This window comes from Balaenoptera borealis (genome assembly GCF_965194805.1).
Source record: "Balaenoptera borealis genome assembly, chromosome: 6".
NCBI lineage: Eukaryota > Metazoa > Chordata > Mammalia > Artiodactyla > Balaenopteridae > Balaenoptera > Balaenoptera borealis.
This window is the reverse complement of record NC_138863.1, coordinates 29810611-29954789: the sequence shown is the minus strand read 5'-3', so window position 1 is coordinate 29954789 and position 144179 is coordinate 29810611. Positions and strand designations below refer to the sequence as shown.

Below are 144179 nucleotides of genomic sequence, written 5' to 3'. Positions count from 1 at the left end.
CCAGACGCGGGAGCGTTCTCAGACCCTTGTTTCTCTCAAATCTTCAGTCCCACGTGGCCAGTTCCGATGATGTGAAAGATTTTCCAAAGGGGTCTTCGGTGGCCTGAACACGTTCACCGGGAATGAGGACGACAAAAAGCAAAATGACTGCAAGAGTTATCAAAACCCTTAAGAGGCAGAGACAGATGGACAGCCCTCGGGGAGAAACCCGGTGTTTCAGGAAGAGATAGGCAAAGGAGGTAAAGAGAGAAAAACAGAAACCTTGGAATTCAGCTGCCCTGAGCACACCATTAAAACTAGCCACTGCTGAATGACAGATCCAATGAACAAAATTATTTTCCCATGGAAATAAAAAAAAGAAGGGAGAGGAGAGGAAAGAAAAAAAGATACATATGTGCCCAGGAGAGATTTTTTAAATGGTAATAACAATATGCGAAAGAGAAAAATGAAGGGTCCTGTGTAGAAATGAGGAGGAGGCCACTTGATTCGGGATTCACTTGAGGTGGGAATGATGGAATTTCCCTCTGCACCCAGCTTAAGAGTAAATCAGTCTTGAAATGTACCAGAGAAACCAACAAACAAAATACTCCCTTCTCCCACATCTCTCATGCAAAGTGTCCCAAAGAGGCTCTGCAGAATGGAATTGAGCTGAGCTCTGCAATGAGAAAGCATATACGCTATAAAGGAACATTCTCTGTAGAAGCAATCAATCCAAGGTGATTCATGCAATCAGTCAGTCAGAGGTGTAAATCCCTCAGGACGCATGAGGTATGTGGCTGGTCTGGATGCCTATTTTCTGGGGGCAGTGAATGAATGGATTTCTCCCTCCTTTCCAGGCTCCAATGCTTTTAGCAATTGGCACTGTGGCAGGATTTATACCACGGTTCTTGTAAATCGTACCTTCTCTCTCTCCTTTCCAAAGGTTTCTTTCAATAAAATGCAGATGGAATTGTTGAGATTTGCTTCTCATGTGTTTATAGGTTACTTCTGCTGGGCTGCTTGTGCAGGTGCACGTCTCTAGGCCTCTTTGTTTTTTATTTTCTCTGCCTATTAGGGAAATGGAAACATATGGGTTCCTTGTCTGGGCCCAGCGGACCTTATAGAATCGTATCCCTGTTGCCTTCCTCACACATCTTCCTGTAATCACATGGCTCTGAATTAGCCTCTTAATCTCCAATGGAAAAGCCATAATATGGGGAAATTCAATAAAACGTATATGCAGTCTGAATGCCAAAGCACTTACAAAAATAGATGGGAACGTGGTCATTTATACAACTGAGAAAGGAGAGTCTTAGCTGGCATTGGTGATGAGTCGCCGTTGCAGAAAGAAACAGACATTCAACATGGCAGGCCTGAGCCTGGTGTTCAGGCAAACTAAGATTTTTAAAGTCTAGTTGGGAAAAAAGTAGTACTTGAGTGTAAAGAAATTGCAGGCTTGCATTTGGATCTGCACCACCGATGCAAACATTTCCAGGTTACATGAGCAGTTTGATGCAGAGATTCCTTGACCATTCTTTGCCTGGAAGATGAAGTCTAGAGACATATGCAGAGTGTTCCCAGAAACGAATGGCAAAACCCTGCTATAGGTAATATTCCCATGTTATAATTTTCATTGTGAATAAATAACTCATCTACTGAAGGCTGCATATGTTTTATTCAAATACCCCACTACATTCCTTTAGGAAGAGGAAATAAGTGAATGTTCACCCAGGAGTCTGTCCACCACGCCCAGCAGAGTGCTCAATAAGACTAATAGGAACACATAGTGTCTACGTTGCTCCAGTTTTCAGAAAAAGAACATTCCTCAGGTAAAGATGATCATTTTGCTGTCTTCTTCCATGCCAGTCCAGGGACAGCCTAGGAAGGAGGTGAAACATACAGACATCCGTCCCCAAGCACATCTGGACGAAAAGACGTATGCATCCTCTGAGGTATCAAGCTTGCAACGTTCTGCAGTTGGGGGCCTCAAAATGATTTGCAGAGGTTCAGACTAAAATGTGGCGGGATTTCATGTGCTTCCCTGAGCCTTTTGGGAACTTTGCCAAAGTTGCAGTCTAGAAGGAGTCACACTGTTGAGCCTTGACAACCAGGGCCCCTGAGCATCTCCGTGACACAATGAGTGGGAAACCTGCTCCTCTGTCTGGATAGATTCCACTTGGATGAGGTGGAGACTCAAACCTTCACAAGCTTTTCCCTGGCCCCACTAAGGTGCCCAAGGAAGGATAAGGCTCCAGGCGCCCCCTGGTGGAGAATCATTGTACGTATGAATGATATTAGTGATGGAGGCTTGCTTTGTGAACATAGTGAAAGCAGAAAGAGGAATCACTAATAAATTTATCAAAAAAAAAAAAAAGAAAAGAAAGAGGAATCACTGATAAGGGTCTGCTTGGAAAACTCTTACAATGACCCTCATTACTTGAACTTGGTTTTTCCCTTCCCAAATTCATGAGTCCAGTTCTATACTAGCTCCTTCTCCAAAGAAAGTAGAACAAGGGCTAGCAGTGGGATCCCTGACCTGGGGATTGACACACCCCTGTTGTGGTCCCAGTTTTGCCTTGAACGTATAACCTCAGGCAGATTGTGTGACATCTGGAGGCTCAGTTTCCAAATCTGCAAAAAAAGAAGTTTTGACGAGATAATTTCTAAAGTGGTTTCCAGCATTAACTTCTAGGACTCTACATTTTAAATGTTAAAAATAAACTATAGGGCTTCCCTGGTGGCGCAGTGGTTGAGAGTCTGCCTGCCAATGCAGGGGACACGGGTTCGAGCCCTGGTCTGGGAGGATCCCACATGCCACGGAGCAGCTGGGCCCGTGAGCCACAACTACTGAGCCTGCGCGTCTGGAGCCTGTGCCCCGCAACGAGAGAGGCCACGACAGTGAGGGGCCCGCACACCGCGATGAAGAGTGGCCCCCGCTTGCCACAACTAGAGAAAGCCCTCGCATAGAAACGAAGACCCAACACAGCCAAAAGAATAAATAAAATAAATAAGTCAGGAGCTCTTTAAAAAATTTTTAAAAAATAAAAAAAGTAAACAGGTAAAATAATTTATGCAGCTATTTTTTAAAAATAAATAAATAAAAATAAAAAATAAATAAACTATAAAGATGTGCTGCCCATACCATGCAAACACAATGCTCATGGCTCAGGTAAGCCCAGAAGAGGTTTCCCAACAGGGCAAGATTGGTCCCTCCCCCCTTGTATGGACTCCCCTTCTGACCATCAGCCGTCATCCAAGAGAAAGCTGGTCAGAAAAAAAAGGATTGCCCGTGTTTTGTCATGGAAGCATTTTCTCACTTGGTTTTTTATCGCCGGTAGGAAGACGTAATAAATACTAATTAAAATAACCTGATGCAGCATCTTTCATCTTGACAAATAGCTCGTCCCCCATCTTTACATAAACAAATTAGAAAAACCAAATGAGGATATATGGATCTAGGGAGAGCAAAAGAACAGGAGTTACACCCTGCACGGAGGAGACGCCACCTGTGATCGCAGCTATTTCAAATGTAATTACCTCAGTCACCTCCCACTGGGCAGGGACTCTTAAGGTCTGCTCCGCTTCTAGTGCATGACTTGTGCTCAATAAATGACAAATGCAATTATAATAATTAATAATTCATATATTAATAATGCAATCCCTTTCCCCACGCTCAGTAATTGCCCGCCAACATGCCACGCATACACAGGAACAGGGGCTGCCAGGCGCCCCGGAATTTCTCTACACTTCCATAAAGCTGTGTTCAAAGGTCACCCTGAAGAGGTGATCACAGCCTCCCGTTAGTCTAACAAAGATGGCTGGCTGACGTGCTTCATTTTCTCTCTCTCTCCTTCCCATGGCAAATATTGGAACCGTCTTTGAGAACCAGCCCCGAGAAATAAATGCCATGAAGACACAGTTGACATCTGTCTAGAACCCTCACTGTGCTTCTCAGAGGCCCGGCGGTCAGGATACCTCACTCGTCCCTGGCACCTCCTTCCTTATCCAAAACCTGCAAAGAGCTTAAACAACTGAAATGTCCATCCGGACCCTCCCCCGGCAGGGCCCACCCTGGCAGCAGAGAGCCTTTGAGGCTTGTGGAGCTGCTTATCTGGGGTGAATTGGTGAACTCGGTTTGGCAAATCCTCATCCCACAGTGAACAGATTGTTCATTTCAGAGGCAGTCATGAAAATCAAAAGCTCAAGCAGGTTATTAATATCCTAGCAAGCCTCCCCAGAAGAGAGCTAATGTTGATCTCTTTATCTCATCTGTGTTTTCTTTTTTCCTGGCATTCTTTGATTTTTCACAATGCAGGTAATTCTACTCTGTTTGATCAGAGCTCACTCAAGTTGTCTAATGAATTTCAATTGCCAGTTTATTTAGGTTTCCAACTGGCCTCCCCTCCCCCGGACATTCCAAGCGATTTCCAAACTGGGATTAAAACTCAGTGTTTCAACCTCCCACTCCTCCCCCCGCCTCCCACCCCCTCTGCCGGCTCTTCCCCACCTCAACCACCACCGTCCCATTTGCTGTAATATTAAGGCGGTGGTCAGCAGGAAGCACGGAGGCTGATGTCATCAGACAACTCTCTAATCCTTCTGGAGCCCAGAAATGACTGACCTTTTGTTATACATAAAATCCACTCCTACACCCTAACTCTGAGGGACCAGAAGGCAAAAGAGTCCTTTAAACTGATCATCTTGCTTCTTACAAATTGCTTTCTCACATTGTTTTTTTTAGCTTTACTTTTTTTCAGGCTCCAAGTAAAACCAACTAAAATAAAGCTTTTGGTTTCACCTTCAGAGGATAAAGTATACACGGAACTAACTTTCAGAATTAATTTTCTGTGTGTTGATTAGATCACTTTCATCAAGATAATGTTTGATTGGAGAGCTCTGCCAAGCATACCACTGGCACGGCACCACCCTAAATAACTACTTCAAATAAGACCACGATCCCAGTTTCCACATCACGGGAATGTCTCCCTTCTGTCTCCAGTCCTCCTGGCAGAAGTGCTCTGTGTGTGTGTTTGGTACACTTTATGCCTCATAGGGGGCTGAGAATGAAACCCTTGAAAGATCAGGTTTTCTCTCTCCCATGCTTCTGGTTCAGAACCAGTGTCAAAAGTATCTGTATTCATGTTAACACCCTCCCTCCAGGCTGTTAAAAAAAAATATCTGTGCCTTCAGTTCAGTTCTTTGTTTTTCTGAATTGCAGATTTCTCATTAAATAAAAACACTGCTCATCTGTAGATATACCCATAAAAGAAGCCCAATATCACAAACCCATCATCTTTCGCTATAAATCTGGTCTTCCTCTCGTAGTCTTTATACTAACTCAAAGACACCGCCATTGCCCAGTCCAAGGGTTAGGAAACTCTGTAAAGGGCCAGATAATAAATATTTTAGGCTCTGGAGCCATATGGTCTCTGTCACAACTACTCAGTTCCACTGTTGTAGTGTGAAAGCAGCCACAGATAATACATCAATGAATGGTGTGGCAGTGTTCCAATTAAACTTTATTTACAAAAACAGGTAGTTGTCCAGGTGGGGCCCTAGAGTCATAATTTGTCCACCCTTTTGACCAGAAATTTGGGAATCACCATCTTTCCTTCTCTCTTTAACCCCATACATCCAATCAATAGATGAGTCTGCCAATTTTACCTCTTAAATATTTCTGAAATCCGCTCTTCTTCACCATCTTTAAGTTCTTACTCCACTTTAAAGATATTGCAACTGAAAATCATAGAAGATGCAAGAAAGACAATGGGGTACAACTGATGTTCCAAGAAAATTGCCCACGTATCAAGATTGGAGGATAAATTTATGCTTACTGTGTTTCATCAAATCTAAGATCCCATTGACTGTAAGATGTACATTATTTTATGCATGCCGCTAAGAAAGAAAAAATACGGCCAAAACCATAATCAAAACTTTCTTATCGCTCAGAATTTTTGTATTACACTTCTTGAAAAAATCATTTTAGACATAGAAGACATTGTTCTTCATCAGTTTTGTGCGTGCATTAAATATACATATATATGCAAAATAAATTGGTTAATGCATGCCTAAAACCTGACATGAAGAGTCTGATTTATACATCATTTTCCTTCTAGAGTCATGAAAGTCTGTATCTTTTAGCTCAATAGACCATCAGGGTGATGGTAACGCAGCATTTCTTAAAAGAGTTCTCCGTAATTGTTTCCAAGAATTCTCCCCATCCCCTGACACACAATCAACAAGTTTTCATGCTGTCCCTTTTTTGATCTTACTAAAAGGTGTCATGGGAATGCTTGCCAACAACAGCCAGTTCTCATGTTTCTTCCTCAAGGAGTCCCTTAGATGCTTTGTGGCTTAAAACATGGAGGATCTGCAGTTGTCTAGTTGTGCCATCAGGAGTAGCAAACTAACATGCTCATGCTAGCAACGACAGCTACATCTTGAATTTTGCCTGGCACACAGTGATTAGAAAACAATCCCAATTTCAGAGATGTCAATGTAAAAAAAAAAAAATGTGCATCCATGAAATATGGTATACGCTTTAAGTTAGAACAAATGTTTATGGCATGCATGTAACATTTTTTATGATTCCCCCACTTGAACCAGTTTTTTTTTGATTAACTAGCCAACTGCCAGTCATTGTTACCTATAAAATAATAAGAGTGCTTCTGCTGTACATGCCAAACAGGAATTCGACAAGCTCAGTCTTTGTCGGAGGTGAGATTTGGAGCTTAAAACGCCTCTTTTTAGATGAGTATATGTCACAAGCAGCTAGACTGTTTCACTGGCACTACCTTTGACGATCAGAAAAAAAAAGAAACTAGTTTTTTCCCCAAAATTTCTCCCAAAGGACTTGAATGGTTCTTATTCCCCTACTGACTTGGCTTGAAAAGACTCAACCATAGTGGCAGGACGAGCACTGAGATTTTTAGAACCTTCTAGTCCAAGGATCATACCGTGACCTCAAATAAGTGAAGTCTTGTGGGACCCACAAGATACAAAAGGAAAGAGTTGAATTTCACAAGGAATGCCTTCTGAACCTGAGAGGTTAGAACATTCTTCCAAATTCACCCTAGGAGGGCACATGTGCCCACAGAGGAAAAGCCTCTGGGACCCTCAGGCTTCTATAGGCTAGCTCCCCATCAGACCCTGGGGCTGGCTCCACCTTCCTCCTAGAATGAGTTGCTAGTTCAGCTACTGATTACAGAAAAAGTGCCACTTATATAATGTTAGAGCAGGAGAGACCTCAGAAAGCCAACCTCATAAAGCTCCAGCTGGGAAGACTGGAGAAAGTGGGCTGCCCCATGGGACCACTCCAGGTCAAGGGCAGAGTGTCTAGATCCTTAAGCCAGTGTTTTGCCCCCCACCCCTGAGGCCCTTGGTAGCAAAATCCCTATATTCTTCAGAGAAGCTACCCTGTGAGACCATTTTTTTAGTCATTAAAATAAAATGCCACCCACTTCAAACTCTAGAATAGGAAATCATCTTTCCCCCACCCTCCTTGAAATGTGGCTGAGAACAGTGCTGGCTAAAATTCCATAAGACCTCTTCTTTTAAGCTTTAAATGGAATTCATTAAAGCACTTGGGGAAAAAGACTACTGTTTATTTTCTTGTGTTTCTAAAATACATTGCTGGGACGTCCCTGGTGGCGCAGTGGTTAAGAATCCGCCTGCTAATGCAGGCGACACGGGTTCGAGCCCTGGTCCGGGAAGATGCCACATGCCGCGGAGCAACTAAGCCCGTGCTCCACGACTACTGAGCCTGCGCTCTAGAGCCCGCGAGCCACAGCCACTGAGCCTGCGCGCCCCAACTACTGAGCCCGCATGCCTAGAGCCCGTGCTCCACAACAAGAGAAGCCACCGCGATGAGAAGCCTGCACACCGCAACAAAGACTGGCCCCTGTTTGCCGCAACTAGAGAAAGCCCGCGTGCAGCAACGAAGACCCAGCACAGCCAAAAAATAAATAAATAAATAAACTTAAAAAATAAAATAAAATAAAATAAAATAAAACAAAATACATTGCTGAGGTTTTCAAGGGCAAGACAGCATTGCTGGAAGAAGGAGGCCAGGAGATGGCTGGATAAAGCCACCGAGCTTCCAACTCCATCCCTCAGCATCAGATGACTCCTGAGAAAACAAAGTGAAGCATGAGCCCATATGACCCTTCTCCGATGTGCCTATGTAATCCTGAGCTGACCCACTGTTGTGTGCCCAGGAGAGCCCAGAGGTGGGAAGTGATGCGGAAGCCATAGGCAAGAGGTAGGTGGGTCACTTTGCTCTGTCTTACTTCAGCTGTAAATTTTCTGGGCCATACGAGCGTGACAATTGATTTATTTTTCATTTAATACAGATTTATCCTGTGACGCTTTGAACACTCACTGACTCAGAATGGAGAATTTTCAGTTTAGCAAAGCAAACGCTCAGTAAATATTATTGGATATGAAATTTGTTAATCCGCACTTCCCTTGTTTGGAGATAACCATATTTTCTGCTACCCCATTGGACAGATCTCCAACTTCCAGCATTTCAACGTTAATCTGAAACGATAAGTTATCAAGGCTCAGAACCTATTTTCTTTTCAGACAAGACTGACATTATTCTTTTAAAAAATCACATTCTTAAAATCGCCCCAAAGAACAAGTCAGGAATCCCCAGGGAATCTAATCAGATCTATTAGGCTAACTATAAAGACACTACTGACCCAAGCCCTCAAGAAAAGATCTTAAGGAAGAAGAAATTAAATTGCCAAGTCTAATGGATTCCCTGTGTGACTAAATCATTGTATTATTTCTCATGTTTGAGGAGATACACAAATTTCATGGACAGGCCCACTCCCAGCTTTAACAGCTGTTGCCTTGCCCCTGTGTCTAAGGTCAGGTTCATCGGTGATGGAGCCCAGCGGTTCTTACTCAAGTGGGCTGAATGCATGAAAGAGTTTTCTGTTGACATTATTCCAATCCTTTCAGGAGACCCCTCCCCATCGGGTCCCAGGGAAGATTCCGCCTGGCCTCTTCGTGATGGGAGGTGGAGACGATTAAAGCCATGGGATAGATGAAAGCTTTTTCATCCGAGAGTCTGAATAGCATAGGATGGTTCGGGTCACCCAGCTGAATTAAATAGGCTCTCCCCCCTCACAGCTTCCAACCTTCACCTTTATTTTCAACTATTTGCTTCTTCTGGTTCCCCATTTCTCATGCAAACTCCAGAGAGAAAACTAAATTAACCATCTGAAATCCTTTTGGGGAAAGGGTGGCATAAACACAGTCCATAAAGCATAATAACAAAATAGTGACCTTCCCCTTTTCTTTCCTTGAACTCTCACATTGATCATCCTTGTCTTCCAACTGCAACCTCAGTAGCATAATCTAAAATAGCCCCAAGGCTATGGGTATAATGTTTAGTTCTTTACTCTCAACTCCACTTACTACCTTTTAAGATGGTTTATGTGTATATACATATATTCTTGTTTAGAAATAATTATTTAAAATATATTGAATTATGAAACAAATATAATCATCATACAGTTGCATAACAGTACGTATTATGTTCATATGCATAATCTGAATAGTACAGTGCAGAATTTCATTTTTTTTCAAGTGGGTTATAAATAGGGTTAATATATTTTTTAGCTCTATAGTGGGCCTCTTTATCTGAACTCAGACAGGGGCCATTTCTTCTCCTTCTTTTTATGAATTCTTTGCCTAGTGAACACTGAAAATAATGCGATGCCTAAAGTTTAAAGTTAGCCCCTCAGGGAGTCCTTTGCTCTGATAATTTTTATCAGTTGCTAATGAATTATTTCCATCTCCAGCATCAGTTTTAGCAATGGGTTGTTTTTTTTTTTGACTTTTTAAGGATTCAGTTTTTTTAAACTTTTTATTGGCGTATAGTTGATTTACAATGCTGTGTTAGTTTCCAGTGTAAAGCAAAGTGAATCAGTTGCATATATACATTATCCACTCGTTTTTAGATTCTTTTCCCACATAGGTCTTTACAGAGTATTGAGTAGAGTTCCTGTGCTATACAGTAGGTCCTTATTAGTTACCTAGTTTATACATAGTAGTGTGTATGTGTCAATCCCAATCTCTCAATTTATCCCTCCCCCACCTTTCCCCTCTGGTAACCATAAGTTTGTTTTCTATATCTGTGACTCTATTTCTGTTTTGTAAATAAGTTCATTTGTACCATTTTTTTTTAGTTTCTACATATAAGCGATATCGTATGATATTTGTCTTTCTCTTTCTGACTTACCTCGCTCAGTATGACAACCTCTAGGTCCATCTAGGTATATTTAAATAGGAGCTTCCCCCCAAAACTGTATCTACCTGCTAGAGAAAGAAATCAGAAAACACTACGATTACATTTCAAACTCTTTTTCTATCAAGTTGTCATTTGAAATGGGCAAAGGAAAAAAAAAAAAAGGATGGTTCTGAGTTGAAAGTAAGGTGTGCAGTAGCTTGGGAGGGAGGGCTGGTTACACCTGGCAATGAGAGTGATGGTCAGAAGGCAGGAAGCCCCTCCTCGGCAGAGCATGGAGGTCTGGCCCGTGTACCGATGCCCGGCTGGTGTGCACGGGCCCTGACCTCAGCCCAGAGCCCACGAACAAGGAGCGGGCACTAAATGCAGAACTTGGAAGGAGAAGGGAAGAGAGAACTTCCAAACTCTCACACTTGCATGCGCTCATAAAAAGGAGTCTTAAATAGGATACAAGTGAACTTATTTACAAAACAGAAATAGACTCACAAACGTAGAAAACAAACTTACGGTTACCAAAGGGGAAAGGGGGTGGAGGAGGGAGAAATTAGGAGTTTGGGATTAGCAGACACAGACTACTATGTATAAAATAGATGAACAATAAGGTCTTACCGTATAGTACAGGGAACTATATTCAATATCCTGTAATAAACCATAATGGAAAGAATATGAAAAAGAATATATATATAAATATATATATAAAAAACTGAATCACTGCTGTACACCAGAAACTAACACAACATTGTAAATCAACTATATTTCAATTAAAAAAAAAAAAAAGGATTAGAGGGTAGGCAGAAAGAGCTACAGACTCACGTAAGTTACCGAGGACCCAGGCCTCCCTCTGCCGCTGCACGAGCGCTCCGTTCCTACCTGCCTCAGTCCGCTCCGGCTGCCGTAACAAAACACCCCAGGCTGGGTAGCTTAAACAACAGACATCTATTTCTTCCCAGTTCTGGGGGCTGGAAGTCCAGGATCAGAGTGCCAGCCTGGCCAGCTGCTGGTGAGAACAGTCTTCCTGGCTTGTAGACGGCCGCCTTCTCCCTGTGTCCTCGCATGGCCTTTCCTCGGTGTGTGAGGGGGAGGGAGAGAGGCTCTCTGGTATCTCTTCTATAAGGGCACAAATCCCACCAGACCAGGGCACCGCTCTGAAGGCCTCATCTAACCCTAAGCACCTCCCAAATGCCATTAATATGTGCTATATTTAGCTGTTTAATACACGTAATTAAATAAATACCATCACGTTGGGGGGTTATGGCTTCGACATGTGAATCATGGTGCAGGACACAAACATTCAGTCCATTATACAACGACACACCATAAAACAACAAGCCACAGAGCCTCAGTGCCATTCAATAACAGCTTATTTCTCAAAATCTATGAGGTTCATTGATTTCATCTGGACTCTTTATGCATTTGGGATCCGACTGGGGGTCAGCTGATCTGGACTGGATCCCCTGGGGCAGCTCTGTGGCCCACGCCTCTCTCCTCCAGCAGGCTGGCCCGGCCGCGTGCTCACGGGGTTGGCAGAGGGGTGAGTGAGAGAGCAAGCCTTTTCCATCGTCTGGTTGTGTCACATTTGTTACCATCCCATTGACCAAAGCCAGTTCACATGTCTGAGCCAAGGCAACTTGGAGGGCACCATAAAGTTACATCCTCAGTGGGGCGCAGAAGGGGAAGCCCTGGGGCCAGCCTTTAATCCCCACACAATAGTTGCACAGATATCTTACCTCTCTGCAGACATTTCCCTTTCTTCTTCTGAGGGGCATCAGAAAATGTATGTAAGACCCTTTCCAGCATTATGATTCTGTGACAATCGCCCTAATATAATATTGCATGTATAATTTCATCCTACTGATGAAATAATTAAGGAGTATATTAACCCTAGTTAAATGGTATTTTAAGCAGTATTTTGACATATTGAGGGGCAGGGGTGATTTTAAGTTTATAGTGTTCAATTAAACCAAGACCTCTCGAAAGATTTAGCCAGAAAGTGAGACTGCTCGGGTCTGGCCCTCTCCTCTGCCATCCCCTGCTAGTCTTTTTCTCTGAAGAGAACTGGGGCTGGGTTAGGTAAAGTGAAGTATCCAGTGGGGCCTATTTGTAGCAAATTCCGGTTTATGTGAGAAAGATAACATCACATCCTGAAAAGTTACAAGGTGCAGGGGAAAGAAAAAGACAAAAGAGCTATTATACAGACATCCTGACGAATTTTTAAAAAAAAGAAAGAAAAAGAAAACCTAGATGGAGATTTAAGCAGACAATCTAGGACTATGCAATTGTGAGCTGTCAGGATAATTGAGGACAGGCCATCTCCTAAGTGATAACGAACTAATGTAGAAGAAACGTGTTTTTTCAGCACTGGAAACAGGTTGTGGTGAAATATCAAGTTTAGGGAGCTCCAGAGGGACAGCGTGAGACGCGTGTTCTGGGAGTGATGACGGCACACCCACCCGACAAAGCCAAGCGCGCTCTTGCCTTCACGGGGCTGCGGTGCCCGCCTCCCCAGGGAGGTGGAAGCCTGCAGCAGATTCCAGCTGTGTCCCCAGCCCTCCCTTTCTGCAGGGGGGCAGAGTCAGCCCAGAAGGGGCCGCGGTGGCATAAAGCAAGCAAACTCTTGCCCAAAGAGCAGCCAAGGGTGTGGAGCTTTGTCTCTGGGGAAGATGTACTTCCCTGCTCCTTCCTGAGTCCCCTGAGGTGACTCCGCTAGACCCTAGGACCTCCACTTCTCCGTCTGCGGGGCAGAGCCATTCAATTCAGGCCGGCTGAGGGCAGGCTGTTTGGAGCAGAAATCACTGCCTGGACGTGTCCCCCAGCACCACCACCCCCCCCCCCGTGTCAGGCGCCGTGCTAGCCCCTCCACACCCGCCAGCTGTCAGGATCACACGTCACGTCCTGTGAGCACCAGCTCCCTAAGTGCAGACAAACCAGCCCTGGAGGACTCACAGGGCAGAAGCTGAGCCACAGCAAAGAAGATGAAGTGCGATCAGCAGGCAGTGTTGGGTGCTTTGTGGGAGGAGCTGGTGTCCTGCTGAGTCCTGGTTGCCCCGTGCCCTCCCAGCCCTCCTCTGTCAGGACAAGGCGCACGGCCCTGCCATTGACGTGTGTGGATGTGGAACTCCACGCTCAGCCCACAGAGTGACTCCGAGACGCCCATGAGCAGAAGCTGTCACACTCGTCACCAGCGCTCAGTGATCTGGTGAAACGCCTCCTGGCACTTGTGGTGACCATGGCTATGCCCACAGTGCAAAGTGCTTAAAAAGAGGGCAGTGAGAGACTCGGGAAAGTCTGGGGCGAGGAGGTAAAGCAACTGCTGGAAAATCTCTTTCCACTGAACTAGGACGTGAAAAACTTGATCAGCTGACGCGTATTCACAATTTGATTCCACAGCTGGATTTCTGAGTAAAACTATGAGGAAATGAATGTTTTATCCAAAAGGAACCAAACAAACCGCTTTGATGGTATGTCCTTTCTGTGCTTTTTTTTTTCTTTTTTGTCATTTATTTGATTAATAAACAGAGGTGATTCAAAACAATTTTTTAAGTGAAACTTAGAAGGCACCCTTAAGCCATGTCAGAAAATCACCCAACCCTATAGAAAAACACAAATACAGAAAGGAAACAGAATGGAAAAGGAGAGATGCAGGTGTGGCCCTGGCCCAGAAGGTAGCGATGTCTCTGTCTCCCCCAGGGCTGCATCCTCTCCCTTATCTGCCTTCCGCCTCTCAGCTCTCACTCAGTGCATTCTATCTGCAGACAGACACGGGACTGGATACTACAAAATAGGCTACTTTTATACTAAAAGGAATTCAGTAAAAGAGAAATACGTAAAAGCTGGGGCTTGTATATTTTTGTTATGATTCTTTTCAGCCAGGCTTTTAAAAATCCTGTATGTTGGGAGAAGTGTAACCAGTGTATCTTGCAGGAAGAGAAATAAGAAAACAAAGCTGGTGTGTGTACACAAAGACAATCCCCGCCCAAAATAAAAACCTCACCTTTCACAGGAACCCAAGTTCAAGCTCCACCCTCCTTGTCCCCATGTGCTTTGGGACAACTTGCTTTATGCCGGTCCTCTTGATGGTTTTAGGTGCCAAGGAGGTGGTCCCCACAAACTGCATCTTTCTATGAATCTTTCATAAAAGCACTTTTTTCCCCTTAAGCAGTGGTAATCTGATGTTCATAGAGATTGATGAGAGCCCTGGGTGTCAGCAGAGACTCAGACAAATGGCAATTGTGACAATAAATAATCGTAATGCTTTTCACTCTCTTGACCTCAACAATTCAAGGGTCTCAAAACACAGCAGAAACTTAGAATTATAGGGCAGGAAGAGACCTTGGGAAAGGGCATCTCATTCATCCTTCCAGCTTCTCACCCAGAGCTCAGACTAAACGAGACGCTCTCATTGGCACTTGGCCTCTGACTGCAGTGGGGCGGCTGTGTTCCTGGTGAGAACACCGGTGCAGCCCATGAGTTATGGGACATGCCTCCTCCTTGCCCCAGGGGGAATCGAAGCTTCCAGACTCAAGGGCAGAGAACACAATAGCTCCAGAGCCCTCCCAGTGAGATGGGGAAGCTGAAGAGAAGCTGGTGCCCAGGGCTGGCCAAGAGCACCATCCTGGCAAGAAACGGCCGCTCTGGCCACCAGGAAGGAGCAGATGCTGGCGAACTTGGCTATGCCACAAACGATGTTAACACAGACCTACCACACCGTGGATACACATTCTAAATGACTCGCCTCTCAGAGCCCAGGCCAGGACTTCTTATGTGTGGATTCCTCTTCATTTGCTGTTAATCAGAGGCTAAGAGGGACCTTGGCATGAGCTGATAAATAGCCACTCACCTCACCTCTCAACTCCCAGCCATCATGACAGGGCGCTTAGTGAATGGCAGTGTACTTGTATTTCCAGATGGGGGTGGAGACAGACAGAGGACTGTAGTTCCCAAATCTTGGTGCCAGGCAGAGAGGATGGAGGGCAAGTGAGGAGAGGAAATGAAACTTTGCTTCAGTTACCCTTGTCCTCCCATTTCCCATCTTCAAGAACCAGTCTGAGGTGAATGTCTGGCAAATTGGTTGTAAATAGCCTTATATTTAATTTTTCCTCATTTCATAGGATTCAAGGCCTCTTGAGAACTCCCTCCCCCTTCATGGGTTCCATAATCATAAGTATTCCAGCCAAACCACTCAGAGTTCTCTTGTTTTCTGTCCCGGGATCTCTTCCTTTCCTCAGTGGCCCCATCTCTCCTGAATCTTATGTGTTTCAATTCTCATCTCCCTTGAAAAAGATCATCTTTGACTAGAAAAGCAGAAACTCTCCTGTATCCATGAAGATCCATAATCACACCCTTGTTCTTGTGATGCAAATAAAAGAAGTAGTGGTGTTTTCAAGCCCTTCAGGCCTTCTTTGCCCTGCCTAAAAGGAGCAACGTGAATTGAAGGAGTTTTAAAACTTGACAAATTTCTTAATTTTTCCAGTTAAAAAAATATAGTTGTTACGTTACCAGAAAATTCATCTTGAAGCAACAAATGCCCACAATTAAATAGTGCAGGTGACAAATCATTAAGAAAAAATGAAGCCCTTTTTGTGAGTCCTATTTATAGCTCAGTTATCCTGCCCTAAGTACCCACATAGAAATAAATTCAAGCATCACTAAAACAACATAGAATCTAATGTTCAAAATGTTCTAGAAATAAACTCTTCCTCAAAGGCACACAGCTACTCTTCTCCCAGCCAGAAGCACAGACCTTCCCGAGAAAATCCAAGCATCATAGCACGACAGTGCTCTGCCATCTGGTGGCCAAAAGTGAAATGACCCTCAATACTCAACCAAAAGACTGCAGATAGTCATGTAAATTCATACAAATCATGAACAACACAGTTTTCTCAAGTCCTCTACCAATGAGCAGAGAAATGGGATTCTGAAAAAACAAACCCAATTTTGAAGAATCTTCTCTAAGCCGCACAGGCTCTTACGTTGCTTGCTTGGATGAGCCTGACTGGTTACCACACATGTACAGAAAAACTGCAGTTATTTAAGTCTGCAAACCTCTTTGGTCAGATGTCTACAATGACCAACCATTGTGCCATGCACATGTCTATTGGTAGCCAAGTGGAGGAAAGAAGTAGCTCATTCTGAAAATACAATTACAAGACGGGGACCTGGTACATTCTGAGAGCCACTCGTGAATGTATTTACAGAGTTCTGGTCCGCATGAGCATTTCCCAGAGTCTGGTCTATGAAACACCAGTTCCAGAGATAACTTACAAAAGTGGTCAGAGGGCTTCCCTGGTGGTGCAGTAGTTAAGAATCCGCCTGCCAATGCAGGGGACACAGGTTGGAGCCCTGGTCCGGGAAGATCCCACATGCTGCGGAGCAACTAAGCCCGTGCGCCACAACTACTGAACCCATGTGCCACAACTACTGAAGCCTGCACGCCTAGAGCCCATGCTCTGCAACAAGAGAAGCCACCACAATGAGAAGCTCACGCACTGCAACAAAGAGTAGCCCCTGCTCGCCGCAAACAGAGAAAGCCCGTGTGCAGAAACAAAGACCCAACACAGCAAAAAAAAAAAAAAAAGTAATAAATATCTGATGAATAAGCAAATGAATAAATTATTTAAAAAGGAAGGGGGATGAAATCAATGTAAGGAACAAAATAAAACTTCAAAGAGGTATTAATTAATATTCTCAGAGAGGAGTATAGTGTCCACCCAACAAGAGTTGGAAGCTATTGGGATAGTGGGGCTGACAAAAATAACCAGGGAGTAAGAAAGAGCTTTACAAAGTAACTATGTGGTAGCTGAAATTTAAAAAAATTCAATAGAAGGCTTATTAGATTAAGGTGACAAAACCTTCTAAAAAGCTAAACCAAAAGAAAATGAGATGGAAAATGGCAGGGGGGAGGGGGGGAAAGGAGGGGGCAGGGAGAAAATTAGGGGATAGATCAAGGCGATCTCACATCTAATACAAGTTCCAGAAAATAAGAACAGAGAAAATGGAACACAGCTGAGCAGTAAAGGGAAATCACAGGAAGTCATGTGTGCACCAAGCCAGAGAACCCCAACCAACTGGAGCAGACCACAGAGGGCGGGGACTCAAGGAAACACAGGACTGATGGATTGTGTGATTTGTCTGAGCATTTGGAGAAAGCATTATAAAGTACTTTGTTGGAAAGGTCTGTTGAAGTATTTAGGGAAAAAGTTTGTGTAGTGGTAGATCCACAGAAAACTACAAAACTGAAATATTAAGATAATGAATGACTCCAGGAAAAGCAAAACATTATACAATTGTGTCAACGAAAAATTAATCAGTCGATGCAAGAAAGAAATGGAAAAATTTTTTTTGAATTTTATTTTTTTTTTTATACAGCATGTTCTTATTAGTTATCCATTTTATACATATTAGTGTATATATGTCAATCTCAATCTCCCAATTCATCACACCACCACCACCCCCGCCCTGCCACTTTCCCCCCTTGGTGTCCATACATTTGTTCTCTACATCTGTGTCTCAGTTCTGCCCTGCAAACCAGTTCATCTGTATCATTTTTCTAGGTTCCACATATATGCATTAATATACGATATTTGTTTTTCTCTTTCTGACTTACTTCACTCTGTATGACAGTCTCTAGATCCATCCACGTCTCTGCAAATGACCCAATTTCGTTCCTTTTTATGGCTGAGTAATATTCCATTGTAAATATGGACCATGTCTTCTCTATCCATTCGTTTCTCTTTTTTTTTTTAACATCTTTATTGGAGTATAATTGCTTTACAGTGGTGTGTTAGTTTCTGCTTTATAACAAAGTGAATCAGTTATACATATACATATGTTCCCATATCTCCTCCCTCTTGCGTCTCCCTCCCTCCCACCCTCCCTATCCCACCCCTCTAGGTGATCACAAAGCACTGAGCTGATCTCCCTGTGCTATGCGGCTGCGTCCCACTAGCTATCTATTTTACGTTTGGTAGTGTATGTATGTCCATGCCACTCTCTCACTTTGTCCCAGCTTACCCTTCCCCCTCCCCATATCCTCAAGTCCATTCTCTACTAGGTCTGTGTCTTTATTCCTGTCTTGCCCCTAAGTTCTTCATGACCTTTTTTTTTCCTTAGATTCCATATATATGTGTTAACATATGGTATTTGTTTTTCTCTTTCTGACTTACTTCACTCTGTATGACAGACTCTAGGTCCATCCACCTTACTACAAATAACTCAATTTCATTTCTTTTTATGGCTGAGTAATATTCCATTGTATATATGTGCCACATCTTCTTTATTCATTCATCTGTTGATGGACACTTAGGTTGCTTCTATGTCTTGGCTATTGTAAATAGAGCTGCAATGAACATTTTGGTACATAACTCTTTTTGAATTATGGTTTTCTCAGGGTATATGCCCAATAGTGGGATTGCTGGGTCGTATGGTAGTTCTATTTTTAGTTTTTTAAGGAACCTCCATACTGTTCTCCATAGTGGCTGTATCAATTTACTTTCCTATCAACAGCGCAAGAGGGTTCCCTTTTCTCCACACCCTCCCCAGCATTTGTTGTTTGTACATTTCCTGGTGATGCCCATTCTAACTGGTGTGAGGTGATATACCTCATTGTAGTTTTGATTTGCATTTCTCTAATAATTAGTGATTTTGAGCAGCTTTTCACATGCTTCTTGGCCATCTATATGTCTTCTTTGGAGAAATGTCTATTTAGGTCTTTTGCCCATTTTTGGATTGGGTTGTTTGCTTTTTTAATATTGAGCTGCATGAGCTGTTTGTATATTTTGGAGATTAATCCTTTGTCCGTTGATTTGTTTGCAAATATTTTCTCCCATTCTGAGGGTTGTCTTTTCATCTTGTTTGTAGTTTCCTTTGCTTTGCAAAAGCTTTTAAGTTTCATTAGGTCCCATTTATTTATTTTTGTTTTTATTTCCATTACTCTAGGAGGTGGATCAAAAAAGATCTTGCTGTGATTTATGTCAAAGAGTGTTCTTCCTATGTTTTCCACTAAGAGTTTTATAGTGTCCGGTCTTACATTTAGGTCTCTAATCCATTTTGAGTTTATTTTTGTGTATGGTGTTAGGGAGTGTTTTAATTTCATTCTTTTACCTGTAGCTGTCCAGTTTTCCCAGCACCACTTACTGAAGAGACTGTCTTTTCTCCATTGTATATCCTTGCCTCCTTTGTCATAGATTAGTTGACCATAGGTGCGTGGGTTTGTCTCTGGGCTTTCTATCCTGTTCCATTGATCTATATTTCTGTTTTTGTGCCAGTACCATACTGTCTTGATTACTGTAGCTTTGTAGTACAGTCTGAAGTCAGGGAGTCTGATTCCTCCAGCTCCATTTTTGTCCCTCAAGACTGCTTTGGCTATTCAGGGTCTTTTGTGTCTCCATACAAATTTTAAGATTTTTTTTTCTAGTTCTGTAAAAAATGTCATTGGTAATTTGATAGGGATTGCATTGAATCTGTAGATTGCTTTGAGTAGTATAGTCATTTTCACAATATTGATTCTTCCAATCCAAGAATATGGTATATCTCTCCATCTGTTTGTATCATCTTTAATTTCTTTCATCAGTGTCTTATAGTTTTCTGCATGCAGGTCTTTTATCTCCCTAGGTAGGTTTATTCCTAGGTATTTTATTCATTTTGTTGCAGTGGTAAGTGGGAGTGTTTCCTTAATTTCTCTTTCAGATTTTTCATCATTAGTGTATAGGTATGCAAGAGATTTCTGTGCATTAATTTTGTATCCTGCAACTTTACCAAATTCATTGATTAGCTCTAGTAGTTTCCTGGTGGCATCTTTAGGATTCTCTATGTATAGTATCATGTCATCTGCAAACAGTGACAGTTTTACTTCTTCTTTTCCAATTTGTATTCCTTTTATTTCTTTTTCTTCTCTGATTGCCGTGGCTAGGACTTCCAAAACTATGTTGAATAATAGTGGTGAGAGTGGACATCCTTGTCTCGTTCCTGATGTTAGAGGAAATGCTTTCAGTTTTTCACCATTGAGAATGATGTTTGCTGTGGGTTTGTTGTATATGGCCTTTATTATGTTGAGGTAGTTTCCCTCTATGCCCACTTTCTGGAGAGTTTTTATCATAAATGGGTGTGGAATTTTGTCAAAAGCCTTTTCTGCATCTATTGAGATGATCATATGGTTTTTCTTCTTCAGTTTGTTAATATGGTGTATCACATTCATTGATTTGCGTCTATTGAAGAATCCTTGCATCCCTGGGATAAATCCCACTTGATCATGGTGTCTGATCCTTTTAATATGTTGTTGGATTCTGTTTGCTAGTATTTTGTTGAGGATTTTTGCATCTATATTCATCAGTGATATTGGTCTGTAATTTTCTTTTTTTGTAGTATCTTTGTCTGGTTTTGGTATCAGGGTGATGGTGGCCTCATAGAATGAGTTTGGGAGTGTTCCTTCCTCTGCAATTTTTTGGAAGAGTTTGAGAAGGATGGGTGTTAGCTCTTCTCTAAATGTTTGATAGAATTCACCTGTGAAGCCATCTGGTCCTGGACTTTTGTTTGTTGGAAGATTTTTAATCACAGTTTCAATTTCATTACTTGTCATTGGTCTGTTCATATTTTCTGTTTCTTCCTGGTTCAGTCTTGGAAGGTTATACCTTTCTAAGAATTTGTCCATTTCTTCCAGGTTGTCCATTTTATTGGCATAGAGTTGCTTGTAGTAGTCTCTTAGGATGCTTTGTATTTCTGCAGTGTCTGTTGTAACTTCTCCTTTTTCATTTCTAATTTTATTGATTTGAGTCCTCTCCCTTTTTTTCTTGATGAGTCTGGCTAATGGTTTATCAATTTTGTTTACCTTCTCAAAGAACCAGCTTTTAGTTTTATTGATGTTTGCTATTGTTTTCTTTGTTCTATTTCATTTATTTCTGCTCTGATCTTTATTATTTCTTTCCTTCTGCTCACTTTGGGTTTTGTTTGTTCTTCTTTCTCTAGTTCCTTTAGGTATAAGGTTGGATTGTTTACTTGAGATCTTTATTGTTTCTTGAGGTAAGCTTGTATTGCTATAAACTTCCCTCTTAGAACTGCTTTTGCTGCATCCCATAGGTTTTGGATCATCGTGTTTTCATTGTCATTTGTCTCTAGGTATTTTTTTATTTCCTCTTTGATTTCTCCAGTCATCTCTTGGTTATTTAGTAACGTATTGTTTAGCCTCCATCTGTTTGCATTTTTTATGTTTTTTTCCCTGTAATTGATTTCGAATCTCATGGTGTTGTGGTCAGAAAAGATGCTTGATATGATTTCAATTTTCTTAAATTTAATGAGGCTTGATTTGTGACCCGAGATGTGATCTATCCTGGAGAATGTTCTTTGTGCACTTGAGAAGAAAGTGTAATCTGCTGTTTTTGGATGGAATGTCCTATATATATCAATTAAATCTATCTGGTCTATTGTGTCATTTAAAGCTTGTGTTTCCTTATGAATTTTCTGTTTGGATGATCTGTCCGTTGGTGTAATTGAGGTGTTAAAGTCCCCCACTATTATTGTGTTACTGTCGGTTTCCTCTTTTAGAGCTGTTAGCAGTTGCTTTATGTATTGAGGTGCTCCTATGTTGGTGCATATATATTTACAATTGTTATATCTTCTTCCTGGATTGATCCCTTGATCATTACGTAGTGTCCTTCCTTGTCTCTTTTAACATTCTTTATTTTAAAGTCTATCTTATCTGATATGAGTATTGCTACTCCAGCTTTCTTTTGATTTCCATTTGCGTGGAATATCTTTTTCCATCCCCTCACTTTCAGTCTGTATGTGTCCCTAGGTCTGAAGTTGGTCTCTTGTAGACAGTATATATATGGGTCTTGTTTTTGTATCCATTCAGCGAGCCTGTGTCTTTTGGTTGGAGCATTTAATCCATTCACGTTTAAGGTAATTATCAATATGTATGTTCCTATTACCTATCTTCTTAATTGTTATGGGTTTGTTTTTGTAGGTCCTTTTCTTCTCTTGTGTTTCCCACTTAGAGAAGTTCCTTTAACGTTTGTTGTAGAGCTGGTTTGGTTGTTCTGAGTTCTCTTAGCGTTTGCTTGTCTGTAAAGCTTTTGATTTCTCTGTCAAATCTGAATGAGATCCTTGCCAGATAGAGTAATCTTGGTTGTAGGTTCTTCCCTTTCATCACTTTAAATATGTCTTGCCACTCCCTTCTGGCTTGTAGAGTTTCTGCTGAGAAATCAGTGTTAGCCTTATGGGAGTTCCCTTGTATGTTATTTGTCCTTTTTCCCTTGTTGCTTTCAATAATTTTTCTTTGTCTTTAATTTTTGTCAGTTTGATTACTATGTGTCTCAGCATGTTTCTCCTTGGGTTTATCCTGCCTGGGACTCTCTGCACTTCCTGGACTTGGGTGGCTATTTCCTTTCCCATGTTAGGGAAGTTTTCGACTATAATCTCTTCAAATATTTTCTTGGGTCCTTTCTCTCTCTCTTCTCCTTCTGGGACCCCTATAATGAGAATATTGTTGCGTTCAATGTTGTCCCAGAGGTCTCTTAGGCTGTCTTCATTTCTTTTCATTCTTTTTTCTTTATTCTGTTCTGCAGCAGTGAATTCCACCATTCTGTCTTCCAGGTCACTCATCCATTCTTCTGCCTCAGTTATTCTGCTATTGATTCCTTCTAGTGTATTTTTCATTTCAGTTATTGTACTGTTCATCTCTGTTTGTTCTTTAATTCTTCTAGGTGTTTGTTCTTTAATTCTTCTAGGTCTTTGTTAAACATTTCTTGCTTCTTCTCGATCTTTGACTCCATTCTTTTTCCGAGGTCCTGGATCATCTTCACTATCATTATTCTGAATTCTTTTTCTGTAAGGTTGCCTATCTCCACTTCATTTCGTTGTTTTTCTGGGGTTTTATCTTGTTCCTTCATCTGGTACATAGCTCTCTGCCTTTTCATCTTGTCTATATTTCTCTGAATGTGGTTTTTGTTCCACAGGCTGCAGTATTGTAGCTCTTCTTGCTTCTGCTGTCTGCCCTCTGGAGGATGAGGCTATCTAAGAGGTTTGTCAAGAAATGGAAAATTTTATCCGAGCCAAATTATAACCCAGGAAGAGCATCTCAGAAAACTCTGAGAATTGTTCCACCCATTAGAAGTCAAGGCACGGTTATATAAGTTTTTTGAGACAGAGAGCTGTGCATTAAATGATGTATTATTGACAGTTTACACAATCCAGATCTAAGCATCATTGTGGCCCCTTACAAGGTCAACAAGGAATGTTATCTTTTAAGGAGTTGTCTTGTTGATGCTGGAAGAATGTTGCTCTTTTTGGTTGAGGAGGTATTTCTGCCAATGTAGGAGGTTTGGTCGATGCATAATGCAGAAACACAATGCACAGTGGGGGGAGAGACGGGAGGTCAAAGGGCAGAGAAAATATTTTTTATGTTTAAATTTTTCCTGTTTTGCCATAAACTATTAATTTTATTTCACACATGTAACCTAGCAGTAAAGAGACAGGACTGTTAATTTATCCCGCAATGCTGATATCACCATTTTGGGAAAATGGGGGAGAGAAAGGCAGAGAGGAGGGAAGAGTGTGTAAGGAGCTCACTCCTCAACTACCAGGACGCCAAGAGATGTGTCCAAAATGGAAAAGTATTACACAGTAACATGAGCACATTGTTTATCAATATGGAGTAAATACAATGGGGGCCTATGGAGAGTAGAGAGAAATGGAGCAGTAAATGAATGTTTTTCTTTATAAGCCTTTTGATACCTATTGACTTTTCAGCTATGTGTACGTATGTCTTTGATTAAATAAAAGAAAAGGAAATAGAATAGAATGAAGGAGATGCATGGGAAGGTATGGCAGATAGTGAGATCTGGGGCCCAGTTTTGCCTTCCTTCTCCTTTCTCATATTTCCAAATTTTCTGTAATAAAAGTGTAATGTGTTTGTAATTGAAACATTCCAACAAACACTTTTTAAAAAACATACTTACAGATATTTATGCCAAAGTCATAGTCCCAAAATGTTGATATGCATAGACATTACCTGGGGAGTTACTTAAAATGCAGAAGCCCAGGCTTTACCCTCTGAGATTCTGGACCATTATGGATGCCCTAAATAGACCAGAAGTGCCACATATAGTTCAAAATATAAAGCAATACCAAGCCAGGAAACTTTTCTTTAATTTCCTAAATTACCCAATCCATAACACATATAGAATGGATAGGAAGTTTAAATAGTGTTTTTCTAGACTGGACGATTTTCTAATCTGTGTGTGTTCCTGCAAATGCCTCTGCTTTGCTAGTGCTCTCAGCAGCTGCCAGCTGGGGTACAGAAATTTGCATTTGCAACACTCTCCCCGGTTACGTAAGAAACACTGTTCCGGGACCCCATTCCACACGGGGGTGCTCTCCCCGTTTGGTCCCTGTACCTCAGAGTCCATACGAGATCCAGTTCTTCCTTCCACTCCCAACATCTGGGACCACTCCGTAACCACAGGGGCAAGAGACACACTTGGAGCTTTCCTGGAAAGTACAATTTGTTTGAGAGCAGCAGCAGCAGCTAGTAAATTCAACTGAAAACAAATTAGCATAGTGAAGCAAGTTCCCTCAGGCAATGGGAGTCCCAGCCTCCACTGGAAGTGTTCAAGCATTACTCATTCTGCTCTACCACCCCCAACCCCTCATCAGGGGATGACATAGAGAGCTTCCCACAGCCAGGAAATGGCTGGATTTCAAGGTCCCTCATAACCCAAAAGTGGTAGTTACCTACAGCAATTTTGCCTTCTCCCATACCACCCCCCAACCCCCCACACCCACCCACCCCCAGGGACATTTAACAATGTTTAGAGACATTTTTCTTTGTTAGAACTGGGGACTGGGGGTGGGGTGCCACTGGCTTGTACTGGGTAGAAGCCAGGACTGCTGCTAAAAATCCTACAATGCACAGGACAGCTCCCTCCACACACTCCAATAAAGTATTATCTGACCCAAAATGTAAACAGAGCCTAGAATGACAAACCATGTGCTAGAAACTGTGATATAATTATTCAAATGAGGTTAAAAGATTAGCTGTCCTCTTCTTTTACCACAATAAAGTTCTATTATCTATTAATACTTGGCTTGATAAAATGTGTTCTATGTGCAGAAATTAGAACCATTTACAGACAGGTGCATCAGTCAACCTTTCCCAAATAGGATCCAAACACACACTATTGCCACCTCTCCTTAGCAGGCACAGCTGTAATCTCATAAAAGATGCTTTGCATGATATGCTTTTTTTTAAGTCTTATTTCGCAACAGAAGCTGGAGACGGTAAAAAATAAAATCTGTATACAAAGCTAGTGAGAAAAACAATTTGACGAGTGATGTCCAATGCTAAAAATAAAGTAAGAGGTGTTAGTTTACTAGTATTGAGGAGAATATAAGATGCTATAAAGCAAGTTCAAGAACATAAGATGCTATAAAGCATGACATTTGTCGGAACGGATGGTACAATTGCAACATCATACCAGAAATAAAGGATCTGGCAATGCACTAGGGCAAGGTGTTCTGTTATGTTTTATTATCATGTAGATGTGGTGAGGCCAACAGATTAGGAGACGACTGATTGCCACTGAAAAGGATGTTTGTTACTCATAGTTCTCAAGAGGCGAGGGAATGGCGTGCCACGCAGGGCCACGCGAGGAAGCACCAGGGTCAGTTAGGAGGCAGAAGAGGGAAGCATCAGCAAGAGTATTGCAGTTTTCATGGGAAGGAATGGGTGAAACAGGGTAAGCAGGCTAGTTTGAATAATTTCATCAGGCTGGGCACAAAGGGTGTCTCTGGCTGCCTGATACCTGGCCCCAGGTGAATAGGGCAGGTGGATAGTGGTCCAGAGTGTGACAGCCCCAGTGAAGGAGGTGATTGGGGTGTGGGCTCTGGATCAGTTTCTTTCCTTTTGACAAGCATACTGGAGGGCAAGCTGTTTACTGTCTCTAAGAATTGGCTAACCCTGGGAGGGGGCAGTCCCTTCAGGGTCATCAAGACCCCAAATAACAAAGCATCAGAATACAGAAAATAAAAGACATGGTTAATACACAAAGGGAATGTCAGAATGAATAACGAAATATGCAAAACAGTAAGCTTATTCTTGTTGAGTGTGCATGGGTCCATGGGAAGGAGATATATGTCCAAGAAAGGTGAATGAAGCATGAGAGAGAGGTTTCTCTCTCCTCTGTACATCAGGTTTAATTCAAATGGCTGGGTCATATAATGGGTGAACAAAACCAGACATACACCCAAATGCACATCAACTGATGAATGTATAAATAAAATGTGGCATATTCATACAGTGGAATATTATTCACCAATAAAAAAGGAATGAAGTACTGATACATGCTACATCACAGATGAACCTTGAAAATGTCATGCTCCGTCAAAGAAACCAGACACAAAGGGTCACATATCGTATGACTCTATGTGTATGAAATGTCCAGAACAGCCGTTGTAGAGACAGACTATAGAGACAGAACGTAGATTAGTGGTTGCCAGTGCCTGAGGGGAAGGGGGAATGAGAAATGACTGCTAATAGGTACAAAGTTTCTTTTGGGGGTGATGAAAATGTTCTTAAATTAGATAGAAGTAACGGTTGTATGTCTATGAATATACTAAAAAAATTAAACTGTACACTTTAAAAGGGTGAAATTTATGGTATACTAATTATATCCCAATAAAGTTGTTATTAAAATAAATAAATAAATAAATAAATAAACAGACTGTGCAAGTTTCCTCCTAAGACACAGTGATGAATTTATAGTGACTGAGCAAGAAGGCAGGGCTTGTGGCTGGCTGTCAGCCCAGGGGAAGGGCCTGCCCCCAAATCCCTTCCCGACTGTCTGGTTGTGGGTAATTGTATTCCACCCAAAGCTATTTATAACTCTGAGACTTGAAGGCTTTTGATAGTCGAGAGCCTCCTATTAACATGCAAATAATCCTGGGAGAGTTGTAAAATAGCAATCGCTCCCCAAAGTGGAATGCAGTCTTGCAAAAGAAGCTGCTGGCCACCTGCATTCAAATGTGTTAGTGTAGGTATTGCAGAAACTGCTGTGAGCCTCAGCTCAGCAGGTGACAGCAGGTAAAAGGACGGAGGGTGTCTCAATCTGGGACAGAGAGCGAAGGAGGTGGAGGCTGGGGACATCCCGGGGCTTCACAGGGAGGCATGGAGGTGAAGGCAGAGAGTGGCAGAGACAAGCCCACACACCCCACGCTGAGAAGACTCTCTTCATTCTCCCTGAGTTGACGGTACGGCCACCCACATCAGGATGGGACTAGGGTACAGACTGGAAAAGACCTCAAGCAGGCTCGGGTGAAAATGCAGCAGGACAGGATGTGATAGAAATCAGCAGACACAGCATCACAGGCCAGAGGCAGGGCAGGGCTCAGCTGGCCTCAGCCAGGTAGGAGAGGATGCTGAGGACCAGGGACGGGACCTTAAGGCAGCAGCGCCAGGACAAGCACAGTGAGCCTGACTCTCTTCCCATATCAGGTTCTGACTGTGGTTCGGTTCTGTACAAAGTGAACACCAATGACAGAAGTACCAGGCCAGCCCTCACCAGCCTCGGTAGAAGGATGTGCTCTAAGAAATATGTTGGTGATCGATAGATTGCCGTGACTTCCCTGTGTCAGTAAACATTACTGAAGTTCTACCTGACACGGGCCCTGCAGCACGTGGAGAGATTGACACTTGGTCCCAAAACGGAGTGGGGAGCTAGTTACACCCAGAGTTGGAAAGAAGGCAGAAGATGCGCCTCCTGTGGTCCCTGGCAGAGAAAGGCATCCTCCTTTTAGACTCTGGAGCGGCGTCACTTCAGACAAGAGGGCTGGGGGCGGTGGCATAAACCGTGTCACTGCCTCCTATTCTGTGAGCAGATATTATCTGACAGCCTGGAGAAAAGGTACTTAAGAAGGGGAAGGGGGAAGGCACACATGGAGCTGCTGCTGTACCCAGAAGCAGGAAAGCCATCCTGCATCCTGGTCTCAAGCTTGAGTGAGCATGAGAATCACCTGGAACAGACAGGCACATCCCTTCGTTAAGTCCGGGGTGGAGACTAACAATCCCCAGACGACGCTGACGCAGATGCTGCCCATCTCGCAGCCAGATATTATGAACCAGCGCCCTGGATAAACTATCTCACCTGTTTTCTCAGGTCATCTGAGCAGACGGGTCATGAGAAGAAACACACACAAGTCTACAGGGAAAGGTCCAGCGCCACACAAGCTGGCTAGGGAGAAACAGGGGGAGAGATTCCACTGAAAAACACAAGTAGTGGAATAATAACAGCAGCTAACATGGATTTATTGTGCCCTTAGCATGTGGGGAGGACACTCTAAGTGCTCTATGATTTATCTCATTTAAACCATAGGACAAGCCTACAACGGTGGTGCTGTTCGTATCCCCGTATCCCCTGTTTACTTGGAAAGGGAAACCCAAGAACAAGGGTGATAAGCAGCTGGCCGGTGCCAAGATTCAGGTCCAGGTCAAGTGGACCCACATCCTTAACCATTGTGCCCTGCTGTTGGCAGAGGAAACACAAGTGGCACTGGAAACAGAGATGCTAGAATCTTCTTTCCCTCATGAATCTTCCTGCTAGGCCTTTAGGAAGGCACCTCAACTTTGCAAGCTAGTCTCTTTTAGGAGAGAAGGAGGTGGAAAGGGAAGTGTATTCATTTGGTAGGGCTGCCCAGCCAAAGTACCATAAACTGAGTGCCTTAAACAACAGAAACGTACTATTTCCCAGTTCTGGAGGCTGACAGTCCAAGAGAAAGGTGCCGGCAGGTTTCCATCCTTCTGCCGGCTGCAAGGGAGAATCTGGTCCACGCCTCTTGCTTAGTTTCTGGTGGTTTGCCGGCCATCTTTGGCATTCCTCGGTGGATGAACATATCACCCCATCTTTGCCTTCATGTTCTCACGATGTGTGTGTCTGTCTCCAAATTTCCCCTTTGTGTAAGGACACATTCATACAGGATTAGGGGCCTCCCCACGTAACTAATTACACCTGCAATGACTTAAATTCCAAATAAGGCCATATTCTGAGGTGCTAAGGGTTAGGACTTCAACATTTAATTTGAGGGGGACATAATTCAACCCATAACAGGAAGCAAAAATCTTCCTGGTATGAACTCCAAATGCCTAGATCCTAAAGATATCAAAAATACTTTGGGAATTCCCTGGCAGTCCAGTGGTTAGGACTCTGTGCTTTCACTGCCAAGGGCCCAGCTTCAATCCCTGGTCGGGGAACTAAGATCCCACAAGCCACAGAGCACGGCCAAAACAAAAATAATTCCCTGGGCAGGGCCAACCCACCGTATGTATACACTAAATAAGAGCCCCACTTTTATCCAAGACTTTAGAAATCATCGCCTACGATGTAGAACCAAGTAGGAAAAAAAGAGGAGTACATTAAGGGAATTTTATAATGAGAATTCTTTTTTTCCTAACACTTTTCTTCAACTTTAATGCTTCTCTTTCAGCTATATCTACCATCCAATTATAAAGTAGGAATGCAGCAAGTCAGGTGAAAATGGTCTTTTGGTACCTGCCACTAACCACTGTGGGAACCTCTCCTCTTTGAACAGCATTTGAATAAAAGCTGTGCTCATTTGAGGAGAGCAAGGTTGAATCAGAGAAGATGAATGTGAAGATTTCTCGGAACAAAGGTCTAAGAAGTAAAGCAAAGAGAACTGATGTTCTGTATCAAACCGCCTGGGAAAGACAGCAGTCTAGTGATTTCATTATTTGACATTTTCCCACTCCCTTCCACCACTCAGGGTGGGGTGTGCCAAAGGCAGAAAAACGCAGTGTCTGAATCTCACAAGAAGTTCCTGTGACTAGGGATGGGCAGAACAACTTTTCTTTGGGGACAGAATACAGCATCCTAATTAATTGGAGAGAGAACAGCAAGGGCATTCTTGAGAATGCCAATTTACATCCAACACAGAATTCAATTTGCCTTCATGTATATCATGATTGTTTAGAGAGGGGATGATGAAGAGACTTGGGGTCCAGCCTTTGCTATAAATACCTCATTCACTCTCTCCTTTATTCACTGTTTGTTGGACTCCGATGATGTGCCAGGTGTTGTGAAAACAATGAGTTAGTTAGAAAGTGAGATTGAACCAGCCCTTCCTCTCGTGGGGCTCTTCGACCTTCAACAGTACTTTTCTTCATGTGTTAGTTCCTCAATCCGAAATCTGAAAATTGAATTTCCCTAAAGAATTCAACTCAATTCAACAAACGTCTACCCAGCCCTTAACTTAGTGCCAGATAGTGTATTCAGGGCCAGAAGGCTAGAGAGCAAGGAAAGGGGATGGGATCTAGGGTGAGTTAGATGGGACCCGCCTTAAAGAAATGGAAATAAGGCAGGGAAGGCAGACCCGGAAAGGACAGATCAGGGCTCAACTGAGGCACAGGCACCAGGCAAAGGAGGGCTAACTCTGAATGCTGAGGGAGAGCAGGAGAAGGCCCCAGTGGGGCGATGTGTGTCCTTTACGCTGGGCCTTGAAGGAGGAGATGCCTTCTCTGGTAAAGAACTGGGAGAGAGCAGCCCAGGCTGAAGGTACAGCATGAGCGAAAGTCCTGGCATGAAAACGCGACGCTGGTGAGAAAGGCACTTAACACACGCAGCGCTCCTCGGTCATGTGGCTCCTGTCTGCCGTCCTTTCCTCTCGTTCCCGGGAATTCACAAATGCAGTTCAGAAGGGGAGTCAGGAAACAGCTGGGCTCCAAGAACCATCAGAGCAATTCAGGTAAGTCAGTACTGGAATCCGAAATACTGACTTACGGCAGGGTGGTGACAGAGAGCTTGTCATCTAAAGGAGACAGCCACTGCTCAGCTCGTCCCAGGAGGAAAGTTAGAGCAGTCAGATTTGCGGACTTTTCAGGACAGCTAGACATATATATATATAGACACATCTCTATGAAAAATATAAAGTATATGTATAAAATGTGTGTATACACTCACATATATACATGTATGTATACACATACACACACATATGTACATACATTCTACATATTTATATTTACATTTTTCCCCTTAATGTTAAATATCCTTAACAAATGCAGGGCAAATAAAACACATGAGCATCTGTGGGCCAAATTCGGACCCACGGTCCACCTTGCTGTAAGTAGAGAGGAAACTGAAGTCCTGAGAGGATAAGAAACTTGCAGGGGCCAAGACTAGTAGGTGCAGCGACTGGGGTTCATATCTTGGGCTGTTGGACCCCAAAGCTGAGCTTGTGGGAGCCCTGGGCGAGGACCAGGCAATCACTCCCATTATGGAGCTGGATGTTCTGGAAGGAAGAAGAAAGGAAGCTGTGAAGGCACACACCGGGAACAGGGCTGGTGATCTAGGAATGCGACAATCTAGCAGAAGAAGTTTGTTTTGTTTTGTTTTTTTGTATTTTCAGAGGGACGTTATCTTTACTACTTTATTATTATTTTTTGTCATTTTCTTTATTGGAGTATAGTTGCTTTACAATATTGTGTTAGTTTATACTGTACAGCAAAGTGAATCAGCTATACGTATACATATACCCTCTCTTTTATGGATTTCCTTCTCATTTAGGTCAGCGCAGAGCTTTGATGGAGTTCCCTGTGCTATACAGTAGGTACTCATGAGTTATCTATTTTATACATAGTATCAATAGTATATATAGGTCAATCCCAATCTCTCAATTCATCTCACACACCACCTTTCCCCCTTGGTATCCATACGTTTGTTCTCTACGTCTGTGTCTCTATTAAGCAGAAGAAGTATGTTTTAGATGATTAGGAAAATCAAAACTCACATGCACTCACACGTGAAGAGTAGTGAGAGGAACTGGCCAGACTGAAAAAGCTTTGGTACCAAAAGAGAGAGACCAAGGACCAGCAAAAGGAGAAAATACTGGGAGTCATCACAACTGCCGATATTAGACTCTAATGAGTTAGTACTCAACAGTGGCTTCAAACACTACAATGAAAATGTATTACCAATTAAAGGAAAACACCAACCTGTCCAAAATCAACCCAAAAAGAGAAACGGAATCCTGCACCCTCCATCCCCAGCCCTTCCTTCAAGCCTCAATCTCGTTTGATCAATAATTGTAATAGCATCCTCCAGGCCTATTAAAGACCACAGAAGTGAGCTCTGCCCTGCAGGGTGCCACAGGTGAACATTTGCATATGTCAGCGTAAAGAGCATTTCCACCAGCCTTCCCTGTTCTCCAGAGACAACCCTGGGGCCTCGCAGTATTGGCAGAATTTTAGCAGACGGTGAAATGACACACACATGTACACTCCCACTGCATGTGTGTGTGTGGTGGATGTGTGTGTGTGTGTGTACATGTGAACACAGATATCTATGATCTGTTGGGTTGATGATGCTGGCAGTGAAGCAAGGTGGGGAGGAGAGAAAAAAAAAAAGTGTTGAGAGAGAGGAAAATGGAGAGATATTTAATCTAAATGTACCCTTTCAATGACATTTCTTTCTGCAGTAACCATCCAGCTAGTGAATGATGCAGCTATTCTTGGGTTAACACCTTAAGAGAATTTTTTGATTGAAAATGTGGATTCTTTTCAAGAAAATAGGGAAAGCTACATATTTAGATGCATCGTATCAAGCCATTCAGGCCGAAGGCACAGCAGGATAGGCATTATTGGGTATGAATGTGCCAATGACAGCCTTGTCCTGTCAAGCCTTTGCTGTAATTAATTATACACGCCCTTCGAGATTTCAACAGAAATGAAGCTCTGAGGGGGTTCTTGGGGAAGATCCACAAAAGCCACAAAGCAGATCTCTTTGACACAGACTGAAAACATCAGGTAGCAAGGGGTTCCCTCGGCTTGATTCACGGGAAATAAAAGGAAAAATAACTTAATTTTGGTGTTTGTGACAGGCAAGGCCTAAAAATCTGCAAAGGCTCCACAGGCGACAATCTGGTTTCCTCCTTTTCCATGAATGATGCCCTGGGAAGGCCGAGCCGGACGAAATAAAAAAGCAACAGCCCTTCATTCAAAGTAGTTCCTTGGAGGAGCAAGGTCAGAGGGGTGAGAAGGGTGGGACCATGTGACCCAGAGGACACACAAAAGCCAGGGTGGGGGCAGGGTGGGAGGGCGGTCACTGCCCCCCCCCCCAGCTCTCCCCACCAAAGCCAGGGTCACAGTGTCAAGTTCTCCCCTAAGATCTCCTTTTGCTCTCAGGAAAAAATTTTTTTTTCTGCTTGACATCTATTTTTAAAGCTTTTTTCCCCCTATAGTGTACACGCTCAGGTCAAAAAGTTCACTCAGGGACTTCCCTGGCGGTCCAGTGGTTGAGATTTCACCTTCCAATGCAGGGGGTGCAGCTTCAATCCACTGTCAGGGAGCTAAGATCCCACATGGCTCGGGGCCAAAAATCCAAAACATAAAACAGAAGCAATATTGTAACAAATTCAATGAAGACTTTAAAAATGGTCCACATCAAAAAGAAAAAAAGTCTTAAAAAAATAAAAGTTCACTCAGTCCACTTTCAAAATGCCTCTGTGGCGCCCCTGTCTGAGCAGCTGACACAGGCGCTGAGGGCTGCAAACCTGCCCAAACTTACTTTGCAATAGTACAGAGTAAGAAAGGGCCAAGCGAGGCATGGGGCTGGGGAGGGAAAAGCACTGAGTCCCCGGGCAGAGAGAGGCGGGAGTGTCCGAGGCCAGCTGCTACCTCAAGCATTTCAGCAGCAAAAGCTGATCCAGCTGGAGTCACGGGAGCTCCATGCAACTAACTTGCGTTTTCTCTTTTCTTCCTGGCTAATGGCGTGTGTGTGTGTGTTTGTGTGTGTGTGTGTGTGTGTGTGTGTGTGTGTGTGTGTGTGTGTGTGTGAGAGAGAGAGAGAGAGAGAGAGAGAGAGAAGATCCACTCAAAGTCCTGTCAAGAAACAACCGAGGGACTTCCCTAGCGGTCCAGTGGTTAGAACTCCGTGCTTCCACTACAGGGGGCACAGACAGGTTAACTGAGGGGTGAAACAAGACGTTTTCTAGCCAAGAGTAGAATACACATAGATGTGTGTGTGTGTGTGTGTGTGTGTGTGTGTGTGTGTGTGTGTGTGTATGAAATGGGTATTTGTATCCCTCAAACATATATTTCTCAATTATTTTGTGAAGAAATTGAGAGCAGGAGATAAAACAGAGCGTTAATATTCACGTCTCGTTTTCAGCCCGAGGAGCTCATTGGGCCTGAGCAGGCCTGAGTCTATTACTTAGATTGGGCTTGTTATTCGTTTCTCCATTTATATCTCTGGGTTTTATTGCATGTATATTTATTTTCTTTTTGAAAATCATCATTTCTATGTACAGCAGAATATCCATGTTTAGTTCTCCCTCAGCTCTCCTCATTCTTTTTTCTGAATATTGAAAAATCTCCTTTTCAGAAAAAAGTTGATTAGACTTGTTTACTGGGTGAAAAAAATCCATTCTCCAAGTGTAAAATGAATTAGTAGGAAAGGAGCTTTTTGGAAAAAATAGAATTATTGAATCTAGATTGGCATAACATATATTATACTGCAGTTTACTCTGAAGAGAGAGATGAGATATGGATGACATCATTCTAACAGAAAATCTCTCTGGAAAAATACTTTCTTGCTTTGAAAGAATTTTAACAAACAGTATTTTAGATGTAAGATTGAATCACATTGTAGGTCAAAAACAATTAAACAGGGCTTCCCTGGTGGCGCAGTGGTTGAGAGTCTGCCTGCCAATGCAGGGGACACGGGTTCGAGCCCTGGTCTGGGAAGATCCCACATGCCGCGGAGCAACTAGGCCCGTGAGCCACAACTACTGAGCCTGCGCGTCTGGAGCCTGTGCTCTGTAACAAGAGAGGCCGCGACAGTGAGAGGCCCGAGCACCGCGATGAAGAGTGGCCCCCGCTTGCCGCAACTGGAGAAAACCCTCACACAGAAACGAAGACCCAACACAGCCAAAAATAAATTAATTAATTAATTAATTTAAAAAAACAACAACAACAATTAAACATCCACAATTTCAATGACTGATTTGAATGCAAGAGGACTGAGAAAAGTGTCATTATTTTTTTACTTAAATATAATAAAAGTTCTGCTTGAATTGTACATTTAAAATGGGTGAATCTTATGGCATATAAATTATATCTCAATGTTGTAAATTAAATGTTTGTGTATCCCCCAAAATTCATGTTGAAACCCTACGCTTCAGTGTGGCCTTTGGGAGATAATTAGGATTAGATGAGGCCATGAGGATGAAGACTTCACGAGTGGGATTAGTGCCCTAATAAGAGTGGGGAGAGAGCTTGCTTCCTTCTGTGCTCCCTGCCATGTGAAAAGACAAGAAGGTAACCATCACAACCCGGAAGAATTCAACCATGCTGGCACCCTGATCTCGGACTTCCAACCTGGGAGAAATAAATTTCTATGGTTTACAGGCCATCCAGTTTATGGTACTTTGTTATAGCAGCCCAAATGGACTAAGACATGCAATAAAGCTGTTACAAATACTATTGAGTTATTTATTCATAACTATTTGCAAAGCACTAACTCATTATTTATAGGTAGGAGATCTACTGAGGGGCCATGAAGCTCTATGAGTTATCTAACTTATCCAGAGAAGCAGAGAAAAACAAGCCACAATGAAAAGCCCAGACCTTGCTCCTCTTGGCTCAGTCCCCTACCTCACAAGACTTGGGTGTAAAAGGGCCCAATCTATTGCCAGCATTTGCAGTTCTCCAGGACAGGAGGATAATTAAACCAAGGCCACAGAAGTTTGTAGAAAAAGAGCCAGAAACTAAAGTCCACGGTCTCAACTGCTTCTTTCTCCATGGTAAGTTAACCATTAACTTGAGACCAAACAAGGACTTCGTCTTTTTCTCTGAGGCTTCCCTCTTCTACTGTGACACACCTGCTTCTCCCCACCCCACCTCCCAGCCCACCCTGGAAAGTGTTATCAGACAACAGCCACCCTGTGGAAGTTCACCTCAACCCAAAGTGTCCATGCTGGGAGATAGGAAAAAAAACAGAATTGGCAGTAACACTCTGAAAGTCTCTTGGGTGCTGTTCAGCATGCCACCACGCTAGCATGCTTTCCTGGTAGCAGATGGATCCACTAAACCTATAGGAAGCCCTCTGAGAGGTGCTTCTCAAACTTGAATCCCCAGTGGATCTAAAATGCAGATTCTGATTCTTTAGGTCTGGGCTGAGCTCTGAGAGTCTGTATTTCTCACAAGATCTCGGGAAACGCTGATGCTGCTTGAGCAGGGGCCACACTATGCAGTGAGTTTTTGAACAGCACTGTTCAAAAGAAATGTAAGGGAAGGCGAAAACGTGAGCCCCGCCCATAATTTTAAATTTTCTGGTAGCTACATTAAAAAAGTAAAAAGAGGGACTTCCCTGGCCGTCCAGTGGTTAAGACTGCATGCTTCCACTGCAGGGGGCCCGGGTTCGATCCCTGGTTGGGGAACTAAGATCCCACATGCCAGCGCGGCACGACCAAAAGAAAAAAAAAGTAAGAAGAAGCAGATGAAGTTAATTTTAATACTACATTTTTAATACATTTAATACATATGAACTTATTTTCAAAAGAGAAACAGACTCACAGACTTAGAGAACGAACTTATGGTTACCGGGGGAAGGGTGGGGGGGATAGTTAGGGAGTGTGGGGTCGACATGTACACACTGCTATATTTAAAATGGATAACCAACAAGGACCTACTGCATAGCACAGGGATCTCTGCTCAATGAAACGACCTAAATGGGAAACATTTAAGTTTCCCACTGAAACTACCTAAGTGGGAAACAATCTAAATGGGAAAAGAATTTGAAAAAGAATAGATACATGAATATGTATAACTGAATCACTTTGCTGTACACCTGAAACTAACACAACATTGTTAATCAACTGTACTCCAATATAAAATAAAAAGTTAAAAAAAATTTTAATACTACATTTTAATTTAACCCAATAGTTCAGAATGTCATCATAACTAATGTAAAAATTTATTTTTGAGGTGTTTTACCTTCTTCTTTTCATATTAAGTATTTGAAATCTGGTATGTATTTTACACTTACAGCACATCTCAATTCCAACAAGCTGTTTTAAGGGCTCGGTAGCCACATATGACCAGTGGCCACTGTTACAGGACAGCTCTAGGGACCTCCTCACGTGGCCCTGTAATGCCCAGCCAGGCACCCCACAAGCAGCAAATGCTAAGGGGAATTATTCCCATTCTACTCTATTCTTTCCTGGTGAGAGGTCTGCTAAGAGTTCCTGGAGACTCAGAAAAGGAGACAAGAAATGTCTTGTCTTTTAGGGGGGGGCATGATTCCAAGAGAGGAAGGAGAGGATTTGCATTTGGGAGCCTAGCAAGGACGATAGGAAGTTCAGGGTGGCCAAGTGTGGTGGGTGAGAGGCAAGGAAGAGGCCCCAGAGCTCCTGAGCTGCTTGCCGGTCCCTGAATCTTCGCCACCCATCACTGACCTGGTGCTGCTTGGGTCCCTGCCCCAGACTCTGAGGTCACGGCCAAACTCACCAACCCTATGACTTGAATTTAGTGCCAAAATCAAAGAGGGCAAGAAAGAAATTAAAGAAGTATCAAATAAAGAGAAAAAGGAAAGTGAGACAAGTGGGAGATAAAAGAATCCCAAGGAAAATAAAAACTCCTCTAAACACTTAACCTCTATTTACTTTCTCACTTCCTCACTCTTAGTTCCCAGGCTATACACAAGAAGATAAATTTTGGAGACTTTTTTTCCTGCCTTAGCCTAGAAACAGGAGGAGGCTTGAAGCTACAGCATTCAGCTTTTACAAAACCAGCATGAGAGTATCCCTCGTGACTCTTCTACAGAATTGGCTTCTGGAAGTAGCCAATTTCCGGAGGACCATCGACTTCAAACTCCCTTCAAGGCAGGAATTCTTTCAGAAACAAGGACCGCCAGCCAGCCCTTCCATGAGAACTTCCAGAAAGAGTTCACTACCTCCATAAGACATCCTTTTCCATTTTTAAGAAATGTTACAAAATTGTTTCTATCAAGTGGAAACTTACCTCCATTTAATGTTCATCCACTCATCCAAGTCCTATTTTCTGGAACTACGCAAAATATATGTCATCCTCATCCTTTAAATAATTGAAGACAGATGTTCTGGCGTGCTTGTCCTAGATCTCTTCCTGTTCAAGTCTGCCAACACTTTTATATCAATCTGAGACCAATATATATAATATTATAATTGTCCAGAAAGAGGATTAGTTAAGTAACTTGTAGTACTTCCATACAATGGATTATTATGCAGCCATTTAAAAATGATGATGGAGATGTAGATTTATTGACATTGAAAGATTTTTACCATATGTTAAATGATTAAGAGGCAGGCTAGAAAACCATATGTATAGTAGGATCCCATTTTTAAAATACATATATAAATATAGATAAACAGAGAGAAAAGTCTAGGAGAGTACACACTAAAATATCACAGAGGTTATTTATGGATGAAGGCATTATAGATATTTTCATCTTTTTGCTTAACAGCATTTTCTAATTCTTTTACAGGAACATGTGGTACTTGTATAGTACAGTTAAATAATGTTTTCTGTAAATAAATTGTAACCAGTCTTCATAGCAGATAAGGATCAATGACAAATCATTCATCATTCATTTATTCATTCAATGAATGAATGTCTACTATATGTCAGACACTGTTCTAGGTGCTGGGAGACAACAGTGAACAAGACAGTCAGAAATCCCTGCACTTCTGGAACCTACATTCTAATGAAGAAGACAGATATCAAAAAAGAAATAAGAAAAATATATAGCATATTAGTAGTGACAAGTGGTCTGGAGAAAAAATAAAGCAGGCAAAGGGTAACAAGTGATGGGGAAGTTGAAATTTGAGATAAGATTGTCAGGGAAAGCCTCACAGAGAAGGCGCTAATTGAGTTGAAGACCAGAAGTAGGTACAAGGATGTGCCACGTTCAGGTGTGTGTGGAAAGAGAGTCAAGGGAGATTAAGTACAAAGACCCTGAGGCAGGAGCATGGCCCACATTCAGAAACTATCAAAGAGCCCAGCAGGGCTGGAGTGGAGGGAGCTGGGGAGAAGGAGACAAGGTCAGAGAGGAAACAAAGGCCAGATCAGTAGGGCTTCGCATCACTCTGAGATGGGCAGCCCATGGAGGTTTCTGAGCAGAGGCCTCACGTGATCTGACTTATGTTTCAACAGAATCACTCTGGCTGCTGCTGTTGAGAATAGACTGAAGCGGGCAAGACCAAAAGCAGGGTGACCAGGTGGCCACTGGAACCATCCAAGCAAGAGATGACAGTGGCTTTGGACCACCATGGTAACTGGGTGGTTAATCAGATTAACCAATTGTTAGTGACCAGAGTATATTTTGAGAGTAGAATCCTCAAGATTTGCTGATGGGCTAGACGTGGGGTATAAAAGAAAGAAAGGAGCGAAGAATGACGCGGAGGTTTGGAGCAGGAACGATTGCAGTGATTGTATTCGAGATGGGGAAGACTGGGGAAGGGGCAGACAGGGTTAGAAGTCAGGAGCTCAGCTTTGAACATTCAATTTGAAAACCTCTTGGACAACCAAGTGGAGGTATCAAGAAGATAAATGTTTCTGGAGACAAAAGGAAAGACACTGGATAGAGATATGTTAACAAAACAAAATTCAACTGAGGCCATTTTAAAGATCTTACTGGCTTTAGGCACTGATTCATGAATCAGGCAGTATCTAGTCTAGCAGACAGAAAGGAACCCCAAGGAGCTGTACAAAATGAAAAACTTTTATAGGCAGAAGGGTGCAAGAACAAGAAAGTTATCATAGGCAAAAACCGGATCGATTATCACAAGGTCACTTTCCCTATTGGCAGGGGCCTATCAGGTAGATTATCTAACTGGTGTTGATCAGGGGATTCCCGATTGACTGGTTCCAGGTTCCGTTTCTGGGACAATGAAAACCTTAATTAAGCTAAATCTCGGGTTTGGTGACATGGGGCTTCGCATAAGCGACTCCCTTTGGGGTCTGTTGTTCTTAATAGACGTAAATCAGGAGCTGTCAAGAGATGGAACTTAAAGGTATGAGACTGCAGGAGATGACAAGACTGTGAGTGTAGGGAGAAGAGCTGCAAGGTCTGAGCCCTGGTGCACCCAACGTTATAAGGTCAGGGAGAAGAGGAAGATCCAGAGAGAGACTGAGAAGCAGTTGAGTGGAGAAGGAAAAAAGACGGAGAAACTCTAGCATCCTAAAAGATAACTGAAAAAAGAGATTTAAGATGGAGGGAGTGGTCAACTGTGTCAAGGGCTGCTGCTAGGATAAGTGAAGCGAGGAGCAAGGGTGACCTTGGGATTCAGCAACACAGAGGTGTAAGTGACCTTGGCCAGAGCAGTTCTGGTGGAGCAGCCGGGGCTGGAAGCAGTGGTGAAAATCTCATAGGATCAAGAGAGACTGGGGAGAGGGCAGACAACAGAAGCAAGAAAAACTACAATCCTGCAGCCTGTGGACCAAAAACCATAGTTACAGAAAGATAGAGAAGATGAAAAGGCAGAGGGCTATGTACCAGATGAAGGAACAAGAAAAAAACCCAGAAAAACAACTAAATGAAGTGGAGATAGGCAACCTTCCAGAAAAAGAATTCAGAATAATGATAGTGAAGATGATCCAGGACCTTGGAATAAGAATGGAGGCAAAGATTGAGAAGATGCAAGAAATGATTAACAAAGACCTAGAAGAATTAAAGAACAAACAAACAGAGATGACCAATACAATAACTGAAATGAAAACTACACTAGAAGGAATCAATAGCAGAATAACTGAGGCAGAAGAACGGATAAGTGACCTGGAAGACAGAATGGTGGAATTCACTGCTGCGGAACAGACTAAAGAAAAAAGAATGAAAAGAAATGAAGACAGCTTAAGAGACCTCTGGGACAACATTAAACGCAACAACATTCGCATTATAGGGGTCCCAGAAGGAGAAGAGAGAGAGAAAGGACCAGAGAAAATATTTGAAGAGATTATAGTCGAAAACTTCCCTAACATGGGAAAGGAAATAGCCACCCAAGTCCAGGAAGCGCAGAGAGTCCCATACAGAATAAACCCAAGGAGAAACACACCGAGACACATAGTAATCAAAGTGGCAAAAATTAAAGACAAAGAAAAATTATTGAAAGCAGCAAGGGAAAAACGACAAATAACATACAAGGGAACTCCCATAAGGTTAACAGCTGATTTCTCAGCAGAAACTCTGCAAGCCAGAAGGGAGTGGCATGATATATTTAAAGTGATGAAAGGGAAGAACCTACAACCAAGATTACTCTACCCGGCAAGGATCTCATTTAGATTTGATGGAGAAATCAAAAGCTTTACAGACAAGCAAAAGCTAAGAGAATTCAGCACCACCAAACCAGCTCTACAACAAATGCTAAAGGAACTTCTCTAAGTGGGAAACACAAGAGAAGAAAAGGACCTACAAAAACAAACCCAAAACAATTAAGAAAATGGTCATAGGAACATCCATATCGATAATTACCTTAAACGTGAATGGATTAAATGCCCCAACCAAAAGACATAGACTGGCTGAATGGATACAAAAACAAGACCCATATATATGCTGTCTACAAGAGACCCACTTTAGACCTAGGGACACATACAGACTGAAAGTGAGGGGATGGAAAAAGATATTCCATGCAAATGGAAATCAAAAGAAAGCTGGAGTAGCTATACTCATATCAGATAAAATAGACTTTAAAATAAAGAATGTTAAAAGAGACAAGGAAGGACACTACATAATGATCCAGGGATCAATCCATGAAGAAGATATAACAATTATAAATATATATGCACCCAACATAGGAGCACCTCAATACATAAGGCAACTGCTAACAGCTATAAAAGAGGAAATCGACAGTAACACAATAATAGTGGGGGACTTTAACACTTCACTTACACCAATGGACAGATCATCCAAAATGAAAATAAATAAGGAAACAGAAGCTTTAAATGACACAATAGACCAGATAGATTTAATTGATATATATAGGACATTCCATCCAAAAACAGCAGATTACACGTTCTTCCCAAGTGCGCACGGAACATTCTCTAGGATAGATCACATCTTGGGTCACAAATCAAGCCTCAGTAAATTTAAGAAAATTGAAATCATATCAAGCATCTTTTCTGACCACAACGCTATGAGATTAGAAATGAATTACAGGGAAAAAAACGTAAAAAAGACAAACACATGGAGGCTAAACAATACGTTACTAAATAACCAAGAGATCACTGAAGAAATCAAAGAGGAAATAAAAAAATACCTAGAGACAAATGACAATGAAAACACGACAACCCAAAACCTATGGGATGCAGCAAAAGCAGTTCTAAGAGGGAAGTTTATAGCTATACAAGCCTACCTAAAGAAACAAGAAAAATCTCAAGTAAACAATCTAACCTTACACCTAAAGAAACTAGAGAAAGAAGAACAAACAAAACCCAAAGTTAGCAGAAGGAAAGAAATCATAAAGATCAGAGCAGAAATAAATGAAATAGAAACAAAGAAAACAATAGCAAAGATCAATAAAACTAAAAGTTGGTTCTTTGATAAGATAAACAAAATTGATAAGCCATTAGCCAGACTCATCAAGAAAAAGAGGGAGAGGACTCAAATCAATAAAATCAGAAATGAAAAAGGAGAAGTTACAACAGACACCACAGAAATACAAAGCATCCTAAGAGACTACTACAAGCAACTTTATGCCAATAAAATGGACAACCTGGAAGAAATGGACAAATTCTTAGAAAGGTATAACCTTCCAAGACTGAATCAGGAAGAAACAGAAAATATGAACAGACCAATCGCAAGTAATGAAATTGAAACTGTGATTAAAAATCTTCCAACAAACAAAAGTCCAGGACCAGATGGCTTCACAGGTGAATTCTATCAAACATTTAGAGAAGAGCTAACACCCATCCTTCTCAAACTCTTCCAAAAAATTGCAGAGGAAGGAACACTCCCAAACTCATTCTATGAGGCCACCATCACCCTGATACCAAAACCAGACAAAGACACTACAAAAAAAGAAAATTACAGACCAATATCACTGATGAATATAGATGCAAAAATCCTCAACAAAATACTAGCAAACAGAATCCAACAACACATTAAAAGGATCATACACCACGATCAAGTGGGATTTATCCCAGGGATGCAAGGATTCTTCAAAAAAAAAAAAAATAAAGAAAAAAAAAAAAAAAGAGAGAGAGACTGGGAGGAGAGAAACTGGAAACAGCTTTCTGGGAGCTTTGCTCTAACGTGAAGAAAAATAGAATCATAACTAGAGATGAGGAATCAAGAGAGGGTTTTTTGTTTTGTTTTTTCTGAGATGTGAAACGTAACAGCACGTTTGTCTGTAAGTGGAAATGATCCAGTAGAAACAATAGGGAAGAGAAGGGAAAATTACCGGCGCAGTGTTTTGGGTAGATGAATAGGTATGGGATCCAAGCACCAGTGGAAAGCGAAGCCCTTGCTAGAGGCAAAGGCTCATCTTCCACGGTACCAAGACAAAAGGAGGAAATGGGAACAGATGCATCTACCAATAAGTAGATATATTGTAGGAGCGTGTAGGGCTGGTCTCTGATTGCTTTAATTTTCTTAGTGAAACAGGAGGCAAGGATATCTGCTCAAGGTGAGGATGAGGTGTGAGGTGAGGTTGGAGGAAAGAGGAGAAAGTGTGAACCTATCATCTAGGAGAGGGAGAAGAGTAAAGGGATTATGGTACTTGTTTGCTAAGCAGCGTTAAAGGTAGGCACACTTGAATTCAGTGACCATAACATCATGTTTGAGGCCTCCGATTTATAATTCCTTTTTAAAGAATAACTAGGAATCAATCAATGGAAATATTGATTTCACTACTAAAATCACAGAACCCTAGACTTTTTGAATTGGAGGATACTGTAAATACTATCATTCAACTTCTTTCTTTCATTGACAAAAACATAGGAGACCAGGGAAGTTAAGATGTTTACTAAACGAGGTCCCTAAACAAGTTAGTGGTAGAACTCAGATCTTTGTGGAGGGGAAGAGAATAAATACTTGAGTGGTGTGTCCCCCAAATACAGACTACACATTAATAGCTGGAATGTATATAACACTTTCTTGCTAGAGATGTACAATAACAGCATGGGCTACCTGAGAGGGAGTGAAGGTTAAAAGACATCTTTTAAGTCTTTTAAAGGATGGTTCATGCATTACAGAGTTAGTCTAAATTACCCTTCCAATTCCAATGTTCTACCCTTCAGATGAAGTGTTCAAGAGTACTGTGCACGAAAAAAAGCATACCAGGGGCAGCGTTAGGACTACTAGGATAACTAAGGCCCACAGCTCACTTAAAAAGCCTCTAAAGTCTTCAATTACAACTTTTGAAATGGCAGAACTGACTGAAGTTCCTTGTTTCCCCTGCCTGTGCTACGGTACCTGTGCTTATCCAGCAGGAAATGTCTATAAAACAAGTAGCCAGAGGAAGAGGTAGGAGACCTAAGATGCTTGAATATTAACAGGACAGATAATTAGTCCTTGAATAATTGATGCACTTAGGCTCCAAGGCTATTATTCTGACAAACATTCCTAATGGTGCTAAAATTAATCCAAAGATTTCCCAGTGCCAGCCAATGAATGGACCACAAGTTTGCGCCAAAGGAAGTGTACAGAAATGACGATTATGTTGCTATTCTAATAAATAGGAATTGCCACAGGAGAGAAGTTACCTTTAAACAAAATCTGGGAAAGTTTCCTTCAATCTAGTTGTAGTTGTAGCATGTTTGCAGTTTTTAAGTTTTTCTACAGCATATTGGAAAAGAATTGGCGGAATGATAAGGACAGATACAACATGTCCACTGATAATTGCCGTGTGTCAAGCGGGGCTGGCAGATTCGGCCGGAGCCCTGTTAGATTCAGTTTATTATTTACATAGCAAAAGAGCAAGGAGCAAAGGGGCCAGCTCCTGTGTCCTCTGTCCCACAGAGGGGGCCAGGTGACTACAACATGGACGATAGGAAGCTCTATAGCAGAGGAGCCATCACCAAGCTCAGCTAAAGAGTTTAAAGCCTGCAGTTGTGCGCTCACAGTAGGGACAAGGCCTCAAACCTCATCAGAGGCTGGGAAGCAGCGAGGAACTGTCTCATGGTGACTTTCCAGGGAGACTGGGAGGCAAGTGGGAAATGCCTGATAGCATCTTCTCACAAGGCTCTCACGTGCTGAGACAATCACAGGGCCTGCGTGGAGACATGCACAGATCGCCATGGCAGACATGCACAACACCAGGGCAGAGCCGTCCCCTGTACCATGGTGGGCTTAGTGTCTCTTGGGAAGGATGGTGAAAGAGAGGGAGGAATGACATGCAGAAATCAGTAAAAATAGTCAAAAGAGCTCTGATTAGGAAGCTGAGTCACTGACTAGTTGGCTAGAGAAAGAGGACCTACAGGCAGCACTGGCTCATTGAGGTGGGACCCACTAGGGGCAAGGAGCTGACAAACAGCCCATGGGACACAACATAACGGGAGAGCCCAGGGCAACCCCAGCACATGGATCTGAAAACACTACTTCACATCAACAAAATCAAAAGCTATTCAGAACAAAGAATTTTTAAAGGCTAAAGAACTGTTCTGAGAAACATATTATGTTATGTTACATGAATATGCATCTGAAGAGTTTCTGTCATAGATGGTGCTCCCTAATTATTGCGCTCAACAGACTTTGTTAGAATCTGGATCTTCCTAATCCTTCAGACCCTACACAGCTAGAACCTGGTGGAATAAGCAGGGAAAAGTATAATTTAAAAAGAGAGAGAGAGAGAGAGATCCAAACAGTTGTTTACTTAGCACTCTATACTTCAGAGTAAAGACACTATTTTCAAAACTAAAATGACAGTTGTTAGAACTTTAGTTTTGGAAGGAATCTTGGAGATGATATAATCCGAAGATTTCCAAACATTTAAAACTTTTAGCTCCAGAAGTCACTTCTCAAACAAAAGCCCATGAAAAGGGAAGCGGGACAGTCCATCCCACTCCACCATTTTCTAATCCCACCCACTGTTCTGAGGGGCCTTGAGGACACTCCCAGAGCAAAGTTGAGAAACCACTAATTTAGCTGAATTGTCCTAGTTTACAGGTAAGAAAACTAAGGTCCAGAAGGGTGAGGTTATTTTTCCAAGGTTAAACTTCTAGTTTAGAGAAACAGCTTGCACATCTGAGCATTTCTTCACACTACAGTGCTGTTTCTAGTCAACTACTCATTTCTAAATTGCTGCACAGTTTGATTTACTAATACAAAATTGCACTAGTAAGGATGTGTTCCAAAGCAAAACTGACTTTTAGAATTCTATTGTTCTGAGACTGAAATTATGCTTTTAAAGATCACTTTTGTTCCCCTACTGGACTAGTTCTATGGCATCAAGAATAGCTTCCATTCTTAGTAACTTAAGCATTATTTTATCAGAAATTTAAGAATATGTGACTTTAATGTTTCATTGCATTATCTACCAATATTTTAATTTAGTCTTAGACCCAAAACACTTTCCAAAAGAGAGCATCTCCAATCCGGTAATTTATGTCAACAAGAAAATATGATGAATTAATATAAATCAGATTTACTGCCAACTTTTCATGAATAAATTTGTTAAGTAGCTTATTAATTAAATAGGAGTATGTAAGATAAATAAATGATAATAATACAAATAAATTATAGCCCCAAGTTTCTTGCTATTTCCAGAGAGAAATGTTGTAGGTAATAGCCATGAACAGGAAAACATGTTATACTTTCAATACCAAAATTCAAAAATAATTTTGGCATAGCTGCTCCATCAGTATATGAAAATTAAATAAATAAAAAAAGACACTGGAACACATTCTTTTTTTTAAAATTTATTTATCTTATTTATTTTTGGCTGCATTGGGTCTTCATTGCTGCGCACGGGCTTTCTCAAGTTGTGGCGAGCGGGGGCTACCCTTCGTTGCGGAGCACAGGCTCTAGGCACGCAGGCTTCAGTAGTTGTGGCACACAGGCTCAGATATCCTTGATTGTGGCGCACGGGCTTAGTTGTTCCATGGCATGTGGGATCTTCCTGGACCAGGGCTCGAACCAGTGTCCCCTTCATTGGCAGGCAGATTCTTAACCACTGCACCACCAGGGAAGCCCCTGGCACACATTCTTAATGATTAATATTCCACACATATTTTGAGTGAGACGACATGGATAAATGCATGCTGACAATCTAGCATATGCTGTGACAAATGAGTGTCATAGGCAAGATCAGCAACTTTGAATATCAAGATATATTTGAAGATTCCTTGTCTTCTCCCTACCCAAAGAAACCAGATGTATTATTTGGCTTTTGCTAAGCGTCACAATGAGCAACAATTTATTGAGGTTCTGCTGTATGCACTGGGCCACCATCCCAAAACAATAAGGATTTTTAAAAGACAGCTATCTTAATGTAGCTTGTTCTTCTTGAGCAGACATAGGACATAGAAAGATAAATAAGTCAAGGAAACATATTTTGCATCAAATTATTACTACAGGTAATGAGTGCTGCCGAGGAAAAGTAACTAAGGATTTCTCTGGAGGGGGAAGTCTTCTTGAGGGTAGGATGGCTTGAAGGAAGGTAGCTCTTAGATAAGCAAAGGGCAGGTCTTCACAGTATGCGCTATCACAGGTCTAGACAGGACTATGGGTATATGCACTCAAGTGTGTATGGATAAGTTTGGCTGGAAGAGAGGAGCTGTGAAGGGAAGCACATTTGTTGTTGATGATCACGCAATGAAATGTGGTTCATACAGGTTAGAAGAGACAAGATGTGGAGCCTTGAAAACCAAAGTATGTTGGGACCTTCCAACGGGGGAATGGAAGGAGATTGAATGAAGGACGTTCCCACTGGAAATCATGAATTGTTCTTGGCCAATTTGGGAGCGTCGTGGGAAGGTCAATCTGGCAGGAGCATATGTAAAGGATGGGTTTGAAGAAGGAGAGATTAGAAGCAGGGACACCAGTCAGAAAACTAATGTGCTGGTTTAGTCACCAAGTGATGAAAAGCTGGGAGGCTGGGAGAAATCAAGATGACTGAAGATTCTAGTGTGGGTGACTAGGAGTCTTTATACTTGCTGAATGAATGATTGAACAAGGGAGCAAGGGCAGAAATTCAGAGTGAAAGCTGGTTTAAAAGGGATAGGTGGTAAGTTTGGATTTCGACAAACCAAATTTATTGTGATGACTGAATACGGAGGCGGAGGTCCTCAGGAAGCAGCAGGAGATGTGAGACTAATCGGAGCAATCAGAGCTGTAGACATAGGTTTGGAATTAATCTCCAGGAAGGTCAACGTTTAAGCCATGGCAGTAGAAGGATCCTACACTGGGAGCTCACGTACAGAGAAGAACAACAGAGAAGGCTGAAGAATGAGGTTGAGACATGTTCAAACTTAGGGAGAAGAAAGAGGAGTTGGAACTAACAAAGAACCCAGAAAAGACATAATCTGAGAATTAAGTGGAGAAACAGGACAATGAAACGTCGTCAATGCTGACTGGATCAGAGAAGTTAAGGAGAATGACAGCAAAGATCATCGATAGCCTTGGAAAGAATAGCTTCAGGAAAATAACAATGTGAAAGCTAAATTGCAATGGATTTAGGAGTAAAGGTGGCAAAAGCAAGTATGATGCTTAGCAGTAAAAAGAAATGACAGCAGTTGAAGGGAAAAGAAAGTAAGGGAAAGATCTTAGTCTTAAAGAAATATCTGTGGTACAGAGCGTAAGTACTGCAGGGCACCATGCAGTACTTGACCTCTGTGGACTGCGGAGGTGATATATGGTTTGGCTCTTTAAATTTGATTTCTACTTTTTAGTTTAGCAGTTGACATGCACATCTTTTGATAAAGGACCCTCTACTAATTCTTTATATTTATATTTTATTTTCTTAAATACTTTTTAACCCAAAGTATATTCTACAAGTAAGGATACAATGATATATTTTGTTCCACTACATGATGCTTTGCACTATATAAGGTTAAATGTAGAATTTATAAAAGTTATAAAGCAAAAGACAAGTATATTTTAGTTTACAGGGTTTCAGTAACTGAATACACCCTAGAATATTTTGGAACTTGAGTAAAAGTAACCCTATTTGTCCTCTTGTATTACAAAAATCAGCACTCCTCTATCAGACCCTTTATCTTCAGACACTTCTTGCCCAAGCTTCGTGCCTATCCTCATCCTCCTTCTCCAAAGCTAACTTTTGTTCTTTTGCTCATTTTCTTTCCAATTCCCCTAGACGCCTATGTTGTTTGTATCGTCAGTCTTTTCCTCTAGTCATAAAATGAGCATAACTAAAATAAATAACAAAGTGCTTACTTAGTATGTGCGTGCCAGGGACTACTGTACATGCTCTCCATGGGTTGTATCATGTAATCCTCCCAATGCATTTTATGGATGACGAAACTGAAGCAGGGAGAGGTTAAATGACTTACCCAAGATCACACAGTTTGTAAAAAAACGAAGCCAAGATTAGAAAACAAAGGAAGTCTTACTCCAAAGTCCATAGCCTTAACCAACTGCTACATTGCCTCTCACCAGATCCTGTAAGTCTCTTCAAATCTGCATTCCTTCCTGTCATGAACTTCTTCAGAGTCCTAACTTCATTCAGTAATATTTTCCTGTGATTATGGGCAACCCACATCGTGCCAGGGGCTGGGGGTTCAGGCGCTAAGAGTATGGACACTGGAGCGCCCTGTCCAGGTGAGGTGAACAAGAAGTCATTAGAATGGAGTGTGAGGGGTGAATGCACGTTCACAGGCCCTCACAGGCCAGTGGCAGGGGAGGGGCTGACTTTCCTCAACACCATCACCCCTAGGCAAGTCAGCCTGCTAAGCCTTTACTAGATAAGAGACTCTGGAAAAATTATTGAAGCTCTTTTCAGGTCTGTAAGTAAAATATAACAGATTACGTAGTGTTCTCCAAAATCTGTCCTTATCTTTCTTCTCCATCACTTATAGCTGGCTTCAACAATCAACTGTATGTCCATAGCTGCTGCAGCTGCAACTTCGGCTTGGGCCTCTCTTCTGAGCCCTAACTACAATCAGTTGTCCATGCCAGTGGGATGCCCCTGCTTCCAAGTCAAACCTTAAGTATTTAAAACCCACTGAGAACCAAACCAAACCAACCCACTGACTCTCTGAAACCGTTGTGTGTTGAGAGTGGTGCTGTCCACACCTGCCACCAGCACCACCATTCTTCCAGAAATCCAGGGAAGAAGCCCCTTTCTATTCTTCCTCCTCCTCCCTTGGTCCTGACATCTAGTCAGCATGTTCCCAAGTTTTTTTTTTTAATTCCTCCTTCCTTTCCATTTCTTTTACTGCCACACCAGTTTCAACTTCATTCGCAAGCCTAACCATTGCAGTAGCAGCATCCTAACTCACCTCTCTGCCATGAACCCCTGTCTCTTAAATGAGGCCAGATTAGTCTTCCTGAATCACAGCTGACCATCTCTCCCTGTCCCACTGCCTAGTCTATCCTTGCATTCTCATTATGCTCTCACCCCCATTAACTTCTCCTCACCACTCTCCTTCATGCATCGTATACATGTCAAGTTAAACCGCTCCCTATTTTCAAACAAACCATGAGGCATCCTGACTGTGTATGCAGCTTCCTCCATCTGGAATACTTTCTCCATTTTTGGATGTCCCAATACTGCTCATCCTTGAATGCTCTGTTCAGATGCAAAATTTTCTCTCCCCTTTGGTTGCAAATGATCTCTTTCTGACATGAACTTACACAGCATTCTATCGCACTTCTAAGCACTTGACGATTTATACCTTGTTTGTGTAGTTGTGCATCTTCTCTCTTCTACGTGGCAGTCTTGGAGTGCAGAATCCCGTTGTGATTCATTCTCATATGTTCCACTGTCCTTAACACAAGGTGCTCAAAAATATAAACAAGTGGATTAAAAAAAATGAATGGAAGGGCAAAAAAGACAAAAGATGGAATGACAGAAGATTGGAAAGATGGAAGAATAGAGGCAGTAATATAGCATACTACCATGGGCTAGAATGACATTTCAGAATTCTAAGCAGTAGGCATCTTTCCATCACAGGAATTTAAAGTAGGAAAAATAACTGACCATAGTCACATGTTAGAGAAGAATTTTCCAAGAAGCCAGTTATGTGAAAGAAACAAAGTAGTACCACCTTAATGTTCAGATCCACACATTGCTGAAAGCTAGAAATTAATGCAAATAAGTAGGCTTTTAAACAATACAGGTTTTTTTTTTTTAATAATCATTGTTTTGGGGGGTTTTTTTAAATTAATTTTTATTGGAGTATAGTTGCTTTACAATGTCGTGTTAGTTTCTGCTGTACAGCAAAGTAAATCAGCTATATTTATACATATATCCCCTCCTTTTTGGATTTCCTTCCCATTAGGTCACCAAAGAGCACCGAGTTCCCCGTGCTATACAGTAGGTTCTCATTAGTTATCTGTTTTATACATATTAGTGTATATATGTCAATCCCAATCTCCCAGTTCATCCCACCCCTCCTTCCCCCCTTGGTATCCTTATGTTTGTTCTCTACGTCTGTGTCTCTATTTCTGCTTTGCAAGTAAGTTCATCTGTATCGTTTTTCTAGATTCCACATATTAGCAATATTATATATTTGTTTTTCTCTTTCTGACTTACTTCACTCCGTATGACAGTCTCTAGGTCCATCCACATCTCTGCAGATGGCACAATTTTGTTCCTTTTTATGGCTGAGTAATATTCCATTGTATATATGTACATCTTCACCCATTCCTCTGTTGATGGACATTTAGGTTGCTTCCATGTCCTGGCTATTGTAAATAGTGCTGCAATGAACATTGGGGTTCATGTATCTTTTTGAATTATGGTTTTCTCCAGGTATATGCCCAGCAGTGGGATTGCTGGGTCATATGGTAGTTCTATTTTTAGTTTTTTAAGGAACCTCCATACTGTTCTCCATAGTGGCTGTATCAATTTACATTCCCACCAACAGTACAAGAGGGTTCCCTTTTCTCCACACCCTCTCCCGCATTGATTGTTTGTAGATTTTTTGATGATGGCCATTCTGACTGGCGTGAGGTGATACCTCATTGTAGTTAATAAAGGAGATGAAAGAGCAAGGAGCTAGAGATACGCTAATGAAGGAGTTAAGGAAACATTCTCTTCTAAACTTGAATTTTTGCTTGTACCTGGCAATCCACAGGCTCTCAGCACCATCCCTTTAAACACTGCCTAACTCAAACATTTCACTAATAACCTTATCTCCTTAAGGCTATTTTTAAAAAAATCAAATCAAGAACTCAGCACAATCTCAAAAGTTTCTGCATTTACACAGATATTTAGAAAAGTATCCTTAAGTAGAAAAGGAGTTTAAAATCAACTACTATATAACTGAAGAAATGGACAGATCAATTTCAAGCATTCTTCTTCATACCCTGTCAATTTCAAAGGCAGAGAAACGGATGAATGAAGCTCTGTCAGTGCTGGCCATTTCACTAGCACTGTGGTCATCTGCTTCTAGTTGCAGAACGTTAATTTCTTTTAGAGAAGCAAAGTACAATTTTGGAATGTATCTTAAACATGCCTGGATTAGACAGAAATCAAGGAAAAAGTCCAAATGTCCCACAAAAATTAAAAATCATAAATCTCTACACGAGGAATGTGTAATTAGAAGATTACTAATTTTTCTTTGTGAATTTTTTCCTAGCCTCTATTTGTATCACAAAATTCCTCAGCACAGGAAATGAAAAGTTCCAATCTACATATTAAAAAAAAAATAATTCAATTCCAAGGAGATACAGGGCACTTGGCAATGCCTTAAAGCAGCAGTCCCCAACCTTTTTGGCACCAGGGACCAGTACCCGTCTGTGGCCCAGGGGTTGGGGACCCCTGCCTTAAAGGAAGAGTGTTTCTTCCAGTTTTTTGTTTGTTCTTATACTTGTGAAACTATGAAAATGCATAGAGAAAGGGCTCCTGATTAAATGAAATAGAAATTGGCTTGTAAGACCTCCATTATAGCATATAGCAATTTCCAATGCAACTTCCAGTTGGATTTCAAGGTTGGATACCACATTAAAGTCATCTTGAGTAGCATTTAATTGATCCACGGTTATTACACAAATATTAATCATTGTTAACCATAAAGTACCATGAATATAGCCCCCTGGGGTTCTTGACAAAATATAAGGTATAATATATATATACACACATACACACACATACATATACACTCTATTTAAATAACAAAGGGGAAAAATACCTACCCTGGATTAGCAGCTTCCATCAATATCCAGGCAAAAGAAATTAAACCAAAAGCAAGGCTACTTCACAGCAAGATTTATTAATACATCCAAAAGAAAGAAAGAAAAATCATTTTGTCACACTATATACAGATAATACATACAGTGTTTTATACACATATTACATCAGTTTTTACACAAGAAAAATATACATAAAAATGTAAACTTTTGTATACAAAAACCCTTAAACAAATTAAACAAGGACCAGATAACAAAAGGAGACCAATCCATTATTATTTCATCAAATTTTTAAAACGGTAATACAGTACATTCATTGAGATATATATGGAAAACGTGAGCCATCTCTTCTTGTTTAAAGGGAAATTACAAACCAAAAGCCCATCATCTCCCAAAATGTTGTCTCCCCCAGCAACAGCACACCCAATGCTGTAGATATGCCTTTCCTCAGAACTGGGGGCCTCTTCCCAAAATCTGCCCATCTCCTCATCTTGCTCCTACAGTCTGTGCAGAAACAAGTGGCTCCTAGCTTTTGTGCATATAACTAAGCTTCCAGCCACTATTTACACAAATACAGAGAAGATTCTCAGTTTGTAAGTTCCCTTTAAGCAGCTTTTTTTTTTTTTTTTGTATATATTTTTAATGTATGGCCTTAAAACATACTTGTGTGCCAAGGTGAAGGAGAACACTGAAAAAGAAGGGCTTTGAGAACGGCTAGTCCTTGCTACCGTGCAGTTACTTTGTTAGAAGAGATTTCAAAACTGTGCAACCTGTCATTTTACTGGTTTCCAATAAGCTACCTCACCTTTGATTTCCCACTGCAACTTGGTTTCAATCTGTACTTCAGTACTCTGGTTAGTACCATACAATTGCCAAGAGACTTGTTAAAGGCTGCTTCTGATATCAAGTTTCAGCTAAGCTACTCTGTGAAATCCCTCAAACCCCAACCTCTATTTGAGTCTTCAAGGGTACTCTTATTCCACCTGTTTTTTGTTAACATCTGAAGATTTAGGATTGTCCATCTACACTCCTCTCTCTATAAGGTCTTGAAATGGAATCTGCTGCCAACTCATCACAAAATAAAATATGTAACAGTTTTCTCTTAATATTCTTTCATTCAGGGTATCAAATTGATATACTAATGAAAAATACCTGAAGCTGTGGGGAGTAAGAATCAAATCTAGGTCGAGTGCATGCAGACTTGGAGTTCTTAAAAAAAAAAAAAAAAAAAAGTCTGGGAAGACCTCAAACTAAATAAATGCAAAACCTACTTAAGACAACTGCATGAGAGAGCTGCCTTCTCTCAAAGCTGAATTTTGAACAAGGCTGAAAAACAATTAGGTGATATATTTCCCTGCAGCTAGAGAGTAGTTAACTTCCCCCAGGCAAAATGATCTTAATGATCATTATTTATTAATGAAAGGAAGAGGCAAATTGGTGAATTAAGTTGATCTAGGAGATGGTGGATGACATACAGTAATGGAAATGTTAGGATTGCTTTATGACTGAAATAAACAGGCTACTTTGTGGTACATCTCCATTTCAGAGAGAGGAAAATGCACAAGGTTCCCCAAGTGAATCTCCAGCTCTCTTCCTCTCACGGGACAGATGGCATTTTTAAAATGACAGTCTCCCTTTCAGTTAAAAAAAATAAAAATAACAATAAAAGGAAAAGGAAGATAAATAAATAATGTGTGGACGTCTTTAGATGAGACTTTTAAATGTTCTTTAAATAACTTTTGATAATGTATTTTAAATCATTACATACAACTGCCATAGCAGTGACAATATTCCAGTAGGGGCAGCATTTTGCTAAATGTAAAAGATTGCCATTTAAAACTCATACATATACATATGTATATACAGTATATCAACACTATTTATATACATATATATCTAGAGAGCAACATTTCATTGCCTTTGAACATCTATATATCCACTCCCACAATATATACTGGAGACATACTGTGCGAGTATATACGAAAGTATATGTACACATGCTCCGACATGTATATATACACTTTTGTCTGTGTGTGCATAAAAGCTTTAAAGGCACAATATATAGGGATGCAAGTTTTCTAGAGAGCTGCAGCAAAGTTAAAACAGAATGTCACCAATGTGAGAAAAGTCAAAAGGAAATATAGCAGAACTCATTACACAAGAATTCATTAAAGCAGTTTCACCATGAATAAAATGAATTATAGAATTTAAGAGGCTTAGGTTATAGAATTCAAGAGGCTTTCCATTAAAATGAAAATGGTAAATTTATGATTAAATCACAAAGTAAACCAAACTTTTGAAAGGACAAATTAATGACAATAAATGACAAAATAAACCTAACACTAATGTCAATCATAAAATCATAATTATGTTCTTTTTCAATTTAAGTAAAACGTCCCAAAATTATCTAGGTAAAACTTTCAAAGTAGTCTTGTTTGAATGTTGGTTTTTGGGTTTATTGGTTGTTTGTTTTGAGACAAAGATGACGCCCAATTCTCAAAATTACTATAAAAAGTATTATATACAAAATTTGTTATCTTCTGGGAAATTTCAGAGACAAAGATATTTAAAAGAAACGAGTGAAATATTAATGAAATATGGCTAAGCCAAATGATTCTGGCTAGAAAGGACATAATAAAGGGAAAAAAACACAACAAAGTGTGATTTTTAAATGGTGAGAGATTGACTTAGAAGGTAATGAAGATGAAGAATAGTGAGACTGGCAAGTAAGTACAGTTCTAAGAGGAACTCATCAACAAGACTATAATCCTAAGGACTTCCATCTTTGTATGCTCTGACGATTACCCTAGACTGTCACCTCTTCTTGCTTATAGAATAATCCAGAATTTTCCATAGACGTATAATCTTGCTTAACAAAGGCTGTTTATCTATTATACACACACTTTAGGGAAATATATGTATATATATATTTATCTATACACACACATATACATACGTGTATATATAGATTTATACAAATGTATAAATAAACATAATACTTCTCAATCTTTCCACTGACAAGGCAAGTTCACATTCAGCAAAGTGCCACCACATCCCATATACACATCTCTGTACAGATATACACAAAAGGGTCTATTTTCACCCTTCAATCAGGGGGAATTTATTCTAGCAAATCCCATAGTAACTGAAGGGAGAAATGGCACCAATACAACCTCCCTTCTTTCATTTGCATGCATATGTACAAGAAATATGCAGATTTTAAAAACCTATAAAGCAAGAGTGAGTGAAACTGGGAGATGCTGCAAAAAATACAACTGTAAAAAGAACAACATACAAAGCTTTCCTAGGTCTTGAGTTGTCTAAGGTGAATGAGGCTTCAAAGGTAACTACAAATTCAGATAGATTATTAGAAGTTGTTTTGACATGTTTCAAAGTATATGATTTTTTAATATTAAAAATAAATGTGATTGGAGCATTTAATAACAACTCTAGCTTTGACTATTTTAGACCACCAGATACTTCAGTAATGAATGTATAGCAAAAAGACAAAACTCAAAATATAGGAATGTATTTTTTTTTTTTAATTCCAGATAAATCAGGTAAAAAGTCAAGGGTAGCATAACTTTTCGTATAGCCAAAATATGGGGGTTGGGGGGCATGCTAACTTCATAAATAACAACACAACTGAGTAACTTTTTTTTTTTTTTTAGATTTTGGAAATAACTGAAATCAACCCAGCTTTGAAATGTGCATGGTGAAATGATCCCACCAACTCTTTAAACAAAGCAGCCCCTTAAAAAATGTCATTCTTTATAAAAGGCCTATACTTTTCTTAATTTCACCAAGACAAGTTGATCAATAATATCTTATAAATCAGAAGATGAAGAAATCTAGTATTAACATAAAAGAGGTTCAGCTGATCTCTGGTCCCATCACCCCAATAGATAAACACAGCTCATGTCCAGGTCTGTTTCTCTCTTATTTTTACTCTCAAAAGTGAGAGGCTGGTCTTAGAACCTGCTGTTTCTTGAGTCATTTTAAAAACATAGCATAAGTTAATCAAAAGGTTAAAATAAAATGCACATGATATCAGAGCTAGCCTTTTAACACAACATAATCAAGAATTTGGTGTATTTATACAACAGAGACGATGAGAAAGTAACTCCAATACCCTCAACTAAATAAATCATATTTCTACCATACATTGTTACCTTTTTCTCTTTTTACCTAAGCACACATTCATCTCTCTCACACACGTGCCCCCAATGTATATTTTTGCATGTGTGTAAAAGCACAGACATATACATGCACACAAGTACTTTAATTCTATTTTTAAGTCACAGTGGGAATTCCTTAGTGAGGAGGGATAAAAAGTTCCTGAATAAGACACTGAGAACATCTAGATTTATTATTTTCTCTATTTTACTTCCCAACTTAACTGTAATTAAAGAATAAATCCATAGGAAATAAAAGAGGTTTTAAAAACTTAGTTTACAAATTCCAGCTACAGTAGTTGGGAGCTTTACTTGATCTATGTATTTCTATTTACCCTGTAACTAAGCTTCTAGCCATCGTAAGTGTAAACCACAGATCATTTACTAAAGAGACATCATTCTCAACAGTTCTATGAGCAGTAATAAATGGTCTAAAGGTGTTCTATGTTTTGAGGCCCCAGGATATCCTTTTATTTTATATATCTGCAAGGTAGCAAAGGATAGCTATACACCTTGACACGGCAGAGATCCAGTGTAAAAAGGTGCTTCACTAGTTTGTTTTGTCAAAAAAAAAAAAAAAAAAAAGCTCATATATAATTTTTTAGCTATTAAACACATAGGCAACATAATTCATTACACTCAATACAGCTTTAGTATAAAACTTATAATTTATGAGGTGATGTTAATAGTATAAATTAATATACCTTTTCTCTTAAAATCTACAATAAGTATTCTGAAAGCTCATTGGGGAAGGAAATTTTTAAATAAAAGTTTTAAAGCTGTGCGTGGTGGGAAAGGATTCTGTATGCTGAGGCTGAGATGAGAGCCTGAAGGAGAAGGAAAAGCGTCCCATGCAAGACACCGTGGGCTACGAAACCAAATGTTTTCTCTTTCTTGCGCTCTCGTCAATGATGAGTCACCTTTAGTTTCTTTTAAAACTATTTTCTTATTTTAAAAACTGCCCTAATTTCCACAAGGAATCCCTGAGACATACTCAACACTACACAGTGAAAAGAACTATCACTGTTGAGAGGAACTGATTCAACCCTTCAGAGCAGATGAAGACACCGTCACAAGCACCAAACCTCCCATCCCTTCCACACTCCTCAGCTGGAGCCATCTGTACCTCAACAACGCAGGGTGGAGTCATTTCAGGGCAAATCAGTCTATTCCCCAAGTAAAAGCAAGGGTGGCATTTAGCTGCATTACAGCCTTCTGCACGGCATGTTGAAAATTTTTCCAAGGGTAACTTTGGGTGCATATAGAGCTTACTTCAGTGGTCCCCAGCTTAAAAAAACAAACAAAAACAAAAACCAAGTGAAAGAAGGGGATTCTATTACTCTTAGGCCAGGAGCAGTACAGATCGTGTGTGTGTGCGTGTGTGTGTGTGTGTGTGTACTTCAGTGCCGGGTGTGGGCTGAGCAAGCAGGCAGAAGGGAAAACAGAAGGAAAGCTGTGCTGCCCTACATTGCTAAGAGTTAGACCGGTTTTCTCTAATAAGACTGTTTTTGGACTGAACTTCAGATCACCAAAACCCTGCCACTCAAAAGTAGCCAAACATCCCCAAGATTTGGGAACCTGGAGTAAAAAAAGTCATTCCAAGTTTGCTCTCTTCTTCTCTCTCTGAAATGCCACGTTTCTTTTTATTTGCTCTGTATCACAGTGCAGAGAGGAAAGCTAACAAAAAATAAGAGCTGGAGTGAAAAGAGAATTTTTGCTATTTAGAAATAAGGCTAAGTTTGACCCACAATTTTCCCATTAATGACACCGGTCATTAGGAGAGACATAATTATTCATTTATGTTTTATGTTTTCTTTCCTAACTCACTGGTTAGGAAAGAAGAAAATGCTTAACGGATATCCAACTATGTCCTTCACTGATATCTTATTACACATCTTTTGAAAGGTGGCATTTAAAAAACGCTACTTTAATCTACTGAACATGGATTTTGGATCCCTCCAGAATATGATATTGGAAAGCTTTATAAAGTTCAGAATATTAAGAAGTCATTACATTGTTTTACTTTTCTATAGAATGCCCATGAAAATTCAGTTGTTTTCAATGTATTGAGAGGAAAAAAAAAAAAAAATCTACGTTCTATCACATATATATTCCCACCCCCCCACCCCATCCTCAAGAAATATATTTCTTGTCAGGAAAAAAATCCTTGGAGCGATGTAGGTGTCTGTGATGAAAGATCTGGTATGACTACATTTTCTTCCAGGGAATCCTTTAAATTGCCTCATTAAACTGCAGAGTTCTGTTGACCATTTAAAAGACCACTGTATTATTCTATATATACCAGATTAAAAACAGAATTTAATAGAATGTTAAAAGAAGGCTAAAAAGAAAAGGATGAAGAAACTGGAAACGAGACACCTAAACAAAATTTAAAGGAATTTCTAACGCTGTAACTTGAACTGGTTCGCCTGGTGCTGTTAACATCCTCGTCTTCTTGCGATACCATCCACAGCAATCTTATGAACTAACGTGAAGAAAAGGCAACGTGCCCCACACAAGCACTGCCGATGAAGCTACCACCCGTCACCGCCACTCCCACCATGCAGGGGCACAGGAAGGGCTGCGGGCAGGTATCAGTGAATTCACAGGATGGGCGTGACCTACAGAGGCTCAAATTCTAGTGCCCAATGATAAAAGCCCAATGGTAAAGGTCAACAGAAATATAAATTTCTTCATGTAAGAAGCAAATTGTACAGCTAGGGCATCTGCATGTATCACGGACACTGTTTCCTTCCAAATCGAAGAACTGTCTTTGCCTCTGTGGATTATGATCACTGACTGAGAATGAGCTCTGATAAGGAAAAGCTTTAGTGTTAGTCACAGAAAGTGATGATTCTTAACTTGCGGTTGAGAGGTTGGGCTTATTTAAGAAATAAATCTTATAAATAACTATTTGGCAAAGATAAAGTATTAGCTTTCGTTAGCCTTAAACCGCTCAAGACAATAACTACAATTTTAAGAAAAAGAAAAAAAATTTTTTCCAACTTTATCTCCATACCTACTATTTGCTTCTCATTAAATTATACTCTTTTCATGGAAGGACACTAGACATGCCATACTGCCTGCCAACATGAAATTGCTCAGGAAGTCATTTATGAAGCAGTTCTATCTCACATGGTAGGTTACTAGAGAAAAATAATCCTTTGCCATATAAGCTATGCGACGATAATTAGAAAATTTTTCCATTGCATAGTCTGTCACTTGGTGGGTTAAATGTAATTGCTATTTACTATTGCGAATTGTTTACTAACTACATAACCTACCCAGATGTGCAAATTGCTAAGCCATTTGTACAGAAGAAAAACAATGTCTTAAGTACTTTAATTAAAATAATACTAACAATTATGCAGAGGGTGTAAAGGAGAAAAACACATCTTTCCTTCGGATGCTACAGATCACAGCCAGTGAATATTATACATTAGAATGGAATTCAGATTCTCAGAGCACAGAATGTATCCATTAACTGCAGCAACTTTGTAAATTAAATCACATTAACACAATCTAACTGGCCTTTATAAATGGTCCCAAAGTACTGCAGAAACAGAGTGAACCTTCTTTGCCACTATTTCTCATGAGCTTAACACTAGAATGAAAGCTAGTATCCACCTAATTAGATAGAACCTTATATAAAATTTGTTTTTGATTCCAGTATTGCCTTATTATAGAATAAGTGCTATTTTAAAAGACACTGATTTTCATATTTCTGGAGTAAAAGACACTTCCTTCCTTTCTTTACATATTAATAGCAAACCTACTACTAATAGACTAGAATTGCTCCATTAGCTAAAAGAACAACATAACAGATATCTCTGGGTTCACAGATGTTCTTCTCTCTTCCAAAAAGGGACTCACAAGAAACGGCAAGAGCAAACAAATCGCAAGCTCGGATATTTGTTTTGAAGTAGACGAAATGAGAAGAAAAATTTGTTTTTTTGCTAACTCCTCAAACCTACACTGGTACTTTCTACGGGTGCCCTTTCTTCAGCTATCATCGTGGGCATCTACACAAAAATGAATTTACTCAAAGTTTTTGGTGTGAAGCTGTAACTGGCAACATTCCTGATCATTTCATGCCTCCTTACCAGAAAGCAGAAAAGGGCTTAAAAATGCACAGAAAACAGAAAATTGCAAACAATAAAATGTGCAACTTACTGCAAACTCAGTTTTGATAACTGAAGAATTTTAAGCAGCTACCACGAGGGACAAATAGCCAGAAAAATTCAGATCGACGTCCCATGACTTGCCCTTCACTGTCAAAGAAGGGCTGATGAGAAAGTCAATGTGTATGTACCACTTTTACCTCAATAAAAAAGAAAGTCAATGGGCTGCTCTGCTACAACCTTTAATTAGTACACAATGGAGACGGAATCGAATCACTGGGAATGGACAGTTATCTCGTGATGATTATAATGGGATGTGAAGAGTTCAGCAAACTAAATGACACTTTTGAGCAGAGGTAACTACTCATAATCATTTCATTACAGTACATTAAAATAAAAAAGCTTACTAACATAGGTTCACAGGTGAAAAATATTCAAATTATCTCTTCTCACCCTTCAGAATAGAAATTTACGGTGCTACCAAATATAATTTTGCTTTGTGACATAATTTTATAATTTAGAAATTTCTCAATCTGCAAAAAAGGCAAAGCTATTAAAAAATAAATCTTCCAATCAATTATCATGATTAAAAAAAAAAACTAAATATATTACAAACATATTTTTGGCCCACAAAAAGAAACTTCAATAAATACAAAATAGGGCATATAATGATTTCATACAGTCATGTGACATTTCCCCTCCATAATCTCAGGCACGTTTTATCTGCATAATGCCTGCTGATTACCATCATTCCTTTAAAAAGCAGAGAAAGAAAAGCTTTCAAAAGAAGGGACTGGTTAGAATTAGCATGGCATAAAGAGAATACATATAGGAAGTAGGAAAATACATCCAAATCTTTACCTATTGAAAAGGAATTAAGATCAAATATTCCCTGACAAATGAATTATTATATCACATCATTAATAGATATGTTCTCTCTACTCATCTTAAAATATATATATGTAAATTAGACTAGACTCAGGTATAAATAGCCAATGGTATCTCAAGGGACAGTGAAACTTCTCAGCAAAAGCAGAGTACAGATGCCTTTAAAATCTAGTTCCACCCTTGGGCGGGGGGATCGGGGGTCGGGGAGAAGGCAGGTAAAAAGAAACCTCACATATTCATTTCATAGTCACCAACTTACTAAACTATCCAATATGATTTTTAACCCTAAAGTTCTGGTACTTAAAAAAAAAAATTTCCCCAAACTTAAACCTAAATACTTAAATTATTTTAAAAGTACCAAAGGGTGGGTAAAATTTATGTCTAATTTCCATATTCTGCTTTGAAAGAAACTTTAAAATGTGTATCCTTCAGATATTACACATCACTTCACAACTGGTACATTGATTCTACAAGTGTCTTCAACATTTTACAAATCTTACCAAAGAATCACTACTGTAAACATGAAAAATTCAAAAGCAAAAGATGGATCAAGGAGTTCACAGATCCCATCTTTCCAAACCTATCTGACCTATCCTGCTTTTCACATCAAAATATTTTAATTACATCTTGCGAATATATTCCATGGAAGAGGGATTTAGAAACAAATGCATGTCTAAAAAGGCAATATAACCAACCACCAGACCTCAGAATCGCAGCAACCCCGCAGTCCCTCCAGGCAAGCTTTTCACGACATCTGCAGGGCACTGACATGAATTCAGCTTTTTGTGTTCTGGGCTAACTTAGCAGAAAAGGGTTGTGCTATTCACGCCACCAGACCACCACCCTTCTCCATTCAGGAAAGTCGGTTAACTCAGTGGGAAAGAATGACCAACCTTATCAGGGTTGTGAGATGTGGGAAAGGAGAAGAGCCTTCTACTCATTAGGAAAGAAAAAAAAAATAACAATGGGACAGCTGCTTCCTGCCCTGCACAAAAACACACGCGTGGGTGCACACATACACACAGGCAGTCAAAAGACTAATTTTTTTCTTTTTAATTAAACATGATCACAATTAGGAATGGAATCCTGGCCTCATGTGATGTTTAGCAGTTGGTGCTAAGTCAGAGCCTTGATCTGCCTCTACACACCATTTGCCGTCTCTTAACACAGGAACTCGATGAATAGGCTCATTCTATTTAGAACCACCTATGTAAAGACCTGGTATTAGAATGGAAAGCATTGATCTGAATACTAGGAAATAGTAAAGGGCACTGGTAATCTGAGGTATCTTTCACTTCTAGGACTTGCTGCTAAAAGTCGATTCTATCCAGTCACTGTGCTGAGCCACTAAGGAAACCATTGGGGGAGAGTGGACCTGCCAGGAGGGAATGAGCACCAGTGCGAAGGAGCACATGTGAACACTGAAGCGAGGTCCACTGCGGGGTAACTTGCTTAACTGGAAAAGGGAGTTCTCCTCTAGTCCCCATCTGTTATTTTTAAAATCTTCTTTAGGAAAAGGGGAGAGGGGTGATAAAGAGGAAAACAAGATAGAAAACACCAGGTTCCCCACCTGCCTGCAAGCACACAGATACGCTCAGTTAGGGGAGGTAAAGGGAGAAGATGCATTATTGGTACTTGTAGCTGTGGCACCTGTCACTGTGAAGCCTGTGGGAGGCGCTATTGAGCTGTGGCTGGGCTGCAGGTCCTTGGGGATGCCACTGTGAGAACTCAGCTGGTGGCCGAAGGCTGCGCTGAACTGAGGGAGTTGCTGCTTGGGAGAGGTGGAGGCCAGCAGTTCAGCAGAAGGCCCCATGCCACTGAAGCTGGTCTGCGGTAACCCCGGAAGCACACTGGAGCTGCTGGGGGTCACGGTGGCGAAGGCAGGCTGTGTGGTCTCTGAGTTCGAAGTGGTGGGTGGTGTGGACAGGGAAGTGGAAAGAAGATGTCCATCTGCGCCGAGAAGGTTGCTAAATGGAGAGGGATCTCCGAGGCTGACAGGGAGATTGCCCCAGTGAGTCCTGGGGTTTACGACTCCTCCAAGTGGCACCTCAAGTTGGGTTGGGAGCAAGTGCTGCGCCATGATGGGCATCTCTGCTGAAAAGGTAGCTGCCATGTTATCACCAGAGTAAGATGTTGTGTGGGGAGAGGTGATATGGTCACTGTAGGGGGACGGCACGTGCTCGCTGTCATAATGGCTTCCATGGGGCGAGGAGTGTGAATGATCACTGCTGTATTGCTGTCGTGAGGTGATTAGGTCGTCTGCCTTGCTCAGCAGCTGGGCAGGATGTGGCCTCTGGGAGGCATGGCTGCCATCATGAAGTCCATGAAACTGTCCTGGGAAGGCTCTCTCCCCAAGTGCACTCTGGCTGATCAGAGTGGCAGAAGTAAGGCCAACGTTGGCTGGGGCAGAGAACTGCCCCTGGATCTGCCCTGCCAGGGGTGTAGGTGGGTTAGACAAGGTAGCAGAACGGAGCAGGTTCTCATCCAGCTCTAGACTAGGAAAATTGTCGTGTACTATACGCCCATTCAGCAGCTCCCCCAGGTCCGTGTTTACCTCTCGGCTCAGGGACTGAATTCCTGAAGCTCCAGTCCCTGTGGAGAACACCCCTATTCCTCTGTCTGACAACTCCTGGACGGGTACACCGTCTGACTGGGTGAGCACCCCGATGGTACTCAGGCACTCGAGAGAAGTCACGGCCTGCAAGGCCCGTTCGAGCTCCTCGGCCTCTTCGGTGGTGGGGAGGAGATCCCCGTTCTTGCCTGAGTAAACGAGAGCCATCAACAGTCAGCAGAGCTTTCAGCGCCCCCGACCACAAAAATCGTACGGCGGAATCATTGGTAACAATATTCTATTAAGGATCGGATGGAAAGGAGAAAGTGAAACATTCGGCTGCAGGACAGGTGTGAGGGCTGAAGCTGTCCCGGCCTGAATCGCACCTTCAGTTCGTTTACAGCACCACCAGAAGCCATCTGAGCAAAGTGTGCGGTGCTTAGGAGTCTAAGCGTTACCAGTGTAAAACCCGGGCTGACTATCTGATTCCACGTATGTTTTTACCCGAAGTTATATTAACGTCATTAAAGCGGAAAACACGTCAATCAGTTCGGATCTGAGACAAAAGGCTGTGCGGGAGGAGCCGCCTTTGTGCCTCTATTCCTGGGCTCTTCCAGCTGGAAGGGCAGCTGTGAGGCCTAGAATACAGAACTCACGTGCGTATTTCAGCGCAACACCAAGCACTCAGCTCGCTTCATCTGCGTTACTCTCTACCCTTCCCCTCTCACCCTTCTCCCATTTCTAAGTGATCTTCACAAAATGGAAGTCACAGGCCTCGCTGATTTCATTTCCTATATAAAAAATCCATTGTTAGGAACTTGACTGATCACCCCCCAAATACCCAGTTTTTAATGGTGAAAGAAACCTTCTAAGAGTATAAAAGATTTCCCCTGAAAGCACTAGAGAATTGGCGGTATTAAGTCAACTTTGTTCTGGAAAAGTACACTTCAACTGAAGTACAGGGTGGCGTATTAAAATGAGGACAAGTTCTGAAAGGTATCAATAAACTCAAATTTAAAATGTCTTTGTGCAAAAATAAACGGAAGTAGGTGCCTTCCAGGGCGGTCCAGTGGTCGGGACTTAGGGCTTTTACTGCCGCGGCCCCGCGTTCAATCCCTGGTCAGGGAACTAAGATCCCGCGTGCTGCGCGGTGCCGCCAAAGATAATAAACAAGTAAAGGAACAAAGTTATAAACCTAGCTCTCAAACGTACTGATCCACTAAGGCTAGGATATCAGTTTAAAAACTGTACACGCCTCACCTTCTAAAAAGAGTAAAACAGTCTTGGTGCTTTACCTTTCCCGTCTCTGGTGAAAGACGTTACACGTGAGGAGGGATACTCCAAACATATCTCAAAAAAGTTACCTCCCCCTTTAAAAAACTCATTTTAAAAACCAGTTTTCGCCAATCAAAACATTGACCATACCTTCAAAAAAATCAAAATCTTGTAAGTCATCAGGTAGCCGCGGCAGGACGTCTGAAAAGTCCTCCTGGTTCAATTCCAAGTCATGTGGAATGTCAGTGATCTCATTGGCAATGTCATCCGGCAGCTCATCAGCACTCAGCTCTGGCGTGGACGGGCTCCTGGGGAAGACGACACGATTGGCCCCGCCCCCTCCCTACTTGACCGCCACACCAGTGTCCCCGAGACAAGTCTGTCGATGCAAAAACGGAAAATCCTAACTCAAAATGTCTCCCTTCCTACTTTAAGAGAAGGAAATCGGAAACCAAAACGACAGACCTCGCCGTATGCAGTTACACACTTCTACAACGCTTACCCATGTATTAAGAGAAGACAACCATTTGGAGATAACTATTTTTACTGCAAATTAGTAGAATGAATGACAATTTGGTGCACTAGTAAAATGAATTACAAATTGGTATATCAGTGTGTCTTAGTACTTTCTAGTAGAATTTAAAATCTGGTCAAAATAATAATTAAAAAAAAAAAAAAAAAAAAAGAAGAAACGGCTTCCCTGGTGGCGCACTGGTTAAGAACCCGCCTGTGCCAATGCAGGGGACACGCGTTCGAGCCCTGGTCCGGGAAGATGCCACATGCCGCGGGGCAACTAAGCCCGGGCGCCACAGCTACTGAGCCTGCGCTCTAGAGCCCGTGCTCCGCAACAAGAGAAGCCACCGCAATGAGAAGCCCGCGCACCGCAACAAAGAGTAGCCCCCACTCGCCGCAACTAGAGAAAGCCCGCGCACAGCAATGAAGACCCAGTGCAGCCAAAATAAATAAATAAATAAATAATAAATGAATGAATGAATGAATGAATAAATAAATAAATTTTAAAAAATGAAACAGATAAAACTGGGATGTTTAGCTGAAACAGAAGCCTCATTCATCTGGTCAAAATGCTTATTACCCCTGCCAAAATTAATAATGCATCAGATTTCTGATGGAATATTTCTGTTGGAACATATATGGAATTTCTGTTGAAACAGAAAAATCTGAGAGTAGTCAATTAAGTTCCCAATATCAGCATTTGCTCTCTTGGTTATCAAAAGCTTTACTTCAGATCTAACCCCATCAGATATTTTGTAAAAAATCATACTGGAAACTACAAAGTCTAGGCTTATACACCAAATGGTTCCTTTAGCCTACTTCCAACACTAGAAAAGTGAATGAAGCCAGATGTTCTGAGAACAATCAGAACACGTAAAGGAGACGTAAACTCTGGCGCCATCACTGACCGGATGTGAGAGGCCTCCACTGGCAGTGAGACGCTGGTGGGCATGCTGAGGTTCCCCTGAGGCACTGCAGGGGGAATGGGTTTTTGGGGTCGACGAGGTCCACGCCTTCTCTTCTTCTTGTGTTTTTTGGTAAGTGCAGGAGGCTTGGTTTTTTTCCTGGGTTTCCTCTGCTGCTGGTGCTGAACTTTACGGGAGCTATCTCCTCTCAAGAAATTATCCTTTGGAATGAATAAACGGGTATTTTTAAACTGAGATTATTTGGGAAAAACCAAACAACTATCTGAAAAAAATACTTATATCTCTTAAAATTCTATACAGTGCCTGAAACTATGTATAACGATAATTAAATGAGGAAGAAATTCATTTTAAAATTTAATTCAAATCAATTCAATATATACATATAGCTCATCCCACATTTACAGGCATTGTCATAGGTGCTGTAGTATAAAAAATTGAATAAAATTTGATTTGTGCTCTCAAAGAACTTAGTCTCCCATGGGAAAAACATGACTACAAGGATACATAAATACAGGAGAAAAAACTGGGCAATAATGATATAAACACCTTCTAAGGGTACACAAAAGGAAAATCCTGAATTTGTAGTTACGTGAGATTAAAGGATAAACAGGATTTTAAGTTGTTGGGATAAGGGGGAAGATCATTCTAGGCTAAAGGAAATGGCACAGACAGACAGAAAGGACAGCAAATAATTGGGTATGACTATTGCTCGGGGTATAATGGAGGACAAAATATAAAAGTAAGCTCTAAAGAAGTCTGGAACCAGATTCTGTATGACTTTGAATACTCTGTTAAGGATTTTAAACTTTATTTTATAGGCAATGGGAAATGATTTTTGATGACAGGAGTACATGTTTTAAAAGGATTAACTATCCTGGTAGCAACGTAAAGGGATAAAGAGAAGAGGCAAGTGAGTGGAGGAAATAGTTCCAATCAGAGGGCTATTTCAACAAGTATTACGAGACTGATAAATAGCTGAGGGCAAAGTGAGCAGGAATGGAAAAGCGAGGGCCTGTTGAGAGAGAATTCTCAAGATGCGACAGCTCGTTGGATGTGGTGAGGATGAGGGGAATATAAAATTCTCCAATGTGTCCAGGATTTCTAGTTGAGGTGATTGTTAGGGGATAATGCCATTAGTTGGGATACAGAACAAAGCAGAATAAACAGAATCAGGAAAAAAGTTAAGGAATTCAGCTGGGCTCAGATAGAGTTTGAGGTGTGAAAACGTCCAGGGAGGCAGGAGAAAACCGTATCTGATGCACAGGAAGGAAGACAGGGATGGAGACGGAGACCTGGAAATCGTGACACAGTAAAAGTCCTTCAAATAATTTATAGGGACCAGGGAGACATGGTAAAGAGAGAAGACAATGGGCACACAGCTTTATAAAACTGCTGCAATTAAGTGAGGAGGCACAGGAAGAAGTACCAGGAAGGAATAAGAAACCTGCACTACAACTAGCTTTCTTCAGCTAGTACCCTTAAATCTGAAGACCCAGATGCACATTTTACTCTCTCTACAATCGGAAAGCATTTTACAATGACGGCATATTATTACTGCCGTCAGCCAGGTGATGGTCATTACAGTTGGTGCTGCCTACATGTTCAAAGTTGGTCATAGCTCTTTGTACTGTCGTTGTTTGAATGAAGGTATGTGCATTGTTAGTTTTACATGCAGACGAAAAACTGCTGTGTATGCAGAAAGGCACAAAAAGCGGCAGTGTATAAAACTGTTACTGGTGAAGCAAATATTCATTATTGAAGAACTGACCACAATCCCCCCCACCCACCTTTTTATTGCAAAGCAACAACCAAATGAAAAAGGAAAATAATCCACAAAGTGGACAAAGCTGTGTTATAGTAGATGTATGTAGAAAATACTGCCTTTCACATACCAAGAATTAGCTGAAACCAGGAGCACTACAGAAGATAAAAATATCTATGTCTATCTAAGACTAAAAACACTATTTTGGTAAGTATAAAATAAAAATTTTAAGCGATAAGAAATGCACTGTGCAACATCTTTTCCTTCTTGGTGGTATATAAAACAATCGTGGTTTTTACGATTGATGTCACCTTTGAGTTGATGAACTCAGTAATAACTCTTACAATCAAATACATAAAAAGATCTGAAGACTAATAATTATCACTAGCATCAAACAAATTCAAAGCAAGAAAGAATAAAATTAAGCATAAATTCAGGAAATCTAAAAGATGTTTAGTCCCAGACAAATACTTGAATCCAAACACAATTACAGACTCAAAAGTCACAAATTTAGAAAACAACAAAAAAGAGGCTGCTTCCCAGCCTCTGTAATTCCTTTTGGTTCAACACTTGACATCTCCTTTTTTTATTGCCCACTGTGTAACTGAATAAATAGTGAATAAGCAGCTACTAGTACCCACCAGGTGCTGGCATCCATTCCAGGATTTCCCTCTAGGGCCAGTGTGAACCTTGAGCAGGAGGGAGGAAGAGAGCTCTAGCCAAGAATATCCAAGTCCTACTGGTTCTGCTTCTAGGCTTCTGTCTTACTCTCTTAGGCTTATGTTGTGTAGCCAGGCAACGTTTTTGGTAACGTGCCAGCTCCTCCACACAGAAGTGCCCATGACTGAGACCCTGCCTGGCTCTTGGTATTCCCTTACTTAGCTCCTCCAGAGAGCACCTGTGTCCCAGAGGCTTTCCTAATAAGGCCAACTGTTCATTTACCTACACTACTTACAAACACTGTTCACGCCCAGCATTCTCACTGTCCCATTCTACTTCTATGCAGGACAACGCATTTAGTAACTTACCATCTGTTGTATGGTCTCATACCTGTTGAATACCATGTTCTGTCTGCCAGCCTGGACCTCGGGCAGCTCTAGCCTCTTCTACCAATGGCTGTCCTATCAAGTGGCTGAGTCCAGTTCAGAACCTCACCCCTCTCCCCCACAAGCCATGTGCCTAACCGATAATTTATTTAACAATTACTTATGGAGCATCTTTGTTCCAAGCACTGGGGATATAGTGGCATTGAACAAAAAAATGTTCCTGCCTTTGTGAAGTTTACATTCTAGTAGGGGGATTCAGACAATAAACAAACTAATTAATACATAATTTAGGCAAATATAAATGTTAGGAAGAAAAATAAGGTAGAGTACGAGGATAAAAAGTAGCAGGGTAGGGCTTCCCTGGTGGCGCAGTGGTTGAGAATCTGCCTGCTAATGCAGGGGACACGGGTTCGAGCCCTGGTCTGGGAAGATCCCACATGCCGCGGAGCAGCTGGGCCCGTGAGCCACAATTGCTGAGCCTGCGCGTCTGGAGCCTGTGCTCCGCAACAAGAGAGGCCGCGATAGTGAGAGGGCCGCGCACAGCGATGAAGAGTGGCCCCCACTTGCCACAACTAGAGAAAGCCCTCGCACAGAAACGAAGACCCAACATAGCCATAAATTAAAAAAAAAAAAAAAAAAAAAGTAGCAGGGTAGAGGGGAGGCAGAAATGAACTGACACTTGATCAGAAACCTGAGTGAAATGAAGGAGTGAGACATGGAGAATCTGGGGAAAGAACACTCCAGGAAAAGAGAAAAACAAGCAGAAAGTCCCTGAGGTGGGAGCATACTTAGAGTGTTTAAGAAAGAGCAAGAAGGCCAATGTTGCTGGAGCTGTGGAAGTCAGGAGAGGGTATAAGACGAAGCTGGAGAGGCTGCCAGGGCCAGATCAGGGAGTGCCTCATAGGCATGGTAAGAATTTCGGATTGGATTCTAGATGCGACGGGAAGCCACTGGAAAGTTTTGATCAGGGAACTAAAATGATCAGATGTATATTCTAAAAGGCCTGCTCTAAAGTCTACATACTGAATGATTCCATTTAGAAGACATTCTGGAAAATGTAAAATTATACGGACAGAAACAGATCAGTGGGGAGAGAAAAGGGCTGACTACCAAGGGCAGCACGAGAGACTTCTGGGGGTGACAGAATGATTCTGTATCTTGACTATGTATCTGTATGCATGTCAAAGTTCATAGTACTGAACACTAAAAAGAGTGAACTTTACTATATATGTAAATTCAAAGACAGTGGGACCCACATGCACAGTCTACCCTGGCTGATACGTGAGCAACAGATCCGGGCACAGTGGCCATGGCAGGAAGAAGGGAGACTAATTAGCAGACTATTACAATAATGTAGGCAAAGACGATGGTAGCCAAGGCTAAAATGGTAGCAGCGAAGTTGGTAAAACGTGTGTGAATTCAAGATATAGTCTGAAAGTAGAGCCATGAGATTTGCACAGTTTTTATCACCCAGTGTTCGTCTCTCACTGGGGGACGGATGGAATACAAGTGTTTGCTCTACTCTTATGTAATTTTTAACTTAAAAATAGCTCAAACTAGTGTCAGATTCTACAACTGCCTTCAGAGAGAAAGCCATCTGTATCGTATTATAGAAACTTTGCATTGAAAATAACTTTTAAAAACCTGATTAATATTATTTTATACCGTATTTTTATTTTACATTATTATATAAAATATATATTATTTGATGACTACTTTTATTATACTAATTCAACCTTCTGTTTGCCTGGCTGAATCTACCTAAGTAGGAATGTTTAACCAGCTGAAAAGTATAAACTGCTTTCAATTTCTTTAGAAGCATTCACATAAAAACCGTTATACTAATCATCAACTCACTAAATCAATAAAGCAGATCCTAAAGTACAGCCTCCCTATCTAACAATATTTTCCTAGTCTTATTAGAAGTATGATGGAATGGTATAACTTTAAAACCAACATTTACAACCAGGATCATTTACTTCAGTGGTTTGAAAGCTACAGTGCCCGTATTACCAAGGGTCTGTGAAATCATCAATGAAGGTCCACAAAAGTGGTTCAAAAAACATATGGAAGTCATTCTTTAACCGTGATAAAACCTCAATAAGCTAACAAAAATGTCTATATTTTAAATGTTTTTAAATTAAAATGGGAAAGTAATTATTCAATATTTGTATACGTAGTTTAGTATACAACTTTTCAAAATATATGGTCCATAAAGGAAATCTAGAAAACAAAACAGGTTCTTAGAGAAGAAGCCAGTAAACTTCATACACGGCAACTGAGGTCTAGAAAGGATGACTCAATAGTCCATGTTATACATATAGCTAGTGGCAAAGCCAGGACCACAGTGTTACACTACTAAGTCCTGTCCAATGGCCACTTGGTTACCCTGATGCATCTGCATCTGCAAACTAAAATATGCTCATAGCAGGTAAGAGTTGTCTTATTCAACTTTTTAATACATAGGTACCTAGCACAATACCTTGCAAATAGCAGAACAACTCAGTTAAGTGTCTGATGGGTGAAATGCATTTATTTTAAGTGGTTATATAATTCAGGTAGTTCACTAATTCAGACTCTTCTCTCCAAATTATTCTGAATTAATTAGGGCTTACGCTACCAGCATTAACCAAAGCAATAATTAAGTCCAGTGGAATTATAATAAGGGTTGGCTTTTGGCTGAAATTTCATCAAATATCCAAGACATTCGCAGAATTATATATAAGAAAAGCAAAATCCTAGAGAAATGGAGCAAAGAAAGATCTTGGGAAATCTGCCTATGTATAAGAAAATGTATCTTGAGGAGAAGAGAAGTATAGACTAGGTATAGATAATAAACACAATGACCACATCTAACTAACTACTAAATACTTTCTAGAACGGTGTTTTTTTTCAGTGAGGGTATAAAATTAATTCAATAGGTTATGACCAGCATTTTTTTTTTTTTTAGTGAAATAGAAGAGACTACAAAATATGAGGTACTAAAAGAGTACTGTTTCACAAAACTTGTTTCAGTGATTTACATACACATATAGTTTGTACTAAGTCATACAATATTTCCTACTCTGGACGGCTATCAAAACTTTGAAAGCCTCAAGCTATTACATATAGGATGGATAAACAAGTTCCTACTGTACAGCACAGGGAACTGCATTCAATATCCTGTGAAAACCATAATGAAAAAGAATATGAAAAAGAGTATGTATATACATATATGTATAACTGAGTCACTTTGCTGTACAGAAGAAATGAACACAACATTGTAAATCAACTATAGTTCAGTACAATTTAAAATATATATATATATATAAACTTTGAACGCCTCTGTTGCAGAAAATAAAATTTGAACTTACCATTTTTTTGGCATGTTCTTCACACAGAGGTGTCTGGTGTGTAATGTCAAACACGGGCACAGAGCACTGCTGTCCGTCTGCAAACTTGGCCGTGCAACTTGAGAAGAGTTGCTGAGAGCGGTTCAAGAGGATATCTGGGGTTTTTTTAAGTTAGGAATAAAATACACTGAAACCATTTAATTTTTCGAGTTCTACATAAAATTTGTTTCTTCCCTAACTTGTGCTTAGTAAGTATAAATTTTATTATGTATAAAAGCTAAAGAACCAACCCAACTACTAATAATAGAAAAATGATAATAGTTTGAGCTTATCATCTTTATTTCTCAGAATATACTTCTGAAGGAGTCTATTTTGCTCATGAGCTTCTAACATGAGTCTCCCATTGTGATTTATGGCCATTGTGATTTCTGTTATTTGGAGAAGCAGGGTCATTTCCTTCCTAACACACTGACTCCTAAAAGTTCCACTATGATGATTAAAAACAAACAAACAAAAAACTTTCTTTTAAGGAAAATTTCTGCCTAAGATACTCATCAAGAATAAATATTTAAAGATATAATAACAAAAAACTTGACTATCCAAATTTGAATTTTTCATTTCACACTTCTAACACCAAACTCAAACTTATAAAAAATTACTTTTAAATCAAAACTGTACCATTAAAATTGGAACATCAGCTTTTTATCATCATCATTTTTAAGCACCTATACTTTTAGCCAGCCACTAACTACATTTCCATAGATTTACTTTATATCTATTAAGGAAATACCTTTCATTTTTCCTTTATGATTTTACGGTTAAGGCTATTTATAAAGCCTTTACTGCATAGAAACTACTGCTGAAAAAGCTGTGAAAATACAACACCAAGAACAGAAAGGAAGGCAAAAATCAGAAAAGTAATTGCAACTATATAAGTTTTTAAAATGCTACTCAACTTCAAATGTTTAATAAAAGTGAAAGTAATAAGATTTCATAACCAGTCTGAAGCTCCTTAACATAGGTTTTCCTCAAGTATATCCTGTCTTAAGATATCTTCTTTCCTAGTCAGTGATGTTTGTTATCTTTCACTCATCTCAAATCAGCACCATATTCGATAAAAATAGCAAATTAATCCCATAGCAAAAAGTGTACTGTAAAACTGCATAACTTTCTTGGAAGACTAAAAACAGCTTTTGAATAATGGGATTTGACTTTCCCATCAATGAGTGTCATGGTTGCCTCATACAAACTACCTAGAACCACTGGAAGGACCAGAATCCTATTAACAAAATTTATGTAAGTGACAGCCACTGGAAAAACCTACTGCTTGCTGTCAGCTTTGCTCATTTTGACATGATTCTTGAATACAGAGTCACAGTGATATAAGCAGAAAAAAACTACTCAGAGGACACCAAGAAAATCAGAAGTAATATAAAAATTATTTTCAATATTACAGTTATGATTTCAAAAGTCATTCATCACTTGGCCTAAGAATGAAATATATCACCCCAATGAATTAGTACTTTTCAATGCACACTTGATTTAGTTAAGAGGATACGTTGGAAACAATGTCTGGTGAATGGAAGGGCTTTGTTGGCGCACTGTTCACCCTTCACGGTCCCACTGCATGCTGCTGACTCCACCTCCTTCAACTTGGTCCGGCTTATGCTAAGGAACAAAAACCACAGAACTGATTTTTAAAAACGGTTTAAGAATCCAGGGCAATTATTTAAATAATGTTACTACTCTGTAACACCCACATTTTTAACTACCTACATTCATTATTTAAATGCACATATGGGGGCTTCCCTGGTGGCGCAGTGGTTAAGAATCCGCCTGCCAATGCAGGGGACACGGGTTCGAGCCCTGGTCCGGGAAGATCCCACGTGCCGCGGAGCAACTAAGCCCGTGAGCCACAGCTACTGAGCCTGCGCTCTAGAGCCTGCGAGCCACACTACTGAGCCCGCGTGCCACAACTACTGAAGCCCGCGTGCCTAGAGCCCGTGCTCCACAAGAAGAGAAGCCACTGCAGTGAGAAGCCCGTGCACCGCAACAAAGAGTAGCCCCCACTTGACACAACTAGAGAAAGCCCACATGCAGCAACGAAGACCCAACACAGCCATAAATAAATAAATAAATTTATTTTTTAAAAAAATGCAAATATGAATTACAATGACCAGTTCCAATACTTCTCCAACCTACTGACAAAACAAATATTACATTATAATTGGTCTTGGCTATGTCTATCTGTTTTTGTTTTTTGTTTGTTTGCTTTTTTAAGTGATATTTTGGTTCCTTTTACTTTACAAAGAGGCAGTAGAGAATAGTGATGAAGACCATGAGACTAGATCAGACAGACCTGGTTCTGAATCTCCGCTCTACCTCTTATTAGCTCTGTGACCTTGGGCAAGTTACTTAGCCTTGCTTAAGCCTCAACTTCCTCACCTGTAAAGTGGAGATGAGAGTACTTCTAGTCGACAGGCAAGCACCCAAAGACATAACACACCTAAAACACTTACCACATACAGTATACAGTATGGTACATAGACAGTAAAGAGTCAATGGTTGTTAGTCACCACTATCATCATCATCATCATCATCAGATTTTTTTTTCAGTTTTTTTTAAAAACATCTTTATTGGAGTATAATTGCTTTATAATGATGTGTTAGTTTCTGCTGTATAACAAAGTGAATCAGCTATATGTATACATATATCCCCATATCCCCTCCCTCTTGTGTCTCCCTCCTCCCCTCCCATTCCCACCCCTCTAGTTGGTCACAAAGCACCGAGCTGATCTCCCTGTGCTATGCAGCTGCTTTCCACTAGCCATCTATTTTACATTTGGTAGTGTATATATGTCAATGCTACTCTCTCACTTCGTCCTAGTTTACCCTTCCCCCTCCCCGTGTCCTCAAGTCCATTCTTTACGTCTGCGTCTTTATTCCTGTCCCGCCTCGTCAAGCTGCTAAACAATACATCTGCAGAAAACTTAACCTAATACATGAGGAATGGGATACAGAACAGAAAGCTATGCAGTGAAGAATCTCCTTTCCACCCTTGTCTTGACTTGCTAGTTCCCACTCGTTCTATAATAAGCATTCATTTTATTAGTTTGTGATCCTTCCATAGTTTTATACAAACATAAAAAAATTTTCAAAATGAACAATATTTAAATTCTTGAAAGTATCAACATAAAAACTATGCTATCTATGTAATTCTATAGAGCGTCACAAACTATTAGGCCTTTACACATGCCTGAGTATGGAAAAAGAATCTGCTTAATGCACTGAGTCACAAGTCAGGCATCAAACATAAAGAAATATTCTGAATTGTTTCTCATATCTTTCTAAGGATTTAAGTGGAATGATTTACACTAATTAGAGAAGGTCATATAGAAGAAGTTACATATGAACTTATTACATAAAATCTAAATAAAAGAATATTTTCATTATAATTGTAACTTTCATATAAACAGTAAATGCAAATAGATGCTGCCAGGTGCTGCCACAGAAGTTGCTTTCATTAAAAGTTCTGCAAGATTTGTCAGATCACAAGAGTGAGGAACTAGGTCATTAAGCCCTGTAAAAAAGAATACACATTTTCAAAAAAAAACGAAGCTTTACTATTTTGGCAGCTAAGCCTAATTTCTCTTGGTCTAGATTTAAATAGAAGGTACCTCTCTATTTTGAATGGATAATTTTCATTGAACAGTTTAATAATTTGCTCAGCCAGCTACCAGGCCTAGTGTTACAACACGACCCTCACTTTCTTTACCCTAAACTTCAAAGTAAACCATTGGTTTCATTTTTTAAAATCACCATTATGTTCCAACTCACCAATCTTTCTCTTAAAATAAACCCAAAGTCAGAATTTCAATATCCCCATGGATAATTAAGGTAAAAATGCCTGCTGTGATGTTAGATATATTTTATTATCCAAATAATCCCAACAAAACAAAGGTTTTGATGTCGTTAATATGAAAATATCTACGACAGGCTTTCCATTTGTATGCTATACTGGATCCCCCATTAAAAAGGAAGTTTTCACACAACCAACACTATCTCTCTGCAGGATTGTGGGTTACAAGATACTGAGATTTGGGTTTACATACTTTAAGTTATTTCAATGGCTTGTTCCACATATTCACCAATAAATATGACAAAGTTATTATATAAAGAACATTTTAATATTGTTCAGTTTATATCTAAACTATATTTAAAGAATACCTATTAGAAGGTAGTCCCTATAGTTTTAATTTCTAAAATATTTAGTGACTTCCCTGGTGGCGCAGTGGTTAAGAATCTGCCTGCCAACGCAGGGGACTTGGGTTCGATCCCTGGTCCGGGAAGATCCCACATACCGCAGAACAACTAAGCCCGTGCGCCACAACTACTGAGCCTGCGCTCTAGAGCCCGCAGCCACAACTACTGAGCCAGCGTGCTGCAGCTACTGAAGCCCGCGTGCCTAGAGCCCGTGCTCCGCAACGAGAGAAGCCACAGCAATAAGAAGCCCACACACCACAACGAAGAGCAGCTCCCGCTCCCCGCAACTAGAGAAAGCCCGCGCACAGCAACGTAGCCTAACTTTATAAATAAATTAATAAATAAATAAAATATTTAACAGCGGGACTTCCTTGGCGGTCCAGTGGTTAAGACTCCGCGCTTCCACTGCAGGGGGCGCAGGTTCGATCCCTGGTCGGGGAACTAAGATCCTGCATGCCGTGCAGCACGGCCAAAAAATTTTTAAAGAAATAAAATTTTTAAAATTTTAAAATAAAATAAATAAAATAAAATATCTAACAGCAACCTTTTAAATGTCTTTTGTGGAACTAGGCCTTTGAGAACAAAAAATATTAAACACAGAGGACATTATTCAACTGACAGCTGATTTCTGCAAACCTAAAATATATGCAATGTAAAGCAGTCAGTTACTAATCACCAAGGAATGATTATGGCACAGTGTCATATGATTATCAGTGATGCACTGAGCAATAAACTTTTTACTAATCATGGGAGACATAACCAAATGACATCATATAAATCTGAGAACTGTAATCAAATTCATCTTGGTGTTTGATTTGTAATACTTAGTTATCATGAAATTTTCTTAAAAACATCACTAAGGGTGGTTTGGGAGATGTTCTGAAAAGGAAGCAGTCGATTCTGCCAGTTAAAAATCATAGGTAAATACCGTTTCCACACAAATAGCAAATTGTCCCAAGCTCACAGTATAGTCTCTTACATCTTTGACAGGGTCATAATAATATACGAGACCCGATATCTACAATGGTCTACATCTAGATTGTTTCATGCTGGACAAAACTCAAATTTCTACTGAAATTATACTCTTGAAAGCATATAAGTGTTAGATATCATTATTTTAAAACCTATGTCAAACTGAGTGAGTTCTTTCAATAAACAGAGAATAGACCTTCACTTGTTCAATTCTATTCATTCATTCATCCACACTGGAGATTAAAAACAAAATATACATTGTTCCTGCCCTCATAGAAACCACTGTCTAGCATGACAGACAGACATTAATGTAAGTATAAATTCTACAATGAAGCAGAGTACAGAGCACAACAGCATATATATCAGGGGGACCCAACACAGTCAGTGGAATCTGGGAATGTTTCTCTGAGAAAGGCAAGTCTCTGAGTAAGTAAGCAGTAAGCTAAGAACTAAAGATGTTCTAGGACAGACACTACCTCCATTACAGGGGACTGGGAGCTCTTAAGAGTGAGGGGAGCTTTTTTCGTCTCGGCCGCCGACATGCCATCCAGACTAAGGAAGACCCGGAAACTTAGGGGCCACGTGAGCCATGGCCACGGCCGCATCGGCAAACACGGGAAGCACCCGGGAGGCCGTGGTAATGCTGGTGGCATGCATCACCACAGGATCAACTTCGACAAACATCACCCAGGATACTTTGGGAAAGTTGGTATGAGGCATTACCACTTAAAGAGGAACCAGAGCTTCTGCCCAACTGTCAACCCTGATAAACTGTGGACCTTGGTCAGTGAGCAGACACGGGTAAATGCCGCCAAGAACAAGACTGGAGCTGCTCCTATCCCTGATGTGGTGCGATCGGGTTACTACAGAGTTCTGGGGAAGGGGAAGCTCCCAAAGCAGCCTGTCATCGTGAGGCCAAATTCTTCAGCAGAAGAGCTGAGGAGAAGATTAAGGGTGTCGGTGGGGCTTGTGTCCTGGTAGCTTGAAGCCACGTGGTGGGAGATTCATTAAATGATAACAAGTGCTTTTCAAAAAAAAAAAAAAGAGTGAGGGGAAATACTGCAGGCTGCAGCCACTATGGAGGTATATTAGATACACATACACAGTTTCAAACAACTTAAATATGCCAAGAAGCAGAAAAATCTTAAGGGCATAGTATTTTTTGAGATACCCAACTGAAAAATAGGTTATTTTTTTTTTTACAGCAAATATAATGAAAACCGAAATATACAAAATGAAAATGAAATTTCAAAATTTATATGGATATGTAAGGAATATGATCAACAGCTACAAAGCAAAGGTTAATTTTTAGTTTTCTGCTTGTTTTAAACCCTTTTTTCCTCAAATGACTCATGCATGATCACTATAGAAAAATTAAAATACACAGACTACAAATTTTTTTTTAACTTTATCAATAATCCCACCATCTAGAGATAACCACTGGTAATATTTAGGTATATAAACCCCGAAATGTTTTATATATATAATGTTTATTCGCACGTGTGCGCACACACACACACACACACAGAAAAAGACGAGAAGGAGACAGAATCAAAATGTTCACAGTGCTTGGTCTGTTTTGTGAATGGTGATATTATGGAGATTTTCTGCCTTTTTCTATATTTTTCAAATTTTCACAATAAGCAAGTATCTTCATTATAAACAGAAGGGACTTTCCCCCCCAAAGAAATCCAATGTAATAAAACATTTTGAATACATGATACATGAGATTATGTAGATATTAACAGAAAATACAATGGAAAGAAAATTTTAAAATAATATAAGTAAAAAACATACAATACCACTTCTGTGGTTTAAAAAAAAAACTAAATATTACTTTTAAATAATACAAAATTTCTAAGCACTGTATTTTTTTAAAGACAGGTAACATTCTCAAATCCTCTACTGAATAAATTCTAATCAAACTCCAGCAAAATTATAGTAATACTTTAATTTTACTGTCACCTCATGGCAGGATTATTTTGCCATCATAGAACTTTGAGCAACAAAACCAAAATACAATGCTTAAATATTTCAAGATAATATGCCCACCACTCATTGTGTCTCCACTATCCTCTCAAAAATTAGAGAAAACCGACTGAGGTGAGTTCTTAGAAAGAGGTGGTAGTGTGAGGCTCTGACCTGGTCCGACTGCATGCAGCTCTCTGTAGTTCCTGGATCAACTGGCCAGTACATTCTGGCTCTCTACTGGCCGCCTGCAGCAAAGCTTTCCTAAACGTGTGCCGGCATTTCTTTTGACGAGATTCTGCCCGCTCCAGGCGGCAGAGGTGCTTATATTTCTGCTGAAAGTAAGTGCAAAGTTGGGTCACCCTGGAGCTCCTACTCTCTGTATCATCATCATCCGACCTAGAAAGTGCAGGGAGAGAAGCAGAAAACTTGATTACACGTTAGGCTCATTTTTAAAAGGGGAAAAGCAGATGAGGAAGGGGGGCTGGGTGCACAGGGCTGAAACCTGTGGCCTGTGAGCACACATTTAACAAAATTAGAGGAAGAGAATTTCAGTAGAGCAGCTGAAAATAAGTACAGTGTTTTAACAATAAGTGAGCAGTAGAGACAATCCAATGCTCTAAGAAGCTTAACCTTCTTAGCTTATCATAGTTAGACACTCAACGCATCAGTGTCTTCTAAATTTTAAGTGACTAGGGATTTTGGGGAAGAAAATAATTTCTTTACCTCTACTTACTAAAAAGTCTGAGTAAATGACACGACGGTTATGAGGAAACACTCAGCATAATTTCATAAAAGATAGGTCATACCAGAAATAGAGCAGTGAATTCTAATGGAGCAGTGAATACTATCTAAGAGCTGCTCTTTCAGATGTATTGGTTTTTAACTACCCTTTTTTTGCTAAGCACTTAAAAGAATTTTGATTATAGGGATCACAATCATTCTACAGTATTTTTTTAAAGTACAGGAGATATCCTAAACAACATTTCATATAACAGGGAATTACATAGAGGCTTTTCTATCATTACGCTAATGTTGATTGATTGGTGGCCCCTGCTGGAGCACTACAGTGAAAAGGACGCTGAGGGCACATTTAGGCTCAACAAGGAAGAGAGCTGTGGTTAGTCAGCAATGTCTACCACCAGGGAGGTTAAAAAGGTCACCTCTCTATAGAATAAATGTGACCTCATTTTTTTTTACCGTTAGGAATAACGCATATAAGACTTGAAAACTGACCTGTGTTATTTTACCTTCCTTCTCTTATATCATAACATAAACAAACAGCACACATATGACACTACAGACGATGTATTATCTTACTAATATTCTGTAAATCCTTTCTTGGTTTCTCTTCTTGAGTGGTATTACCTGTTTTTTCTTCAGAATAGCCCGTAACAGGCTACTCTGTAAACTTCTGTTTAGTATATGTCATAAGAGTCATGTTCTCTTCAGTATAGTTTCTACTACAGATATACCAATTGAAGGATCTCACTTCAACCTTTTCACCTATTAGACATTCAACATTTACTCTATGTCTATCATGCTCTGTGAAAAAGCTAGGAGCTTTGTAAAATTTCAGTTTCCCAAGACCTACCCTAGATCTACTGAACCAGAATTTCCATGGGATGGGACGCAGGAATCTCTATTTTAATTGTTCCCCAAAGTCCCACAGCAGGTCTCCATTTGGGAATTGTAGTAGAGCCAGTACATGCTGTTAGTATCTTTAATGTGAGGTAGAGAACAAGAAACATAGGAGAGGTACAGATAAAATGCTTTTAAAGTTCCCTAGAAAGACTGCTGGATGAAAGGCTTTTTGTAGAGGAGGTGACAACAGAACTGAACCTTGAAGAAAGGGTAGAATTTGAAGATGAGCAAAGAAAGGTACCTCACAAGGATAAAGCAATATAAGCCAAGATACAGAGATGGACAGGATGGGGAAGAGCAAGGACTGAGTAGCCTGGTTTGGCTAAGGAGTGTGGAATGCAGGGGAGTGCTGGTGGGTTAGGTAGACTTTCTAAAGCTAAAGGCCACATTAAAGAGTTCAACCTTTATTCCATAGGCAGTGAAGAATCTTGTAGATTATTAAGAAAATAGCTAACAATAACAGAGCTAGGCATGAGAAAGATTACACTGTCAGCAGATATAAGTGGAGGAAGAGTCAGAAGAAGAGAACAGTGAGGAAATTATGATAAAACTCCAGGTAAGACATTACAAGGACCCTACACCAGGGGGGCAGCAGCAGCACTGGAGAATATGAGAGGTAATCTGCATGTATAAGAGACTCTGGGGACTTCCCTCGTGATCCGGTGGTTAAGAATCTGCCTTCCAATGCAGGGGACACGGGTTCGATCCCTGGTCGGGGAACTAAGATCTCAGATGCTGTGGGGCAACTAAGCCCGTGCGCCACAACTACTGAGCCAGCGTGTTCTGGACCCCGCGTGCTCCGGACCCCACACGGTGCAACCAGAGAAGCCCACGCACTACAACAAAAGATCCCATGTGCCGCAACGAAGATCCCGCGTGCCACGATGAAGAACCGAAGCAACCAAATAATTAAAAAAAGAAAAAAGAGAGAGACAGACTTTGTCAGTTGGGCAAGGAAGATGGAAGGGACAATAATCACCCAGCTGTTTCCATTGGCAGAGAGCAGGAAACAGGAGCAAGAGCAGATTTGGGGTAGGAAATAAATTCCATTTTAGACCTAGGTAATTTAAAGTACAGATGAGGGGCTTCCCTAGTGGCGCAGAGGTTAAGAATCCACCTGCCAATGCGGGGGACATGCATTGTGGGTTCGAGCCCTGGCCCGGGAAGATCCCACATGCCGCGGAGCAACTAAGCCCATGCACCACAACTACTGAGCCTGCGCTCTATAGAGACCGCAAGCCACAACTACTGAGCCCGCATGCCACAACTACTTAGCTGACAGGCCTAGAGCCCGTGCTCCGCAACGAGAAGCCACCGCAAGGAGAAACCCGCGCACTGCAATTAAGAGTATCCCCCACTTGCTGCAACTAGAGAAAGCCTGGGCAGAGCAACGAAGACCCAACGCAGCCATAAATAAATAAATAAATTTATTTTTTTAAAAAAGTACAGATGAGGCAACAAAGGGAGTGGTGGAAAAACTGTTGGAAATTATAAACTTGGGCACGTTTAGAGAAGAGATACAGATTTTGGAGTCAACGGCTAACAACTGGGAGTGACTAAAAGTAAAAGGCCACAGAGATAATAGAAAGAACACAACACATAAGGGCCATTATCACAAAAGAATTTGGTGACTGGGTATGAAGGATAAGAAAGTCAATAATGACTTTGAATCTGTATAACTAAGAGAATGGAAACGCCATAACACAAAGATGAAAGAAGAGAAACAGCAAGTCTTAAAGGGAAAATAGAGCTAGGGTGGAAAATCAACTGCCAACATTGTTATTTAAAAAGACTCTTATTACTGCAGAGAAAATGGACTAGATGAGTGTTTCTCAAGTTAACCATGGAAAGATGCACCTGGATGTTGCACGTTACATCATGATAAAAGTTTTCAAAGCTTATTCATAACTTCCAAAATTATCTTGTTGTGGTCCAGTAACAAACAGTTTGCAGATTAGCACAGGTCCACAGACCATCCTTGGCACTGTCCTAAACTAGAAAATCTTCAAGATGCCTCCCACTTCTAAGATGCTAGACATTAATATTGCAAATCTGGTTGCCGAGGAAGAGTAGCAAATTAGGAAGAGAAAGGCCAGTTCTCATAATATACCAGCAGTGACAAGGGCTGGTACCTACAGCATTTCTCGATATGTGTTAAGTTTCCTTCTTTCTTTAACTTTTCTCATCTGGGTGAAATGGAGACATAGCTGGCTCACCTAACTCCCATGGTCAAGAGAAAGAAATGATACATGTGAAATCACAATATAAGTACAGGTATTATTATTAAGATGCTACTAATAGCTCCAAATACAGAGCAGTAAATTCCAAACCTGATTTCATAAAACTTCAGGCTTGTCTGTAATCTCACGGCATGACATGAAATTTTCCAAATAAAAGTCACTTTATTTTACTTTATTAAAACAACAAAAGAGCGAAAACTTCCCACAAAGAAAAGATTCATTACCAGATGGCTTCACTGGTGACTTATACAAAATGTTTAAAGAATTAGGGGACTTCCCTGGTGGCCCAGTGGTTAAGACTCCAAGCTTCCACTGCAGGGGGCATGGGTTCAATCCCTGGTCGGGGAGCTAAGATTCCACATGCCATGCATATAAATAAATAAATATTAAGAAAAGAAGGCATAGTCAGAGCTGAGGAAAAAAAATAAGGCATAGACAGTTACACCTCAATAAAAAATAAATTTTTTTAACTGACAGCAAAATAAAAACTTTTTCAGACTTTCAAAAGCTGAAAGAATTTATCACTGGAACACCTGCACTACAAGATATATTAAAGGAAACGTCTCATACAGAAGAAAATGACATCAGATGGCAATCTGGAACTACTCAAAGAATAAAGAGCTCTCTAGAAATTGTAAAAACGTGGGGGATTATAACATAGGTAGAAGTAAAATGTATGACAGCTATAGCACAAAGGATGGGAAAGGAGAAATGGAAGTACACTGTCATACGGTTCTTATACATGAAGTGGTGTAACACTTAAAGATACACTAAGGCAATTAAGTATGTATACTGTAAACCCTAAAGCAACCACTATAAAAATAAAACAGAGGAATGCAGCTAATAAGCCAAGAAAGGAGATAAAATGAAATCATAAAAAATAATCAAAAAAGAAAAACAGGGGAAAAAGGACAAGAACAAATAGGACGAATAGAAAACAAACAAAAGATGTTAGATTTAAATCCAATAATATCAATAATCACATTAAATTTAAATGGTCTAAATACCCCAAATAAAAAGCAGAGATTGTCAGAGTACATAAAAAAGCAAGACCTAACTATATGTGGCCAACAAGAAACCCACTTCAAACATAAAGACTAAAATAGGTTAAAAGTAAAGGGACTGAAAAAGATACCAAGCTAGCAGTAACCAAAGAAAGCTGGAGTGGCTATACTAATATCACATAAAGTAAGATCTCAGAGCAAACACTATGACTGGGATAAAGAATGTCATTTTATAAAAATAAAAGGATCACTTCATCGAGAGAACAGAACAATCTTAAATGTTTATGTATCAAATAACAGAACTACAAAATGTGTGAAGTAAAAAGTGAAAGAACTCGTACAAATCAATAGCAAAAAGGCAAAAAATCCAATTTTGCAAAAGAAGACATACAGATGGCTAATAGGTATACAAAAAGATGCTCACCATAGTTAATCATCATTAAAATGCAAATCAAAACCACAATAAGATATCACCTCACACCTGCTGGAATGGCTACTACCAAAAAGAAATAACAAGTGTTGGTTAGGATGTGGAGAAAAGGGAATCCTTGGTTGGTGGGAATGTAAATTGGAGCAGTCACAATGGGAAACAGTATGGAGGGTCCTCAAAAAATTAAAAATAGAACAGAATTACCATATGATCCAGCAATCTCACTTCTGGGTAAACATAACCAAAGGAAATGAAATCACTGTCTCAAAGAGATATCAGCACCCCCAGTGCATCCTTATTCACAATAACTAAGATGTGGAAGCAACATAAGTGCCCACACACAGATGAATGGATAAAGAAATTGTATGATATGTATGCAATGGAATATTATTCAGCCATTAAAAAAAATGAAATGTTGCCATTCATGACATCATGGATGGACATCAAGGGCATTATGCTAAATGAATTAAGTCAGAAATAGAAACAAATACCATATGTTCTTTCTTATATGTGGAATCTTTAACAAAACAAAACAAAACAAGGACTTCCCTGGTGGTCCAGTGGGTAAGACTCTGCGCTCCCAATGCAGGGGGCGCAGGTTCGATCCCTGGTTGGGGAACTAGATCCCGCTTTCATGGTGCAACTAAGAAGCCCGCATGATGTAACTAAGATCCTGCATGCCACAACTAAGACCCAGTGTAGCCAAAATAAACAAACAAAACCCCCCATCAAGCTCATAGATACAGAGACTTAATTGGTGGTTGCCAGAGACAGGGGTAATGAGTAAGAAAAATAGGTGAACTGTGTTTTGGGGGATTTTGTTTTATTTGTTTTTTAGTTTCAATAAATTTTTTAAAATTTATTTATTTTAATTTATTTATTTTTGGCTGCATTGGGTTTTCATTGCTGTGCGCGGGCTTTCTCTAGTTGTGGAGAGCGGAGGCTACTCTTTGTTGCAGTGTGCAGGCTTCTCATTGAGGTGGCTTCTCTTGTTGCGGAGCACGGGCTCTAGGTGCGTGGGCTTCAGTGGTTGTGGCACGCAGGCTCCGTGGTTGTGGCACGCAGGCTCCGTAGTTGTGGCTCACAGGCTCTAGAGTGCAGGCTCAGTAGTTGTGGCGCACGGCTCAGTTGCTCTGCGGCATGTGGGATCTTCCCGGACCAGGGCTTGAACCCGTGTCCCCTGCATTGGCAGGCAGATTCTTAACCACTGCACCACCAGGGAAGCCCAGTTTCAATAAACTGAATAATAAAAAAGATCCTGCTTAGTCTCTCATGGTAGAAATAAGACAGCAAAAGAAACTTTGTGAACAATGATACCAAGAGTCTTATTCAGGGGCTGATGGTCGTCTTGCTCTCCATCAACATTGCCTCACCCCATCTTCCACACCCAAGCATACATATGTTGTTTTTATTGGCTACAAAGCAAATGTGATAATATTAAGGGATAGTTTAAAAATAAAGAATGTAATTTTCCAAAAAAAAAAAAGTGAGAGAACTAAAAGGAGAAATAATCAAATCCACAAATAGAGATTTCAACATCCCTTTCCAGTAACTGATAGAACAAAATGAAAGAAAATCACCAAAGATGAAAAGAAAGAAAATTAAAGAAGACCTGAACAACACTATCAACCAACTTGACTTAATTGACATTTACAGAACACTGTAATCTAAATGTGGTCTCTGAACACAGTACAATTAAATTAGAAACCAATTCCTGATAAATCCCCAAATATGTGGAAACTAAATATAACTTCTAAATAACCCATAGATCAAAGAAGACATCAAAAGGGGTACTAAAGGGAATTCTCCGGTGGTCCAGTGGTTAGGACTCCACTCTCTCACTGCCAAGGGCCTGGGTTCATTCCCTATTCAGGGAACTAAGACCCCACAAGCCACTCAGCGTGGCCAAAACAGAAAAAAGGTGGGGGGGTGTATTAGAAAATATTTTGAATTGAATAAAAATGAAAACATGTCATATCAAAATCTGTAGGATGGGGCTTCCCTGGTGGCGCAGTGGTTGAGAATCTGCCTGCCAATGCAGGGGACACGGGTTCAAGCCCTGGTCTGGGAAGATCCCACATGCCGTGGAGCAACTAGCCCCGTGAGCCACAACTACTGAGCCTGCGCGTCTGGAGCCTGTGCTCCGCAACAAGAGAGGCCACGATAGTGAGAGGCCCGCACACTGCAATGAAGAGTGGCCCCCGCTTGCCGCAGCTAGAGAAAGCCCTAGCACAGAAACGAAGACCCAACAAAGCCATAAATAAATAAATAATTTTAAAAAAAAAATCTGTAGGATGCAGCTAAAACCAGTGTTTAGAGGGAAATGTATAGCACCAAGCATCTATGTTAGAAAACAAGAGGGACTTCCCTGGTGATGCAGTGGTTAAGAATCTGCCTGCCAATGCAGGGGACCTGGGTTCGATCCCTGGTCTGGGAAGATCCCACATGCCACGGAGCAACTAAGCCCATGAGCCAAAACTGAGCCCATGTGCTGCAACTACTGAAGCCTGCATGCTGCAACTACTGAAGCCCATGCGCCCAGAGCCCATGCTCCGCTACAAGAGAAGCTACTATAATGAGAAGTCCATGCACTGCAACGAAGAGTAGCCCCCACTTGCCACAACTAGAGAAAACCCTCGCACAGCAACCAAGACCCAACGCAGCCAAAAATAAAATTAAAATTAAAAAAAAGAAAACAAGAAACATCTCAGATTTAACTGATTTAAGCTATTACCTTAAAAACGTCAAAAAAATTAAAGCCAAACAAAAGGAAACAAAGAGCAGAAAGCAATGAAATAAAAAACAAAAAATTAAAAAAAAAAAATCAATGAAACCAAAAGCTTTCTTCAAAAAGATTAAAACCTATTTGAAGCTATTTTTTTATATTTATTAATTTATTTTTTGGCTGTGTTGGGTCTTTGTTGCTGTGCGTGGGTTTCCTCTAGCTGTGGCGAGCGGGGGCTAGTCTTTGTTGCGGTGCACGGGCTTCTCATTGCTGTGGCTTCTCTTGTTGCGGAGCACAGGCTCTAGGCGCCCGGCTTCAGTAGTTGTGGCTCGCGGGCTCTAGAGCGCAGGCTCAGTAGTTATGGTGCACGGGCTTAGTTGCTCCGTGGCATGTGGGATCTTCGCAGACCAGGGTTCGAACCCGTGTCACCTGCATTGGCAGGCGGATTCTTAACCACTGCGCCACCAGGGAAGTCCCTATTTGAAGCTATTTTAATTAAAACTTTGAAGTTATTTGCACAAGGACAAACAGGCCAATGGAAGAGATTAGAAAATGCACAAACAGACATACACATATATGTCAAGGCTTCTAATGCAATGAAAAATAAGTGTTCAATAAACAGTGTTGCTTAAATAGAGAAGCCATATGGAAAAAAAAAAAGAAAAGATCCTTGGCCCTAACTCACATCATATATAAAATATACAAAAATAAATTCCAGAAAGATCGTCAGTGAAACAATAAAGCTTCTAGAAGATAATATAAGAAAATAGCTTCATGACCCTGGGGTAAGCAGCGATTTCTTAAACAGGTCACAAATTAACCATAAAGGAAAAAACTAATAAACTGTACCCATTGAAATTAAGAACTTTATTCTATCAAAGACATCATTAGGAATGTGAAAAGGGAAGCAGTTACTGGCAGTACTTACTGTTCCTTAATACTACATTTAAGATACCAACTTACTTCTGCTACTGAGAGACCTAAGTAAAATCCTAAGAGCTCCACTTTGGCATATGCATCTACAACTAAACTAAGTAACCAAGGAACCTCTGCCAAAACAAGGCCAAACTTTCTCCCCAAATTTAAGTATAATTTTGGTTTAGGAAGAAAGCTCATGAAAAGGTTCTTCGGGGGGAATGTACCATCACACCACTGTGCCTTTTTTTCCGCCAAAACACAGTGAACTCACTGAGGAATTTTAAGTGGCGAAACCTTGAGAAATTTCACATGGCAAAAACTTCTTGAAGATATAATGGACAGGCTAGGTAGGGCCAATTTTCTACAGCTCTCCATTCTCTATTACACTGAAGCACAACAACAAGCTGGAATAAAGTAGTTCTATAGGTAGTCTAAACAAAAAAGGACAGAGGCTCCTGTGAGAGAGCACAGTGGCAGATGCAGATGTGCAGTTGCAGGCATAGAAGGGATGGTAAACCAACGCAATCCCAGTTTCACCCAAGGAAAAGAATGTAGTGCCCCATGCCTGAAGCATAATACTAGTTCAACAAGAATATGCTGAACAAGTGAATAAACAAATGAGTGAAGAGGAAAAGATTAAAGGGACAGCTGGGCAGGAAGTAAGGAAAATTGCTTGTAAAAAGGAGAAATATATACTGAAGGAAAAGAAGAGCCAGGAAAGCAGAGTATCACGGTAAGTCAAAGAAGAAGCAAGTTAGCCAAACTGGCCAAGAAAGTAAAATGCTACAGAGATGAAGACAAAGATGATGGTCACAAGTCTATAACAGCAAAAGAAATATTCTGAGAATTGCACTAGAAGGCAGAAATGGAATATACATCGCTCCTAATCAAGGGCAAATACTCCCAATACTAATGTTCAGGTAATTTTCAGAATTAAAATAGGATTCTTAGCTATCATTTATCATTTCCCATGAACCAGGTATTGTGCCAAGCATTTACTTATGTTACCTATTTATAGCATTTGGAAAATTAACCCAAAATATCCCAAGTCAAGCTACGCTGATTTGAATATCAACCTTAGGAAGCACAGTTGATATTATCTATAACTTAGAAAGCTTAAGCTCAATTGTACTTCTATCTGAAAACAAGAAATGCTAATGGTGAGGAAACAGTTTTAAATGACATATAAAATGGAATCTCAGAGAGAGAAAGAAAATATATAGCCTTTTCCAATACTAACTAGGAGACAACTATACGGGATATAAAGCCCAAGAGTGGAAATGGAGGCATCAGGCTGTTATAGTTTAATGACACTGACCATTAATAAATCCAGCTAACTCTCCTTGCGCTAATTCCATGTCCAAATAAGCGTCTGACTATAATTTGCTTCCCATATAGTTTTGCTTAGTGAACATCTGTACCACTTAATGATGATACTTCTTACTAAAAACTGTCATTTTGGCTTATACATTAGTCTCTAGTGAATCAGCTCCCTAAGCCTAATCATTTCTGGGTGTACTAACAAATCACATTTTAAGCCTATAAATTCAGAAACCGGACCTTAGAATGTATATGCATACTATGATACTGTGAAATTCTAGGAGTCAGCCTGGGTGCAGATAGCTAGTCTCCCCTCTGTCTTGCTGAACACTTATTCAAACCACAGTACTTAAACAAAAATAATAATTAGCTGAGTCTGTGAGTCATCTTTTAGCCCCACAGACAAGGATGTATCTCAGTCCCGTCACACCGCACCAAGCATACACCTATGACGCTGAGGCAGTCCCCTGAAAGAGAACTAGTCTTCTTCTTACCACTGAAGGGGCTGGGCTTTAACCTACAGCTTTCTGATAAGGTAGATATCGAGAACCTCTAACGAGATTATTTCAAAAAACTATTTTAACACAGAAATATTCAGCGCATTAGAAATATCAGAGAATGGATAGGGATTTCCCTGGTGGCGCAGTGGTTAAGAGTCCGCCTGCCAATGCAGGGGACACAGGTTCGAGCCCTGGTCCGGGAAGATCCCACATGCCGCAGAGCAACTAAGCCCGTGCGCCACAAATACTGAGCCTGTGCTCTAGAGCCCACGAGCCACAACTACTGAAGCCCTCACGCCACAACTACTGAAGCCCGTGCTCTGCAACAAGAGAAGCCACCGCAATGAGAAGCCCGCACACCGCAACGAAGAGTAGCCCTCACTCGCCGCAACTAGAGAAAGTCCACGCGCAGCAAAGAAGACCCAATGCAGCCATAAGTAAATAAATTTATCTTTAAAAAATAAAATGAAATTAGCATATATAGGAAAAATCAATCTACTACAGTGGAAATTTAAGAATAAAAAGAAAAAGGAAGACTCACATGTGTCTTTCATATCTGAGGGTCTCTCGGATGGACCAGGCAACCTGGTATGGCGAGGCCTGCTCTGAGTCCTCCAGTTCTTCTCCACTCTCTTCAGACCAGTCCAACCCTAGGACGGAGGAGAGGATGTTGCAAGTTAGAAAAAATTAACATTTATTTAAAATTTAGATAAAAAGCTACCTGAAATACATAACCCGACACCTACAGCAAGTACTATCATAGTGTGAATAAATCCCTCCTGATGAGTTTCAGCCCTGTTCTGGCAAAGGTATTAATAATGAATGTATGACATGCACTCGCATTTAAAATAATGACATTACAACAAAAAGGCTATATTCCACGGATGAACTACTTTCGTCAGATGCTTCACAAATGAAGTAGAAACAACACAAAGCAAAGAGAGAGTTCAAGTCAAAAAGAGGGGTAGAATTTCTTAAGTATCAAAACGTTATACACTAAAATAATGTCGAAAAATATAAAACATATTCAAGACGACAGGAAAAGAAGCCTAATGCATGTTCAGGCAAGAAAAAGTCAAAAGGTGCCAGTGGACTCATGCTATACCTCAACAAAGAAGGGGCCTAGAATATACTGTGAAAGGCAGGCACACTCCATCCCCTTTTCCCAACAACATCTCTGGAGGAAAGGACACCATCCACTAGGCAGGGCCATTCCCAGGCTCTTGCCCCCTGCGGGAAGAGGGAAGGGTAGGATGGCAATGTTCCCTTTCTAGTATCGCTTGGGGTTTCTTTCGGTTCTTTTAAACAAGAGCTGTCACATTTTGAGTTCCATTTGGAAAACAAGGTTAGAGGGAAAAGTAGAGAAATACAGTATAATAATGCTTATTTATTTTGTTAAATGCTATTATTATTTTTTTTTTAAATTTTTATTTATTTATTTATTTATTTATTTATTTATTCATTTATTTATGGCTGTGTTGGGTCTTTGTTTCTGTGCGAGGGCTTTCTCTAGTTGCGGCAAGTGGGGGCCACTCTTCATCGTGGTGCGCGGGCCTCTCACCATCGCGGCCTCTCTTGTTGCGGAGCACAGGCTCCAGACGCGCAGGCTCAGCAATTGTGGCTCACGGGCCTAGTCGCTCCGCGGCATGTGGGATCTTCCCAGACCAGGGCTCGAACCCGTGTCCCCTGCATTGGCAGGCAGATTCTCAACCACTGCGCCACCAGGGAAGCCCTATTATTTTTAATGACTGGATAATTGTTAGCTTCCAACATACAGGTTTTGCCTTTTTTTCTTTTTTTTTTTTTGGCCACACTGCAGAGTATGCGCCATCCTAGTTCCCCGACCAGGGATCGAACCCTTGCCCCCTGCAGTGGAAGCACAGCATCTTAACCACCTGACCGCTAGGGAAGTCCCAAAGGTTTTGTCTTTTTAATTTTGTATCTTGAAGAGGTCTTAAATACTGATGTTGCATAGCCTAAAATACAACAGTGTGTGGACTACATAACCTTAATAAACTCATACCACTATGAAACTTTAATCAGATACCTTGATGACTAGTATTCTATGTCTTCCTTCTTGAGACCCTCAAAAATCAAAAGACCATCTTCATTAGGCACAGTTAGTTAAAAAGGACCTCACAGATTTCTTCCATAATTCAAATGAGTTTACATGTGCCAAATTGGGAAATTAAGAAAAGGTTAATTGAAATGCAAATTATAAATGCTTAAAATTAAATATTGCCATTGGCATAAAGAAACGCCAAATCTAGTTCCAAGATGACTATTCAAAATGTCAGGTCATCTTAAAAAGTAAGTTACTTTCTCTAACTAAAATAATTAGTAGTTTGTTAAAGAGTAAATCAAAAAAACAAAAAGCAAGTAAGTGACCACATCATCACCTTCAGGATGTTGAAAGGTGAGATCTTTCAAACACAAAGTGACACTCAAGGCACCTTTAAAAATTAGAACATGAGTTGTTATCTTTTATATTTTCTGTAGAAGTCATAATACTGTCTACTAAGATACCCATGCTTTCTCTGAAAAAGTCAAGATCTAAGTCATAAGAAGTAAGATGGAAGTGTTTCTCCTGTTGTAAAATTAACTGTCCAATAAAGCAAACCTTTGATCTTGGCTTCATTATCACTAGTTTCAATGTAACTAATTGAGATAACCAGCCCAAACAGGACTGTAGAAGCCAATTAAATACCGCGTTTTTAAGTATTCTTTGCTGACATGAATGCAGAGTACACTTGGTTATAACAGTGCACTGTAATTTCTGGTTTCTCCAAAATAAACTGTTTTAAAAATTTGGGTCCCTCATATGCTTGAATTTTTTAAAAATAAAAAGACAAAACTTTTCTATTAGTTTTAGTTCTGTTCAAAATGATTGAAAGTCAGCCCTCAACACAACATAAAATTTCATAGTTTCAAAAGCTAAAATATTATCAGCATCTAGAAATAAACAGAAATATAAATAAAAATTTAGCAGATGGGCTTCCCTGGTGGCGCAGTGGTTGAGAATCTGCCTGCCAATGCAGGGGACACGGGTTCGAGCCCTGGTCTGGGAAGATCCCACATGCCGCGGAGCAACTGGGCCCGTGAGCCACAACTACTGAGCCTGCGCGTCTGGAGCCTGTGCTCCGCAACAAGAGAGGCCGCGATAGTGAGAGGCCCGCGCACCGCGATGAACAGTGGCCCCCGCTTGCCATAACTAGAGAAAGCCTTCGCACAGAAACGAAGACCCAACACAGCCATTAAAAAAAAAAAAAAAAAAAAAAAAATTTAGCAGATGATATGGGTAAAAGGTAGAATAAAAGGCAAACATTTGGAAAGAAAAGTTAGATCTCTGCCTCAAAACTAACACCTAATGAGTTCCAAACAGATGACTAAAATAATAAAAGGGCTAAAAGAAAATATAGGTGAACATATTTATATACTCTTGGAATGAAGAGAGCCTAAACAAGAGGAGAAAAAAAACCTGATTCAAAAGGAAGAAATCTTTAAAAAGAGAGAGAGAATACATAAAAAAATTTAACCTCTAAATTCCAAAATCTTTATAATAGATACTAAAAGCAAGTAACAAATGGGAGTGAGGAGAGGTTTTGCAACAAACATTAAATATGTATAAAAAGCTCTTACACCTATCAATAAAAAAGAGAAATGCTTAAATAAAAATGGATGAAAAAACTGACAAGATAAAATAGGAAATACATATGTCCAAAAAAAGCAGTATGAACCAATATTCAAAACTACATTATTAATCTAAAAGAGCAGTTCTTACTCAAAGTATGGCCCACAGATCCCCAGGGGTCCCTGAAACCCTTTTTAGGGAGATGCTTAGGTCAACACTATCTTCAAAACAATACTAAAATGTTATTTGCCTTTTTTACTGTGTTGATATTTGCACTGACGGAAAAAACAACAACAAAAAACCCATGGTGGGTGAAACTGCTGACACCTTAGCGTGAATCAAGGCAGGGGCACAAAACTGTACTAGTTGTCAATATATATTCCATACCATGACTTGCAATTAAATGAAAACAAGTATACAAAAAACAATTTAAGACCATCCTTGATAAAGCACTCATTTATTAAAGATTGTTTATTTGATTAAATCTTGATTCTTGTGTATATGTCTTTATGATGCTGTGTGTGATGAAATATGAGGTATATATAAAGCACCTCTACTGCATCCGAAGAAAGTACAGCAGCTGTCTTGAGGAAAAGCACTTTGTAGGACTCTTAGTTGTGACCTGAACTAGCTGCTTTTCCCTCATTCAACGCCAATTTTATTTGAAAGAGTGACTGACAGACAAACTATTGGCTATCTGGCAGTCATTTTTTCTAAAATGAACACAGTGAAACCATCACCCCAAGGAAAACAATGAACAGTATTTGTTGCCAATGACAACATTCAAATGTTCACTTGAAAGCTCAGTTTTGGGGGAAAACTTGAATTTATCACTGACAGTATGACAAATACCTAAGAGTTGGACTTCTCCGATAAGACTGGTGTTAATATTAATGAATACAATCTAAAATTTTTGAATAATGAAATGTGTCAACATTTGGGACATCTGTGTAACTCAGTAGAGCAATATCGTCCAAATGACCAACATACGATGTTACAACATCACGCATGGGTAACATATTCATTCAAAAATCAATGGATTTTAATGTAACAGTATGCAAAATTCCTAGATATGGTTTCAGATTCCACGTTGAAACTAATTTTTAAGAAACTACCACTTGTCAAGTTTTGGTGTAGAACCAAATACAAATATCTACAATTATTTGGAAAAAACTATTACAATATCCCTCCCTTTTCCAACTACAAATGTGTAAGGCCATATTTTTATCTCCTAACCAGAAAAAAAACCCACATATCAGGACACATTGAATGCAGAAGCACATATCTAGCACACCAGATATTAAGATTTGCTAAACAGTGTCAAACAATGCTGCTCTTCCCATTATATTTGTTTTTGTTTTGGAAAACAGTTATTTTTCATAAAAAGAACATGTTAACATGCAGTAAATTTATTGTTATTTTTAAATGAATTAGTATTTTTTTTAATTTCTCAGTTTTAACTTCTAATTCAGTAAATATCAGTAAATATAACTCACATATACAAAATCTCTACCGTGTCCTCGATAATTTTTGAGAGTGCAAATAAAGTGATTCTCAGGCCAAACACTTGAGAAACACTGATCTAAGGTATGCAAATTAAAGCAAACGTTCTATCAAATTTGCAAAGGCAAAATAATAATAATAATATCTAATATCCAGGGCTATAAAGATGTAGAGAGACTGTCATTCTCATACACTGCTGAAAGAAAAGTAAACTGACAAAATAATTCTGAAGGAAAATTTGGCAATACATATCAAAAACCTTTTTAAAAAGTGCAAAAGCTTGGGATCAGCAATTCTGCTTCCAGGAATCTATTTGAAGGAAAAATTAAAAATGTGACGGTAATTATTTTACTGAGAGGGCTATATAGCTACAACACTTTATACTTCAATAAATTGGAAATGATTTAAATTCAAGAAAGAATTCAGCTGTGACAAACTGTATGAAAAATTACTAACGTCATAATACATTACAAAACATTTTTAAATAGGTTACAATACTGTACATATAGCAGGAACTTAATTTTATATATCTGAAAGAATATGCCAAGATATTAACAAATAGGTATTAATAAGGCTTGGGGTGTTTTAATTTATTACTTTTGCTTATCTATATTTTTTCTTTAAGTTTTATTAGGTTTTTTAATTACCAAAAGTCATACATGGTTTAATAACAAATGAAATAATATGAAGCTATAGAAGAAGAAATATCACTCCCATCTCCCCAAAACACATCCTGTCCAATTCCATCCCCCGCCATGGTAGCCAATGTTAACAGACTGATAGTGTACATCCATTCACACTTTAACTATGCTCATACCAGAGAGGCAAACATCTATCCATATGATTGATCAATAGATATACTGGTGTCCCTTGTTTGTTCACTTTGCTTATTTTTACAAAAATGGGACAGTACAATACCTCTTGATATTTTTCTACTTGTTAATGTATCATGAGCACATCCAGATAAAACATGGAGATTTCATTCATTCTTTTTAATAGCTGCATAATACTTCATAAAATGTATATGTACCAGAATTTACTCAATTCTGAATTTCCTATACGTTATAAAGGTTGTTTGCAGATTTTTAATACTGCAAGCAATACTGTAAGCAATGCTGTAGTAAACATCCCGGAACACATATCCTTACTTTCTGATATTTTTTTTATCCATAGATAGAGTCCCAGAAGTGAGCTTGCTGGCTCTACGTATACTTTTAATTAGTATATATTGTTGCATTACTCACCAGCAACGTATGAGATCCCATATCCTCATCAACAACAGGTATACTTTTTGCCAATATGATGGTAACTCATTGTTACTTTAATTTGTGTTTCCTCGTCTGTTACGAGGATTGAGGCTTTCATTTGTTTATTGACCATTTATATTTCTTCTTCCTCTATTCCCATCCTTTTCCCATTTTTCTATTGCTGTCATATGTCATGCAAATAATTTTTCCTTAAGTTAGAATCACAACTCACAACACATTCAAGAATAAATTCCAAGTGAATCAAAGGCTTAAATGATCAAAAATAAAACAAAACAAACTATTAATAGAAAATACAGAATAACTGTATAAACTTGCTATCAGAGAGATTTTCTTGAGTGAGACAGAAAACTCAGAAGCAACAAAGAAAAGACAGACATTTGACTACATTAAAGTTTTATCTGTAATTTTTTGCTTTTCAATCGTGAACAGGTATTACTTTAAGAATTTTTTTTTTTTTTTTTTTTTTCAGAAAACTGTCAGCAGATATTTACAGTGCTATCTTATTCCAAAGTCCTGTGATAAGACATGTGGAGAACTTCATTAGACACACAGGGACTGAGCTCAGAGGCACAAAACCAAACACAACTGCTTTTAATATTGCTACTACTACTGCTAGAAGCTGTAACTGGAATTCTAAATTCCCAGCTCCTATTTCTTCTGTATCCTGTTCACCAATCACTGTCCTCTCCAGTAGCATACTTACTTTAAGCGGTCTACCTAAATACGAATCTTTAACTGACCACTCTGTCCAAGTATTCTTTTACTCCTATTACACATGAGAAGGTTATGAAAATAAAGCCTTGTGCAACAGGCACATTTTGTTACATTACACACATGGGATATGGTAAAATAGACGGTAACTCACCTAAATGGGGAAACAGATCAGTGTCCAGCTGATGTTTCTGGGTGCACAGTTTCACCAGTCTCTGCAGTCGACTTATACAAGAGAAGTGTGGAGAGAAGGCTGTGGCTTTCATAAGGACCCGGTCAGTCCTGGGCGGGTCCACGACGGGAGCCCTACTAGATGGCAGGAGGGGCAGAGGCCTCTTGTGAGACAACTGCCTGTCTTGTGCTATAGTGTGTGGAGTGGGGGCCACTCCCTGCATTGGTAGGCTGGTGTTCTGAGGTTGAGGTGACTTGCAGACTAGACCCTGCGGTGGCGCTGGAGGTTTTAAAGTGGATAAAGGTGACAGGTGGGAGTGCTGCTGCGGAGGCTGCTGCTGAGAAGGTGCAGGAGGGGGACTAAAGTGCTCTTGTCGAACTTTTAAAATCTCTGTCTCTCTCTGGCGCTGCCGATTCTGGGCCAACTTGCTCTGCAACTTCTTTCTCACAGTTGCCCCTTTCTTTAGGTCATCATCTTCCTCGTTGAAAGCAAATGGGTCTTCCAACTCAGTTTCCAGGTAGTGGAGCGGGACCCTTGCCCCCGGTGGAGAGAGGGACATTCCATCCAGTCCATTGGGCATCTTCAAGGCCAACGTGGGCACCGTCAGGCTAAAGGCCATGGTATCCATCTGGTGCCTGACCTTTACCTCATCTATAGGATCATTCTTTTTCTTCCTCTCTTTTTTCGGGATAAAGCCAAGTACCTGCAAGTGGCTGTTGCAGTACCTTTAAAAATACACACATATACAGGAAAACGTTCATGATACATATTAAGAAAAGGAGACTATAAAACGACGTATCATAAAATGTGAATCCTAATATGTTCAGAATGCATGACTATAATAACTCTTTGGCATTCGTGGATGTGATTTATACAACTTCCACTACCCTCAAGCGATCCTCAAAGTCTGTGCAATTTTGCTAAAGCAAATATATGAACTGCACACGTGAAGAGGCTGCCAGACAGAAGCAAGTCATTCAAATAGTGAGTGGCCCTGGATAACCAACCACCCAGCTATTGCTTCTCACACCGCTTTGTTATTCTCTATTCATAGCATACAAAGTAGCTCATCAGGAGTCTAAAGGATCGCTTAAAATTCTCTTGTGGAGAAAAAAATATATGTCCCAATGCCATTCAAGTATTGGAGATTCACAAAGATCTTATGACATAACACTTCAGAATGTTAAATGTCAAAGAAATGATACAAATGAACGTATTTACAAAACAGAAACCGACTCACAGACTTAGAGAATGAACTTATGGTTATGGGGGGAGGGGGGGAAGGATGGAGGGAAGGGATAGTCAGGGAGTGTGGGATCGACATGTACACACTGCTATGTTTAAAAAGGATAACCAACAAGGACCTACTGTATAGCACAGGGCACTCTGCTCAGTGTTATGCGGCAGCCTGGATGGGAGGGGAGTCTGGGGGAGAATGGATACCTGTATATGTATGGCTGAGTCGCTTTGCTGTGCACCTGAAACTATCACAACATTGTTAATCGGCTATACTCCAGTATAAAATAAAAAGTTAAAAAAAAAAAAAAAGAATGTCAAATGTCTACTGTGTGTGTTCTACACACACACACACACACACACACACACACACACACACAAAGAGGGAGAAGGAAGAGAAGGAGAAAATAAAATAATAAAACTAGAGTGATAATCGATTAAATGAGTTTCTCAATAGCCAGCCACGTGTTAAGTACATGGATTATCTCCTCTAGCTAGTTTCTACCTGCAGTAGGTACCAAAATAATGCCCTTTATACAGATGAGGAAACTAAATTTTATACAAATTAAATAACTTGCCCAAAACCACCTATCTGGAAAGTGACAGAGCTGAGACAAACTAAAAATCAAAGCTCGTGTAGCACAGGAAACAATATTTAATATCCTGTGATAAACTACAATGGAAAAGAATATGAAAAAGAATGTGTATATATGTATAACTGAATCACTGTGCTATACAGCAGAAATTAACACAACATTGTAAATCAACTATACTTCAATTAAAAAAATAGGAAAAAATAAAAGTCAAAGCTCATGAAGACTCAATAAGTCTTCAACAATGAGCAGGTTACTTCTGTAATATAAATGCTATTTTAAAAATACTATGAAAAGACAGAATCCTTCTACATAATGAGAAAGTAGAATGCATGTTATTCCAATAAATTTCACTGAAATCCTGTGGAGGCTTCTAACCAGTAGAAAAGCAGTATTTCCTGAACTGGTATACTTCGTGCAGTTCCAAGGTATGTTAACTAGTATGTCATAAAAGCAGTATTCCATGCTTAAATAAATTTGGGAAATTCTGGCTTAAACAGAATTAGATAACAATTTCATCATTTGTTTCTGCTAAACAACCTCTCAAAGCATTTTGTATGATAATGTGCATTATACACCAAGGGTAGAAATCTACCCATATAGCATTGCTTCCCAAACGTACTTAAAATGGCACCTATTTTATTGCAGCATATTTATGATATCTCCATAGAACACAGTTTGGGGAAAAAGGCAATAAAGTAAATAATGTCAATCCCCAAACTCAACGGGCTGCAACAAAAAACTGTTTTAATGACTCTTAAAAACACAGATTCACCAAAAATCAGGACACATGGTTTTGTTGGTTTGTCTTAAAAATAAATCTATCAGAGGCACTCTTTAATTTTAAAGAGAACTATTAAAAAAAAGCTTTCTGGACAGTAAAGAGACGTTACACTGTGTGTGTGCGCGTGCACGCGCGTGTGCCTAGCAGGTTTGAGCTAGGTCCCTTACACACCTTAAACAGAATAGATTCATAAAGCTGCAGCCAACAAGGAAAAGGGTTTCAGGGATAACTGTACTAAGCTTCCCAACAAAAAGTTAATGGTTTTTGTTGTTTTCTATTCATTTTCAAATTAACAAAAGGATTAGTACTATTAGTGGAGAGAAGTGAAGTGGGTTTTTTAAATTTAGAAATCAAACTTTTCTGCTCATTTACATGGGCAGCCTGGACTGGTAAATGAGGCTACTAGGTGCTACATTACCTAACCCAGCAGAGGCGAATCCGCATATACAGTCCTCCTTCAACCCCACCCTCAACTCCCACTCCAGCCACTGTCACACTATCGCAACATTTAGCCTGAACCCTTAAAAACTCTGCCTCTTCTAAAAGGGAAAATTCTTCATAACTAGAATTAGAACAGCTTACTTAGTTATGAACAGCATTTAAAATAATGCAAATATGAATTTCCAGTCTAAAAGAATACAGGGGACTGACTGCAAATGGGTTCTTTCGGGGGGGATGAAAATGTAAAATTAGACTGTGTTGATAGTTGCACACTCCTATAAATACACTAACAAATACTGAACTGTACACTTCAAATGGGCGACTTGTATGGTATGTGAATTATATCTTAAGTTGTTTTAGAAAAGAATAAATATAGGAAACAAGAAAATTTCTTGGTAAATACGTACCATTAAATAAATATATATATAAAATTATACCAAACTTAAATTTAAAATACCATATAAAATAACCAACTTAATATACCCATTTATCTCTAAGCTATCAAGGCTACAGTAATGGGCCTTAGCTTCCCACTGTATATTAGAAAATGGACTTTTCAATTATACTAGTAGTTCTACCAAACATAACACTATTCTATCCAAAAGACGGAATCCCATAAGTTAGCATTTATAATACACACCAGGTAAGTTACACACCAGATATTATTAAGAAGCTTCCTCTAGCTGACTACCAACCAGATAATTCTGTCAATTAAAAGTCCTTGGGAATTTGTTTTCTAAAACTATACATAAAACCATGTCAAATCCCTAAATGTCCAAGGAGTAACTGCCTTAACAATGATAAAAGCTTATTTTCAAAAGAATATTAATCTTTTCTACATTGTATCATATAGTACAGTTATAACTATTATATTTATACACAGGTTTAAACATATTATTACATGAATTCAACCTGGGTTTCTTGAGGTAAAATAAGAATATTACCTCCTACTAATGTCTACTTTAATCTGTTTTCAAACAACCCTACAACAAGAAAAGTATTCATAGCATTTGTGTTCATATGATCTTGGACCAATTCTGAAAAAATATATAACTTAGCATTTATTAAGCCTAGCTTCTCTTGACACAGCAACACAAAAGTCCTTTCCCTTCTTTTTCTAAAAAAAGAAAATTACTTCAAATATAAAGGTGAAGACGTATGCTTCAGAGAATTAATATTTTGGAGAAATTCAGAGTGACTCTCACTTTACTTCTTGCTGTTAGCTATTAAGATAACACTTGCTTCGACTGAAATGAAAAAAATCCAAGGCTGACAAAAATTGCAACTGTGTGTGATAAACTAAATTTAAGACAAAATTATAGAAATGTGATTATAATGGATCTTGAAGTAAAAAAGTTAATCCAAGTCCATCCATTCTTCAAGTTAGAAAAGGGCAACACTTGCTTCAACTGAAATGAAAAAAATCCAAGGCTGACAAAAATTGCAACTGTGTGTGATAAACTAAATTTAAGACAAAATTATAGAAATGTGATAATAGTGGATCTTGAAGTAAAAAAGTTAATCCAAGTCCATCCATTCTTCAAGTTAGAAAAGGGCAGCAGTAAGAAATTATTTTCAGTCAACTAAAAGCAAATGGACAGACATGCTTAGCCTAATAAATACGTTGGTACCTTTCTCACCTGAGATTAAAATTTTATTCCTTTCCTCACTAAACAGCTGTTTCTAACTTTCAGGTATTGTAATCTGAAGCCTGAAGTGCTCATTAGAAATTCTACGACAGTATTCCCCAACCACCACATTATACTGTACTCATTTTGGTGGGATATATTTATCAACACAAATTATTTATTTCACCCTAAAAGTTTAAAAGTTGCTCACCATGACATATAAAATACATGATTCCTTTTCAACCAATTTATGTAGGTGACATTCGCTTATATATAGGAACAAAAATAAAGGTTGTATATGTATTTTTTAAAGACAGAAGTAAAAAGTTCAAATTTCTACCTAAAGATAACAAGTATTTGAAACTTTTAGGAAAATAAGCATGCATCTCTCTGTAATATCCTACAATGATCAGCATGGCTTCTGGAGAACTGAGAAAAAAGAGACATGAAAAAAAGAGATTACATGTGAAATCATATAAATTTTCCTAAGAATATGAAAGATGAATAATCAGCATAAGACTCCTTTAAAAACACCTCCACATTTCTTTTAACTCAGAAAAATATAAATTCATAATCCTAGTCAAAAAGCCTACTTAACTATGAAAATACAGGTTCTAAATTATAGTAAACATAGTCTATATGGAACCCTTTTTAACCAAAAGAAGTTTGAGAGGAAGTAAATCTGAATGATTCAAGTAATCATTCTTTTGAATAATTCTTTTTCAATAAGTACATACCATTTGCTACCTTTCAAACAAAGATTTAAAAACTCCAAAATTATTATCATTAATTATAACACCTAAGTAGTTCCTATAATTTCTCTCATTTAGGCTGATGAAATTCTAAGTAGAGAAATCAGGAAATACTTTCTAAGGCTGCAAACCAAACACATCAGTGCCAAGACTTGAAGCAAAAAAAAATTTTTTTTAAATAATCCTAAAAAGTAAAAAAGAAGAAAACAAACATACTTTTCAAATAATTCCCCAAAGTTACTACTCCATTTCTTAAAAATTGCCATCACTCATCTTTAGAACCATTCTAAAGTTTACTTAGTTAGATTACCCCCAGAACTCAACATTTAAGTTCATCATATCAAAACACAAACAAACAAAAAAACCCAACTTCCAAGCCTACTAATTAATAATCAAAGATTGCTTCCCGCTGTCAGCGCTTACCTGCGGTCCTCTGATTTAGGGATGGGGTTGGTGCAGCGCTGGCTATTATACTTGGCCACATATTCACATTGCTTGAAGGGGGCAGTCTTGTCCTCCAGAACGTGTCTGATACAGAAAGCGTAGCCGTTGAGTCGCCGCTGCTTGCACAGTTTGGGGCTATATGAGCACAAGGGCTTATTGTCAACCTCAGAGAAGTGTATATGTTTCCCTTCATACATCACGTGACTCTATTCCTTGTGAACATCAGCTAAAAGACCACCACAAAAAAAGAAACCCAAATGATAAATCAGAGAGTATAATGCAGATTTAAGTTGAGAATTTCACTGAGGGACTTCTGCCCCACAGCCATACCTGATTTTAAATCTTCTGCACCATAGCAATGATAAGAGAACCCCAAGGATACCACAGTTTGGAATGCTGCAGAATCAAGATGAAGCAGATTGTCTACAAAAATATCAAAAGGCCTAGTTAACAAAGAGAAATAAGCAAAGCTTGCTCATCTGGGAAGGAGAATACTAGGATATCGCCCTTCCTAACAGGATGGATTCTTCATTGTAATCCAACATCCAATATTGAATTCAAATAATAAGACATATTATAAAATATCCAGTTGCCCTGCCACTCCAAATTGAACTAAATAATTTCTGCTTTGGTTAAGTCTTGTAAATAACTCAAAGCAGCAGGGCTCTTCCACCAAACTAAGGTCATAAGGTGGCAAGTCATTTTTTTCACTATTGATGGTTGCATGCTATGCCTATTTTCAGAACCCAGATCTCTTTAAAATGACAATGGAATGAGCTCATAGACCCAAAACTTCCCCCAGAACTTCTACATTTTTTGACATGTTGGCAAAATATTTAGCAGTTTATAACAAATGTTTCTATAAACTACAAAAAAAGAACAAATTCCTGTTTTAAAAAGTCATTTTCTCTCTAATATTCCCCCCTACCTATCCCATCCAGACTGTAAATTTCTTGAGTCCAAAGACTATTCACCACATTTCTACCATTCAGTTGAGTGCTCTGCAGCACACTGTGCTGTAATATAATAATCATGGCTTATAAGTCTTTGGAGGTTTAAGAAGAAAATGGAAGGAAGCAATCACACGATAGTCACTATCTCTCTACACACAAAAGGTCCAGCAGTAACATTTATGTACCATAACACCATATAGTCTGCAATGAAATTGAAACAACTAATCTGTCACATCAGGACATAGGGGGCTGCTGTGGTCTAACCCAGGGATCCCCAACCCCCAGGCCGTGGACCCGTGACGGAACCTGCGGCCCAGCAGGTGGGCAGCCGGGGAGCGAGCGAAGCTGCATCTGCCACTCCCCATCGCTCCCCATCGCCCACACTACCACCTGAACCATCACCCCACCACCCCGCCGGCCGGCAGAAAAACTGTCTTCCACGAAACTGGTCCCTGGTGCCAAACAGGTTGGGGACCACTGGTCTAACCCACTTTCTCCACACTCCAGAAGTCACCCAGACAGCTGATGAACAGCTTAGATACCAGCTGCAGAGAAACTCAAGAAACACTCTCTCATTTCCAAAACTAAATATGAAACTCCTTATACCAGTGAATGACAAGATATATAAACCCTTGAAGAGTCAGAAGATATGTCTGCTCAAGTCTGATTATCTGCCAAGGTAACTACAGTATTCACCTTGAACAAATCATTTAACCTCAGTTTTCTCATCTGTAAAATAGGGATAATATTAGTAGCTATGTTATCAGGTTGCTCTAAGGATCCGATGATACAAAGCACGCAACACGCGAAGTACCATGCCTTGTATAAGTTAAGCACTGAACAAATAGAAGTTATTACTCATAAATGTTCTTATTATTACTACATTTTACCTGCTGATGATAAAGGTAGAGAATCTGTATTACCTTTGAGAAGCATTACACTTACTTTAGCAGAAAAAAAAAAAAATCTGAAACATTAGCCTGGTTAATAAAAATCACATTTATTACTGAGTAAACCTAATCATACATCAATGTAAAACAAAAATAACAGCTTTCCCTTTTCACTTTATCAAGAGGCAAGGAAGAAAAGTTGGACTAAAAATTTAAATTTAGCTGCCCCGAAGGTCTGGATGTTCAGGACAGGAAATTATTTCAAAGCAAACCCATGCAGTTTCATTTTTACACCCTGTCTTTGGCCTGCTCATTCACCTGGCAAACATAAATCTTTCATGAATTAGTCCAAGTAAATCTATATGAACTTCAGGAAATAAATAGGCTGGAAATAAGTGACTGAAAAAAGTAACTGCCATTATGAAAAAAGTAGCCTATATATGTATGAGAATATTTTATAAATCATACGAAGGGTTAACGTTCATTTTTTACTGACATATTCTATCTAGGTGGTATCATATCTATCAAGATTGATGATTCCCCCTTTCTTTCCAATGTTTATGCACCTTTTTTTTTTTTTCCTATTTGCATTGGCTAGAACTACTGGAACAATGTTAATAATAGCAACCACGGGTACTCCTAACTTTAAATGAGAACTGCTTTGAGTCAATAGCAGCAATAATGCTGACTTCTGTGTCATGTTAAGGAAGTATAAAGAAATTCCTACTTTATTAAGAGTTGTTTCTTTTTTCAAAAAAACTCAGAATTGATGGTTAATTTTTACTGAATTCTTTCCCAGCTTCTAGGGAAATGATCATTTTTCTCTTTTGTACTTATAAAAATACGTACTAAAAATATTTAGTATTTAGTATTTCCTGATACTGTACTCTTCTTACACTCCTGGGATGAAAGCAACTTGGTCATCATGCATTATTCTTCTAATGTATGGCTGAGTTACATTTGCTAATATTGAGGATTTCTGATTTTTTTATTTTGAGAATGTCTAGAGTTTTTTTGTGTGCTTTGGCAGAATTAGGTGTTAATATAATATTTTAAAAAACAATTTATAAAAATCTATGTTCCTGAACAGTTAAAAAGCATTGTAGTTATAATGTTACTTAGAAAGTTGCCTGGGCCTACTAGTGTTTTGTGCAGATCAGGTTTTCAAATTTATCTGCATACAATTTAGCAATGTGACCTCTTACATTTAATTTTCTAAATACCTGTGACTCATTCTCGTATTCTGTGTATGTACATACACATACGTGATATTTGTGCTTTCTCCTTTTGTTCATGATTGGGTTCAACAGGAGTTTATCTGTTTAATATTTTTACCAATATCCTCCCCCAAAAAACAAAAAACAAAACAAAAACCTCTTGGATTTATCAGCACCTCCATGTATTTTCTAATTCATCAATTTCTGCTTTTATATTTGTTCATTCTTTCTGCTTACTTTCCCTTTATTTTATTATTTTGTTAACTTCTTGGGCTGAATTCTTTTATTTTCATTCTTTTCTTGCTTAGTAATTTGTTTACATCTATGAATTTTCCTGAGTACTGTTTTAATCATATCCCATAGGTACTAATACACAGAATTCTGATTATCAATACTTTCTATTTGATTTGGATTTTATTTTTTTATTTCTCCTTTGACCCAAGAGTTATTTAATTTTTTCAGATGGTAGAGTTTTATGCTTCCCTTTGTTTTAGTTCTAGTTAAGAATAAGAAGCATTGGGAATTCCCTGGCGGTCCAGTGGTTAGGACTCCGTGTTTCCACTGCCGGGAGCCCAGGTCCAATCCCTGGTCAGGGAATTAAGATCCCACACACACAAAAAAAGAATAAGGAGCATACTGGTATCTGAGTGATTCTCTGGGCCCAGCAAAGGAACCAAGTTTCCAGAGCTCAGAAGACAAGGGGTAACACCCCAAAATATGGACTTATTTTCCACTCCACCTTCATTGGCCTAGCAGCTGCCAAGAACAAAGGCTGCATCTCCAGATACCTAGCAAACAAACGCAGTACTGCTTCATGAATTGATTGTTTCTCTGAGGTGCCCACAAGTGTATTTGGGGAGAAGCTTCACGAGTAAGTCGAGGAACGGCTGTCTTATGAGACTGGAGAGATTCCACAAAAGAATAGATGTCATGAAGGAGGCAATGGTTCAGGCAGAGAACAGCTGCTGAGATTACAAGGAAGTTGGAGAAACAGAAGAAACACTTGAAGAAGGAAAAGAAACAGCTGGCTGCAACTGCCCTCACATCTTTAGAAAACAGCAGCAGTGTAGAGGAGGAGTGTGAGGAAGGACAAAGGTGTTGAGACCTTGCTGAGAGCCCAGAGAGCTGACTGCAGCACACACCCATCCCCTGGGCAAGTGTGTTCTGTCCTCGGCTGCCTCCCAGGAGTGTAAGACCCCGAATGAAGAAAAAGTAAAAGCCCCAGTAGGCTCCTCAGGAGAATGGAATGGAAGACCCATCTCTTTCTCCAAACCCAAGAAAAAGAAATCAAGGAGAAGCTGGTTAGCAGTGATCTTGAAGAGACAGCTAGCAGTGGAAGCCTTCCCAAGAGGAAGAAATCGTTCCCCAAAGAGGAACCAGTTAGTGACCCTGAAGTCAGAAACGAGAGTGCCCCCAAGAAAAAGAGGAAATTCTCTTCCAAGGAGCAGCCACTCAGCAGTGGACCTTTAGAGTCTGCTGGCAGCAAGAACAGCAGCTCTAAGGAAAAGTTCTAAAAGCTATCCCAGGAAGATCAGAATGGACACTTCACTGGTGGGGCATAACCCACGGAGTATTTCTCAACCCATCCCCTATATCCTAATAAAAACAAATTCACAAGGAAAAAAGAAAAAGAAGGAGCATTATCTGCATATATCTCTATTTTGGATTTGACTGAGTTTTTATTTGGGGACTAACAGATATTCCTGGGAAAGAGTATTCATTGTTTCCAGGGTATGCTGTTAGTTGTATCATATATCATGCTATTAACATTCACTATGATATTACTTATTTCGTTTGCTTTCTCTATCTACCAAGAGCTGGAAGAGATGAATCAAAATCTCCTACTATCATCTTATTTGTTTCTCCTTGTATTTATTTTACAAATTTTAAAGCTGTATTATTTGATACAGAGATTCATGACCACTAGACTGTCACTCTTTATCCATTAGGAAATGCAACTCAATTGATGCTTTTTGTCTTGAATTCAACCTTGTCTGACACTAATACCTGGACTCCATATTTTGGATTTGAACTTGCTGGTTAAGTCTTTGCCCATCATTTTACTCTCAGGTTTTCTGAGGCACTGTTTTAGATCACAGGTCAGCAAACACTGGCTTATAAGACAAATTTGGCCCATTGCCTGTTTTTGTAAATAAAGTTGTATTGGAAGGCTGTTCTGTTCATTCATTTACATGTTGTATATGACTGCTTTCACGCTGTAACAGTAGAACTAGTAGTTGTACCACAAAGCCTAAAATATTTACTAAATTATTATTTGTTGGTCCCTTTTTTAGATGCATCTCTTAACAGGTTTGATTTTTTTGCACCAATCTGAGTCATTTTCTTTTAGTAAATGGGTTCATCCAATTAATAATTTTGTATTTACTTACATGACAAATGTTTCATCTTAATTTTATTACCTCATTTTTTGTATTGTTTTTAGCTTTCAATTCTATCTTATTACATATTTCATTATATAGTCTATTTTCTTGGAAGATTTATAGTCTGCGTCCTTTAAATAACATTTCTTTACTCCAAACTAAGAAAATTAGTATATTTAGCATTATTGTGATTAATCTCATGTTATGAATGAGAAAAATTTCCGTTTTTGTTAACTACCTACCCATTCCAACTCAGTATTTCTTCCTTAGATTATTATTTTTACATTGCTATAGCTTATGACATTTGAACGTTTGTCCTACATTTAAAATTATTCGATGCTAATCATTAATCTTTTAACTTTGTTTTCAATTCATCTCTTGATTCAATAGTTCATAAAATAGTTACCTCCCTTTTCCACATTCCCCACCAAGGACTGACTTATGGAAAATAAGCCATGGCTTTTGTTTAAAAATATATGTCAACTGAAATTATACTTAAACTATAGCTTGCCTGGACGTAAGTCTTGGATCATATATTTTTTTTGTCTATTGACTTTGTATAATTTTTTTCCATGTCTCCTAGAATGTAAAAGCCTGAGGCCAGCCTCTTTTATAGGAGGTTTGATTTTTTTTCCCCCCACTTTAACCTAACAATAAAAGTCTTTATGGGAATTCCCTGGCGATCCAGTGGTTAGGACTCAGCACTCTCACTGCCAGGGCCAGGGTTCAATCCCTGGTCGGGGAATTAAGATCCCATAAGCCACGTGGTGTGGCCAAAAATTTTAAAAATTAAAAAAAAAAAAGTCTCTATATTTAAATACTAGAAACCATTCTAGAATTTCAATTCGTCTTTTATTGTGGGAAACTCTTCCTTAGTATCTTGAATTTTTTTTTCTACTTCATTTATTCTATTGTATTCTTCAGGGGTACCAATTATTGGTATGCTAGATTTACTGTCTTCCATATCTGTCTCCGTCTCTAGTCTTTATTTTTACTTTCTCCATTTTGGATTGCTCAAATTTCTCAAGCTCACCTCCATTATCATCAGCTATAGTGTATATGTGCTGCTTTGAAAGTGACCTTCATTTTTACAATGACTATATTTTCCTCTTTTATTTCATACCCTGGTTCCATGAGCTCACTCTTATATCTTATTTATTTCTTGAGCTTTTGTATCTCATCTTTAAACTCCTGTTTCAGAGGAGCCATGTCTCACCCCCAACTCTGCACACCACCTCCCAGCATAAGGAACTATTTATTCATAATTTTCACTTTCTCTGTTCTTTCTGAAAATGATCAACTCCAACACTCTTCCCTTAAGGCTTGACTCAATGTTGGATTAGTCTCCCCAACTCACAGTGGCCCACATGGCATAGATTAGGGGATGATAATTTAGGCTTTATTTCTCTTCAGTTGACCAGATCAGCAGCTATATGCTGCATGCTTCCAGTTTCTCCTCTACTCTCAACTTCTTGCAAAAATAGTACGACTCTACGGTTTGTTATTCAACCCCACCTCTCCTGACACTCAGGGAGCACAATGTATATACCAACTTTGACATTCCTAGTAGGGGGATCACTAGTTTCGTCCTCATGGTGTGTCACCTACTTGGGAGGAAGCTGCTCCCCCCACTTTGCCTGAGTTCTACAGAGGAAATCATCCTCTCCTTGCATCCTCTCTTGCCCTGGTTCCATTCCCACTGCACTTAAATAGCACTAATTCATATATTCTGATTATAAGGTTTTTTTAGCTATCAAAGATTGAGTTTTTCTTCTGTTTCTCATTCTCCTTATTCTTTTCAGTTGGTTTAGAGAACAGAGATGTCAGTATTCTGACATCATTAACCAGAAGTATCTTTTAAAATTCTGTACAGTAAAATGTACCAAAATAAAATCAAAATCATAAAACAAATTATCTAATTTTTACAACAAACATATTCCTTATGTTATTTTCTGTTTATTTTAAAGAATCAACATGTTATTAAAGAAGTTACTAAACTTGATTCATTTTCACTATGTCAGATCCATGTGATTCTAGCTTTAATGACAAGTATTTATTTATTAAACACTGATGGCAAGTCCATCATTTTTGGAGAAGCTATAGAGGATACTAATAGTAAAAGACATAATTTTTTCCCTGAAAAGATTATAATCTATGCAATGAGATGCACTCAAAAGAAAGGAAGTGAATAACTGGAGGACTTCACCCAGAGCTCTGAGCACCCAGGCGCCTCTGGTCTCACTAAGCCCAAGGACAGGTCCTCTGTCCAGAGCAATGGATGTCTTCCTCTTTGTGCCCCCTCCTCCGGCCAGCCCTAGCCTCAGAACACAGCTCAGTTGTCACCACATGCAGATTCCCAAAGGCTGAGTTAGTTACATGCTCCTCTGAGGTACTCTGTGCATTTCCCTGTTTTAACCCTTATCACATTCTACTTTAATTGCCTGTTCTTCCGTTGTCTTCCCTCTTAGGAAATAAGCTCCTAGAGGGATAAACAGTTTTCTGTTCATTATATCCCAGAGCTTAGCATAGTATCCAGAAGTTAATAGCTGCTCAATAAGTACATGCTGCCTACATAAATAGCTTCTGTGTAGTACCTCAATTCTAGGTTGTCTACCCAAAACAGGTTACTAGATTCACCCACCAATCATCAAGTAATTTTAAAAAAATCACTAAGTTGGTATTTCAGACAGTCTACACAATAATTTCTAATAGTCATAGCCATATACCAAGAGAAAGTATAATTTAGAAGCTTTAAATTTTTTGAATATTGCAGTGCATCTGAGGTAACACCAAACGTTTCATCAAATAGATTTACATAACTTGCTACCCAATGTCTATTTGGCAAATAATGTTTTTTAAAACAATGTAAGAATGAATTAAAATCTACCTATTCAACTTCCTCCTAACTCTAAGAATTCATTAATCTATCCAACTGCCCTCTTTCAGCATTTGCCACAAGGTGCCAAAGCTCTTGCTAACGATCTCTATGCCATTACAAATAGATGTTTAATTGCAACATCTTATAAACAACTTCTCTTCAACCTTAGTTTTTTTTACATCTACCTGTGATTATTTTTTTCTATTAATATTTCTTTGATTTTTAACGTTTTAAAGTCCTACTAAAAGCCAACCTTCCATCTCCTTTTTGAACAATCACCTACCTGTTCTCCATTTTCAAATCCCTCTTTTAAAAGGCCAATTCAGGGACTTCGCTGGTGGTGCAGTGATCAAGAATCGGCCTGCCAATGCAGGGGACACAGGTTCGATCCCTGGTCCAGGAAGATCCCACATGCCGCGGAGCAACTAAGCCCGTGTCCCACAACTACTGAGCCTGTGCTCTGGAGCCCGAGCGCCACAACTACTAAAGCCCGCACGCCCTAGAGCAACTACTGAGCCCGAGTGCCTAGAGCCTGTGCTCGGCAACAAGGGAAGCCACCGCAGTGAGAAGCCTGTGCACAACAAAGAGTATCGCTGCTCGGCGCAACTAGAGAAAGCTTGCGCATAGCAACAAAGACCCAATGCAGCCAAAAATAAATTAATAAAAAAAATTTTTAAAGCCCAATTTAATCTTTATACTTATATTTTCAATTCCCTAATGTATTCAAACTCACTTTATATACCATAAAAGGAAAGAATGTTGGGGGACAATGGCCCTCTGCTTTGAAATCTAACTTCCTTCTTAATGGGTATTATTTAGTATCAAAACCACTTTGTCTATAGGGACTTCCCTGGCAGTCCAGTGGTTAAGACTCTGCACTCCCAATGCAGGGGGCACTGGTTCGACCCCTGGCCGGAGAACTAAGATCCTGCATGTTGCACGGCACGGCCAAAAAAAAAAAAAAAATCACTTTGTCTATAAACTGGAAACAACTATTCATCTGGTCTTCTCTACATTAACAGGTTTTTCCTTTTAAATTAAAGAAGAAATCATCACAAAAGCGCTAAGGTAGATCTCAGGGGAAGAAAAAATAACTATATATTTTTCATCTTTTACATCTAGCCTTCCACCACTGAAGTTCTTTACCCCTACTTCACCAAAGGTGAAGTTCACATGGCCTTCACTCATTGACATTCATTGTAAGATAAAATAAGAGAGGAAACATATAATGTATAAAGTCCACATGATCTTGGTCAAATGTTTTATAGACCCTAATATTTAAATACAATCCCAATGACTAATCCATTTAGAACTATACCTAAGCTCTACCTTTTAATACACAATGAATATCACTAAAAAAAAAATCCTAACCAGACTAAATTTATCACAGGTATAGTACATACTATATTCAGCTGTGGAAATAGCTTCTTTAGAATTAGAATACAAACAGATCTATGCTCCCTTAAAGAACAGAATTAAGGTAATTAAGCACTTAAAAGCAGCAGTAGAATATACACCCTTATTAATTATTACCAAAAATAACTATTACTGAGAATAGACTCACAGAAAGAATATTTTCACAGCAAACATATCCATATACTGAAATTCAAGAGAAGGAAATACGGGTAGGTGTAAAAAAAAAAAAAATCCTCCTTGATATTACATGCTGAGTTTAATGAAAAATAAATTCCTTTCCATAGTTTCTTTCTTCTTGCAAATACGGAGGAATAAGACATTAGCAGGGAGAAAAGTAAGAAAGGTAAGCTTTTAACAAAAGCAACCTACAGCCCTTTCGGTCTTCCAACAGCAACCATAAACCAATTTGCAAAACTTTGAACATTATTCTCTTTGGGACTGCTACTGTATCACCTCCATGTGGAATCTCTGCATGTCATTACTGTTCTTTTGAGTCTCGAGTTTCAGAAGCACGTTCATTTCACTGCCACAGCATTTTCCCCTAATTGCCATCTGTAATTTTATATTCTACCCCCTTTTTAGAGTCTGGACCTACAACATACCTTACAATTTTTTCTAATCCAACATGAACCTAAATTCTCAGAATGTTAGTTTTCTAATATATTTAATACAAACGAAAAGAAGTTTTACTTATCCCAGATCATATAAAGTCTTAAAAAGCGTGTCCCCCCTACTTTAAGCTTTTTTTGAAATGAATTTTAATTCAACTTCATGGAGCATAAAAATGTGATACTAAACAGATTATTATTATTATTGATTTTTTAAAAAACCAGCAATATCCCACATATCAATTTGAAAAGTAGTAAAATTAGACTCAGAAATGATAAAAATCTATCAACTGATGTGATTCAAAGAGAAAGATCGTGAGAAAAAACTGCCTATCACCCCAAAATATAAACAATATTCAACATAAAGTTCAAACTAGAATATTTAAAAATAAATTGCTTATTGAATGTCTATTATGTGCCAAACACTGTGCTCAAACAGCACTGTACAAATAAGTTTGCATTGTGAATTTTAATTAAAATGGCCTTTAGGCTAGTCGAGTTCTTTACCTAATTTATTAGAAAGGTAAGGCTAGCTCATGCAGCAGTTGAGAGCACTTACTGGCTTTAGTGGGTATCAGAGATGGTGCTTCAATCTGGCTCTGCTAATTACTGGGTGTTTGACCTTGGGCAAGTTATTTAGGTTTCAGTTTTCTCAGTTGTAAAGAAAGGATTACAATAGTATGTACCTCATCCAGTCACTTAGGAGAATTAAATTAGGTATTTCATGTGCATGGTACCTAGCACATACTAATCACTTAATGCTAAGTACTATTAGAAACAGTAAGTAGTAGTTTATTGGTATTATTTTACTCAAAGATCTGCAGGGCTGAAATGCAGTCTCCAGCTGCTGCTGGTTTTCTGAATGGTACAACGTAATTCTCGGTTAAGTCAGGCCCTCCCACCTTCTTGAGGCTAGGGTAACAGAATCCACTGAGAACTGTTTTCTATAATCCATATTAAAAATCTAATATTAAAAGTATCTTCTCCATTCTACAGAACATCTATATTCCTGGTGTTCTGGTGTTCTTAGGATGACAATACTAGCAGAATGAGCAGTGTTTCATTGGGTTACAGCATTTATTAGCTCCGGTTAACAATCCTTTACAACAAATGCTTTCTGAGTTTCTATCCATGCCACAGTCACTCTCAATTGTTACAGAAACCCTATACTGCAGGACAAGACGAAAGAAAAATCAAGCTGTAGTTCTAGTCCTCAAAGTTCTTTTGTTCTAAGAATCTGAAACCAATGGCCTCTTTGTTGCTAAATTCCAGGTACACCTTTCCATCCTTATCTCACTTGACCTCTCTGCTGGCACCTGACACTTTCTCTTTCTTGAAAACTCTCTTTCTGGCCGCTCAGTTAAAGCTTCTCTTGAACCCACACTTAAATGTCAATGTTCCCCAAGATTCTCTTAATCTTGTTTTATAGGGATCCAAGATGAAATGCCTACATGGGCCACAGGGGTGGGCCATGGCCAGACTTTGGCAAACTTTGCTTATCTAAAGGCAGCAGACTCAAACCAGTTCCAACAAGTTGTTGCGATTAAAACACACGGGCGAGCGTGGGGCGAGCGTGGACCCAAGGTTTCCAGATCTTCCAATTTTTCAAAGAAGACAAAAATCCAAATTTTCCCACAAAATCTTTTCCATGTCAGCAGCTCATTTAAACTGTTGAAATACAAGATGCGTGACCTTGAGCAAGTTATTTTACAAATCTGTTTCCTCATCTATAAAGTGTCAGTGATAAAGTCACACACAAACAAAGAGTGAATGTCAAACAAAACATTTTTACAGGCTTTCATTTTAATGTCTGCTCTACATCTACCCCAAGACTAGACTATCCCAGGTTTCAAGCAAATGTATAAAACTGTGAATATGCATAAATGCATTTTACTGGAGAAGGGGCCAGAAAGTTCATCAGATTCCCAAAAAAGACTAAGAACCACTGACTAAACCAAATTTTTCTAATTCTACAACTTCAGCTGTTACCTATACGAGGATGGTTCCCAAATCTACATCCGGTCAACCTATGAAGACCACTTTTACCTCCGTAACAGCCTCTCCACTGACCTCTCCATCTCCACTGCCACCTCGTGAGTCCAAACCTTCAATCTCTTCTCAGCAGCTGTCTCACTTGCCCTCCTTTGTTCCACTTTTTGTACGATTCAAATCTTCTAAAATGCAAATAATTTATTTAGCCAAAGGCCTACATAAATGTAAAATGAATCCAAATCCCTTGGCCTAAGTACAAACTCCTTAGGACCTGGTCAGGCTGACCACTCCCTCTCCCATTATAGATTCCTACTCCCCCAATTCCTACAATTTGCAATACAGAATACTCCTTTGTCCTTAGGCATTTATTAGTACTTGCAGGTCCCACCTCCTGGAATGCCTTTCTAACTCCTCCCATTCGCTCAGGGCAGAAATCCCCCCCTGGAAAATGCTAACTGCTTGCCCCTAGGCCAGAATAAGTAGGTTTCCTTCCTGCAGGCTAAACTATCCCTCACCATTCAAAGATGTAAATGTCAGCTTTATTTTTCTTCTGCACTAGACTGAAAACTCCTCAAGGGCAGACAATGTGTCTTTTTATTACAAGGCCCAGGGCTACCACTAAAGAAGCTAATCTGTTAAATGAATGAAACAGCACTGGCTTCAGCAAATCCTACCATCACCTCAGATAAACATCCTACCCTCCCAAGGTGAGCCTACCAAGCCACAGACTACTCAGCCCTTCAAAGCCACGCAACACACACAGCTGCAGGCAGATAACTTCAAGAGTTTAAAAGGAGCTAGAAGTAAACCCACCTTCTTTGCCCACTGGTGTACTTACCACTCCTTTACATTTACCAACTCACAGAGTTCAACGACAGAGACTAGGCTAACATCAAGCTACTGAAACTTTCTGTGAATATACTGCTGATTTTTTACTGGCACAAAAATATTTATTTGCCCCATGAAAGTAATTATTATATTGTATCTGTACTCAAATACTTATTAGTATTAATATATGCTGAGTCAAGCACTCATTCACGTTGAAAAATTCGCATCGAGAATATTAAAAAATCTTTAAAGGAAAATATTGTATAAAGGTCACACACCAGGCACCACTCTAAAGGCTTTATGTGCAATTCCTCATTTAATCATCACAGCAACCCTATGAAAAAGGTGTTATTATCACCCCCTTTCACAGATGAATAAACTGAGACTTAATGAGAGTAAGTAATTTATCCAAGTTACATAGGTAGGATTCAAAGCCAATTTGTCTCCACAGCCCAAGCTTTTAAGCAATACAAAACTATACAACATTGTTAAATGGAAGATCCTGAAATTATGCGGTACGTACATACAACCACAAAATAGGGAAAAACACACACACACAACAAAATGTTAACAATGGTTATCTCCTGAATGGGATGAATATGAGCAAATATTACCTTTAGTCAGAAAAAAAGCAAACAAACAAGAGAAATAGTACAGACGGTGCTAATAGAAAAGTAGAGTGGGCTAGGGGAATTAAGAGCCAAGCACATGGGCTATCTCATCTAATCTTTACATCATTACATCAAAAAAAAGTTATTTCCATTTTATAGATAAAGACTGAGGAACCTGCCCAGTGGAAGAACTGGGATCAGAACCCAAGGCCCAGCCCAAATACGGCTGACTGCAGGATACTATGCTACAAATAAAATGCAACCAAAAAGCTGTCTTAAAACCAAGTCACATTCTGGGAGAGAATCAGAACCAAGTAGTCTGGCATCTTAAGTGCAAGGAGGGGAAAAAAGAAAGACCTAAGGTTTTCATTTTAAGCTGATCAAAAGTAACTCTGCAAGTGTCCCCAAAAAGCCAGGACCAGCCATTACAGTTGGGGTTCTGGAACAATCTCATACCTAAAGGAAGTGGGGAGGAGACTCCACTGCTGTTTGTTTTGCAAAGCACAGAGTCACATTAGCATAAGTTAAATGGACTTGGATGGGACACCATTGTATATGCAGTGGAGTATCTCCTTTGGGGACAATTTGCTGCCTCCACCCCAGTCTCACCAATTCATCCATTGTTTACAAGTTACCAGGTGTGTGTGGGGAGACACGGAGTGCTACCCGTCTCAGAATATTGCTGTTAACTGTATTCACATACAAATACCTCTCATTATCAATAACTACTGTTCCAAAGCTGGATAGTGAGAGCTACTAACGCTGGGGAAACATTTCAGGTAAGAATGAATGGATCAGCAATTTTTTTTGAAATGACATGTTTAATTTTGGGTGCTCTGACTTGGAAATTTTTAAAGCCATCTAAACTATAATTTCATTTCTCTAAAAATAGTACTAACATTACTCACTGAGAAAAATGGTTGGGGTAGGGTATACAAATTTCCTTACACAATCTTGGAGGAAAGAAAACTATTACTTCAGACTTATAAATGAAAATTAAACATCTGTTTTTGAAACTAAATATTCAATAGTGAAAAAGTATATTACCTTAGCAACTTAAAATTCATTCAATATTTGCCTTGAAAGTCTTTTCTTAGTTTCAAATACAATGTATTTGAAACACACCATTCCTTTAAAAATAAAGTAGCCCATGGGGTGATTAGTTTAGGAAAGATGTGGAGGCCGGGGGAGTTCAAAACTTTTGGGATTTGTTCATATACAGATTTTGAAAGTCTGGGAATATGACGCCAACAATATACCTTAAAAATATCAAATTATGAGGCAAAGAGAATTTTTAAACCTTAAAATGTCCTAAGAGACTCATAGACTGATTTCTTCCATCCAATATGCTCCAAAAATAAGGACAAGCTATAACAGAAGTAATAATTTTGGGTACACAGTATACGAAAACATCGAAATCAATAAGCAATTTCAATTAATCAATAAAGTTAAACAACCATTAAATGTAATTTGCATTTTTGTAAGAAATCCATACAATCTCAAATATCAAGCCTTTCTTAAGTAAAATACTAAATGGCTGGATGGCTGTCATTGTGGAGAAACAGAAGTTTTATTTTAGGCAGACAAAAGGAAAAGAAGACACACTTAGTAAGAATCACAGAAGGAATCTCACTTCCACGCCTAACTGAAGTCAGCGCTGACCAAGTCCTGGGTTACCCCTTGCCCTCTGCAAGTACCACCTTGTCCCTGGGTAACAGTGCTATGGGGGGTGGGGGGGGTTGAGCGGTCAGAATGTGGAACACCTCTGCCAGCCACCTCCAGCCTGCTACCAGGCAGGACACACATACCTACACACAACCTCCTGTCCTAGGTCTGCTAAAAAAAAAGCTGGGAAGAAAAGAGCGAATGAAAGAGGAAAAAATCACCTCTCCAAACATGCCCACGCCGGGGGCTGGGAGTGGGGGGCAGGGCACATTAACATTTCGACTTCCACACTAAAGAACACCAGGAGGTTAAGTGTAGCCACAGGAAACATCCCATCCCCGAAAACCAGGAAATCTAGATTTGGAAATCTAAGTTTTCGATTTTTTTTTTTTTTTAACTTTCAAAACTCACGGCACCAAAATATAGCTAAAATTGGATCCGTTTAAACATAGAAAAAAAAAAAAACAACCCATACCCAAACCACACCGTGTCAGCTATGTTCAGGTCCCCGAGGACTCTTCCACAGACCCTTTTGAGTTGTGGCAATAACAAGTTTCCCTAAAATGCCCATTTTTCTATTTCTAGGGTCGAACCTAAGAGTATCACAGAAATCCAAATAGTTGTTATCAGAATAAATAAACGACTGATCCTTAAACTGCAGACTTTGTTTCAAGAGCTGCCCTGCCCACCTCCACTCCCTCCTCATTCTTAATGCTTCCCAGCAGGGTCCGTCCTGAGAACCTGGGTCTCCCTCTTGGGTCCCGTCCCCGCGCTTGTTTTCCCGGACATTGACCAAATAGGACAGGAAACTCCTCCATCTGGGGGCTGCTCGAGACATCCAGCCCCCTCGCACTGACAGGCTCCTCACCGCTCCCTACCTCTTTCCCTCAGCAAGGCTGTCCAGAAAAGGGGGCTCGAGACCCAAAGGAGCCCGGGATGGGAGGAGGGTGGGTGCTCAATCTGAACCTAACACCCCTGGTTTCCGGGGTGAGGGCTAAAAAAGCGATTAGGAAAGCCTGCCCCGTAGAAATACCACCTGAATTTACCTCCTCCCTTCCCACTGCAACAAGCCCAGTCACTAACTAATAAGCTAAGACAAATCCCTGGAAAACTTTTGCAAACGGGCCGAGAGGGCCCTCTCCCCAGCCGGGGGGCTCCCGGGGAAGGGGCTGGAGTCTACAGCCCTGGAAGGGCTCGCCGGGGAGCGGGCGAGGGGTGCAGGGGCGGAGTACCTTCCACGGACAGGAACTGGCAAAGAGTTTCAAAATAGCCGAGTGCTCTCCCCCACGCCCTCGGGGGTCGCGAGCGCTAGGACCGGGGCTCCCCGAAAGGAGACCAGCCCCCAATTCGGGCCTAAAAGGAAACTTTCCGGGCCGCGGCTGCACCTGACTCCTCACCACCCCTCCACCCCACCCCACGCCCGCCAGGCCGCCCGCCCCGCCCCGGCCTGGCCGCCCGGAGCGCAGAGGAGGGGGAGAAATAAATTCAACTATTACCGGAATCGGGGGTGGGGGGCGTCGGCGAGAGACCGGGGGAGGGGGCGGCTGGGCGCCCATTCCCCGCTCCTAGGCCCTGACGCCCCGGTCCCGGGCCTGCCGCCCCGCGGGGGAGCCTTCCGGGGCCCCGCGCAAGATTCGGCCCAGCAGCGCCGCCGTCCCGCCCGGAGGCCCCGGGGGACCCGAAGGGGCGCGGGAGGCCCAGGGTGCGGGGGCAGGGCGCGGCTGCCTCGGCGCCCGCCGGCCCGAGGCCTAACCGGCGCCCCCCCCCACCCCACCCCGGCCCGCGCAGGCCGCGCCGCTCGCCCCGCTCCGGCCCCGGCTGCACCCCCGCCCGGCGGCCCGCCGTCGTCAACCGTGGGCGCCCCCCAGGCCCCCGAGTCCCCAGCCCCCGCCACCCCGGCGCCGGCCCCTCTCACCCTTTCATTCTCTGCCCGGGGCCTGGCGCGGGCCGGCGAATCCCCGGCCTCACGTAAGCGCGCTCGCCGCCCGCCCTGCCTGCGCGGCCCAGCCCGCCGCCCTACGGGAGCCCGGGGATGTGGGCCGGGCCTGGGGCCGCCTCTGCTTACCTTTCAGCTGGTTTTTTTTTTTTCTCCTTCCCCCCTTTTCCCTCGGCTGGTCTGACAGATCAGAGTGAGAGGCGCTGGCAATGGACTAGGAAGCTCGGCCGCCGCTGCTACTGCTCCCCCCTGGGCTCCGGCGAGAGCCTTTCCCTGTCAAGCAAGAGGGGTGAGGATCATATTTTTATTTTGGAAACTAAAAAGTGCTCCCAGGGTCGGTGATTATTAAGGGGAAATCCCTGAATATACTCTCCAGCCAAGAAGGCAGGGCTGCCGGAGCTGCACAAGAAGAGGCAGCAGCCTCCTACAGCACCACTACAGGCACTGCGAGGACATAACACCAGAGAGCCGCTCCTCTGCCCTCCGAAACGACAACTTTCCTACCATCTTGGAGGCAGAGGAAAGGGGGGCCGGGGGGAAAAGTGCACCCGCTCCCGATAAAGTACAAATTTCGACTTCTCATCTCTGGAAAAAAGTCCACACCGGCCGTCTACACCGGCGCCTGGGGGAAAAAGCGGGGAAGAAACTGGGGGTGCTTGAGAAACGTTTGCATTTGCACCAGGGGGAAAAATGTTTCTGCATCTTCTGATGGCAAGAAATCTTTACAAGACACAGGTTTTCCGGTGATTATTGTTTTCTGTTTTCTGTTTAATTTTTTCCATGTTCGTGAGAGTGGTGTTTGAATTTTTTTTCAGGCAAATAATTTTTTTTTCCGTTACAGATCTAAGTTCTGGGTCTGGTGGTCAGTTTATAAATTTGGACTTCAAGAGACTTCCTAGCCACTTTACTTGTCTACTTATTTATACGTTTTTGTATTGATATACAGAGAGATTTATATGTTTCCTTATAGATAAAAATTTGTGTTATATAGTCCCCTCCAAACTGAGATTGCTGGAAGACAGTTGTAAAGGGATGTCTTTTGTCTCCTTTTCTCAAAGCAATGTAAATAAAACGTATTGATTGTCCAGAAGGGTAAGATACAGTTGTTTATTTTTCACAGTGCAAATTAAGGCAGAGATCACTGGGGGCATAAATACAACATAAGTATAACTGACCACCTTTATAGAAATAATCCTAATGCTGTTATGGTCCGCCCATGAAGAAATGTTACTGTACCACTGAAAACAGATTTTAAAGACAGCTTTAGATTTTCTCTGAGTACAATTGCTTATTTAGAAGTATGTACAGGCATTTAATTTTTATTTTAATTTAGATCCTTTAAGGTTTAGATCTTTGGTGCGTTACACATGTTGCTGTCCACTTTCTGTGTCACAGAATTGAGAAATGTGTCTATTGTTGTTAGAGTTGAAATGTTCAGAATTTCTAATGTGCTGCCAAACTGTGTGAAGTGCTTTTAATATACTGCAATGGATGTCATGAATCTACTTTTTTCCAATAAGCAAAGCTTAGTAGATAGATGGGAACAAAGTCACACAGTGCAGAGCTAACACAGAGGTGAGGGAGAGAAGGGTGCTGCCCACTTGCAACAATTCCCATAGAACTCTTACTGGAGAAGAACAAATTGCAGAGAGATTTTGCTGTTTTTATGAAGAAAAAGAAGAATACTAGAAAATGAACAAAAGGTCTTTTTGTATGTTCTACAGGGAATGATGAATCTTGTACGAAGAGTTATTTTTCTGACGCAGGTTGGCTGACATAGTGGGAATGAAGTTGCAATAGTAGTGCCTTGCATCAGTAGAATATTTTTAATTGGGGTATAGTTACTTTACATTGTTGTGTTTCTGCTGTACAGTGAAGTGAATCAGCTATGTGTATACATATATCCCCTCTTTTTTGGCTTTCCTTCCCATTTAGGTCACCACAGAGCATTGAGTAGAGTTCCCTGTGCTATACAGCAGGTTCTCATTAGTTATCTATTTTATACATATTAGTGTATATATGTCAATCCCAATCTCCCAGTTCATCCCACCCACCCCCCCCCCTTACCCCTTTGGTGTCCATACGTTTGTTCTCTATGTCTTTGTCTCTATTTCTGCCTTGCAAACAGGTTCGTCTGTACCATTTTTCTAGATTCCACATGTATGCGTTAATATACGATATTTGTTTTCCTCTTTCGACTTACTTCACTCTGTATGACAGTCTCTAGGTCCATCCAGGTCTCTACAAATGACCCAATTTAGTTCCTTTTTATGGCTGAGTAATATTCCATTGTATGTATATACTACATCTTCTTTATCCATTCATCTGTCAATGGACTCAGTAGAATATTTAATTTGTTTCATTTAAAATTTATTACAAAGCATTTAGAAATAACTGATGACTCACTTTAAAGTGTTTATTTTTTGAGCTTCCAAATTTAGAAATTCCCATAATGTTAAAATGAGTTCAGATATTGCATGTAACAGATATTTATTATTTTCATGCTGACCCCCATCTTTATCATCTATATTTGAATACAGTACCTGAATAGTCTTGGTTTTCTTTTGCAGTTTTTTTCCCTTACTCTTTGCTAGAAAAATCTAAAGTAATTAAAGTAAAATTAACTGATTCTTATCATCTCAGAAACCTCAGTTATGAAGTTGTGTTCTATTTACAGTTGTTTTTTTAATGTTTGGAAATCAAACACTTCGGTCATAACAAGGAAATCCGTTCCCTTAATGAAGAAATCTAGTGGACTTGAAAAACGTGTTTTTGAGCAACTTGTTTCTTATATGTGACATGACATGACTCTGTAGATCTGCTTTGAATTTTTCGAGAAATTAAGATGTGTTTGCTTTAAGCTGACTGGACCCTTTTATGCAATCCCTCTTGTGACCAACAAGCTTGTTTGCGTGATGTCCATCTGGGATAGGGATATGGCGCATAATCTTAGCATTTCAATGTCTTTCTCTTTATAAAGCTTGACTTGTACAGGGCTGTGATCCATGATGTTTATCCACCAGCTGAGCTAAATAGCCCAGACTTGGGGAATTAACAGCCCCAACAAGAAGAAATCCTGCTATGTTTGTAACATTGGTGAATTTGATTGGTCAGTGTTTATTTTGGTTGATAATTGAACTCATTTCAGGTGTTATTATCTCTAATTCCTAGAAACTACAGGTGCTGACAAAACTACTGACATAATTAACCTTAAATAAACATATTTTGCCCAATAAAATTCCCAATACTGTACTCAAATTTGGCTAACATTGAGCCCCTAATACATCTTGGTAACCTTGCTGGACACTTTTATGTATGTGCTCTGGTTTAATTCCCCCAAGGGCTCCAAAAAGTATTTTTCTTTCCCTTCTCCCCTCCTCCTCCTCCTTTCCACTTCTTTCTTCTTTTAAATACAGTTGGGATAATCGTCTTCAATTTCAAGGAATGTAGACGTTCTTGGCCCTAAGGCTTTCAATAAGACTCCAAATCCTTTCGCTCTATAGTTTTTGAGGTGCCTTCCACAGCTCTATACGCTATATCTGGAAATGCTAAGTTTCTGCCATTTACTCTTTGCCAAAAACAAACTGAGTAGCCAGCAGCTGGAGCCCCTTCATTCACTAGTGGCAACCAGCGGCTTATTTCACCTTCATGAAGTCTAGTACCTAAGTCTATCCATTGTTTTGAGACAAATATATATTTGTCAATTGAAATGCACTGTGTTTAAGAGAGATTTCCTTCCTGGTCCTGAAAGTGAACAGTACATGTAATGCACTAGCATAATTAGAAATCTTACCTATGTTGTAAAGTTATGGTAGTTTCTAAAAGATCTAGTCAGTGGATGAAGTGACCTGGAGCCATGAATGCCAGAGTTTTACCTATGTGATACTTAGAGCAGTAGTGTCTTTTATTTATTCTGTTATTATGCCTTAATTTCACAAGTAGCTTGATTTGGCCTTTAGTTGAAATAGGAGATACTTGCCTTAATATTTTTACTATTATAAACTTTAATTGATCTGCCTTTTGGTATTAATGATTTTAATTTTGTAAAAATTAACCACCTTATTGTGAACACTATGGTGAAGAAAATGCCACCTAGGGAATTCCCTGGTGGTCCACTGGTTAGGACTCCGCACTCTCACTGTCAAGGGCCCAGGTTCAATCCCTGCTCCGGGAACTAAGATCCCACAAGCCACGGGGTGTGGCCAAAAGAAAAGAAAAGAAAATACAACCTATATTCTTAAAAGAGCTCATTCACAGATTGTGTGGATTTAAAGTGAAAGATTTATGCATGTTTATTATATTAGATGTTTTTAAGCAATAAAGCCATGCCTTTATTGGCGAATGTTTTGCTGACAGAATCACCAAGTGTTTAAAAAGACACTGACAGCAGACATGGTTGTACAAATTTAGTGGGGGGGTTTGGGAGAGTAGGGGTGTGATTATAAACCTTCCCTAATCACAGAAATGTTTTTTCTAACATTTCTAAAGGCAAACTGAAGTCGTACCAAGAGGTCCCTAGTAGTTTGAAAACTTCCAAGGAGGTGAAAAGAAGTGTGTGTACAGAGCCTAAAAGTTTTCAAAAATCATACTATTATGATGGCCATAAGTGTAAATTTTTTTCACTTTAAGCATTTCTGTTTTGGAAACATTTGTTGGTAATGTTTCTATCTAAAACAAAGATTTTAGTTGTATTGTGGGTACTGTGCCCCGAAGAAAATGTTTCTGAGACAAGCATTGTATTTGGGAGACATCCACATCATAGCTTTAGGTTATTCGAATATGACATTTCTATAATATAGATGCAGCTATAGTCAAAACACACATGATCAGGTAATCTCCAAGTTCTGACACCTACCCAGGGGCACTGAGACCTGGGGACTACTACCTAATGCCAAGCCAGAAACCAAGAAAGTCTTTTTTTTTTTTTTAATCCCCATAAGGGACAAAAGATATCCTCCAAAAACCAGATGGTCACTGGCAACAGCAGGGGCAAGACATGTCCCTGGTGCCATTTCACTGCCTTCTCGTCATGCTGCAGGCAGAGGATGTGCCATCGCCTTGGCCATAGCATTCTTGGGCCGTTTTATTGACTCCTTACCTTACACTGAGGAAAACACCTCTCCAACTGAAGTCGTTTTCTAAGTAATGGTTAGTAAAAACACCCCAAAGCAGTATTAAAGATTGGATTTGGGCAGAATTATAAGTGTTAGTCAACTTTTTCTATAATTCATAATGAGAAAACTGTGTCCCAGAGGTGGTGGTTAGCTAAAACATTGCAGTAAGAAGAGAAATCCATAGAGTCCTGGGAATAATAGGCAGAGATCAGCATAAAGGTGACTGTTCATTTCTGCTACATTCCTGGTTAAGCAAGCTTTGTAGACCTGCTGGGAACTTAACCACTATTTCCATGGGAAAATAAATCCCAGGTTCCAAATAACTAATTCACAGCGATATTCTGGAACACAGCCCATTAATAAGTTTGGACTTCCTGTACTATAATAACTTTGCCATATATTTGTTACAGGCTGCCAGAATTCAATAGTAAGGGTGGGGAAAAGGGGGAAATCCTCTCATTCAGTTAAAGTAAGGAATAACTATTTAACACAATTTAAGCAGCTTGATTTAAATTCAGGTAAGGAAGATTATCAAAGATATAATATGGTGAGGCCAATTGCAGTACACCAGGAAGAGGAAAAGACCTCAGTCAAAAATAAAAATTGTACTGTTTACCTTAACTGTACACACTGGTGGTTCTGTTTTATACATACCTGGGTGCTGTATGGTCTTACAGTAGGTATTTGCATTTTGTGTTATTCTTAAGGAAAACCAGAAGGAGAAAGAAATGAGGGCACAGAAGTAGATAAGATTCTACTAAAAATTACCCAACCTAGCCTCCTCCTATTAGGCTGATGCTGCTTTTGCCCCGCAGAGCAAGCCACGGCCATTCTCGTCGTGATGCCTCTGTTGTTCTCAGCTCGGCCAGGTAAATCCCACTCTGCTCTGAGGACTGGAAAATCTTGTTCCTGAAGCCTTCTGGTGCCAACCTGAGTGTACAGCGACCTTATTCTTCCTTTAATGCCTTGAGTTGTTTTCTAGGATTTCTCTTTTCCCCACATGCGTTCCTTTGGTGCAGGAGGAGCTCTAATGGTTTAAGAGCTTAATCTCCAGGCCAGGCCATCTGGTTTAGAAACTTGGCTCTACCATTTTCCTTGGTAGTGTGACCCTGGGCAAGCTACTTAACCTCTAAGGAATAAGAACAGTACCTACCTCATTGCATTGTTTGAGGATTACAGGGCATAGTGCACGTAAGGCGCGAGGCGGGTCTTAGTGCCGTGTGAAGGTCAGCTGCTCTCTCTGGTTGCTTGCCAGTAAACACCTTACAGGCAGCACATCCCAAGGTCAGGGAGTACTGCTTTGTTTGTGTTGTGTTTTGTTTTTAAACACTACCAAGACAGTGGCCTTAGCAGCACTAGTCACAAGTTGAATTAACTCAATACAGAAAAAGAAGACTATGATTATGCCATACCAAATACCTACAAAAACAATCCATTATTTTTTTTTTCCAGATATTTTTGAATACCCAGATAGTTGACAGTCAGTAGCAAAGATTTTTAAGTTTAGCTGAGATTTGGGTGTCCTTCAGACTCAATCAAGGTCTTAAAGAATATAAAATGAGGACTTCCCTGGTGGCGCAGTGGTTAAGAATCCGCCTGCCAATGCAGGGGACACGGGTTCGAGCCCTGGTCCAGGAAGATACCACATGCCAAGGAGCAACTAAGCCTGTGCGCTGCAACTACTGAGCTTGCGCTCTAGAGCCTGCGAGGCACAACTACTGAGCCGTGTGCCACAACTACAGAAGCCCACACGCCTAGAGCCTGTGCTCCGCAACAAGAGAAGCCACCACAATGAGAAGCCCACGCACTGCAACGAAGAGTAGCCCCTGCTCACAGCAACTAGAGAAAAGCCTGTGTGCAACAACGAAGACCCAACGCAGCCAAAAATAAAATGTAAATAAATACATTAATTAAAAAAAATATATATATATAAAATGAGATACAGGAAGAGTACATACAGAACATATAGCAAGAGAAATATTGTGACCAGTTAATGCCTCTTCATTAGCCGTTCTAAAGAGAGAGATGCATTTAAATTTCAATATGAGATATTGGAGAAGACGTTTCTGACAACAAGGCATAAAAAGGTTTACGAAATATCTTCAAAGCAAGTCATCCTGGGACTTCCCTGGTGGTGCGGTGGTTAAGAATCCGCCTGCCAATGCAGGGGACACGGGTTTGAGCCCTGGTCCGGGAAGATCCCACGTGCCGCAGAGCAACTAAGCCTGTGCGCCACAACTACTGAGCCTGCGCTCTAGAGCCCGTGAGCCACAACTACTGAGCCCATGTGCCACAACTACTGAAGCCCACACGCCTAGAGCTGTGCTCCGCAACAAAGAAAAGCCACTGCAAGGAGAAGCCCACACACCGAAACAAAGAGTAGCCCCTGCTCACCACAACTAGAGAAAGCCCATGTGCATCAAGACCCAATGCAGCCATAAATAAAAAAATACATAATTTTTTTTAAAAAAAAGTCATCCCACAAAGGGAATAGTAGGTGTTTGACACATTTAATGTTTCCAGTGAACTGTTTGATAGGGCAGGTACTAGTTTATTGTTTTAAAATGCACAGTGTTAAGGAGTAGACAAAGTGTGGGGTTTAGATCAGAAAACCATGTGTGAATTCCAGAGGTAATATTTATTTACTAACCGTACAAACTAAGGCAGTTTCCCGAGACCCTCAAACCTCAGTGCCCTCATTCTCAACACAATTGCTTGAATAAGATGATTTATAGAACCATATGTAGTATACTATATGACATATATCAGCCACTCCACAACTGTCCATTTCCATTTTTTGTTGCTGAATTCATAGAAAGTGCCTAGAATTAAGGCAGGACTTTAATTAGAAAACTATAAAAAGGGGTCTTGCTCTAGAAGCAATTTCTCAAGTACTGAAGAACAAATATCAAATTAATTAGAACCCTATTTACTACTTTTTTGCATGATTTGTGTGAGATTTCTCTTTTTGGTTAGTTACTAGTGCTCTTGAGAAAATGATTAATTATTTTTAAAAAATATGATCAAACTGTATGTTTTCACAGTAAGAACAGGCTCAGCCAACACAAAACCACAAGCGTTTATTCACTCAGCCATGTGCCAGACAGCTATGCATTTCCCTGGCACTTGGCTCTAACAGAGAATGATTATGGGGTCTTCTTATTCAGGGTACGGGGTGATACAGTGGTGAGAGACCCCATCTCAACTCTGTGGCATAGAGTCTTTACAAGAGGGAACTTAAGAAATCAGTTTGGCAGCTTATGACCTACTAAAAAGAATAGAGTGAGATAGAATAGAAAATATCCAAAGTCATCACAGTCGAAGTATTATTTCACAAAAAATTTCAGTTATAGATACATATATATATATTTTTACGGTGGGTTAAGGACAAAAAGTTGAAGAGATACTGCTATATCTTATGAGGCTGACGTTCGTAGCATCCTGCAGTGGTTTAGTGAGCAAGACAGGCGGTCCCTATCCTCATTGGCTTTACAGTCTAGGTACAGGATAAGGGTCTGAATTGCCCTGGTTGAACACTATAGGGAAGGTGAGGCCTGAGAGGAACTTGGAGACCACTGCGCTTAAAAATATTTTAAGTTTTTTTTTTTCCGACTCCTGGCCAAGCTGGACACATCTGTGGTAAATCTGCTGGCTGATGAGAACATTTGACCCTGGATAGGTTATCTCATCAAAATACAGCTTGTCCATGCAGTTTAGCTTGCCGTACCTCAAAGATACGAAGGAGCGGTTGTATGGTCAGAAGAATGAAAGAGAACCTGGAAACACTGGGTCTTCTTTGCTGGTAAAAATAAACTGAACAGGCTTGTGATTCAAGTCAATGAAGGAAGTAGATCAGCTGAACATTAAATTGTTTACCTACAAGTCAAAGATAACTTGCATCTCCAATGAAGTATTTATGACTAAAAGGAAGTATTTTTTCACACAGCAGGTTCTGACCATATAGAACTTAATTCAAAAGATAGAATTTGTTGCAAAGGTTAACTTTCTAACAGTTGAAAGTAGGACACTCAACCCGAGTTGGCTAACCTTCTCAGTTAGCAGGGTATTTATTGAGTGCTCAATGGGCATGGTACTCGGTTAGGCTCTGCAGGGAAGTAAAAGAAAATATAACACACAGTTGTGCACAGGGAGTTTACGATCTACTTGCAAGGTAAATGACATCTGGGAAGCCCTTGGAGAACAATCAAGGGCTCAGTAGGGAACAAAATGGGCAGAGTAAGAGAAGCCTGCCTTGGGTTACTGTGGGAGATCCGGCCCTGACTCAGTAGCCGAGGGACCCCTGGCTGCTCTCAGAACTCTGCGCCTCTCCCACTCCTAAAACCAATGAGAGTACGTGTATAGATTCAAGAAGATCTGTGGACGTCTCTAGCACAGTCCTGGCACATAGGAAATACTGGATCAGTGTTTGTTGAATTTAAATGGAGAGAATTTTTATTTACCTGGACAGAGAAAATGGCATTTGGTAAACCAGGAGTGAGCATGTCTCAACAGAAGGTGTGTGAGGAAAAATGGAGGAAAAGACAGCAGTAGGGTAGGGCCCAGTTAAGAGGACTTTGAGAGCCAAGCTGAAAAGTTCAAACAGATGTTAACAGGCAAGATCTTCTGGACTTCTCTGGTGGTCCAGTAGTTAAGACTCCACTCTCCCAATGCAGGGGGCCCGGGTTTGATCCCTGGTCAGGGAACTGGATCCCACATGCTGCAACTAATTTCCCGCATGCCGCAACTAAAGATCCCGCATGCTGCAACTAAAAAAGATCCCGCGTGCCGCAACTAAGACCCAGTGCAGCCAAACAAATAAATAAATGTTTTTTTTAAAAAAAGATCTGCTATTTAATTATTCAAGGAGTACCTATGAATCATTTATAGTGTGCTAGGCACTGTGGTTAGGATATTAGGGAAACAGCAGTCCCTGCCCTCAAGTGTCTTACGTCTGGCAAGAAAGGAGAGAATTATTGTTTGGGGGATGTTTTATTTTTATACAGATCCTACTTTTAAAAATATAAACTGTGAAGGCTAGGGGGTTTTTTGTTTTGTTTTTATTTATTTATTTGGCTGTGTGGGTCTTAGTTGCGGTATGCAGTCTCTAGTTCCTTGACCAGGGATCAAACCCAGGCCCCCTGCATTGGGAGCGTGGAGTCTTAACCACTGGACAGCCAGGGAAGTCCCAAGGCTAAGGGTTTTGTCCTTTTTTTTTTTTTTTTCCTCTTGAGCTATTTTGTTGACTTAGCATCTAGAAGAGTGCCTAGCACAAAATATGCACCATAAATATTTGAATTAATGAATATTTGAGATTTTGAACTTTTAAGCAGTACAATCTCTTTGAGACTGTTAGATAATTAAGATATGGCTTCTGGATAGGTTAAATGAGAAAGGTTCTAAGGAAGCAAGTATGGACTTTCTGTTGTCAATCTCAGTACAGGTCCAAGATGATTAATAAAATATCTGTACAATTTTAATTATGTCAATAACCTTTGAGCATTATATTCCATTTGACCATGTTATAGTCCAGCTAAAAAAAATCTGGGGGTGGTGTTAAGTATTCTTGGCATATTTCTGTTGTACATTCTTTTTTTTTTTTTTTTTTTTTGACCACACCGTGCGGCTTGCAGGATCTTAGTTCCCTGACCAGGCATCAAACCCACGCCCTTGGCAGTGAAAGCTCAGAGTCCTAACCACTGGACTGCCAGGAATTCCCCAAGTGTTGTACATTCTTTATTGGTAAAAACACTTAAAATGTATGCTCTATTTTTGTTTATGTATTTATTTTCTGTATACTCTACTTTTAAATGACATTTAATGTCACTTAATATTGAACACTTGACAGGTTAACAAATACAATATAAGAGAATCACCCGAAGTAAAAGGCAACCATACAAGAGGGAAAAAGTATGGCTTTCATTAAAGCCTTTTGCGTGGAAACGCTCAAGCATATTTGAGCAAATGTCTTGGAGTATTCCCTTCCCCCATTTTGTAGGACGTGATCAATTATACCATCTGCTCCTCCAGGTAACTTGGCAGCTGTTAATTAACTAACATTGTTCCCTGAGTTTTGCTGTCACCATAGATGGTTCCAGAACATAAGAACCAAAGATTTGTCAGAATAGCTTTCATACTACAAGTTTCCTTTATAGACGGGAAAAAAAAAATCAATATTGACCAACTGGGAAGAATTAAATAAATATCTACATAGTCATAAATCATTTCAGTTTTCTCAGAGCTTATTACCATGATGTTTTATATATCTAAGTGTTTTAGGTGTGCACAGCAAGAGCAGTTAAGTAATTTAATACCAACAGAATTTATACTTCAAATGGGGAAAGAGTGGATCATCTCAGTTTGTGGTAAGATACACAGATGCTTCCTGTTGCTCCCTCCAGAATGATGTTAACATTAACCTCAGAGGAGGCCGTTAAGCCAGCCTTGAGCTAGATGGTAGACACTATGTTTCTCTCTATGGAGGAAGGAGGGAAGAATTACATTACCTAAAATGTATGAGCAGCAAAGTCAGAGTACTTCATGCAATAATCACTGATGCAGTGATAAATTATCACTCAGTCTCTATAGCATGTGTCCAGTTCTCTGAAATGAAGCTAAGAAAAAGATTATAGGGAAAGGAGACACATGATACCATTCTTAGAAAACTGATGTAAATACTCCATGCAGGTCATTTGCCCTTTTTTTCTCTACTGAAAGGGCATTTCTATCTTGTCTGAATCAAACTGTTCAAACAGTGTTTTTTGCTTCCCTCCCTCTGTCTTGACTCGAATTCAGGAAACTTCTGAAATGTTCATTTTTTTAAGCTGTTGAAAGGATTTTGTGTATTTATAGTTTTACATGCCAACTCCTTAATTTGAAATAATAGTAAAAAGCAAACATCAAAGCAACAACCACAAAAGCCTCCACAATATACTAATTGTCTAATTTTTCATTTTTGGATTGCATCCATTAATAGTATTTGTTTTCATTAATCTATACTGTTGCATCAAAGCCATCACAATGTTGAAGCATACTGAGTCTTCCAAAACACAATAACTCTTCCAAAATTTAGCCATCTTAAAGGAAAATAGAAAAGACAAACAGTAAGCAACACAACTGTTACTATTTCAGCTAAGAATCTTAAAGCACACTACAAATGCTTTTCGTGTTACCTAATAACTGGAAAAACATTCCAGAAGTGAATTGCTTAAGATTACATAGAGTCGCCTGATTCTACAGAGGAATAACTTTGGGTATGTTCTGTTGTAATTTTTGTTGTTGTGAACTACAGACTTTATTCTGATTTTGCAGGTCTACCACTAATGTCCTTTTTCTGCTTCAGATACTCAGTCTGTTCTTGTCTTTCATGACCTCCACCCTTTTGAAGAGTACCAGCCAGTTATTTATTTATTTATTTTTTAAAACATCTTTATTAGAGTATAACTGCTTTACAATGGTGTGGCAGTCAGTTATTTTGTAGAATGTCTCTCAGTCTGGGTTTCTCTGATATTTCCTCATGATTAGATGAGGGAATGTATTTTTGGCAAGGAAAGCTCAGACGTCATATGTCCTTTTCAGAGCATCCTATCAGGGAGGACATGATGTTGACCTGTGTTACGACTGGTTGTATAGTTTTGTGCTGCTGCTGTGACACGTCCCCACAGACCTGGTACCATAGAACAACACCCAGCTTTTTATCTCACAGTTTCTGCAGCTTAGAGGGCCAAGCTGAGTGTGGCTGGGCTCCCCGCTCAGGGTCTCCCAAGGCCACCATCGAGGTGTCAGCTGGGCTGTGTTCTCAGCTGGAGCTTGTGGTCCTCTTCCAGCTCATTCATGTTGTTGGCAGAATTCAGGATGGACTGTTTTCTTGCAGGTTGGCAGCAGGACTCACTCTCAGTTCCTAGAAGCTATTCTCAAATTCTCACTGGTGGCTTCTCCATTTACAAGAGCAGCAGGAGAATTTCCCTCCCCTAAAGTCCCTCTCACACTTTGAATCTCTGACTTCTAGACCCAGATTTAAAAGGCTCATATGATTAGGTCAGGCCCAAACCCATACTCCCTTTTTTAAAGTCAACTGTGTCACATAATATAACCTAGTCACGGATTAAAATCCATCGTATTCACAGCCTGGATGGTTATGAAAGGCATGTATCCCGAAGGTGGGGAGGAAAGGGAGGGAGTGGACATCTTAGAATTATGCCTACCACGCTAGTGCTATTAGCCCGATTACTTGGTTTGGCTGGTGGTCTTCTGGTTTCTCCGCTGTAACGTTACTATTTTGCCATTTGTAATTAAAAGATAGCTTGGGGGAGATACTTTGAACTATGCAAATATTTTATTTCTCCTCAAACCTTCCTACACTAATTTTAACATTCATCAGTGGAACTGTCCATTCTCCTCCATTTATTTATTTATTTATTTCATTGTGGATGCGTGGATATATATTTTATTTGGGGAATTAGAATCCAACACTATCATTATTTTGTTGTTCTAATTGTTCCAGCTTTGGCCATTGGGAGCTCTTTCAGGTTAGCTCCTATGCCCTTTCCACATGCTCTCATCCTTTTTCAGCACTTCTTTACTTTCTAACGCCATAAGACACTCTAGATTCACCTTGTATTTTTTCCTGCTCCAGCCCCAGAATAAATCACTTTTCCACGGATAACTCCAGTTTTAATCCAAGAGAACTAGAAGTACATTTCAGTTTGTACTGGGTACAAATTGGTGTCTCCACAGGTTAGGTGCAGATTAATGAATGTATTCGTTTTGACTTGCTGTCCTAACAAAGTACCACAAATTTAGTGGCTTAAAACAACACAGGTTTATTATCTTACAGTCCTGCAGGTCAGAAATCCGAAATGGTTCTACTGGGCTAATATCAAGGTGTCAGCAGGGCTACGTTCCTTCTGGAGGCTGTAGGGGAGAATCTGTTTCCTTGCCTTTTCCAGCTTCTAGAAGCTACCTGCTTTCGTTGACTCCTGATTCCTTCTTATGTCTTTGTTTATTTTTTGGCTGCACCTCGTGGCCTGTGGGATCTTAGCTCCCTGATCAGGGACTGAACCCAGGCCCTAGGCAGCAAGAGTGTGGAGCCCTAACCACTGGACCGCCAAGGAATTCCCCTATGTCTTTAAAGCCAGCAACATAGTGTCTTTCAACCTCCTCTGACCCTTGTCCTGCCTTGCTCTTATTAGGATCTTTCTGCTTACATTGTGCCCACCCAGATAATCCAGAATAATCTCCCTATCTCAAGACCCTTAATTCAGTCACATCTACAAAATCCCTTTTGCATGTAAGGTAACATTCACAGTTTAGGGGATTAGAACATGGACATATTTGGGGGCCATTATTCTGCCAACCACATGAATATATTTGGACTAATGGGACCATCAGTCCACATAAATCAGGCAAAAGGAAAATATCCCTTTAATAACAGGTCCCTTTTTACTTTTTCTTCTTAGCCCAGTAGGTCACTTTTTTAAAAATTGCAATATATTTGCACATTTGTCTAAATCCTTTGTAAAAGTAATGTCATTAATCCTCCATTGGTAGGACATTGGTTTTGATTTGTCCTCCAGGAGCAGTGAAGAACTCCTGTTCATCCATCTGTCTCTCCTCCTCCTTCACTGTTTGTCACCAACAGCACAGATTTTACAGGATCACACCCAGTTGTAAAAGCAATTATTATAGTTTACCATGATACATTACTCTGCTGTCCAAAGGGCTCGGTTTCTATAACCTGTGTGCACATTATTGGTTGGAAATTACATTGCCAGAGATAAATGAAAAAAATTAAATGTTCTATTCATACTCCTGCCTATAACTGTACATTTACTTTTTATTCATTTCTGACTGTGCAAGACACTAGATAGATATTAGTGATGACCAGTAAGATGTAATAAATCATGGTTCAAAATATGGGGATATTGCTTTTAGAAGCTTAACCTCAGGGAATAATTCAAATATCTAATTCTTATATACTTATTTTCTGTCTGGGAGTTCGTTTCTAAAACCAAGGTTTTCCCATTCTTACTACTTTTAACAAATTAGAAATACAATTTTTGATGTAAAGTATTATGTGTGAAAAGCCATTTAGGGGCTTCCCTGGTGGCACAGTGGTTAAGAATCCGCCTGCCAATGCAAGGGACATGAGTTCGAGCCCTGGCCCAGGAAGATCCCACATGCCGCGGAGCAACTAAACCCACGCACCACAACTACTGAGCCCACGCGCCACAACTACTGAAGTCCGCGCGCCTAGAGTCCGTGCTCTGCAACAAAAGAAGCCACCGCAGTGAGAAGCCCGCGCACCGCAACAAAGAGTAGTCCCCGCTTGCCGCAACTAGAGAAAGCCCGCACAGCAACAAAGACCCAACACAGCCAAAAATAAAAACAAATAAATTAATTAATTTTTTAAAAAACAACAAAAAAAAGGAAAGCCATTTAATGCTTCCTATTCTAGTATTAAACTATAGATTGGTTGCATACTAAATCACAGGCTTCTAGGTATACTTTTTCATTCTTTCTTTTTAAAGGATGAAATATCAACAACTTATTAAGCACCTATTCCTGCCCAGTGCTTTACACATAATACATTATTTAGTCAACTCTATGAGGCAGGTGTTACTATCATCATCACCCCCATATCAATAGGTAACAGTAATAGAGATGACATGGCTGTTAAGCAGTAGAACCAGGACTTAAATCTAGGGAACCGATTCCAGAGCTTTCTCCTCTAACACACAAATCCGTGTGTACAGTATCACATAGTGCTGCCACCCAGTTTAAAAAAAAAAAAATTTGGATATAATGATTGTTCCAAATCCTGCTCGTAACTGGATCATTTTCCCCAACTTTGGCATACAGCTGAAAAACTATAATCTCAATAGATTGTGATACATACAGTGAACAGAAACTTTAGAAACAGCCTAAATGCTGCACAGACTTAGTAAATCTAAGTCCTATTGAATGTACATACAATAACTAGAGCCCAGGACATTTCAGACTCAAGTTCATCATTACCGCTGTTGAAATCATCTCTTTAATTTGATGGCATGACTCAGGGAGAATGTAGCTCCCAGCACAGTTATTCAGAATAAGGTAAAACTATACACTAGTATCTATTTTGCCATTGGCAGTTACTTTCCCATATTTAAGTTGGACTGCTATCAATTTAGGTATTTTCTATGATTTGAATGTTTGTGTCTCCTTAAAATTCATATGTTGAAATCCTAAATGCCTAAGGTGACAGTATTAGGAGGTGGCGCCTTTTGGAGGTGCTTAAGTCATGAGGATGGAACTTTCATGAATGGGATTAGTCCCTTCCATGTTGAGGACACAGCGAGAGATGGTAGTCTGCTACCATCTCTTCCAGACCGTGGAAGAGGGTCTTCACCAGAACTTGACCCCAGCCTCCAGAACTGTGAGAAATAAATTTCTGTTGTTTATAAGCTACCCAGTCTGTGGTATTTTGTTATAGCAGCCCAAACAGATTAAAACAGTATTATTTCTCCAGTTCTTGGAAAAATCCTGGACGGATACTTGGGCAAATAAATTTTTGCTGCCTCATGATAGATTTTTTTTTTTTTTTTTTTTTTTTGGCACACGGGCTTAGTTGCTTCGGGGCATGTGGGATCTTCCCGGACCAGGGCTCGAGCCCGTGTTCAATGCATTGGCAGGCAGACACTTAACCACTGTGACACCAGGGAAGCCCTTGTGATAGACTCTTAACAATATATTCTGTTCACATCTAGTCAGAAAGAATGCTTTTCATGTTTACTTTATACATTTGAGTACTTACATATTTCATTCATAGAAACGTGTAAATTTTTCTATTCCAGAACACCTGAATCAAAAATATTTTCATGTTGAAGTTTGTAGATATTTCCCAACCTAGTTTTAAAAATGTATAAGTCTAGATAAATTGGAAAGGGGGAAAATGAATTCAATTTATATCCACATTTGTACAAGTATTTGAAAGATGGATACACTCAACAAGAAGGAACATTATTCAAGTCAATTGAAAGTTTTGGAGTAAAATAGATAAAGTATATGAAGTGTGATTTATATAGTCCAATAAAATACACATAATCTAAAATATATTCAAAGTAAGTTTAGATTATAATCTGAAAGTAAGTTTTGTCAGCATATATATGACTACACATGACTAATTTCTACTGAATTGCTAATCACTTGGAAGTGATTTTCATAAATAGGGTTGTCTATCAATAACTTTAAAGAAATAGAAGATAGTGTCCTAAAGGACCAACAAAAATTACACAGCATGAAGAAAGGGCTACTAGTCAATAAATGGATTATTTATCTACATTTCTGTATTTTCCAAATTTATAGAGAGGCAGTTACTCAACATTTGACAAACTAGCTAATTTCAGACTTTTTGCTCTGGATCTTTTGATTTATTAGTTTGCCTGAGATCAAATTTCAACACCCTTATAAACTATATTATAAACATAAATATAAACTATTTTATGAACAGCGTTCTCCTAAAGAAGATACAAATATTTATTATTTAGGAGTAAGACAAAGTTTTGTTTTTTTAAGAGAGGACCTTAGTTTTAGCTTTGGAAAATTTATGCATGGCCTTGAAAACTTTATTAATTTATTCATAAAATATTTACAGTGAGCCTACTTAAGGAAACTGTACTAGGACTTATACAGATGGTCACATACTATGAGGGGTTGAGAAATTATTGTCTCTGCTAGTTTCTGGTGCAATAAAGCACGTGTATGCTTTTAGTGACCAAAAAGATACCAGATCTCAATTTCCTATCGGGCCCATAGTTCTTTCCCTGGTCCCTGGATGGGTTAACCCTCCATTATGTGTTCTCAATGATACATATGAAAAATGTATACATTCATATTTGTGCCTCTAAATCCACAGGTGGTAGATAAAGTAGGTGGTACCTAATATCCCCATTTTACAGATGAAAAAATATATATCAAAGACTCAGTCATTTAAATCAATAACTGAACTGCTATGACCCAGGGCCTATTTGCTTTAGTTTCCCTGTCTCTACTCCTAGTTAAAAAACAGAAATGATATGAGAAAAGAACCACCTAGATGGTAAAGGACTAAGATGACTTTCTAGTACTTTTGCAAGCAAAATTTTAAATGTATAAAGAGGATGGCTTACTGCTCTAGTAAAATGCTCCCTCCTCCAAACAAATGACAAATTTGGAGGAGAAACTTTTTCTCTTCAAATAAAAATGTGCTGCTCTTTGATCCCATGATGTCATTTCAAGGAATGTGTCCTAACGGATGTATTTAGAAAAGTATGCAAATGTTTACGTATAAGGATATTTATTACTACATTATCTGTAATAGAAAAAAAAAATCTAGGAAAGCCCTAAGTATCCCATCAATAGGGAAGCAGTATAGCATAGTGGTTAAGAATCACCTGGATTCAAATCCCCATCTCCACAATTTACTATGTGATCGTGGACAAATTATCTCACTGTGCTGTTATTTTACCCATCTGTAAAGTGAAGCAAGTAACAAAATTTACTCCACTGGGTTGTGACAGTATTTAGAACAGTGCCTAATCCATAGTATATGCTCAATACATTTTAGTTATCATTATTGATAGGGAATTGGGATACATTTTTGTAGAGGCACACGATGGAATACTAGGCAGCTTTTTTAAAAAGACAGCTTTACGCACTACTTAACCAGAAGGCAGTCTGTTGCTGACTCATTCTGTCTCCCTCCCTCCAATGCCCCCAAAAATATGTAGCTAGAGAGGGGCTAAATTTGGTGCATATATGTTGAAGAACAGAGAGTAAATTTTGGGGGGCTCTGGTGGAAAAGACTAAATTTCGAGGGTTTGCGGGGGAAGGAAGGTGAGAGGCTTTGGGGCAACATGGAGGGTGAAGGGAGAAAAGACCAGCCAACTTTTCTTTTTTTTAAAGCAAAGAAAACTTATGTTTATTAAAATGTTAGGTGACACACACTTTGCTGCCAATTTGACATGAGTAAATAATTCCATTTAGTCCTCAGAGTAACCCTAAGGGGTGGGTGTTCTTGCTGGTTGACCACAAAATCATAGAGGTGAAGTGGGTTGGTTAAGTCACACATGGGGCTTGACCAGGATCTGTGAAACTCCAAACCTGTATTAGTTCATGACTTCGAGATATTTTTCTCAATTCGATGCTCTTCACTTAAATGTCCTCTCTAGGTGAGGAGGCACATCCATCAGTGCCTCCAAATAAAGCATAAGTTCTTTCATGAAGCAAACCACATTGTCTGGCATCTACAAACCTTTATGGCACCATTTTGTCAGAGCCGCTGTTTTCCCAAAAGGGCATGCTTTCTCAGATCTCTGCGTCCTTTCTTGCTGTGCTCCTTCTGTCCACTTGGCTTACTCCTACTCAACCCACAAGACTCCTCACAGTAAGCACTTCCTCTTGGAAGCCTTCCCTGATAGCTCTTGACACCCTCCCAGTCAGGGCTGTCATGAAGGTGCCTTCTCTGCTGCTCCCAGAGCACCTTGTTCTTGTTCTGTCACAGCACTTGCATATAGATGCAATCATCAGTGACTTGTCTGTCTTTGCCACTGATGACCAGGTCTATCTTCAGCACCTGTACAGTCCTCAACCCATAATAGTTGCTCAATTAACATACAGGAACTGGGGATGGATTATTATCCCTAGTTATCACTCTTCTTGAGCTTTTTTTTTTTTTTTGAAGTATAGTTGATTTACAATATTGTGTTAGTTTCAGGTGTACAACAAAGTGATTTGGTTATACATATATATTATGTATATATCTATATTTTTTATTCTTTTCCATTATAGTTTATTACAAGATATTGAATATAGTTCCCTGTGCTATACAGTAAGTCTTTGCTGTTTATCTGTTGTATATATGGTAGTGTGCATCTGTTAATCCCCTACTCCCAATTTATCCGTTCCCTCCCCATTCCCCTTTGGTAACTATAAGTTTGTTTTGTCTGTGAGTCTGTTTCTGTTTTGTAAATAAGTTCATTTGTACTATTTTTTAGATTCTACGTATCAGTGATATCATATGATATTTGTCTTTCTCTGTCTCACTTACTTCACTTAGTATGATAATCTCTAGGTCCATCCATGTTGCTGCAAATGACCAGCTAACACTTTTGATGTATTAGTTTGGTGGGTGGGTTCAGGGGAGAAAAGGGACCAGGGAAAGAATTATGGGCCCCATAGGAAACTGAGATCTGGTGGTCTTTTTGGTCATTAAATGCATACATATGTTCTACTGCAACAAGAACTCTAGCAGAGACAATAATTTCTCAACCGTTTATTGTGTGGTAAGCATGCTAAGTCAGAAGTGAGTCAACCCTGCTCCCTGGGAGGGAGGTGCTTGCCAGGGAAAAGGAATGACTTCCTGGGCTGCAGGGCCCATTTAGGAAAATTCCTTGCCCAGCGCCCTAATCAGTATCTTGGTGCCTGGGAAAAATTAACTTATTCCCAGGGGTGAGCAGTTGACTCGCTCCACTCAAGCTTGAGGATTAGGCATTATAATTCGAGTTAACATCACAATGTTCAAATTTAAAAACTGAGCAGGCACAGTCCTTGCCTAGTAGCCTTAGTTGTAAAGCTATTAAAGATAATAGCAGGTTGGTGTATTAGGAGCATAGAAGCTCCTAATAATCTCTTTGGTAGTTTGCCTAGCAGAAATGTCTCTGCCCCCTTTTAGGGTGGTTTTTGTTTTCCTTCTGAAAACTGCTTTTCTTGCACAGGGACTTAATGAATTAACCCACAAAACATGAAATGGAAGAACCAATTCCAATCAAAAAGATCTTAGTGGAATAAGATGTGGACTCTCAAAGAATCAAACAAGTTATTTAAAAAGATTAGGTATCTCTTTCCTGAAACCACTCCCTTACAAAATATTTATCCTAATATTCCAGTTTTGGATGAGAATCATGCTGGTTTAACCAAAGGGCAATATATTTTGTATGCTGAGTCACAATGAAGGAAAGGTACAGATTACATGAGATGACAATGACAAACGTGAACCTGTAGAAAATGAGCCTCATATATGACTGGGAACAACGTGAGAGGAAAGCATTAGGTAAGAACATTAGAGACAAACCACTAGAGATATAAAGAGTGAAAGGAGTGAGGAGCAAATCCCACCTCTTATGGAACAAAAGGTTTTAAGAGAGATGGACACATGCATTTGACTAGAAAGTGAAGGGTAAACGAGGGGAGGGCACCGGTCACAGAGTAAAGACGTACACAAGTTGCTGAGGAACAACCCCAAATTCCCAAGGGAATGCTGCTGCCCCTCACTCCTCATTCCCTCTGCGTTTGCAGATACAAAACAAGCTCCATCCCATGAAGGGGTGCAGCTGTTTAGTTCCGGCTGCTAAGCAAACCATAAATTTCCACTTTATGCTTTATGGGAATTGTAGTTTGGGGTTTGAGGAGCTATCTGAAGGCTCT

At 40.0% G+C, this 144179-nt stretch overlaps 1 protein-coding gene and 1 pseudogene across 6 annotated transcripts; one reads left to right on the top strand and one right to left on the bottom strand.

The window, feature by feature from the left end:
* Positions 1-61346: 61346 nt before the first annotated feature.
* On the bottom strand, positions 61347-132453 carry INO80D (INO80 complex subunit D). 5 transcript variants are annotated; one of them, XM_082397050.1, is made up of 11 exons: positions 121922-132453; positions 105581-105673; positions 105230-105476; positions 99355-100097; positions 92629-92737; positions 81481-81705; positions 75662-75771; positions 74125-74258; positions 67946-68163; positions 66675-66832; positions 61347-65458 (listed from the first exon to the last, which is right to left on the bottom strand). In XM_082397050.1, the coding sequence occupies exons 3-11, from the start codon at positions 105445-105447 to the stop codon at positions 64293-64295; spliced, it is 3081 nt and encodes a 1026-aa protein (XP_082253176.1). In that variant the 5' UTR covers positions 105448-105476; positions 105581-105673; positions 121922-132453; the 3' UTR covers positions 61347-64292. The 5 variants fall into 5 exon arrangements, with proteins under 5 accessions (XP_082253176.1, XP_082253177.1, XP_082253180.1 ...); XM_082397051.1 differs by lacking the exon at positions 105581-105673 and having other exon boundaries at positions 105230-105385; positions 122605-132453; XM_082397054.1 differs by lacking the exon at positions 105581-105673 and having other exon boundaries at positions 105230-105385; positions 122755-132453.
* On the top strand, positions 78867-81440 carry LOC309631116 (large ribosomal subunit protein uL15 pseudogene; annotated as a pseudogene). Its single transcript has one exon. The product of its transcript is annotated as a large ribosomal subunit protein uL15 pseudogene (transcript).
* Positions 132454-144179: the final 11726 nt, after the last annotated feature.

What these genes read in the sequence shown, in the direction of transcription:
- INO80D (XM_082397050.1), bottom strand. Translation starts at nt 105,447, where the DNA reads ATGTATGAAGGGAAACATATACACTTCTCTGAGGTTGACAATAAGCCC. An exon ending in CCTAAATCAGAGGACCGCAG is followed by an intron (nt 100,098 to 105,229) that starts GTAAGCGCTGAC and finishes GTATTTTTAAAG; the next exon opens with GTACTGCAACAGCCACTTGC. An exon ending in TGATCTGTTTCCCCATTTAG is followed by an intron (nt 92,738 to 99,354) that starts GTGAGTTACCGT and finishes CCTCCGTCCTAG; the next exon opens with GGTTGGACTGGTCTGAAGAG.